The sequence below is a fragment of the Coffea eugenioides genome, chromosome 2 (genome assembly GCF_003713205.1).
Source record: "Coffea eugenioides isolate CCC68of chromosome 2, Ceug_1.0, whole genome shotgun sequence".
Lineage (NCBI taxonomy): Eukaryota > Viridiplantae > Streptophyta > Magnoliopsida > Gentianales > Rubiaceae > Coffea > Coffea eugenioides.
This window is the reverse complement of record NC_040036.1, coordinates 3,093,041-3,234,214: the sequence shown is the minus strand read 5'-3', so window position 1 is coordinate 3,234,214 and position 141,174 is coordinate 3,093,041. Positions and strand designations below refer to the sequence as shown.

At 36.7% G+C, this 141,174-nt stretch overlaps 14 protein-coding genes across 15 annotated transcripts; 6 read left to right on the top strand and 8 right to left on the bottom strand.

The window, feature by feature from the left end:
• The first annotated feature begins 8,664 nt into the window (after window positions 1-8,664).
• On the top strand, window positions 8,665-12,048 carry LOC113763089. The gene is made up of 4 exons (XM_027306792.1): window positions 8,665-9,751; window positions 9,846-10,265; window positions 10,412-10,465; window positions 10,613-12,048. Exons 1-4 carry the CDS (start codon window positions 8,665-8,667, stop codon window positions 12,046-12,048), a joined length of 2,997 nt encoding a protein of 998 aa, XP_027162593.1.
• A 7,396-nt stretch (window positions 12,049-19,444) lies between these two features.
• Window positions 19,445-20,756, top strand: LOC113762180 (carboxylesterase 1-like). The gene has a single exon (XM_027305495.1). It carries the CDS (start codon window positions 19,578-19,580, stop codon window positions 20,559-20,561), a length of 984 nt encoding a protein of 327 aa, XP_027161296.1. The 5' UTR covers window positions 19,445-19,577; the 3' UTR covers window positions 20,562-20,756.
• An 8,857-nt stretch (window positions 20,757-29,613) lies between these two features.
• On the bottom strand, window positions 29,614-31,927 carry LOC113762451 (gibberellin 20 oxidase 1-D). The gene is made up of 3 exons (XM_027305906.1): window positions 30,996-31,927; window positions 30,553-30,874; window positions 29,614-30,413 (listed from the first exon to the last, which is right to left on the bottom strand). Exons 1-3 carry the CDS (start codon window positions 31,562-31,564, stop codon window positions 30,150-30,152), a joined length of 1,155 nt encoding a protein of 384 aa, XP_027161707.1. The 5' UTR covers window positions 31,565-31,927; the 3' UTR covers window positions 29,614-30,149.
• A 17,230-nt stretch (window positions 31,928-49,157) lies between these two features.
• On the bottom strand, window positions 49,158-56,395 carry LOC113761100 (phosphoglucomutase, chloroplastic). The gene is made up of 22 exons (XM_027303938.1): window positions 56,015-56,395; window positions 55,824-55,889; window positions 55,667-55,711; window positions 55,489-55,581; window positions 55,324-55,376; window positions 54,779-54,830; window positions 54,597-54,665; window positions 54,314-54,382; window positions 53,764-53,886; window positions 53,627-53,679; window positions 52,334-52,412; window positions 52,150-52,214; window positions 51,994-52,061; window positions 51,239-51,357; window positions 51,072-51,146; window positions 50,831-50,946; window positions 50,261-50,402; window positions 50,052-50,133; window positions 49,919-49,965; window positions 49,735-49,812; window positions 49,544-49,649; window positions 49,158-49,463 (listed from the first exon to the last, which is right to left on the bottom strand). The coding sequence occupies exons 1-22, from the start codon at window positions 56,270-56,272 to the stop codon at window positions 49,396-49,398; spliced, it is 1,926 nt and encodes a 641-aa protein (XP_027159739.1). The 5' UTR covers window positions 56,273-56,395; the 3' UTR covers window positions 49,158-49,395.
• A 4,780-nt stretch (window positions 56,396-61,175) lies between these two features.
• On the top strand, window positions 61,176-65,390 carry LOC113763360 (probable fructokinase-7). The gene is made up of 7 exons (XM_027307132.1): window positions 61,176-61,503; window positions 62,408-62,625; window positions 63,285-63,497; window positions 63,587-63,784; window positions 63,901-64,041; window positions 64,370-64,486; window positions 64,842-65,390. Exons 1-7 carry the CDS (start codon window positions 61,482-61,484, stop codon window positions 64,974-64,976), a joined length of 1,044 nt encoding a protein of 347 aa, XP_027162933.1. The 5' UTR covers window positions 61,176-61,481; the 3' UTR covers window positions 64,977-65,390.
• Window positions 65,391-68,600: 3,210 nt separating this feature from the next.
• On the top strand, window positions 68,601-73,191 carry LOC113762331. The gene is made up of 7 exons (XM_027305726.1): window positions 68,601-69,145; window positions 69,294-69,325; window positions 70,637-70,734; window positions 70,835-70,917; window positions 71,712-71,789; window positions 71,864-71,962; window positions 72,646-73,191. Exons 1-7 carry the CDS (start codon window positions 69,032-69,034, stop codon window positions 72,937-72,939), a joined length of 798 nt encoding a protein of 265 aa, XP_027161527.1. The 5' UTR covers window positions 68,601-69,031; the 3' UTR covers window positions 72,940-73,191.
• A 3,871-nt stretch (window positions 73,192-77,062) lies between these two features.
• On the bottom strand, window positions 77,063-80,858 carry LOC113762940. The gene is made up of 5 exons (XM_027306589.1): window positions 80,768-80,858; window positions 80,168-80,569; window positions 79,963-80,072; window positions 78,489-79,682; window positions 77,063-78,286 (listed from the first exon to the last, which is right to left on the bottom strand). Exons 2-5 carry the CDS (start codon window positions 80,376-80,378, stop codon window positions 77,519-77,521), a joined length of 2,283 nt encoding a protein of 760 aa, XP_027162390.1. The 5' UTR covers window positions 80,379-80,569; window positions 80,768-80,858; the 3' UTR covers window positions 77,063-77,518.
• A 12,599-nt stretch (window positions 80,859-93,457) lies between these two features.
• Window positions 93,458-99,990, bottom strand: LOC113762095 (MADS-box protein AGL42-like). Of its 2 annotated transcripts, XM_027305367.1 has the most exons (9): window positions 99,488-99,990; window positions 99,160-99,242; window positions 98,786-98,971; window positions 95,558-95,639; window positions 95,003-95,064; window positions 94,812-94,911; window positions 94,568-94,609; window positions 94,427-94,468; window positions 93,458-93,855 (listed from the first exon to the last, which is right to left on the bottom strand). In XM_027305367.1, exons 3-9 carry the CDS (start codon window positions 98,965-98,967, stop codon window positions 93,715-93,717), a joined length of 651 nt encoding a protein of 216 aa, XP_027161168.1. In that variant the 5' UTR covers window positions 98,968-98,971; window positions 99,160-99,242; window positions 99,488-99,990; the 3' UTR covers window positions 93,458-93,714. The 2 variants fall into 2 exon arrangements, with proteins under 2 accessions (XP_027161168.1, XP_027161167.1); XM_027305366.1 differs by lacking the exon at window positions 99,160-99,242 and having other exon boundaries at window positions 99,488-99,988.
• Window positions 99,991-106,553: 6,563 nt separating this feature from the next.
• Window positions 106,554-109,157, top strand: LOC113762229. The gene is made up of 4 exons (XM_027305586.1): window positions 106,554-106,681; window positions 107,670-107,917; window positions 108,369-108,576; window positions 108,861-109,157. Exons 1-4 carry the CDS (start codon window positions 106,556-106,558, stop codon window positions 108,981-108,983), a joined length of 705 nt encoding a protein of 234 aa, XP_027161387.1. The 5' UTR covers window positions 106,554-106,555; the 3' UTR covers window positions 108,984-109,157.
• Window positions 109,158-110,398: 1,241 nt separating this feature from the next.
• On the bottom strand, window positions 110,399-111,765 carry LOC113762228 (peroxidase 66). Its single transcript, XM_027305585.1, has 3 exons — window positions 111,505-111,765; window positions 111,179-111,367; window positions 110,399-111,083 (listed from the first exon to the last, which is right to left on the bottom strand). The coding sequence occupies exons 1-3, from the start codon at window positions 111,706-111,708 to the stop codon at window positions 110,520-110,522; spliced, it is 957 nt and encodes a 318-aa protein (XP_027161386.1). The 5' UTR covers window positions 111,709-111,765; the 3' UTR covers window positions 110,399-110,519.
• A 1,543-nt stretch (window positions 111,766-113,308) lies between these two features.
• Window positions 113,309-116,624, bottom strand: LOC113763079 (protein HOTHEAD-like). The gene is made up of 5 exons (XM_027306779.1): window positions 116,543-116,624; window positions 115,712-116,353; window positions 114,584-114,978; window positions 113,668-114,230; window positions 113,309-113,551 (listed from the first exon to the last, which is right to left on the bottom strand). Exons 1-5 carry the CDS (start codon window positions 116,622-116,624, stop codon window positions 113,488-113,490), a joined length of 1,746 nt encoding a protein of 581 aa, XP_027162580.1. The 3' UTR covers window positions 113,309-113,487.
• Window positions 116,625-118,463: 1,839 nt separating this feature from the next.
• On the top strand, window positions 118,464-120,601 carry LOC113764133 (probable serine/threonine-protein kinase WNK11). The gene is made up of 2 exons (XM_027308197.1): window positions 118,464-118,911; window positions 119,020-120,601. The coding sequence occupies exon 2, from the start codon at window positions 119,051-119,053 to the stop codon at window positions 120,473-120,475; it is 1,425 nt and encodes a 474-aa protein (XP_027163998.1). The 5' UTR covers window positions 118,464-118,911; window positions 119,020-119,050; the 3' UTR covers window positions 120,476-120,601.
• A 2,948-nt stretch (window positions 120,602-123,549) lies between these two features.
• On the bottom strand, window positions 123,550-124,279 carry LOC113762918. The gene has a single exon (XM_027306554.1). The coding sequence runs from the start codon at window positions 124,137-124,139 to the stop codon at window positions 123,813-123,815; it is 327 nt and encodes a 108-aa protein (XP_027162355.1). The 5' UTR covers window positions 124,140-124,279; the 3' UTR covers window positions 123,550-123,812.
• A 7,632-nt stretch (window positions 124,280-131,911) lies between these two features.
• LOC113762157 (zinc finger CCCH domain-containing protein 48-like) lies at window positions 131,912-138,475 on the bottom strand. The gene is made up of 9 exons (XM_027305466.1): window positions 137,645-138,475; window positions 137,289-137,384; window positions 136,749-136,838; window positions 136,520-136,621; window positions 135,595-135,741; window positions 135,376-135,495; window positions 135,218-135,277; window positions 132,997-133,094; window positions 131,912-132,914 (listed from the first exon to the last, which is right to left on the bottom strand). Exons 1-9 carry the CDS (start codon window positions 138,122-138,124, stop codon window positions 132,773-132,775), a joined length of 1,335 nt encoding a protein of 444 aa, XP_027161267.1. The 5' UTR covers window positions 138,125-138,475; the 3' UTR covers window positions 131,912-132,772.
• Window positions 138,476-141,174: the final 2,699 nt, after the last annotated feature.

The window sequence follows — 141,174 nt, the reverse complement described above, 5'->3', positions numbered from 1 at the left end:
ATATTCTACGAATTTACTACTACTGTATATCTTCCATGGAAAATTGGGCTTGTAAATTTTTTTGCCTTTAGTGTAAAAATTCTCATAACAATTGGCGCTCAGATTTGCAACGCGGTTCGGTTCGTGCACTTTTTTAAAAATTTTATTTATATACAAAAAAAAATACTTTATAAAGTAAAGATCCCACGGCCGGCTTGATTTATCTAATCGCCTGATGTTAACATTTAAATTTTGTCTTAATACAGAAAAAAAAAAATTATCAACATGATGCTCCTTGGGACGTGGAAAACTGGTAAAAACTGAGGCAAGATTTTAGGACATCTTTTTTTTTTGGTTAGAGATTGAAAAGGATAAGCAAATGAGAGCGAAAAAAGAAAATGCGAAAGAGAACCAGTCATTATGTCCATCTTTGGTAGTACTTTTAACAGGTAATTAAGTAAAAGATATATACCAATGAATAGTTACAGAAGCAATTATTGCTTTCTGAACAATTTACAGTTTTTTCTCAATTGTTGCCGTACGCATTCCCAATTTAACAGGTTCATTGCGAACTGGGATGTCTCTGAATTACCAGTCCTTTCTGAGTGCCGTATCAATTGGGAATGTGGAGATTTTTGGACCGTTTCACAACAATCAAACAATAATACTCCTTGAATTATTATTGAATAGGAGTAACATTTTATAGACCAACGACCATAGTAGCAAGGAAACAACACTAGTGGCTTGCCCGGCCTTGTGAGATTAGACCAAAAGGACTAGTCAAAAGCTAATCGTTGAATCAAAACTCCCAGTCATTGTCTAGGGATGTGGGGAGTGCATCGTTGAATATTTACTCTGAAGCCGGCAAGGCGAGGAGAAGGATTGAATACTACGTCTAATGCTCAAGAGTCAAGACAGACTAATTTATTCAAGTTTCAACCAGTATGATAAGGGACCAAGCCTTCACCGGAGAATTCTAGTATCCGGACTAGACTGGCTGAAGCAATTTCAGCTATTTAGGAGCTTTAAAGAGAAAATTAGTCGATTAAAAACCAAAAAAAATTTCTCTTGTCCTTCATGCATCTTTTGAGATGCAAGTTCATTAATTTCTGTTTGTGTCCATTGGATTCATTATATTTAGGGGTGGCAATGGGGCGGGGGCATTTTAATTTCCCCCGGCCCCCACCCCGCCCAGCTTCCCTCGCGGGGCACCTGTGGGATTAAAAAAATTTTATTATAATTAAATTTGAGCAAATAATCAAGTACTAAAATATCAACACATCACCAAATTATTATTCATTGTAACTTCACAATTGAAACTCATAAAAATAATTAAACAAAGGTTATTTGAATACAATCTAATACGATAAAACAAATATAACTAAAATAATCAAGTTTTCACTTTTGATACAAATACAATCACTAAATTATTATTGTGTTTTTTTTTAGAAAAAAAGTGTTATTGTATTAAGTGTAGTTAGGAATTTAACATAAATGTATTAATAAATTTAATATAAATAATTAATAATTTTTATTAATAGACATATATAATTAATAGTATAATTGATAATATCATTATATATATAATTATGTATATATATATTTTTTCAAACGGATGGCAGGGCAGGGCTGGGGCGGGGGTATACTTTCTAAACCGGGGGAAAAAATTTCCCCTGGCCCAACCCCCGTCCCAATGACCTCTCACTGGGTAGGTGCCCGTCCCGTTGCCATCCCTAATTATATTCAAAGATTCTTTATTTATTTTTTTTCTATTTTGAAATTCAAAGATTCTTGGGGTCTAACATGTAGGTAGTAGTTAGTACTACTTGTTCGAGTCAATGTCCACAAGGCAGGAGGATATGACTTGGTGTGCAAGTCATCACACACGAGTACTCCTGTAATTGGAACATGGTAATGTGGACTAAAGTCGGGACTTGCCTAGGATGTGGGACTTAGGGTTCCTGTACAGCCCCTTGACTAATAACATATATATGTGCTGCAGCTGGAAGGCCATTTCCCTACGGCCCTGCTTCTGATTGATTGATCCTTTCTACTGTAACAAAAAAATACTAGTATGACGGTCTGACTGAATTCTTCTTAGACTTGGCTTGAATACAAAAGCCATATTGACGTTCAACTTCCAAGTGCTATATTGGCTTACTCAATGAATTTCCATCAAAAATAAGAAAATGACAATAAGATCCTATTTTTGTTAGTCGCTTTCTTACTATTTATTTTATCTTATAATCCAACAAATAAAAACTGTGTATGTATACAGAAAGATAATCGACAAGATGCTGTGGGATCCCGATGTTTGATGGTTTTCCACTTGACTGTATTACAGCAAGTAGTTGGATGACTACATGGATAATTGGAAAGCAGAAAACCAATTATAAGTGGTTTTTTTTAAATATATATAATTTGTTGGCAGAGTAATGTGTTTGGATTGCATTTTCCGTGATTTTTTATGGAAAAATTACAGTAGCGATTTGATATATATGAGGGAAAAATGTAATAGGAAAATGTGATCACGGAAAACGACCTAATTTTTCGACGGAAACCAGCAATCCAAACAAGGTCTAAAAGTTTGCATGCGCATTGTGTCATTCGAAATTTTTCAGGGCCATTTTTTTTTCCTCTTAGAGTCCGCATGTCACAAATTATTTCAGAATATATATATATGTATATATTCTTCTTAGAATATAGTCCGCACATGAAGAAGCACTAACAAACAATTTGATCTTCAAATAGTAATACTAATATTTTTTGTTTACTTTTTATACACATGCACTTGGTTTGCTACTAGTAGAATCTATCTCTATCAAATAATTGGTTATTTTTATCGATGCAAATCGTGAAAATAACATGTCTATGTTAACCATTCCAATCTTTAGATACAACGCAGACTCTAGAATTATAGGACAACAGAAGTTGAAGGAGCCTCCTGATCTTAAAGATCAAATCTTTGGTCATGGTTACAAAAGATATACAACTCAACCCGTTTCAAGTCTAAATTCCGTTTCATACTGAAAAAGCCAATTAAGTTTGGCATCTTATTCAAAATTATTAATTGTGTAAATGAAATCTGGGGCTTTGGCAACAACACCAACCACAACATAGGTCATAGGATTCAGGATCCGGAGGTCACAAGAGAAGTCAAACAAAACTTGACTCGATCTCCCGGTTCAGTCGTTGGATCATACTCACAGCACAGTGAAACACACGAAAAGTTGGGAAAGGATCTCTGTCAAAAAAGAAAAAGGACTCAATAAAGTTGGTGAAAGCAGTTGGCATAAGGCTAATGCAGGCAGCTGGGAAGCATGGTATCGTGTAGGCCTAGTTACAAGTAGTAGCTGTCTCAATGTATTTATCTTTCCCCGTCTGTAAACAAACACAACCCAACAAAACACAACAAAAAAGAAAGCTCGCTTGCATTATTGGGAACAGCGGACGAGATTAACCAAGAAAAGAGGACATGGTACTGGTGGAAACCAGGGACACAAACAGCGCAGCTGATCACTGCTGGGAAATGGGAAGCGTACATAAACGTTGTAAAAAGAGAAGTTGATCGCCGCCCTATGAAACGTAGGCCTCTCAAATAGATACCATAGAGCCAGCCAACCCCAACACCCGATCAGCAGACACCATTTTTACGCTTAGCCAGCCCACCCGGCCGGTTCGCTTTGTTGTGTTGTTAACGGTCTGTGATTTCGGGGGACCCATCCGTCAATCCACTGCTCCTAAATCCTTCCTCAAAGGAGGCCTGAGGAGTAAGAAGAATATACATTCTGACGGGACACTGTATGGCCTGGCGAGTTTTTTTTTTTTTTTTTAAATTTATAGTAGTATCAACTCCAAAAATATACACAATCACAAATACAATTTATAAAAATTAAAAATTTTTATCAAATACTGTCACATTTTCTTCATCCACCCACCACTACCACTTACTACCTCTTTCCTCCTCCCTCCTCCTCCACCTCCACCTCCACCTCCACATCCATCGCCATCATCACCACCGCCCCCTTCCCTCTTCCTTTACTTTCGTCTCCTTCTTGCTCCTCCCACTTTCCTTCCCCTCTTCATTTGGTTGCGGGTTGTGACTAGACAAAGTAGGATGGGAAGGAAGAGGGTTGCGGGGAGCGAGAGAAGGGAAAAAAGAAGTGGTGGTGGTGGTGATCGGTAGTGAAGGATAATGATGATGAATGATGGTGGTGGGTAGTGTTTTAGTTTTTAAAAAATACTCCAAAAAAGATTTTTAAATTCTAAAAATATCTCAAATACATCATGAAAAACACATAAAAAAAAAGTACCTAATCATTTACATTAAAAACTTTTCACATATAATATTATTATAGTAAAAATATCTCCAAAAACATCTATTTTAAGGGAAGACAGTTCAAAATATCTTTCACGTTTTATTAAATAAAATTGTTCGTTCTTTATTTTAAAATATTAATTTTATATCCCTCACAAATTCAAATTAACAAATTTAGCTTGAAAATTAACAAAAGTTTTCAATCACTTTTTAGATTGAAATCACCATATAACTCACATGCAATCATTTTTTATGTACAAGCAAAAATAAATATGGAGTGGATCAGATCTCACATTTTTTTAAAAAAAAGTATATAATTTGTGTCAGATATTACTTTTTTAAAAGCAAAAATGAATATGAATTGGGTCATTTGTTTAACTATAGGATCTAACATTTTTACTTCTTAAAAAAATGATCATGTATGAATTACGTGATGGATTCAAGATAAAATGTGGTAAAAAATTAGATTGGGATTAAATTTTAAAAAATTTTATTTGGCAAAATATGAGAGATATTTTTCTTATTTTAATGCAAAAAAAAAAAAGAAAAGTACTTGGTTTCTCTAAAATTGGTTTCTCCAATTTGTTTTACAAAAAAGAAAAAATTAAATAAAAAGAGAGGGAGCCCCCCAACTACTACAGTATCATTGCATTTTGCAGCCTCACAAAGCAACTCACGGGCTGTTGGAGAGGTAGGGTGCCTATTTGCCTATGACTATCAGATTGAAGAAGATCACCATATATAGGCAATAGGATATGCGAAAATAATTGATGCCCATCAGATGATTTGCTTTCACCTATCTACTGCTCAGAAAATTCCGACCGCAATGGTTACGGACTTATGGGTGGGTTTTTGGATTTGTTTAAATGTTTTTTTTTTATTTTTGGTAAGATTAAGTGATTCACCACTAGTTTGGAGGATTCAACGTGAAGATAAACTGATACAGGGGCTTTTTTTGGGGGGACTAATGATTGATATTGATTATTCAATTACTGTACTAGCTCTTTCTTTCACTTTTTTTCCCGCTTAATACTTTTTACTTCATCTACATCATGTTTCAGATGGGTACGGTTTGTTTGGATTGCTGTTTATTTGCCAAAATATATTTGCTTGCATCATCATTACAATTTTCAACGCACTTTTTTATCTTCCCAATTACCTTTTTATCTCACATACATCACATCACAAAAAGTGCTACAGTAAAAATATCTCTAATAATTCACAATCCAAACAAACCAATTTGCCAAAAAAATTTTTTGTTGCATATTAAATCCAACTTCGTATTATTGTTTTTTAATCTTTCAAACCAATTTTTTATGTTGCATACATTATATCATATAAGTGCTATAATATTATTCTAAATATTTTTTTAAAGAATTTTAAATCCATTAAGAAGTGTTTTCTTCTCCAAATATAGGATAGAAAGATGAATGGAACCATTCAATACTCGACTCAAGTTCAATTCGATAAGAGTTTGTTCGAATTTAGGCTGCCAACTAATCAAATCAAGGGCCTATTTAGCACATGGGTTTTTTTGTGAGTTTTTTCTACAAAATTTTTAATAACTTTAATTATAGCTACCTCAAAAAAAAATTTCAAAATTTTTAAAATACATACCTCAAATACCCAAAAATATACAAAAAAAAGGTGCCCACGGAGGTGTTGGTTGACACCAAAGATAGAGGTGGCTGGAGCAGTGGCAGTAGTTAGAAGGAAGGAAAAGAGAGAAAAGAAAAAGAAAAGGGAAAAAAATCAATTACTTCACAAAAACTCTTGACTTCATAAAAATGTTCTACAACTTCTACAGTAAATTACAGGAAAATTTTATATAAACACCTAAAACACTCACCATCCAAACTAGTCCCAAGTTTGAACAATAATTTATATTTGATAAATATTCAAGTTTGGCTTGAGCTCAGCTCGATTAGTATATATGTGAGATTTACGTGTAAAAAGTTCAAACTACTCGATTTCAACTCAAATTTGATTCGATAAAAGTTCGTTCAAACTCGACTTCAGAAGTAAATAATTTAAGTTTAAATAAAATTTTAAACTCATCAAAATAATCAAACAAATTTAAACACTAGGATATTCGGCTTGTTTAAACTCACTGACACTCCTATTGAAAAACTCCCAAAATGCAACCTAAAGCTGTTATAACTTATAACCCTTTGCGGGCCTAAAGCAGCTCCCAAAACTTGTTCAGGTCTAACCCATGTAATCTCTTAATTGAGAGATATCGAAATTGCCAGGCTCCCAAAACTGGGGGATGTTCAGGTCTAACCCATGTAATCTCTTAATTGAGAGATATCGATCTCCTTTAATTGCCATAATAAGGAGGTCTATCCCAGCTAGAATTTTACTATATCTATTTTCCATTACTGGAGCTATTTTACTTTTTCCTTTTCGGTCTTCAAATTAAGGTTATATCTAAACATGATAAAGTTTATACAGTCCAAAACAGTGTATTATCAACAAATCGCTATTCAGATGTTTCTCATATTTGTCGCAAGATTAGGGGCATGTTAAATTGAGAATGTTTCTGTAATGGTAGAAGACACATACTAGTACTCTCCTTAAAAATGAATGTCAAATTATTGTATTTTAAGACCGTGTAATGATTTGTTGGAGACTCTTTATTGATGCTAATATAAATCACCTTTCAAACGTTAAAGAGAGACTATTTTTTATATTCAGAGTTCGAATTCAGTACAAAATAATTGGGGATGAAAAGGATGTAGAGAGAGATGGGAGAGTTAAAAAAAAAAGTTAAAATAAAATAGAAAAGAAAAATGATGAGGTTTGTGTATCTTTCTTAATACTACCGTGAAGATGGTGGGATGAATTATAAGTCAAAATAGGAGGTAATTCGATCCCCCAGCCAAGTGGGAAAAAAAACCTAACTAGGAGGCCATTCAAGTTTCTGTATAATACGAACGACCATATATAGAAGGCAAACTTTTCATACGCAATGGAATAGACCCTTCTTTTATTTGAGTCATGCATGCACAATGCCACAATGGTAAAATATTCGTATATGATTTATAACTAGTTGGTACTGGCTGCGAGTCATTACTAGTAGTTGGTTGTATTACTAAAATTTGAGAAAATCGTAATTAAATCTCCCAAAGAATAATTGCTGAGTGGCTGGCCGTACGGAAGGATTTTTTTTTTGGGGGGGGGGGGGGGTAGGACTTAGGAGGAGTGACACAGGCAGGAAATTATCACTAAACAGTGGAGTTCTGCAAGATCATCCATTTACAGATAGTGGCACGAAGATGAAAAGGGCATTGAGTTCCCACTCGAAAAATGAAAATGAAGAAAAGTTTGCTGGGTCGACGCCACGGAGCAGCACCCACTATCATGTCTCAAGTTTGCTGGTATAATGTACAAAATACTGCCCAGCAGTTTATAGCTAGGCTTTCTCCTTTGCGCCACCCTGAATTGCCCGCTGCCTGTCGCATGAAATGAAACTGAGAGAGAGAGAGAGAGAGAGAGAGCAGGGCCAGAGGGGATAGTCACGCAGCAGCTGCAAAAGGAGGAGCCAGCAGCAGGGGCTAGCAGCTATACATTCGAAGCGTCCACATCCGTCTTCTGCCACTAAAGTAGCAAACAATCACACCACACACTCTCACAAGAGATGTCCTTATAGTTAATTAACCTGCGAGAAGTCGGAGGCTGTTGTTGTCTGCCTCCAGTTTTATTAACACAAAACATTGCACTAATTGAACATTTATATACACGTCTCCTCAAAGACTTGAAAAAGACTTGGGTAATTTTTGGAGCCAGCGAAGCCGCGTTTCTCAGTAGTTCTTGACTACAATCATTACGTTACTCTCTAATCATGCTCCCGCCGTACTCCCTCTCTTTCTGTCTCTGTCTCTCTCCGTCTTTCTCTAAATACAAGCCCCGTTTAATCACAGCAGCACAAAAAATAGAGTGTTAAGCTGGTCCTCAACTGAGACGTCCTAATCACAGCAGGTTCCACAATCTCGACTTTTTTTCCCCCTTCTGCGGGGTTTTGTGCGTTTATCTTGGCGTTTTCGCTTTCCTCGGGTTTAAAGCTTAATAAAAATTACAAACAAACATCTCTACCCTCCTTCCATTCAACATTTTTTTTTCTTCCCGTCCTAATCTTTCCTTTCCCTTTAGGGCACCCTAAGTTCATAAAGTCCAACAACTAGGCATGACCCCCCCCTCTCCGCCCCTCCACAGCTCAACTAAAACTGCTGATTTAAATACATACATGTGATATTTGGGATTACAAGTTTGAAGCGAACGAAGTTAGTTGAGCAGTAATTGTGCTTGTTCCTCGTCTTGTTTGAGAGATTTTTTTCCTTTTCTTGCTGTGTTTGGGCCCATCCAAGATGAGTGACAGCAAAGGAGATTCCAAGCAGCATTTATCAACTCCTGCTGAGGACCCCGATCAAGAACCAACCGAAAATATCTCCCAACAACAACAACATCAGCAGCAGCAACAGCATGGGATTGGTCTAACTGGTGCTCCGTTCGTTTCTGCTCCTTCATACATCCCCAGCGTGGCAACGGCAGGATCTTTTGAACAGCAGCAGCAACAACAGTTACACTTTGAAGCTGTGAATCCAAAGAGACCTAGATATACAGCTGGTCAATGGAAGCTCTCACCTTCTGCATCCTCTCAACAACCACCGCAAAAAAGGCAAACACAAACAAATATATTAGTCGCCACCGATTCAAGCCCTTCTCCAACACCTACGCAAGTTGCAACCAACCCGCAAACTGTGGCCGTGGCTGCTTCCTCTTCCGACACTGCATCTTCACCTTCTCATTCTCCGAGGCCATCCCACTCTACTGCTTCAGGCCACGAAGCTGCCAACCCAGAGGGATCCCTATTCCAGCACCAACAATTTAGAAAAGGCAAATATGTCAGCCCTGTTTGGAAACCAAATGAGATGCTGTGGTTGGCTAGGGCTTGGAGGGTTCAGTACCAAGGCGGAGGCGGCTCAGAACTTGGGGAGGGCGGAGCAGCTGCTGACGTCGCAGCCACTGCACCGGCGAGGGGGAAAACAAGAGCAGATAAGGATAGGGAAGTTGCTGAATTCTTGAATAGACACGGCGTAAGTAGGGATGCCAAGACTGCTGGGACTAAGTGGGACAATATGTTGGGAGAATTCAGAAAGGTTTACGAGTGGGAGAGAGGTGGTGAAAGGGACCAGGTTGGGAAGAGTTATTTTAGGCTATCGCCGTATGAGAGGAAGCTTCACAGGTTGCCTGCTTCATTCGATGAGGAGGTTTTTGAAGAGCTCTCTCAATTCATGAGCTCAAGAATGAGAACTCACAGTAGAGGAGTCTCCCCAGGTATCGTCTCTGGCGGCATTGGGGGTGACGACGGCCGGTCAGTCCTCGCAACCACAACAAAGTCATCATTGGCACCGCCTCCTCCGTACCGCGAAGAAGATCTTTCACTCCCTGCAGGTACATCCATTTTACCAAATATTCAGATTACGACTAAGATTTTGATAACATCAACATTTTTTGGTAATTGCTTCCATAAAAACACTTTTTACAGCAAGGTCGAAGCAGTTGGTTGCGACTAGTAGTGGAGCTGAAGCTTTCCCACTTGGAGGGAGAGGAGGAACAACATTAGGGTTTGAGACTTCTTTAGATGTGCTTGGTGGTGGTCCATCTACTTCTACTTATTCAAAGGAATTTCGCCGAATAGGTAAGATAAGAATGATATGGGAAGAATCCGTGAGCTTGTGGGCTGAAGAAGGTGAACACCACAGGGGAAGAGTGAAAATCCAAGGATCAAGCTTTTTAAATGCTGACGAAATTGCTTTCTTGGATGATTCGATGGTTGCTTGCACGATGGAAGCCTTTGAAGATGGACCTCTAAAAGGCTTTTCCGTTGATAGATTCCTCCCTGGACAACACGTCAAAGTCTTTGGCAGAAGAAAATCTTTCTTTGTTCCCGTTCCTATTCCTTCAGGTATGGAGTATATTGAGTACTACAGGAACTACCAATTTTTATACTGCTCGAAATTCCTGCTATGCTTCTTCAAAAGAACGTGGTATAATTTGCGTAACCTTAGGACCAGTTTAAAACACTATCCTCTCTGCACTGATATCTGCCAGGTCCCAGTGAAAGAGTTCCTGTTCACTCTGCTGAACCCTCCAACATTAGTAGACGTAAGTCGCTCCTACACATTTTCATCTTCTTATAGCTGATGATGCTTGCAAATTGCAAAGTAGTTTACGAGTTACAGGTATTAGAGGATCGGATGAGTACCGAGATATGGTGGGCATGCTTTGAGAACTAATTGTCTTGTGATGCAGCTATCCCTGCATGGGAATTTCAAGACCCTAGTGATTATTACCTGGGATGCTTGCGGGTTCCACCTCCAACCCTACCTAGCTTGTTTGAGCTCTCCTGGCACCTACAAGAGCCGCCGCCTGAAGAATTTCGCTTCCCGCTCCGGAAAGATGTGTACAAGGACCTCCCTCAAGGGAAAGATCTCTTCTTTTCTATCTCTAGTGAACTTTTGGATTGCAGAGCCATTGCTTACGACATCTTGAGCCCAATTATGAGACAAAACCCTAGTCTAAGTGGTGCATCCGCCTCCGCTAGAGATTCTTTTATTGGCCTTTGGGATGATTGTGTCAACAGGATCGTGTCCAAATTCTGTGCGGTTGAAATGGTGTTTGTCCGAAAATCCAGCTCGCCTCTGGCGGAAACGATGCAGGATGAGTGGCCTAATATGACAGCATTCGTAAGGAACTTCTGCTTGTGGAGGGGGGAGGAGACGGATCAATTGAGGGAAGGGCAAATAGACCCTTCTTCCTCAATAGTGGAGAAGTTGCTCTGGACTTACGCTGACCTTCCGTACGTATTGGGCTACTATGCGGTGGGCTACATTGTCACATTCTGCGCAATGAGCCGATCCCAAGACCGGATTGTCCGGACGGATCTTTACACAGTCGATCTCTCAACCCCGATGGAGAGACTAAAAGCCCTAGTTCCCTGTTGGAGGATTGCTGGGTTGTTGCCTTTGTTAGCTGATCGATGCTCCCAAAGTAGCATGAGCATAAATGGTGGCGACGTCTCTTACAGGCTACTTCCGTACAGTGACTTCGAGAGAATTGATTTGGGCAGCGGTAGTATCTTGGAAATGACGCCTAACTCAGTGACTAGGTTGTTTTCAAGCAAACGAAGGTGGGCTGCAGTCAAAGAGATCTACGATTTCCTGGACCATCGGATCCCGCACGTCGAATTCATCATACGATCGTCCGAGAAAGATTTAGGAATTGTGTTCAAGCCTAGAGGATGCAAGTTGAAGCCAACCAGTTGTGATCAGTTAATAGAGGCTCTCAAGCAGGTAACAAAAGCGCTAGTTGCCCTTCACGACCTCTCCTTCATGCATAGAGATCTGGGTTGGGAGAAAGTGATGAAAAGAAGCGATAGGGAAAACGAATGGTTCATAACCGGGTTTGATGAGGCGGTGAGTGCACCCCAGATATACCCGCACGGAGGAGCGGCGAGTGGGAGGCACGCGCCGGAGATGGGTAGGGGTTTGCACGGGGTGAAGGTGGATGTGTGGGGGGTGGGTCAGCTGGTTAAGACTTGCGGATTGGTGGCTGTCCCTAAATTGCTGCGGGAGTTGCAGAACAGGTGTCTGGACCACAACCCGGAGCAGCGACCGACGGCGGCGGACTGCTATCACCACCTGCTGCAGTTGCAGTCTTCGATGTCAGCGGCCGCCGGAGGTTATTGAATGCGATTGATTGAATCATGCAGTCATTTCGCCTCTCACTCCCTTTTGGGTGGGGGTTTGGAGTAAAAGCAGCCTCTCTTTCTCAATCATCTGCAACTTCAACCTTGGAATTATTACTTACAGCTTGGGTACTTAGGAGGCAGTCATCCTGGTAATAGTAAGTAGTACTGGGGAACCTAAAAGCTGTTTGCCGGAGGGTGCAGTTTCAACAAGAAAGTAGTACTAGTATTAACTAGTATTAACTGAACATCTATCAAGGGTACAGCTAACTAGGGAAGCAGCCTAGGGTTAAGCAAGCAAGCCCATTGGACGGTTGCTGGCGAGTAACAAAATGACTGGTGCAATTTGATTCCCTAGCTTTTGAAGGTAATCGCCTAATCGGAGGGATAAAGGAAAGAAATCTTGATCTCATTTGTTGCTTGAATATGTTCTAAGGCAATGATTTTGCACTGCATGATGATTCCATATGGAAGGGGAGCATTTTGCTTTATTTGTTCTTTGCCTGTCTGTGTAGGAAGGAGGTTTTTGGTTCCCTCAATTTTCGTTATCTTATGAGAGCGCATTCCTTCTCTTCTTTGCAGAAAATGAAAAGCAAATTTTGGCACTGGTATGTAGCATCGAAACCTCTTTGCCTAGCAGTTAGGTTTAACTTGCTAGTATATATTGAGTCCTATATCAGTAAAATCTTGAAGCATTGTCGAGGCAAATAAAAATGGGATAGGGGCGATCACACGAATCTATAGCTAATTCAAATTCCACCTTTAATTTAACATTTCAAAATTTATACTTTTGTTTTTCTTAATTTACCTTGTAACAAATTGGTTAGCACTATCAGGGGGTTAATATCTTAGCTTATTCATCAACAGGTTATCTAGCCTAACCACATTTTTTGATGGAATCATTTTTCCCAAAGGGAAAAAATATTCAATCTCTTTTTCTCTCCAACCAAATTGATTTCTCTCTATTCTTTTCTGTCCTTAATTATACAGTAATCCTCTATAAATTAATATTTTTGGGGACATGCAAATTTTATTAATTTAAAGAGATTAATTAATTGATAAATTAATAATTTATTAATTATTGAGAGTGTACTTAAAATTCTATTTAAGGAATATAAACTAATTCATATGTAGTTGATTTGTAAGTATAATTTAATTCTATTAATATCTTCATTCAATTACGTAGTAATTGATATCATTTTTTTTGTTATCAAGATGTTAGGAATACTAAACGATAAATATAAAAAAGATAGATGTCCACGGTGCATGTGGGATGTTTTCGATTATACTCACTCACATAATGTTTATGCATTTGTGATCAGTCATGGCTAATTTTGAATGAGATTCAGTTAGATTTAAGTTTTAAGAAAAAACAAACAATAATAAACTCATATTTTAGAAAAATATAATATGTAATTTTAGTGAATTATTAATTTATTATATAGTGGAACCGAAAGACTATATAAAGCTCTCAAAAAATTATTATCTTATTATTAATTTAGCTTGTTAGTACAAGTCCGGACTGTGATTTAATAGAGATTATTTATTTATCGAGCATTATTTTTATGGAGGTTTTATTTGAGTTTTGTTTGTTTTTCTTATATTTTAGAAACTTAACGCAATTTTAGTGCTTTTTGGAAATTTTTAAACCGTAGGTAGATGAAGATGAAAATGACGAGAAATGAATAAAGAAAATAAACATAAAGTGAGGTTGTGTTTGGATTGCATTTTTCGTCATTTTTCATGGGAAAATTACTGCAGCGATTTGATATATGTGAGGGAAAAAGGTGATAGGGAAATGTGATTACGGAAAACGACAATATTTTTCGACGGAAACAAGTAATCCATGCATGGCCTGAGTTTTTTTTTTTTAAAAAAAAAAGAGTTTCCACGTGAAAATCTTTCGTCATGCCAGAAGAATTTTATTGTGGCATAAACTTTAGACCATCAATTACCGCCAAATACTTGTAGTCCTGACATACTTGTAAGCCAATTAATCTGCGGTTAAAATATTTTTGTTACCACCTCGGACTTCTATTATTCGTAAACATACTTGATGATCCATCATGTTAAGAGTCATCAGATTTCTGTCTAGGGGAATGAGAAAAATTGTTCCCTCTTAGTAAAACAGATGTGCCGTGTGCCAGAATGTTTCCTTCGTCGGATTACTGTCTAACAATAGGCCGACATTCTCTAATCCTAGACATGGCGAGTTTGTACCCCAAACCCCGAAGCTTATACTTATAGGGTACAAATATCGTATTTATACTACTGTCTTTTTACTTGTTGTATTTACACTTGTATCAGATTAAATTTAGGGATAATTACACAAACTTCCTCTGTGGTTTGCACTAATAGCACTTAGCGCCCCAATGATTTTGGAAATCTCTCTTATCTCCCTTTTCAATGGCATGTGGTGTAACTTTGTCAACCCCTTTTGGTTGAATTAGCATTATAAAATGCATATTGGAGGAGGGATAATATTTATATGATTATTAGAGAAGAAAAGAAAATCAAAACAAAACCAAAAAGCAAAGGACAAAATAACGGGGAGTGTAAGTGTAATGAAGAAAAAGGAGGTAGCGGTTGAGTTTTACGACGGTACAAGCTTGCTTGCAACGACTACTTCTCAATTTCTAAAGATTATAAAAGCTACAAATTTCAGCAGCAAAGGGGGCAACTTAAGATGCATTTTGCCCCCCAAAAAAAATTAAGAGGCATTTTAGAAAAGATATTGTAACAAAATATGGCAAGTTCTAATATTGGAGGGTACTCTTATGATTCACAAACATCATCATTTACTATAAGGAATCGATATTGTGGTTGCAATAGGAAGACAACAATTAGGATTTTGGAGAGTGAAAGGAATCTGAATAAGCTCCATTTCACCCTGCTCAGAATGCAATTTTTTCCGGTGGTACGATGGCAATGAAGGTGATAAGGTTTGTAGCATCAGAAGCTGTGTATTATATCCCAACTATTTGAGCCTTATTGATCATCTGTCATTTAGATCAGTAGGCAATATAAGCTGGGGGTGCTATGTAATCTGCATGAAGTAGAGTATGAAGACTTTTGCTGAATGTAATTCATCTCCATATATTCAATACCGGTGCGAACTAAAAGCGGATGCGGATGCTATACTTACATGAAAACCTGGAGAGAACCTTATGATATCGAGACCTTAATTGTTTCTTTTTGTTTTTTTGCTTGCGTCCCAGTAAATTTGATAAGAAGCAACATGCATGTAATTAAAAGGAGAACAACTTCCGTCCAACTGCTGTACCAGATAATGTAGCCAAAAAGGAAACTTCTTGATTTTGTATGACAAATAAGCAACTGAAAATTCAGTCAAGTTAAATCTGCTAACTCTAATAATAATAAAGCTAGATCAAACTTGTTGAATCTGGTATCAAACGTCATTGATATAAACTGAACTTGAAATTATGTGAATAGGTATCAGAAGTACCATGCCAGCAGCAAAAGCTGATCTATTATCAAGAGTGAGATACTTAGAAAATGATTGGAAGGCAAGGCTCCTTCTCAAACTTTTTCTTTTGCATCACTATATCATGTTTCTTTTTATATGTATAGTTAACTGCAAAAACTAAAGGCTTGCTTCCTAATGTGTACGAACATTTGCCTTCCATTTGCAGAATCAGAAGACAAGGTTTACAGCTTTGGAATGTAAACCAAGAAAACTTTGGCTCAGCTCCATTCGAGAATACAAGCAACTAAATAAAATGTTCCTAAAAAAGAAATTACCGCGTAGCATTTGCGGAATGAAGTCAGATGGCAGTTGGTATCTGAAAACTAGGTGTAAGCCATTGCCTCAGATGTGTGCATGAAGTCACCCAGAATGTTACTGCAACTTCTTGTCAAGAACTACTCACAACAATGCCAATTCTAGGTTCACAAGATAACACAATAGACAATACAAATGACGCCAAGAGAAATGGCAGTTTTGTTAGTATTTGGTATCCTGATTTTTTTTTTTTTTTTTTTTTTGCAACTTTAGCAAAAGAATTAGTTACTTTCAGCAGGTAGTCTTGTCAATTCACCACTTCTAATGGGGACTTCTCGTCTTATCAAACTGACAAGAGTAAGAAGAGAGATTTCCAAAACCACAGGGGTGCTAAGTGCTATTATGGGACATCACATGGGAGGTTTGGGAAATTATTCCATAAATTTATTCTGCAAACGAGTCTGTAAACGCATGCACAGATACAACTTATAAAAAAAAAAAAAAGAATCTTCGTATATGCGTAAGACTAACAACATAGAAAGCATATGTAGCAAGTAGGACAGTAAAAGAATCAAATTAAAAATGGATATAAAATTTCCAGTTTGGTACTCAAACTAAAATTTGAATAGGCTTGAGTTGGATAAAAGTTTAAACTCTGAACTCAAGTTTCATAATAGGCTTGAGCTCAAATTTTCAGATGAATTTCTCTTTTTGTGTTTTAATCATTGATGTTATTGTGTGTTTTGTTGAATCATAATTACTGCTTGAACTTTGAGCTGAAATCAAGCTACGTGAAATTATGATTTCAATCAATTAGCCGTTTTCTCGACTTATAACCGCACAGGTGCTTTAATAACATATAGATAGCTATGAGTAATAGTTAATTGCTGACATCGACATCTATACTGCCAAGTGTTCAAAGGGTGTGCAATACTTATTATCTTGCGTATTGCTCTTTTGCCTGTCAATAAAAGTTGGAGCTCACACCAAAAGAGAAAAAAAAAATATGATCATTAACATTCTTGAACTCAATGTAGTTTACTACTAATCACAAAATTTTTTTTTTATAAAAAAAACTACTAATCAAAATTTACTACTAATTTTTTTGATTAGTTTACTACTAATCAAAATTAGTGAACAAAATTTGCCTTTGCTAACAATTTTGCCTTACCTCTCCAACCCAATCATAGACAATCTTAAATCTTATCAAGTACTTCGTCCCCAAGTTCTTGAAACGATGCAAAAGAATCCACACGGAGACGGTGGCATAATAACAAAGCTAAATGGTATCTCTACATATATATATATATATATATATATATATATATAATACTAAATTCAAAATTTAAATTTAAATTTTTGAAAACAAATCGACTAACATCACTATCAATTTACGATGAGTTGGAATCTCAAAATTCACAAACATTTCGGAACGGAGGGAGTAGCTAATATCTTCACTGTTTTAGGCCTTTTTTTTTATTTTTTTAAAGAAAACTCAATGCTAAACACATCAAATGCATCTGGGGTAATTACAGTAAACACTAGTTACTAGTTTCCATGTGTTTGAAGTTTAGGCAATAAGATACAATTTAAGTAGATATTAAACTATGCTAAGCTGTATTTTGAATGGAGTCGCATGTAAAGGTAACAATTTCCTTTTCCTGTAGTTTCACTCTCAGGCTGCGGGAAATTTCTTGGAATAATAGGGTAAAAAAATTCTTCCCTCAAATGAGGGATTTCTGTACCCTCTTCTCAATCGTGTGCGCAACCAAGCAGAATTATTCTTTTTTTTTTTTTTTTTTTTGCAATTCAATGCCCCACGCGAGGACTGAAATGGCAATTTAAAAAAAATCTGTCTGTTGATGAGCGGCAATAGAAAAAAGGATAACGACATATAATATTGACTATTATGACGTTTAACACCAACATTAAATTTGCAGGATATTTGCTCATTTTACTCAAAATAGTAACATATTAGGATTTCAGCATCAACAAAGATTGATACGTTCCATGAATTTGATGCCAGTAATCTATATATATATATAAGAAAATAGTCATTTTAATTAGAGTTAATCTTATCTTAATGATATCTAAAATAACTAATCTTATGTTAATGATATATGTTTTCTATCAAATTATTACATACAACTATAGTAAACTTTTGCAAATCACAATTATTAAAATCTCATATATTTTATAAATTACTTCATTTTACCACTATATCGTTGATTGATATTCAAATTGTTTATCATCTCTTCCTTTAACTTTGAATTAACTTAGTGAAAAAAAAGAATTAACTGTTATACCGACAGATTTACCAACATTGTTGATTTATTGATGAAAAAAAAAGGATTGCTGGATCTTTTCTACTTAATTAAATATAAATATATACTTCTAGGTTTGTGGTTGGTCATTGTAAAAATTTAAATTATCTAAAAGAATATTTGTAAAAAAGAATATCTATCGAGTTTTCGATATGAAATACATTATTTGATGTATACTATCATATTATAATGAAAGTATGTAAACAAATTTTTAAAAATTAGTAAATAATTGAGCATTTAGAGTGCATTAATTTTTTTAAAGTTAATATGAATGAACATGTAGGATTGTTGTTAATTTTTGTATTTAAATTATTTTTATTTGTATAAATTCACAATAAATAAAAAAAGACAGTGCTAAGGCACGGGTAAAATTCTAGTAGACTTAGACGTTTTCTTTCTTTGATCTATTTCCTTCCAAATTTTTGATTCAGTACCAATCATTAATGAATCAGAATACAATTTTCAACTGATTATTTTATTTTTTCAATCACCTTCTTATCTCACATACAAAAAGTGTTATAATAATTATTCCAAATAATATCTTAAATAATCTCATATTCAAACACTCTCCTATTAATAAAAAAGATTCTAGAATCACAAACTAATTGCTTGAGTAAACCAATGGCTCTTTGAACCGTTGGCTACCATAAAAAACTTAAAGTATTGGTAGGATGGGAGGTCAATGGTTCAAACATTGCGTTCCATCAATGTGTCACTATATATGGTTTCTTTTAAATCCATTCGAGTGCGTAGTACACCCGTCTGGCCCGATAGTGATTCAGTTCCGTTAAATTCTTTAGGTCCCATTGGTTCTCCCCCAGAGTAGGCTAAAATAAAAATAAGAGTAGGGTAAACTAACTATTACGGTCTAATAAAAATTTTTTTTTGCTGCTTGACTAATAACACAAGAATCACAAAGACCAAATGGCTCAGCCGCCATCGGATGGCTGCTGACTGATAACCACATATTTCCCATCCCCACGATCGTGACAATCGGCGACTACTTTGTTCAAAGTCCTATATATATATATATTTTTTTTTTTTTTTTGTCAAAGTCCTTTTGGAAGCTGTGATATGTTGAATTTTGCACGGAACTTGTTTGGTTCTTTACTATAATTGCAGGTATTAAAAGTGGAAATTATGTATCATCCAAATTCAGTAATATTTGAAATAAAAATAAGACTTAAACTCCGTGGGATTCTGTCGTTATTTAAACTAAAGTTGATATCCATGTCAATCGAACAGCCCAAAAAAAAAAGAAAGAAAAACTAGATTTAAATATTCTTTTTACTCAGGTGATAGTGCGTAAAAAAGCTCAGTCAAAACTTTCAAATGTGTTTCTATAATTAGATTCGGATATGCCTCCTTATCTATTATTTAGTCACATTCCAACCCAGACAGATAACCAAAAGCAGTAGCTTGTTTGCATACACTCGAGGAAGCAGAGAAGCAAAAGAGAGGAGAATGGGGAAAGACAAGATTCCACGCCCGGTGTTTAACAATCCCTTCCTCAACATCATCGTTAACCCTGATGATGGCACTGTCAAACGTGACCCTGAAATCCGTAACCCCTCAAATTCTGATCCCAACGGCACTTCCGCCGTTATCAGCAAGGACGTTACCCTCCACCCTCACAACAAGACGTGGATGCGCCTCTATCTTCCTCGCCAGGCCAAAGCCGCTGCTTCCCCTGCAAACCGTAGGAAGCTGCCCCTCGTAGTTTACTATCACGGCGGCGGCTTCGTCTTTTGTAACGCGGATACCAATCTTTACGACGTGTTCTGCCAGGGACTGGTGGAAAACGTCGGAGTCATGGTTATCTCGCTGGACTACCGCCTGGCCCCCGAACACCGCCTTCCTGCGGCTTACCAAGACGCCATGGACGGCTTGCACTGGATCAAATCCGCCCGAGATGAGTGGGTTAGGGATTATGCTGATCTCGACAACTGTTACCTGGCCGGGACCAGTGCCGGCGGAAACTTGGCTTACAACGCCGGCTTGCTTGCAGTCTCTGCGGCGAAGGACCTGGAGCCGTTGAAAATCAAAGGGATGATACTGCATCATCCATATTTCAGTGGGACCAAGAGAACCGGGTCGGAGCAGAGGCTGGCCCGCGACTCGCTCTTGCCCCTCTACGCCATTGATCAGATGTTTGATTTGAGTTTGCCTGAAGGGGCTGATCATGATCACGAGTACTGTAACCCGTTGATCAATGGAGGGTCAAAGCTCGTTGACCTCATGAAGTCATCGGGTTGGCGGGTCTTGGTCACGGGTTGCTTCGATGACCCGTTGGTCGACGCGGGTATGGAGTTTGCTAAGATGCTGGACGCCAAGGGGGTACGGACCGTGACGTTCTTGAGCGATGGGTATCATGCAATGGAGGTTTTTGATCCATCTACGTCTGGCCCATTTTATGCAGCTGCCAAGGATTTCCTGTCCACAAACTAACTACTTGTTGGGAATTTTTTTTTTCCCTTTTTTTGGGCTTTAAATGGAAAAAAACAAGACAAGTAGGTTGGGAAAAATTCGTGCTTGTTTTAAGTTGGTGTACATCCATTACTGATGCTTTTTACTTGTGTGTGGATTTCCTTGTGTATTTTAATTCTGAATTTCGACTTTTAAGTTCCCAATTTTCATCTATTAGATCTCTGTTTATCTCTAACATAGTTCTATATATAATTGGTACTGGATTCAACCCGAAATTATTCTCTTGAAACTTTACCTGAATTATTTCAAAAAAAAAGATAAAAAGAAACTTGACCTGAATTTAATCCTAGAATACAGTTTAGTTCCGACAAAGCCTGATAAACCAAACGCATTGATAATATTTGGATCCGGGAAAGAAGAAGACCGAAAAATTGAAACTCGAGAGAATTATCGTTCAAGTGTCTTAATTTGAAAAAGAAGTATTTTATTTTCAATCACAATTAGGCATGTATAATCTTTAGCTAGTCGTACTTCCACAGAATTTGAAGGATAAAGGCCCACATATATATATATGAATTAATATTTCATACATTGACAGTGTATACACTTTTATCATTGGATATATAATATATAACTTGAATTTAAATTTGAAATTCAAATATTATATATATGGCATATATCCAACTGTGATAGTATGTGTATTGTTAGTGTATAAAAGATTTATTATATATATACACTGACAGTGTATACATTAGCGGGTCTAGATGCATGCCACATATACAAATTTTGATCTTTAAACTCAAATTCAGATGATATGGCATTTATCCAACCCCATCAATATATATACTGACAGTGTAGGAAAAATTAATCCATATATATGTGTGTGTTTGTGTTATTTGCACTCCCATTTTTATTAATCATACTCTCATTATTATTTTGATAATATATTTTTTATTTATTAGATTATATGATAAAATAGATGGTGGAGTGCACGCATTCATGCATACATAGCTACATACAATCCATCAATCTCTAAAAAGAGAATATACAAGATGGATACGGTTTGGGACAGACGATATTATAGCCCAATAGCATAATCAGAAGGATCCGCTTCATTGTGTGAGGAATTATGAGCAGGAAGGAAATCAGTTTCAGTATTGGGCCAAAAATCAGTCCGGTGTGCATGCACGGACACAGTTTCAGTATTGGGCCAAAAATCACTCCGGTGTAGTATGTAACGCCTTCACGTTTCACACTATTGTTGAATTTATTTAAACAAAAAAAAAGAGAAATGGGAGTATAAAATATTCTTAAAACTCATTGTTTTTTTAAATAAGTAAACTCATTACCATATGTTGGAGAGTGTTTTTTTTTTTCAGACTCCTTTCGGTTCCTTTTCTTTTTTTCCCTGCCCGGAAAGGGATTGGACTATTGGAGTTGGAAATGGGGATGATGGTTTTTGATACATTATTGAACCTCGTCATATAGAGGAATAGAGAATTTCAGTCACTTTTTGGGACCAATTCTTGAATTTTAATTGCTGAAAAGTAAGGATTAGACGTCTTATTATTATTGGAACGGAGGAAGTATCGCCAGAGGCAAAGCGGAGGAAATGATATGGAGAGACCCATTTGGAGGCTTCGGGCCATTGGGCTAGAGCAAGCCTGAGATCCACTCGATCCAAAGCACACATGGCCGAAAGCATGTCAGCGTGTCCAAATATTGCTAAATCAATTACAGTAACTTTGCCCCACAGACATTAATCAATATAGTTAATAGGAATTCCCGACTTTTTAATCAGGAATTCGTGATTTACTCAACCTAAATGCCAAAGTAAAAAAAGATTTGTAAGTGGCAGGCAGAAGTAGGCTGACTCAAAAGACAATTGATGTCTAGACTCAAGAATTATTTTTGTATTTTTTTTTTGTTGCTGTTTATAGCTGATAGGGAGGAACAGCTCAAGAGAGTATATCAAAGAGCCTAATATATAAGTCAGGAACCCAACTCTGATCCAAAAATTTAAACTATTAGGTTTTGGACCCTTATTTACATATTAACCGTTCTTTCTCTATCTTTCGGACCAATATGGGACATAATCTGCTCATGAGTAATTCAGTCTCGCAACCTGAAACTCTGATACCAATTTGATAGGGAGAAACATCTCGAGAGAGAGCCCAATATGTAAGTTAGGAACCCAATTATGACCCAAAAGTTTAAGCTATTAGGTCTTGTGCCCTTATTTACATATTAACCGTTATTTCTCTATTTTTCGGACCAATGTGGAACATAATACGTTATTCATGAACCTAACAATAGCTCATTCCCTTCTTGTTTCCTTTGGGAAGAAAAAGAAAAAGAAAAAGAAAAAAGAAAAGTAGAAAATACAGGAAAGTAGTAACACGCTTATTTACACTAATTATTGGGAATAGCCTTTGTATCATTCTCTGAATTCGTACTTCCAACTATTTTTTTTTTCGTCTCACACAGATCACAATACAAAAGGCGGCAGTAAAATTTTTCTAAATAACTTCAACCCAGACGCACAAATTTTTATAGCTCTAATTATTTCTCTACTAAATTCCAAGTCACAATGGGCTCAAAAGTTTTAGTGTAAAAAATGTACCACTACATGTATGGATAATTACGATCAGGAGGTGGATCCAACTGATCAGACTGCTTAATAGGTGAATGATTACAGAGAGAAAAGAATTGTTGGTACCGAGGACCGGTGCCAACATATACGTATGGCAGTATAATAACCAAAACTAATTTCAGAGTAGCTGTGCCAAAATTAAAGAAATGGCAATACAGCTAAGGAAATCTACTGTTCTTTGTCCGTAATCAGGAATTTCCATGCACGAACATGTAGAGTTGGACTTGAGTCATTATCACAACTCAGTAGTGTTGGGCAAAGAAAGTTACAAATATTAGCGATCCAAATATCCTATCATAAACTAGGAAAAGATCCCCAACTGATGAAGACTAAAATAATACACCATTTTTTGCATTATGTGGCAATCCCTTGAGCCCAGCTGCCATGTTCAGAATCTTCATGGAAGATCTCATTGGCAATGGGGGGCCGTTGCCGTTTTTAGAACCGGATAAGAAAGATGACGGTGAGTTAGTGTTAAGTAAGAATCTTGTCCTATGCACAATGGTATATCTTCGTATCAATTCCATTCTTCAATAAAGATAAATTTGGTGGTAACAAAAGACAAAAGAGTAGAGAAAATAGGATCATTAGGGCGTGATTAATGAAATGCTGTACCATCCATCCTGGCACAAAAAAATTATGGAGTAGAATCTTTGGGTAAATAATTTTTTAAAAGGGAGGTTTGATGAGAGACGAGGTATCCCAACTCGATGTGATCATGATTCTTGTCTTAACACGGTCTAATACTTCTAAACTGCCAACTTGAATTACGTACGACCGACCTAATCTAGCAAGTAGTGATAGTATTAAGTTAATGTCGATTATGAAATCCTAGTTGTATTTACAGCCATCATTAGAGTTCTTTAAGTGTTTTTATACCGTTCGGACTTCTACAGATACGGCACGAGTCGATACCCCTTTTTTCCTCTCCTCTCTCCCCCCCAAAAAAAAGAAGACGCCAGGTACATATTACTATCATTCAAGAGAACGGACAAATACAAAAAAAAAAAATAAATCAAACCAAAAGAATTAAATAAGACGCAGCCCCCCTAGGCTTCTGGTTGACAGAGCTATCAGGGAATAAAACCTTGAGGCATTATGTGGACTGTGTATTTTATCTGTGCCTGATTTTTAAGCATTTTATCTCCACAGATTATGTTATGAAAAAGCGTTACGTGAGTGTTTGGATAGCACAATTATTTCAAATAATATTTTACTTGCATCATAAACACATTTTCTAATCCATTTTTTTATATTCTCAATTATCTTTTTATCTCACATACATCACATCACAAAAAGTGCTACAGTAATTATTTTAAATAATACTTTATCCAAACGTTGAAAATGTAAGGTTCTGTTGTTTTTACGTGTTATAGGCTTATAGCTATCAATTTTTTTGCGGTAATATTTAAAGGAGACGAAAATAACGGGCACAATTATCGAAAAAATAATTTAAAAAAAAAAGAAGAAGAGAGAGAGGTATTCGTCGTTTTTCATGCAGATAAAACAAGGTTTTGTAGTATTAAAGATACAAACGGAGCATTCCAAAGAAGGCTTAGCTCCTCAGAGCCTTCATGTGCACAGGACAACAGAGCTTCGACAAAGGCTGAAGGGCCCCCATTGGTTGCAGAAATAAAATCTGTTGTGAGCTGAGCCTAAAACAACAGAGAGAGAGCTAGCTCAGTTGTTGTTGTTGTTGTTGGCACTGCTATCTGGTATTTGCTTTTGCTGTGACCGTGACTTGAGCGCTTGCATAGGTATGTATGAATTAGGTTATCTCTTGCTTTCTTTTTCTTTTTCTTTTTCTTAATTTAAAAAAAAAAGGGTTTTCGGATAGAATATGCTCCTATACCATACTAGTAGTCCTCTAGTAGTAGCAACTAGTAAGAATTGAATTATGAAGTTGGTTGTCCAGACTCCACCAGTACTAGTACCATATGTATGTGAGGAGGAGGAGCACTGCCACCAAAACACGTAGCCTAAAATAATAAACAAATGAATCCAAAGAAGGAAGGATATTAGGAAGCGGTTAAGGCAGAATTACATAATTAATATTGTACAAAAAAACATTTAGGCAATTTGTTGTTTTTTGTAGAGAGAGGGGTTCAGAAGTACTGATCCAGCAGCTGGACTCAGAATCGGAGTAGGTTAAATTATTGATTGTACGGATCATCAAATAAATTGAAGATTGAGGGGTAAAAAATGGTTTTTTTTCATCAGGCGACAGATTTAATAATAATAATGGTGTCCCAAAAATATTTCCAAGGTCTTTTTCAACTTTTCAAAGTTAGATTGTAGAGGCACCTTTTGAAACGGGTAAGCAATTGAAACTCCTTGAAAGGGGTGTTTTGTTTTCTCCTTTTTTTAACCCTTCGCCAAAGGGGAAAAAAAATATTTTTTTTAGGGTGGGTGGTGATCGACTGGATAACCTGAATTGCTTACGGCGTCGGAAATGGCAAATGGAGACAAGGGCTACGACAAAAGATGAAAATGAATTTTTAAGGTATGACAGGTGGAAATTATGACACAATCCTAAGACATGTCGTGTAATGCTAGAGAATGCAGGTACATCGCCACACACGGCCACAGCATACAACAAATATTGCCACGTGAAGCGGGCCTGTTGGAGGGCGATGTGGGCTTTCCTTTGTCCTAACCTACGGCGGCTGCTGTTCTCTTTGTTACTTTTTTTTTTTTTTTTTTCCGCTCCCTCTCCCTTTGAAATTCTTTTAAAAAAAAAAAAATTTTGTAATGCGTGAATAAGGAACAACGAGGAGAAATATATATATACATATATATATATATAGAAACACACACAGACACACTTACTTACATATTGAGTACATAGTAGAAATGATGAAAACGACGACAATTTAATGAAGGAAACAAACATATATATATATATAGTAGTAATTCTGTTCCTGTCAATTTAGAAAGAAAGGCATTCGTCTTTCTTATTGACTTTTTTAATGTATGCTTCTAGGCCATGCAGCACTATCGTTGACAATGAGTCTACATAACTTTTCAGGTGCACAAACAAATTTACCCTTATGGTCCTGCAACCGTTTTGTTTCTTTTTTCTTTTTCCTTTTCTTTTCAATAAGATTGGAATAAATGTGACAGAATAAAATCAACGCTAGAATTTAAAGTGTCAATTATGAGAGTTGCCCTCGCCATGTGACTTATATATCAGCCGATTGATTGTATGGATTCGATCCTTACTAACTCCACACCTCTCACATGTAATTAATTAGTAATTACGCACCAGAACAATTTCCAACTTGTCATTTTGTGAAATTATATATGCTAACTACGACATAGACGTACTGCTGGCTAGTTGATAGCCTCTCCTTATTTCTCAGATAGGTATGTGAATCTGAATGAAAGACGTGGAGAGAGTCGGGTGGGTTAGATGGTAAGACTTACGACGAGAGAGGGATTGTAACTAATTAATTAAGTGAGCTTTGATTCAAATCACCTCACTTATTTAAAAAAAAAAAATTGATTAAAAAAATCCCTATAAAACATATCATTCCAAACAAAAAAAAAAAAAATCAAGATATAAAGCCCGGGTGCCACTAAAACTGCAGTTTGCTCAAACTTCAAGAAAGCTAAAAGATGCGAACTTTTTTTTGTTGGTAATTATTTTGCTAAGTTTGTCGTGTTCTTTTGCAAACCTAAGCAATTTTTTTCTGGGGAATTCTACAGGGAAACGACATTGACACATTCATCTGAAGCAAAAACAAGATACAACTTTCAATAATGTGTTCTAAATCTAACTATCAAAGCAAAGCATCATCCTTATCCAAGAATCGCGTGCTTAATTTCACATGTACGTATTATATACATGTGAAATTATGCAATGAAAAAGACCTCCAGATCTCTTACTGCCTTTATTTAGAAAAAAAATAGCCTAGGGGATGGATGATTCATATCAAGGAGAGTTTGAGTTATGCCATCTGAACATTAATTATTATGACTTGGTTGGGTAATAACAGTCGTACGTCACGAGTAACTGTTCCATATCTTCATCAACTTTCCTCTCTTGATGTGATAAAATTAGTCTAGAGAAACAACATGTGGAGCGGCAGGATAAGAGTTTAGCTTGTGGACAAATCATGGGTGGAATATTTTACTACAGAAATAAAATATATAAGGGTTTCAAACTTTGAGCTATCATTTGGTTTCTCCAGAATTTCAATGACATTTTATGTATTCTTCAAGGCCAGAGTACTACTAGTCTCTATCCCATCCTTGGATGGAGACAATAATATTTTCTTTTCCTCCAGTTTAGATGAGCATTAATATAAGCACTGTTTTATTTACGGTGCAAATATAGAAAAGTGCTACTTAATTATTACGTACTCACACCACCATTTTAATTAATTATGATAAGTGGTTAAGCGGAGGAGAAGTTGGTTTTGGCTAATAGTGTAGTGTAATTAACAGAGAAAAGAAGAAGAGAGAGTACTTACTACTTAGATTAGTTTAATATAAAATGACGGGGAAGAGTAGTGTTATGAGTACGCAAGGCCAACTGGACAAGAGCCCAGACAATGTCCTATGTGTCACTTTGGCATTCAGCATAGATAGCCATAAAGCTCCAAAACTCCAGATATGTAAAATAATGCCAGGAATAAAACCAAAACACTTGCAGAAGAATCCATTAAATTGAAAGCTCTGTCAACCCAAGTGGATTCTAGCTCCCTATGCATCTGAATCATTCATCGTCTGTCTGGGCCATGCTTTTCCTTGGATTTTATTGATTCATCTTCTTTTCTCTTAATTTTATACTTGTTTATTTCTAACTTCTTTTTTTTTTTTTTTACTTGATGGAATTGAGGCCCACGAAGTTGAGTCAAGTTTGTCGTATGATCGTTCGACGATTCAAGATATACATGACATCGTCCTCAAAGGGCTAATTTCTTTCATTAACAGTGGATTTGAGCTCATTAAAAATACTTACATTAACTCTAAGGTTAGGTCATCAACTATATTATGTATACATAGGATTAACCATACCATCAATTCAAGAGTTTTTTAGAAAGTCTATTTTATCTTTTGAAACATTAAAAGCCTATATTTGTTAGTCTTTAAAATGTCAAATGGGATTTAAAGTAATCAAACATCGAGATAATTTAAGCCACAATTCCGACAACATCCGTTTTGATTTTGGTACCATTCATTTAACTGTATTGGTTGCCGAATGGGGATTTGATACACTAGTAGTTAAGGATGAAATTTTAAAAATTAGAGGTTTTAAATTCAATTTTCTTTTTTTTCGTCCCCACTTCTTAAATCACATTCTTTCTTTTCCTGTTGAAAAAAAAAAGCTAAGTTGAAGAATTGAAAAAATGTTAGTGCCAACACAAACTTTTTCAAAATCTGAAAGATCCCAAATAACCACCTACAGAGAATTGCATGCTTGCCCGCATACCCCAAGTTGTGGAAACTCTATGGTATTATTATGGCTTTAAGAAAAGGACTTTGTATTCTAGGCATGCAATTCCAGAATCAGGACGCCGCACTTATAAAAGGAAAATATGTGGTTATACCGTTATAGTATTGCTGACGCGGCGCCGCAGTGGGAGTTTTCTCTATTTAAGAAGAAAATAAAATACGAAAACAGTTGGCGACTTTCACCACAAAAGTTCAAGAAAACTTTTTAATAGAATGACGAAATGACGAGACCATCTATCATGTTTTTCTTTTTTTATAAGCGGAAAGTTTTGAACTCCGAAACTTTTCATTTTCATTTACTTTTCATGTATCACTCAATATATTCCTCCCCTCGTTTGTCTTTTGATGTTAATTTAATGGTCAAATGTCAAGACCTAACTCAGATAATAAAAAGAATGATTAAGTGATTATATGATATTTTATTCTACTTTTAAACATTCTCCTTTTTTCTATGGTAAAATGTACAATCTACCTTAGATTCAAAAACAAAAGGATAATAATAATAAACATAGGTTCCTTCTCTTTTGTATGAACGCGAATGACCTATGGTACAATATGCTCCATGTGCCGTTTGTATGTACACCCTCAAACATTATAGTAATTTATTACTAGCAAGATGGGAATATTGTTAACAATAAAGACTTTTTCTTTTTTTTTTCAATGTGCAAGTAAAAGGTTTTGAATTCAAAATCTCTCGCTTACACTCTTTTACCGTGCCGTCAAATCATTAACACTTGTATATGCTTGCAGGGTTTGTTTTAAAGATTTATGTAGCCTTATTATTAGCTTGTGGCTGTGGGTAAAACCGTAAAAGTGGAAAGCCAGATGCAAGGAAAGGCAACGCAAGTACGATTTTCCATTTTGTTTCCTTTTTTGGTGGGGGCAACATTTGTACCCCTTTACTACTTCCGGGGGGCATCTTTTAAGTTGCGATACAAAAGACAGCGTGGGGGCATGGGATGCTGTTAATTGACAGACTCATGGAACACCATCGGTCAAAGAAAATTACAAAATTTGATGATAGAACTTTTTATTTTTCATTACTACTTCCCTTTCACTATCTCTCCTCTACTTTTCATTTAACTCTAACTTTTTGACATATACCGATCAAGAGGGGCGGAAAAAAAAAAACTGGCGTTTCCCCTAGATTTTTTCAGTTGTACACTAGCTAGTAGTGGTATGTTGTCCAAAATTTTGACATTGTAAAACAATCACCCCTGCCTGCCTTGGAAGTTCAATCCAATTCGACCATTCACCTGGCTACCAAGATCTTCTCATTTTATTTTTTTTTTGGTTCTTTTACCTCCTGATCAGTTGTTTCTCTATCCTTTCAACATCATCCTCATCCGGCCCACGTATGGGACAATGATTGAGCTCACAGGAAAAGAACTACTACGTGGGACGACGCACGTTCGCACTACAAGTCTACAACCCGTTCTCTTACAAACTGAAACTCCAAATTTTTGTTTGTTGGGTTCTTTTTTCCCCCTTTTTGTTCAGATGTTTTTCTGTTGAAGCCAATTTGAGAACATCTGCAGGGTGTGCATGTCAGCTCTGTAGTGCTTCTGCGTAAACTCGAGGAGCTTCGGCCATGTGAAGTCGGGATATATCCGAGGGTTGTTGGAATCCACCAATTCGGTTGGTGGGCTCACCACCTTATCCTCCTTTGGGCACAGAAAGAAGGCTAGTGACTTCCTAGGAGTTTTGTTGTTTACCACTGCCCGGTGTAAGCAACTTTTGTATCTTCCATTCGAGAGTGCCTGAACAAGAACAAGAAGACCCGGCCAACTAATTCAGTTAATTTCTGCGGTCGGTCACTCTTACTCGCATGTAGATACTACTATAATTCAAGAACTAGTAATATAATGTAGCAAGAATTAATATGAATTGATTAACTACCATGAAAGTGTCGCCTATGTTGACAACAAAAGCGTTCATGTCGGGACCAATGGAGCGCCATTCCCCATCTACAAATACTTGAAGCCCGCCCACAGTGTCTTGGTGGAGGATTGTTAGGGATGTCGGATCGCAGTGAGGTCCGGTTCCTAGTGTGAGCTCTGGTTTCTGGCACGGCGGGTAGTAATTCAATCTCATTATTGACTCATTTTCTTCGAAGAATTCTTTAAAACTCTCTCTGCTTACTCCCAGGCTCATCCCCAGTAGTTCCATGATCCCCAGCGAAAGGGTGCTCATCGCATTGCAATATTCTTGGTAAACCCCCCTGTATATAGATTTTTTTTTTTAAAAAAGAAAAAAGAGTTAAATTACCAAACAAATTTAAGAGTTAATGCTGCTCAGGCACTAGCAAACATATTGATCAACATTCATTTCTTGATTCATACCCAAGGTGCAAGAATTGATGGCCCAATGTCTTCTCAAAATACTCTTCAACGATGTGGGATGACTCTTTCGCCGCAGAGAATTGAAAAGACAGGGTCTCCTTCCAGGGAAGCTTGGAGGAGAAGCGGCCAGTGAAACTACTAGCATAGCCACAATGCTCGCCCACCTTCCTCTGAGCCTTTTGCTTCTCGCAAAGTGGCTGTTCAAAGAAGGAGTCCATGCATCGATGGGCATCCGATATTAGACCAGCATCCACCCCGTGATTCACTACCAGAAAGAAACCGTGCTTCCGGCAAGCTTCGCCGACGATCCTTGAGGCTTCCTTGGCAGCAGAGGGGCTTCCCGAGAGAAAGCCGCCCAAGTCAACGAGCGGGACGGCAAGTTCCCGGGAATTGGGACTTGGCTTCTCGTGGTCAGGCCATATAAATTGAGTGGGAATGCTAGTCTGGTGCTGCAGGACGGAAGCGTCGAATACCAGCGGGTTTTGCTGCTGGCCCAGGCGTTCGGGATTGGACGATGACATGATTTCGGACGCGGATGCTTTGGTTGTGATCATACAATCAATAGCCATTGCATGAGAAGTGAGGAGCCTAAACAGTCGAGTCTGGAGAGCGAGGGAGCGGGCCTTCAGGGAGGTGGTGAGAGGGAATTAAGACTAGTCAGTTACTAGACGTAGATGGGAAAAATAAACAAATAGTAGGTCAGTTATTAGTCCTCCCCCCAAAAAAAGAAAAAGAAAAAAGGAGAGAGTGAAGTTGGAGAGTTGTGATAAGGTAAAAAGCCAAGGCCGTTCTCAATGGACAAATATGTGAACAAAACTTGGAATCTTATATAGGGGTCGATCTCCCTCCCTCTCTCTCTCTCTCTCTCCGTTTGGTAATTGGTGCCTCTCTTCCAACACACAAACTGGGAGTATTTAAAACCAACGTTTGCTACAAACAGAGGACCTCATATGAAAAGTTTTATATTTTGTCAAGAGGGCTTATGAATCCATAGATTTAGACAATACTCCATCATCTATTGGCTTCAGTGGTGTTGACAGGGAAGCGTTTCCCAATGACATTTTGGCTTTTACTTTGGGTAAGGGTGACTTAGCCTACCTCCTCCCACTCTCCCACCCCAATTAAAGAAATACTCCACTTATTGTTAATAAAAGTGTAAACTATCTACATTAGATAGAGTATGTCTAGCTAACGTCTTTTCCCCTTTAGAGATCAACAGGTAACAATGGGACTCAAAAGTGTTAGCCATCTTGTAGTACTTAAAAATGTGTGACAAGTTTAAAGAACCAAGAAAACTACTTTCAGCAAGAGCGGAGACTGAGAAATATGTCCCTGATCAGATTTAAAATATGGATGCGGTAAATTTTCAAAACGAAAATATGCGAGGAAACGATCTCCTTCCGAGGATTAGTCGAATCAACTACATACCTTGCAGTGTATTCATAAAATTGACAATTTCAACAAAGTACCACATGATAATCGCATAATTGGCTGCGTATGTAAATAAAGTCATCATACCACTGGATAGTAGTAGCACGCAAGTGGTGGGGAAGAATGAATGCACAATTGTACGTACTTGGTAATACATTTGAGTATTTGGAATTTGGGAAAGAGGTGGAGTCTAATAATACGGCACCAGCGGTTGCGGTGGAGGGATCATAGACACCAAAAATACATGTAAAAACAACAGCGAGGCGGGCTCAAAATAGGATGAGACAGAAAGCGGTGTTGGGAATCAATGAAAGAGGATCTTCATGACAAAATTAAGGCGAAGGCCCCCCTGCAGGGGAAACGAAGGGGAAGGGGGGGGGGGGTCCTGCTCGACCCAGAAGGCACACACAGAGAGAGTGGCGCAGACTAGCATGTAGTGGGAATAGCTAGGCGATGAACAAAAGAGTTTGAGCTTTGGTTGTCCATATATGTGTCAGCATATTTATGTGTGTGAGGAAGGAATCCACTACCACTGCCAGAGGACCAGAGGAGTTAAAAGAGTACAAACGAAAGATGAAAAGCCAAGCAGGGCCGACTAACTTTGCGCTAGTTTTTTTTGCCCTTTCTCTGCTGCCATATCTATGTACACGAATAAGTAACAGCAATTCACATGTACAACAAACAAAGGTAGGATTGTAAACGAGTCGAATTTTGATATAAACGAATCGAATTCGATTTTGATTTGACTTGATGTGGAACTCGAATTCGATAAGTTTTTAATCTAAAACTCGAGTTCGAGTTTAAATTTCAATTTGAATTTTGTCGAACTCGAACTCAAGCCTATTGGAGCTCAAATAAAATAAAAATAATTTTTATATTTTTCAAAAGGATAAAATTGACATTTCATCCTAATTAAATAATAAAAATATAAGAGACATACAAGTGATTTTATTATTAAAATATAAAACATTAAGAATATATAAATTCGAACTAGCTCGACGACGAACTAACAAGTCGCATGTCTATGTACTCGACTCTCTCACCAACCCCGCAAGGATTTGATCCGGACACCCCTATGTCGAAAAAAAAAAAAAAAAAGACTCTCTCACCAAGTCAGCTCGATCGAGCATTCGGCCCGGTGTTCACTAAACTCAAGTCTAGGTTTGACCAAGTCCAACATGGGATTTGTTGGAAGCATGGATGTGACAACTGGTGCATGTAATTTCAAAAAATACGCTCTAATTATTTGTTCATAAACCATCCACATGTCCATATTAATTCTTAATCACACCTTGTCTTGAGATGGTGGGGTTCTAAGCTTTGAGGTTGCTCTGCTAGGTGTCAAAATTTGTTGTTAGCCTGTGCCCTGGGGGCACCTATTTATAGCAAAGCATGACGCGACCCAACTCTAACCGGAGAAATTACCAAAAAATTACACTACCTTTCTAACCACGTATATACGCTATGTTGCAACTATTTTACAGATGCCTCTTTTTTCTGCTTTCAACTTTATATTGTTGAACCTGCTAATCGCGACGAGTCTCTATACTTATTCAAACCTATACTAAACATGATTACTTGAAAAGAAATAGCCGCAGGTTTCGACATAAGATAAGAGAGCATATCCTTGTAATCACAATATATTCAAGGGATTCATGAATGTAATTTATCTAACAATTTTGCAGAATACACAATGATTTAATCAACAATATTACGTATTAAATTGTGCCTCTTGTCTATTTCTTAAAAGTCTCTGATCATTCACCAATACGTCTGTAAAAATGAAAAGTTGCTCCAAAATGACCATTCAATTCCAAATATTATAGTGTTTTCTTGAAAGCTAAGCACAAATATATATAATATATATAAATAATTTGACATTAAAATTAAAATTAAAGTTATTTGTTCTTCACCCCGACCTGCTTGCATCAGCCACCAGGGGTTTGACCTTCACGAAAAAAATTTTCCTTTTGGCCCTGTCAAGAAAAGATCCAAAACCGAGCTCGAATATAATATCGCAGTGGAGTTAGCAAATTGCGCGACTATGACTAGAACAACAAATTGTAATTAACCCCAATATACATGTATATAAGTTGCTCTAATGATGTGCAATTTGTTCGAGCAAAATCTGCTCTTGGAAAATCTAATGTATAACTACCAGGGTCGGCACATTGATCGAGAGAAGACTGTTAGAATCTTACTCACTATCAAAATTTAGAGTTTCCATGTGTCTAACAGTTACGGGTGATAAAAAAAAAAAAAAAACAGTTAGGGGTGGAAGGGTAATAAAAAAAGGGTAAAATATAGAAAAATCCCTTGAAATTAAGTGAATATACAAAAAATCTCTTATAGTTTCAAAACATACACTCCGATACCTTGTGGTTTGAACTAATTTAAAAAAAGGGCAGGAATTGGTTGAATTAACGGGTTTGAAATACACATGCTTCTTTTGAAAGTATTCGTACTAAAAACAACAAATTTTTAGTTAATATATCTATTATACCATTAGAATTATAATATAGAAAAGGTTCTTTTGGTTAAGCAAACCTACAGAAAAATCCCTTATGATTTCAAATCATATAATTCAGTGTCTCGTGGTCAGAACTAATATGAAAAACTGATAAAAATAATTTAAATTAATGAGTTTGAAGTTGCTTGACATGAAAAATAATTTTTTAAATCAAATTTCTAGCTGATATACCTATTAAACCCCTTAGAACTCATAAAATTTTTAAAAACAATTCAAACCTCCCAAATACAACTTCCCTTATTTCCATGTATAAAATAAAAAATTTTAAATAAAACTCACCTTATTTCTATACACAAAATAAATAAATAAAAAATTTTCAAATACAACTTACCTTATTCTTATGCACAAAATAAATAAATAAAAGCAACATGTAACCATATGGAGCTTTTCCGTAGGTTGGCTTAATCACAGGGAATTTTTCTACAAGTTTGCTTAATAGGATCGTTGTTGGAAAGTCTTTTATTATTTATATATATTAGGGTAATTGTGTCATTTCGTCAGCCTTCGTTAGTTTTGACGATTTCTGTTGCTGTTTCAAATTAGTTCAAACTACGAGGGGTCAAAATGTATGATTTGAAACTATAAGAGATTTTTCTATAGGTTAACTTAATCACAAAAGGGATTTTTTTAATATTTTATCCTAAAAAAAGGGTTAAACATGCATAAAATCTATCCAAGTGAGTACCTACCAAAAAATCTTTTTTAAAAAAGGGTCTATCCATGTGAGTGCAATGGGTCCTCCATCGTGATGTATGTGTTCCAACCATGGTTTGTTCTATATCCGTCACAGTATATCGGTTGGATATCGAGTTATACGCATATTGTAACCCATAAAAGTTTCTTAAAAATTTGAAAAAATTCCTAAAAATAGAAAATATCATAAAAAACTCAATCTAAAAAAAAATCTGAATTAACTCTGAATTGATTCGAATATTTTAGCCGATTCCATGCATCATAGATTTAAATCGATCAATATCGAGCGAGTCGCTATATATATAGAATTATTTAAGATTCGAAAATCAGTATTATACCGATTCCCTCCGTTCCGATTATGTTTTGGGTGAGTCGTATCGAACTCGATCAAGATGACTACTCATGTACTTCCAATCTCTCGACTCAACACCATTAGAAGATAAAACAACATGATGTTTAGTTTTGTGAATACTTTTACAAATTTTTTAGAACGAGAATTCCTCTTTTGCGTCATTTTAATTCTTTTGGCTAACGTAATATTTGGAAAACCAGCTTTAAAAAGAAAAAAATGATCATGTGCTTGAGATACATGAAGTAGTAGTTGTTAATGGTGTACTCCGAAGAACACACAGATGGGATGGTTGACGTGGTGGAAACAAACGATGAATCCACAAAGGCACATATCACGGAGTCAACCCCTACGTGAGGATGTGATATGCATAGATTAACATTTGTGTTCCCGGAATTTTCAGGAAAGTCAAACGACTCCCACTGTCTCCCAAGCCACATAATCGGATCCGGAACGTTTTCAAAATAAATAAATTGGTCCCATTTTCAGTAACGGCGAGAGCCGAAAACAGCGCCTCCAACACCAGTTATACAGGCACAAATTTTTTCTTCCCATCTATTTGAACAGCAGAAAATCTTAAAAAGTTTCATAATCTGGGTCTGAAAGTTTTCTAACTTGGACCAAGTCGGGTAGATTTTGTTTTTAAAACCAAAAACAAAATTATTTTTTTGAAAAAAAAAAAGAAAGAAAGAAAGAAAATTTTAGAGGCTAAAGCCATTTAGAAAATTGCGACCAATATATATATTATGCATATCGCTATCCTTAAAGGCAAAAGGCAGACTAGCGCCAGCAATTAGGCCAAATGAGCATCCAGATCTTTGTTACTTAAGGGTGAGAGAGATTTACAAATCTCTACAACCACGATTAGCCGGTACAGAAGAATCTATATGTATGTGTGTATATATCTACCTTGTATATAAAAAGAAAGCCAAGTTACTGTAGCTAATCATCTTTTTGACACATGTATTGTATATATTTTTGACAAGTGGACCTTTGATTATTTTACCTAAATTTTTCCTTCCCTTTTTTTATTCAACTAGTATAAATACCCGTGCTACGCACAGTAGATTATATTTTTGAAAAAAATTACAATCTATGGAGGAATTTAAAAATAGTAAAATATTATAATCACGGGCACATGAAAGTATATTTAAAAAAATGAAACTTTGTAACAATAGTTCAATATATGATAAAACATCTCCATTATTTATAAACTATCACTTTGATGAATGTTGGATCCTGAAAAAAAATAGAAGTCTATATCATAAATTGAGCGACATAAGGGTCCAATTAAATATAATTGAATATTTAATTTGATAAGTAAATGAAATACTTACAAACATTTTGCCTTTGATTTGATAATCTTCTACAAAGGTGTGAACATTCTTCACACCAATCACCTCTAAGTACGAACGCCAGTATTGGCGGTTTAATTAATTCTGTTGATTTTTGTGAAGTTTGTACTATAAATGAGAATGCACGATTTTTTCATGAATTAATGTGTTAGTCGAACAATGCACCTCTATTTTCCTAACAATTAAAAGCATACATAATTTAAAATTATATTTTGTTTTAGACAGTTTGTAAATAATATTATATAAAAATATATACATATAAATAATGTATACCTTTGTTTTTAAATTTCTAAGATAAGAAGCATTACAACGAAACATGAATCGTGCATGCTTGTCTTGAAGAGTGAGGTATAGGTTACCACTGGAATCTCTAACTTCTATGTTAACATTGTATCTGTTAAAAAGAAATTGTGATGTATCATGCAAAAAATTATATTAAAATTCAAAATATATAAAAATAATTGCCTAACAATAATGTCGACTACATCATTACAATGGATACACACCATTTTTGCAAAATGAGATTGACATGGTTGTCCACAATTTTTGCATAACTCATGGAACATATTATCTATGTTGATACTTTGAATGTAAGGAAGTATCCGAAAATATTTAACCTATAACCATCCAAAGAATGTATAAATTACAATTATTAATTCGAAACTACATGTAGATACTTGTTCATTACTTAATTAATTGAGAGGAATTGTACCGTAGGTAGAACTGCATATTCGGATATCGATATTCTCTTAGCATTTGATATCAACAATGCTTGGGACATTGTAAAATTGCATGACCGCAACCACGTCACTAATTTCTGAGCACATTTATCATTCTCAAACCTGCACATTTTTCAAATACATATTCGTAAGGGTATGAAATATTATTAATAATTTAATATTTTGGTATTTGTAAAACTTACCAACTATGTAGGTATTGAGCTAAATCCAAGTAGTAATTGACATACAATTTGCTTGCTCGAATAGTATAAAGTGATGGTCCTGCACAATGTGCATATTATTGATAAACTATAAAAATTAAATAAAATAAAGTGAAAATAAATTGAATTACCTTTATAATTTCTCACACAAATACCATAGGCTAGCAAAACATTGTTTTTTGTAACAGTTTGAGGCAAGTGTTCACTATCATCAGTTGCAAATTTATCACATAAAGTCAACCGAACTACTGTCAAACTTCATTTAGAGAATTTTGGTAAGTATAAATCAAAATTTGCAGAATATAAAATATTTTAAAGATATTGAATCTATTAACTAACCTTTTGTCAAGTAAAAGTATGTCACACTTAGTTTTATCATTGATAGATGTTTGATAGTGTTGAACCAACAGATACAACTAAACCAATTACATCGGCAAAAGATCAAAAAGTATAAGTAATACCAGTTCAAATATACAACTTAAATATAAGTATGGTTAATTAAGAATGAAATACCTATCAATTGCAAATCATTGTCCATGTGTTGTTCTGTATCTCTTAGTTTGACCAGATTAAACTTGAAACGGGGTATGGTTCCACAATCATCTAAAATATTCACTATATTTGTATCGTTTCCAAATGATAATTGGTACTGATGTGGTGCAAGCCGATATTTAAAATCTGCCAGAATTACATATATATTTTGAAACCAGTATACCTTGACTTCATGGAGATGATCTGCGAAAATGTTTATTTAGTGGGAAGGTGGGTGAGGAGTGTTAGTTGGAGTAAGGTGTGTAAGGAGTGTTAGTGGGAGTTAACTTCTTGTTTGAGGGAAACGTGGGAGTGTTAGTTGGAGTTAATTTCTTATTTGAGGGAAACGTGGGGGGTGTAACGTGCCCATGATATTTTTTACGAAATAAATTAAATGTAAAATGCTAGAAAAATAGAGTTGAGAGTGGGAAGGTTTGTGAAGGTTTGTTGCTAAAAATCCCTTCTCAAATTTATATAGATATAGATTGGGCTAAAGGATTAAAATATTTTTTCTCCTTTAGAAAATCAACTCCATCTTTTTTTCTTCTTGCAGCAACTACTGTCATCCCTCACCTTTTTATTTTTTATTTTTTAAAACTAATCTAACTAAGATTGTTGCCATGTTCTTTTTTTTTGTCAAGATGATAACTACTTAGCAAAAAGAATTCTTTATTATTTTTTATCCCATTTTACATTTTCTTTTCTTCCTTTTTTCTTCATCTCTAATCTCTCATGTTTGCTCTATTTTTTTATCATAATGTTATAGCCAACTGGCATTTGTTTGTTAAATTTATAGGATGATGTTTTATTTGGTAGTTCTTCATGGATAAAAAGTGAAATATTAAAATATGTAAAAAAAAAAATTTAGAATTCATTTTATACCAATGATCATTTTCTATGAATAATAGAACAAAAATTCATTCTTTTATTTTCTTCTCCTATGATTTGATTTCTTACTTCACATTTTGTTTCCTTTTCTTTGTTTTTTGGTTACATTTTGTAATTATCTACAATTTTGTGTATTTTTTTAGGAGAAAGATATATCATGTGATGTTTCCACCAAGATAAATCTAGCTAGGCATTATTGTACCTCCGTTTTTCTCCATTTCTTTCTTTTTGCAATTACTTTATGGCCTATTAAATTTAATTGAAGGATCCAATAAGATTTTGTATATATTTAAACTAAAGTTAATTTTTGTTTGTTTTTTAATTACTCAAGTGTTGTAGTATGAATTGGGTTGGTATACAAGGATTGCAGTCGGTGGTGGAAGTCACAATTGAGGCTTTCGGCCTAGAGTGTGACTTGACAAAAAATTGTTAGAAATTTCAATTTTGATTAGGAAGATGTTTTTGCAATAAAAAAATAGTTCAATTCTAATTTGTATATGTAGACCAGGAAACATGGCAATTCATATTTTTATCTAACCTTGCTATTTATATTCAGGAGTTGCAGAATAATGTTGTCACCTTTAGGCGGAATTTAAATAGATGAACTGGATTCATCTATCAAAAGAAAGAAAAATATGAAAGTTTATAGTAAGCTATATTGATGTTGAAGATTGTGTCATGTTTTAGTAGCTTCCTAAACTTTTTCTCATTATTAAAGTACTAAAAGTATTACGACTGCTTTTGATTTAGTTTTAACTAAAACTATACTACTATTAATACACCAATGCACTTATAGTGTATTAAGTTTCTCTCCTTTTTGGGTATCATCATAATAGTGGTTCAAAAATCTTTATTCAAATCACAATAAATAGAGAGGTTGACTTCATAGATGAAATTTCTCTTCACAACAAATTTTGAGAGAAATTTTATTTATACTCCATATTGTGTTAATTGTGTTCCTACAATAAACAAAAACTATACGATAAAAATAATAGCGAAAGTATGATTAACAAAAATAAGTGTTCAAATAATATTTGTCAAATTTAATTGCTTTGATGCTCAATTGTTCTCCTATATTTCTATTCATTCATCACGTGTCAAAATAATTTGATGCTATGCATTCGACTAAATTTCTAGGGGATCCAAACTGTGCTTTGCACAGTTCAAGTACCTCTAGTATATATATATAGACACACACATAGTAGTGTTTCTTCACCTGATGGCAGTGCCACCTGTTGACAGGACGTTACCCGTACTATTTTTTTTTTTTTGAATCAAGTACCAGTACTATTAAAGATGATTTGTATGTTAGTAGTACCAGTACTATTAGTAGTTTAGAGAAACAAAACAAAACAAAACAAAACAACCTTCTAGTTTTGCTACAACCTTACGGAGACAAATACAACATAGCTGCATTTTTCTTCTTCTTCTTTATTAATGAGGGAATTTTTACGCAAATTTCTGATTTCTTTCTTCCACGTCCTTTCTCTGCCAATACCGGTTTATACGTCTCTAACATGGAAATTAGGGAAGCAAACAAATCTAGTCAAGTCGAATTTTGATTTAATCGAGTCGAGTCTCAACTTAGTTTTTTGATACTCGAACTCAAGGTCAAACTCGACAAGTTCAAAATATAATGGTTGAGCTCGAGCTTAAAAAAATAAAAAATCTAGTCAAGTCGAACTTTGATTTAATCGAGTCGAGTCTCAACTCAGTTTTATGATACTCGAACTCAAGGTCAAACTTGACAAGTTCAAAATATAAGGGTTGAGCTCGAGTTTAAAAAAATAAAAAAATAATTATTTTATTTTTTAAAAATAAATAAAATAATAATTTTTCTTAACAAATAATAAAATATTAGAAATATATATGTAATTTTACTATTAAAATAAAAATGTATATATATATAATCGACTCGCGAGTTAACGAATTAAATATCTTTGAATTCGAGTTTGAGTTCGACTTGTTTAGCTCAAAATGGACTCGAATTCGATGCTGATCGAGTTCGAGTCGAATTCGGACTCGAACTGTTTGCGAGCCGCTTACTAGTAGTTCGATTCGTTTGTAGTTCAACTCGACCTGCTTGAGAACAGTTCGGTTCGTTTGCAGCAATTATGGAAACACATGGGATTGTGGGGTAATTCGAATCGGTAGTTAAAGAAATTCAACGAGTGAAGGCCCTTTTCTTTGTATCCTCTCTATATGTATATTTGTATATGCTTTCTCCTGGATAATAGAATAGACCAGCAACAGTAATTCATTAACCATAACTAGAAGTGCTTTGGCTTGCTGCGGACAATCATCCACTGCAAAGATAGGTTAATTTTCCCTAGCGTTTGTGCCATTAATTTTTGGTGGTTGCTCTAGAATGGAGGGAACTATAAATATATCTGGTTTCGGGAGATATGGTCGCAGAAGTTGACTTTCCTGATGTTGGTGCGTGAGTTGAAAATTTCAGACACTAGAAGTGCCATGTCAAACAAAGATGTCATTTTTCGTGGTTGGTCCTAACTAAACTTTTTAGGTTTACTTCTCTTTTGTACTAATTGATACCGTAGAATTTTTACAGTCCTGGTAGTCGATCTATACGCAGTACATGTAATCATACTCCACAGACCCTCCCCCCCTCTCCTCTCAAATAGGTACAAGAACAAAGAGGGGCAAAAAATCAATTCCATCATTCTAGATATATTAATGCGTCAACAAAATAACTTCTTAAAGTAAAACAAGCAGGACACAAAGTTTGTTTTTCCGATTGCAGCAGAATAATTGTGCAGGTTGTAAAATTATGTGTGACACCTCAGCCCAGTACCCAGTATTGCACCGCATCAAATGTCTTCAGCCAGCCTGCAGTATCCTGGACCTTCAAGACAAAAGAGAAAAGAATTATGGCACCCATGAAGCACAACTACCTCCCTCTTTGACGAAGTATATAAATTGGCAGTACAAGCGTTTATCCTGCACGGCGACGGGGGCAAAAGTAAGGGGTGAAGCTGTGCCTCTAAGATGTTGAGATTTCTAAAATCTCTATACAAAATAAAAAATTTTCTGCTATATCCTTGTAAAAATACACATTTGTTCCACCAACACTCAGACGCATATGTAAAAAAACCCCACCCCAACTTTCATTTGTTGGGTCTACCCGTGCATTGCCTGCAAGCACAAATTTTAGTGCAAATGGTGATAGGATTGATGAAACGGCTGAAGCAACTTTACCTTGAGAAACATCCCAAAAGTTAAACCAGGTGCATTATTCATGCAACTTGCTGAATAAAAATAACGCCAGATAACATGTAAGTTTAATTAGCTCTGTGGAATCATAGAATGATGCAACTAAGAAATGATGGTACTGAACAGTCCACGCACGTCAGATCAACTGTAGGAGAAACAGACGAGGATCCTTAGTCAATCAACTTCGAATCGCAAATACTGTAGTAAATTTTAAACCATCACTGGAAAATCACGTGGGCTGCAACATATTAATGGCAATAGCGCCAGTGGAAAAGTGGTAATGCTTGGGAAAATCTAGACAATGCATCTTAAAAAAGACAATAATTAGACATTAACATCCCTAACACCAAATAGTAGTACAACAGGTCTCATCGAAGTAAATGCATTATGAGAATTGGTCCCAATATATAATGTGGTCAAGACTTTTGTTACTTCCTACCTCCTGAAAAAAGGCTCCTCACTACATTCCCCTACTTTCTTTGTTGCCATGTGTACTAAAAGTAAGAGTGCCATGTTTGTTTTACACATGTCAGCAAGCGAATTGGGACTGAGTATTGGGAAAAATTTCACTTATCAGTACACCATTTCTTTCCCTTCCTCGCTTTTTCCTCCCCTCTTCCCCCCCTCTCTCTCTCTGAATAGTAGTGTTTCATGGTGACACCAGATAAACCCATATAGGAGATTTAAAAAAAAAAGTTAATAGATATGTGAAATGTGAATCAACCATTATCGAAGAAACCTGAACCTATGGAAAGACAAAATGACAACTTGTATTCATGCTCTTGACTGTTTCTTCCGTTACATATTCTACTTGTCCATTTTTATTAATAACGAGTAAGGGTGGCGTATTTACCAAAACTAGCCGGATAAACTCGTATAAGCATGCGAGTAGATGACAAACTTTAGTTGGGGAAGAGAAGAGAGAGGAAACAAGAAGGTCCATGGATGAAGGCAACTAACGTGATGGTGGAATGGTCATAATGTGATGCAGACAAAAGGTGGGACAAATGAGTTCTCTCAAGCAAGAGATCCCATGAAGCTGACAGACCCAGCAAGGTTGGATCTCCACACAAACTACAGTTTAAAACAGGATGTGTTGCGCCACTGCCACACTTAGGACAAACACAGTTTCCTCCTTTCTTTATCCACTAAAAGATTGCTTACTTTCTCGCCTGCCGACTCGATTATCCATTGGTGGGTCTCGGGAGACGTTCAGATTTTATTACAAATGGGGAGCAAAGACAATCTCTCTTGATTTTGGTCGTGGATTTTTTGGGATAAAAAGATGGCTTCGGCGAGAGTAGTTCAAAAAGTATATGTTCTCTTTGGTGTGGAAATGATAGAGATATGCATTGTGGCGCTAGGGGTCCTCCCTAGAAAGATATAAAGTGGACAATAATAGCATTCTCGTTGCTAAATTGGGCTAAACAGCGAGTGTGTTTGGATCGTCAAATTATCCCAAATAATATTTTACTTGCATCTTAAACACAGTTCTCAATTTACTTTTTTATATTTTTAATTATTTTTTATCTCACATAAATCATATCACAAAAAAAATGTGTGTGCGTGTCATTTCATTTGAGGTCGTACATCAAGGTGCTTTACAGGCATCGTTGCAAAGTGTACATAGCGTATCTAATATATTTTTTTCTGAATTTGAACATGGTATTTTAATTACCAATGAGCCGATAGGCCAGCATAATCTCCAAAGGTCTCCTTATCAAGTCTACGGATTTTTCTTTGCACCTCGCCCCAATCTATTGCCTGATTGAAAGAACACAAAAGGATCTTCTATTCGATTTCCTGTTCTACTGTTTATTATATGATCATTTATCCTTCACAAATACACTATTTTTATTCTTTTCTGTTTCCTTATAACTCTTATTAGGATAAAAAGCAAAATACAACAGATGCAAAAAAATAAAATATCAAAGAAAAATGAAATTTCTGGTGTAATTTTTGTTTTGTATCATGTTGTTTTGACCTGTTGTATCTACCACTACTGTTATCCGTTATGGTAACTTAAGGAAACAAAAAAAAAAAAAAAGAATTAAAGCAATATACTTATAAAACATAAATGATAATATAATGAAAAGTGGGACAAGTAGGGGTATAAATGAATCTAATTAAGTCGAACACCTAAGTATTCAAACATGTTTGATTATTTTAATGAATTTGAAATTTTGTTCAACTTTAATTTGTTTATTTATTAAATTGAACTTGAACGAGTTTTTTTATCGAGTTTTAAAATTATTGAACGTAAACTGTAGTTTAATCTCAACTTGATTAGTTGACAAATCAAATTCAAACCAACTCTTATCAAGTAGAACTCAATTTGAGTATCAAGTAATTTAGTTTATCTTTAAACGTTAAGAATAGGAAGTGCGGCGGAGAGCAGGAGAGTAAGATAGAAGATCTTTTGCTGTGAAAAAAACACCATTTACCCCTAGTCATTTTGAAGATGATAAAAAAATCCACCCAAATCTCTCGTCTTGGTTGTACGGCCCAGTTCTCAACCGGTCCATGTTTCTTCACATAATGCTCTCTCCGTCTTCGAATAATCTAAGGCACTGACAACTGAGTACTCGTGATAATCTTGGACGGTTCTATATGAACCAAAATTCCAGAATAGTCAGTTTGGTCTCGTTCGTTGATCGTGCACTTTGATAAAAGGTGACCATCATCAGCAGGTGTTTAAAACAAAGCTAATTTGGAAAAGGCACACTAATTAATTTTAGCATTCGACTTTGAGCTATCTGCTGTAGCGTCAAGTACAAAATGGTTTCAGAACTACATAAATTATGAAGAATAGCGCAATCTTAAAAATGAAACTAACAAGCTTTCCTGAAAGAAAGTATTCTGATACTCCGCCCCCCCAAAACAAAAAAACAACAAAAGAAAATAGTACGGTGTACTGTAGAGCTTTAGGGTCATCTCATCATATTCTCAAGTTCATCATCAAGAACAGGTAATCAAAGAACCAAAAAAAAAAAAAAATTTACATGCTTGATCCTGGAAATATTTGAAACAAGAAACAATTTGCAATACAATGCGTTTTCAAGAATAATTTTTGGACATCGGATATTTTCAGAAACCTCCCCTGAGGTTTGTAGGAATATCACTTGGTACTCTTGAACTTTGAGAAATCTCACCTACCTTCCTTATTCTCAAATTTTTGTAACATTATCAACTCTATTTCAAAAAAATATTTTTAAGAAACTCATAATTGGAGAGAGGAATTGTTTTCATGCCAAAATTGCCCCTGTATTATCCTACTATTTTTTCAAAAGTGAACATATATTACTAAAAGCTTGAAAATAAAGACAAATAGTGTGAAAGCATAGTTATAATAGAATAAATTATACCAATAGGTGTTTTTAAGGTACAAATGATTAGTATTTAAGAGTATGTTTAATATACTTTAGCCAAAAAATAAATAAATTCATTCACTGTAAAATGTTTTTGTTAATTTGAGGAGTGTTATAAATTTTAGAATTTTGAACTTTCTAATTTTTTTTATATAGACTGATGACTTGAATATCAGAAACAAAATAGTGTCTAAAATTATGTTTATAAACACATTTGAGGCATTTTCAAAAACATAAAAGTAACTTTCTTTATTACAAAGTAATTTTGGATTAATTTAGAATTTTATACGTTGTTTAGAATTTTTTTTTAATGTTCTAACATTTTTGTCCAAATTGATGCCTTGAAAACAAGAGAAAGAAAATTACTAACAATATATTTAAAAACTTATTTGAGGTATTTTTGAGATGCAAAATGTTAATTTTGCTAATTATAACAATTTTTTCTTTTACATTTCTTGTCCAGACTGTTGTCTTCAAAAATTGTAAAAGAAAACAAGAGAAAGAAATTTATTAACAATATATTTAGAAACTTATTTGAGGTATTTTTGAGATGCAAAATGTTATTTTTGCTAATTATAACAATTTTTTTCTTTTACATTTCTTGTCTAGACTGGTGACTTAAAAAATTGTATAAGATCGTTCAACATCATTAATATGTTGTAATTCTTAAGGATTTAGTTTGGTTTGTTATGAAAACTAAAGGTCCACAAGAAAATGGTAATTTTGGAATAGAAATGTGCTCTCTCTCCCAAAAAGAGTTTTTAAATGGATTGATAAAGTTACAAAAAGTTAAAAAATAAAACAAGGGAGGTAGGTGAAACTTTTTAAAATTCAAGGGTATCAAATGATATTATCACAAATCTTAAGGAAAGTTTCTAAAATTATCCCTTTCGACATTGGACTCTAGGAATCGGACCTCATTTTAAAGAATAAGGGTCTGCTTGATAACACATAAAAGTACTGAAACTAAATTTTTTCAGACATTTAGATGTTTTGAGTGTTTGATAAATAAAAATTCATCTGTTGAACTTGTTAAGCAGTGCTGAACTTGTATGTATTTTTTTCAGTACAAGAATCCTAACTGAACACTTAATTCAGATAAGAATCAATAGAATTACTTTAACTACCTTATCTTATTACATTTTCTTCATACTACTCATATAATATATTTCATCTTTTATATTAATTTGATTTAAAAATAAATATTATTGTTTTCATACCTAATAATTTTAAGCTAATTAAATCATAGATTCTATTTCTTTTTTGGATGAAAAGATATAAGGGCAAAATTATCAAATTTAACTAATTAAGCATTCAGTTATAAATGTTTATTAAACAGTATAAATAGGTTCAGCATTAAAATTCAAATATTCACATATTTCTTTTTAATACTTAAATTCAGCAAATTAATTGTTTTAGTATTCAAATTTCAAAATTCAGATTCAATTTTATCAAACGGAACCTAAGTTGAAGAAACCTCCCTTAAAAGAACAAGAACAACTTGGTGTACACGCGCACACACACGATCCCTCACAGACCCTCAGTAGTCTAAGAAACCGGGAAATTGAACTGACCCCCACTTCCCCGAGGGGTCGGTTACTCATGAAACTGTTTGGAGTGTTTGCCCTGGATATGGCGTAATTCCCATCCTAGTTGCACACTTGGTCATCCACATACGAGACCTAGCATTGGTTGATTTTATCAAGCATGTAATGATTAGTAGAAAGAGAATCAAGTGAGATTAACTGTCACCCATTGAAACCCTACCAAACTCTGAATTGGAGGACCAAAACCTAGTGTTTGGCAGTGCAATGGAAGGTCCACCGCTGACCATAATGGAGGGGGAGGAGTAATAAGACGTCAGAGCAATACATACAAATTGGTCAACTCGCACCTATTGAAGCTCAAGCTGAATCAGGCATTACCACTTGAACCAATTATTTGGACCATACAGCGAAATAAATGTTGCTCAATAGATACAAGTAGAAAGTAACGAGACAGGCGATAATGCTAAAACAAAACATACCACCGCCAATAGCCGTCTCCCAACCCCAATCTGTAAAACTTTACTGTTATAAATTGTACTGGCCACTAAAGATCAATACTGCTACCAAAAAGAGAAGCTTGCATTCTCTTTTTGCCTACTATAATACCCTTTTGGATGAAACCTGCGGGTTCAGAGATCAGACTGCAACATCTAATCTAATTTAACGGCCCAGACATCTTATTCGTCTTCTCTAAGGTCCTTATAAAACTAAACTTAAAAAGGGATTGAATAGTGCAAGCAGCGCAATCATTTCATCTTGATTCCAAGGATCAAAACCATCAGTAAACCCCTGGCATCATTTCAACATCATAGTCATCCTTAAATCATCATTCTATCGTTTCTTGAAAAGGATCAATGAAGAAGGTGGTTATCAAGTAAAAGGGGTTCAAAACCTATGAATGGCACCAATTTTGTAAAGATTATTCTTCGTAAGGTCAGGGCATGAGGTAAAAGTCACCACCGCATCAGTTAGAGAGACTACGGCAATAGCAACACCAAAGATTAGTCTGTTCTTCGATGAAAGGAGCAAAATGTCTCGACCAAGATGACCCAAAATTTTTAAGACGAAGAAGTATATCAAATCTTATCCACAAAATGAATGAACTAAATAAAATTGTGGAAAGGTATGCATTGGTGTATAATGAATCAACACAGCCAAACTATTGTGGGGCATAAATCTTTACAGCCCTAGAAATTTAGTCATGAAAATGATGATTTAAGTGTTTTTGCATCAAGTCAAATAAAGCAGCTGTTTTTAGCTAAGTCCAAACCAAATAGGAAAAAAAAAAATGAGAGGCTGTTAAGATAGAATAATAAATCAGCGCAGGAAGATTTTATTTCCATCAAAACATCTGTATCTTACCTCATATAAATTATATTCAACTATATCTTCCACGTGAAAATTAGTATCTCTAAAAAGCACGGTATGAGAAAGTACTATTTTACAACATGTATTCAGGACCAGGAGAAAGAAAGATTATTCTACCTTGATTAATATAGTACTCAACGGAATCTTATGCAAAATCATCAAAAATCTGCTATGTAATGACAGTTGGCTTCTCTCTTCCTGTGAAATCCTTCAGCTTGGATAATGACAGTGCCAGATCTGAAGCATAATCATGCCAAATATTTTCAGATTAAGGTAATTCAAAAGCCTTAAAGTTGACAAAATTATAGGAATCTTACCAATCAAAGGTTTCAGTGCAGCTTGGGCATCCAAATTGTGCTTGGAGACATCTGGCTCAAATTGTTCAATATACAACCGAACGGTTGCACCAGCAGAGCCAGTACCCTGAAAGTAAACATTAAACTAATGCCAGCCATATAAACAACACCACCATATAGCAAGATATTTTATAATTTTATAGATGTCAGACCGATAATCGGAATATGATCCTTGACCCATCAGTGAAAATAAAGCGAACGCCTTGCTTAGATGCCACACTTCCATCCACCTGAGGCAGTGGGTAACACTTTAGTCATCCACTAAAATACTATTGACTGTTGGCTTGTTACATACTATATAAAATACTATAAACAGCAAAGGTGATTGCAACTCACTGGATCAGTATAGTTGAAGTCATCAGCCAAGTGAAGGACATAATTACCTGCATTATGAAACACCTCTTTCAGCTTTTATAATGCAAGTTTGTCAAATTTATATAGTAAAAGTGCATGAACTTGGCAGGCTCACCATACTTGTCACCTGCCTTGCTCCTAGAAACTAAATCCCTAAGATGTTCTACCATTTTGTTGGCTCCTTCAGATTCACATTCCTGAATCAAAGTTGCTAAATCAATACCACACTTAATAAAGTTACAGAAGCTAGTTCAACCATTAGTAACAGGAACCCTGAGAAAGGCAAGCATGGCAGACTGAAAGATTATTTAATATGATGTTCACCTCATAGTCGTATCTTGAAAAGAAGTTCCTCCCATAAGTGGCCCAGTGTTTTTTCACAACATCAGCTACAGAAATTAACTGTTCTCCTGGCCTTCTTGTTTTGTTTAGGTAAGCAATAATGGAAAGCCAAGCTAATACAGCCCTATGGATTGCACATTGTGAAAGTCAATCCCAATAAGATCCAATAACCTTTCAACTTAAAACAAATAAACCAGAGAAAATCACAACACAGACAATTAGATTGAGAATGTCAGACCACACACTGTCAAGACTTGTAATAAGACATTAATCACACAGATGGAGGAGAAAAATGTACAGGCCAGAAAGTTATATGCAGTCCTCAAACCATCATGCAAACTAGCTGGTACAACATAAGTAATATGACAATATAGCCTCAGGTGATCATATCAAAGGCTTCGCATCAACAGCTACTCATTAGGCAGAAGTCAGAAGTTTTCAACTTTTTCATTAATAAAAACTTTCCCTTAGTCAAAAGACATTTATGTACATCTATTAGTAAATGTTTCAGTAAAATAAAAAAACCTCAAAAAATCAGAAGATAAACAATACCATATGCCATCTTTTTCACGAATGTGATCAGAACCAGTTCCAAAACTTTCTTCCCCACAAATTGACAATTTTCCAGCATCCATAAGATTTCCAAAAAATTTCCAACCAGTGGGCACCTGCAGTAACATGGTCATTGTCAAGGGCTACATTCGACAGAAACAGAGAAATCAATACACAAAGGACTCTCATAAGTAAATTAGTGACATGAGTGGATCAAAAGTTAAAGAAAAAAATCTTATACCTCGTAAAATGGAAGATTTAACTTTTGAGCAACACGGTCTAAGGCACCACTTGTCGGCATTGATCGAGCTAAACCCTATATTTATCAGAAAATTCTCCACTAATTAAATTGGAGAAATGCATTTGTCCTTGGGGAAAGATGTTGAAAAAGCTATAAAGGTTTCCTACCTTAGGACCAGACTGAAAGTATGGAATGGCCTCCTGCGCATTGGCTGCAATAATTGCTACAGAATCTGAAGGAGTAACAAAAAATTCTCCGCCAAGAATCATGTTCCTATCACCATCTCCTGAATAATACCATAAAAAAAGTCTTCAGCTACATGTCTGAACCTGTGCAGGTGGTCAAACTCTCTTTTTAACACAAAATGAAGGTCCACATAGCAGTAGTATTCTCTTAAACTTAAATAGGATATGTATATGTCTTCCCAAAAGGAGAAATCTAAATAACAAGAGGATTGAAAGTGATGGTACAAAACCCTTCCGTGAAAAACAGAGGTTAAACATGAGCAAAAAACCAAATCAATTTCCAATTTCTGAACATGTTTGTCAGTAATTCTCAACTTAAAGCACCTTATTAGCCAACGTGCAGACGTCAATGAAGACTATGAATTAGTAAAACATAAGGTGATACCAACACCTAATACTGAAATTTTTTTCTGATTCAGTAATTTCAAGCAGAAAGTTTTCTGAGACAATCTTCAAATGTAATACACGTTATTTGGTAAAGTTTCTTTTCTTCTTTTTTCCAGTTTGTCAGTGAATTTTGTGCTTGTGCATGCGTTGAAAAAAGATATGAACTCAATACACAAAGTTTCATATACTTTGGAATAGAGTAGGAAAAGAAAAAGATACAGATAACAAACAACCATAGGAACCAGAAAAGCAAGAAAAAGTTATCCACTGGCACTGTTAGTGAATCATACCATCACTTGCAGCTCCAAAATCAGGTGCATTCTCTCCATACATGATGTTAACCAAATCCTTAGCATATCTGTTCGGGGAGAGAAAAAAAAAGTCAATTCTGCTTTTAAGGAAATTAAATATATGCATCCTAGAATGAGAAAGCATCTATTTCTTACGTCAGATTTGGGTCAGGATGACCATGTCCAAAATCTTCTAGTGGCACTCCATTAGCAACAGAATTCTAGATGATACAAAATGCAGCTCAATAATTGTTCTTCATTCTTTAAAATGTGAAGCTCAAAGTATCAGCTAGCAAGTAAATTGTTAGTTTTAGGAATATAACAATTGTGGTAAACATACAAGGCCAGCTCCCAGCTTGTCCACAAATATCGGTTTTGCATATGCTCCGGTGACTGCATGCATTGCATCAAAGATAAATCTGGCATGAAAGCAGAACATAAAGCAATTCAATACAAATTCTTCTTTCCTCCATTGTAATCTTTTGTCATCCTTCATGTTTCATGTGTTCAATTATACATAATGCTCGTAACAGAAAGCAGTAACTTCAGAAAAGAGAAGCAGGTGGAGAAGAAACAAAAATAAGGGAAAATATGCCCAGACAGAAAGAGGAACTCCAAAGCAATATGTAAACATGATATGTACATAACCAGAATTTCTGTTGATGGAACCAATGACATTGAATTCGGAATTGTAACTCCAAAGTGATACGTGAGTTTCAAAGATTCATAGTCTAAGCATCTGCATATGGGATCCAGCCATGTCCGAAAGAAACTTTAATGCACAATGAATACAGTTCAGAACCTTACTTTTCACAAACTTCAACATAACATGTCAGTTTCTAAAGAAGAAGGGTGTTACTATCACATAGCACCAATAAATCAAAAAAAGACTAGCCCTAACTCACACCTTAGCAAGTCAACTAGCGACATAACACCACCAATATCAAATTCATGACGTGTCATCAGAAAAGCATTCCACTTCCCTTTCAAAGCTACTTTAGGTCCTAGATTGAGTCATGACATTTTTACCACCCTCAGTGCTACCTGTTAAAGACTCCCCTCATAAGATAACCATGCATAACTGGTTTCTTAGATAGCTATCTATCCTACATAAAACACCAATAGCAACAAAGGAAGAAAGGAATCTCAAACACATTTGACCATTGCTTAATTACTTATTCACATTGAAATTTGGCTCACTAGTCATTTCTTGTGCAAAAACTTAGATTGATTTTTCTATCTTATACACTATTAAAAGTATATATGCATTAGGCCAAGAGACTTGAATGAGCACTGAAGATTGTTACTCCAGCAAGGATTCATGAGACAAGATGTCAATTGCTATGCTATGCAAGAGACTATATTTAAGCAAGACTTAATGCACCATCACCATTAGAAGCAGGATAAAGATGATGGTGCGCATTCCACGTCACTAATGGTTAAAGGCTGCAAGGACATAACAGTTTCCAGTAATATGAACTCTTCCACTAGAAAATACATATTACAAAAATAGAAAATGACGTTAAATCTCCAGCAAATGCCATAAAAGAGGTCAGAAAACAAATAACATATGAATACATACGGTACATAATGCTTATATTGTAAATACATAGTTCGCAAAGGGATAAAGTACCTGAAATCAGGGCGTGAGAGAAGACTTCTTATAAGTGAAAAGTCAAATACATCCTGCACAAGATCCCACAGAAATGTAACATGGAAATTTACTTCAAAACATTTTGAGTTAGTAAAGATACAATTTTGGTTTCTCACCTCCATAAGCTCCAAATAGTCGGCAACTGGGTCAACCACTTCCACTGTAAAATTCCCATACTTTGTAACTCCAAGACTAGTGAGGTCAACATCAGGAATGTCAGCCACTTTTATTTCCGAAATCTGCATAACACTTGTGCAGTTTGAAATTTAGGTGCTTAACCACTTTCAGTGTCATGACAGTTTCAGAACCAAAAAAAACTGTACTGTACACTATATTTTGTCAGTTGCAAGGCACACGGAAGCTTTTCCTACGATTTTAATACTTATCCAAATAATTTAGCTGAGCAGTAATAACACAAGGCAAGTCCTTCCCAACTAGAACCATGTAGCATTCAATTTTAGTAAGTTCAGCAGATAAATCAGTTTTATTTAAAAAGCAAGAGAATTCAGCAACTAAACTAGCATGCCTGATATCTGAAGAAATCAGAAAAAGATTGCAAAGTACGGAAAAATAATACAATAAATTTTGTAGGTTAAGACTTAGGAAACATAAAGGCTGAGGACAGGTGATATCTCATATGTTAAACAGATTAAATTGCGCCCTTACAGAAAGGGTGTTCCCATAGATCTTATCAGTTATGGATTCTGGTGCTGGCTGGCCACTGCTGTAATTGAACTGCAAAAACCAAATGAAACCACATTTTACATTCCAAAAGTGAAAAGGCAAATGCACTAAGACAGGTGGATAAAATCACTGAAGAAGACTAGCTGTGGAACAGCTGTCTGTGTAAGAATACCACAAAGAGTAATCTACTGGATTTTTTATTAATATATAACAAGGAACTGGCCTTCTCAACTTTCATGTACAAAAGAGAATGAAAATGACAAACCTTGATACCCCAATCATAGTCTGGACCACCTGGATTATGGCTTGCGCTCATTATAAAACCGCCATTAGCCTGATAATGGTTTTATTGCACAGGAATAGCGGAAAGACATGATTAGGGGGATATATTATCTCCAAGTTAAAGTACACCAGAAAATCAAAGATCAAGAAAGTATTGAACATTGCCTTTCTCTTCCGTATTACAGCAGAAACAGCAGGCGTAGACAATATACCTTCCCTGCAATGAAAAGTGTGGTCATCATATTACTAATCATCATCTCTGCAAAGAAATACATTATAATATCACCAAAATGACTGGATATAGTTTTTTGGACATAATGCATACCATACAGGCTACAGCTTTCAGAGCAATCTCTCTAGATTAAGGAATGCTGTATATACGTCGTGTGGAAAAATTTTGACTCATGAATAATTAAGCAGGATGAAATATGAAAGTGTGCGCACTTTGGGTCTGCCTACTGTATTGGCTTTTGAAATTTGATGATCAATAAATAACGAGTTCTGTTAATAGGAAAACCAATACAATCCAACACTAATGCCATTATTTGCAGGAAACGAGAAAAAAGAAAAGTTTTAAAACCTATAGAACGAGTTAATCTAGAAAACTGCCACCGGAAGGAAACAACATGAATTGGAACTGAAATATAAAGAGGGAAGAATTGGAATAAGCAGCTTGATGAATTGACTGCAGCTCTTGTTAAGGCACTCACTTGCCAACCAATATTTTAGCAACACCATTCCCTGCAGCAATTTTGATAATTATCTGGAAAAAAAAAATGAAAAATGAGACCGAAATTGGTAAGCAGAAACAGAGCAACCATGATGACCCCAGTAAGGCCATCTCCCACTTAAAAATTGTAGTCCTACAATGCTACCTGAGAGGCTTCACGATTGAAATATCGACCATCACCTCCCAAAACCAAGACTCCGTCTTTATAATCCTCGGGTGGCAACGAATTAAACAATGCCTTAACATTACACACAATCCTCATTTGAATTCCAGAATGTCTACGACGGTAAATACATATCCAAAAAAAGAAAATAACAGGAAACCTGAATCCAGTTGGCAAGGTAATTATCTTGCATAAACACTTTAACCTGAGGAAATACGAAAACAAATTCAAACAGATTTTTTATATTAAAAAAAAAGGGGAAAAAGGAAAGCAATAACTTAACCAATGAAGTTGGCAGTAAAGGAGGGGGCGAATACCTTTTTGCGGAGGCCACTTGTACCAGTTTTTTGACCTTCGATCGGCTTGGTGGGTATTAATTTAATCTGTATTGGAATGTAGAAGACAATAGTGAGAGAGAGAGAGAGAGAGAGAGAATAAGAATAATGAGAATGCTGGGGGCGGAGGTGGGGGAGTAGCGAAAAAGAAAGGGAAAGGGGGACGGAATTACATTGAGGCCTTGGGATTGAGCAAGGGTGGTAGAAGAGGAGGGAGAAGAGGCCGTGACGGACAGGGGAGAATAAGAGGAGGAAGGGGGATAGTTGGGCTTGTTGAAAGAGAGATAGGGAAAGAGAGGGGGAGCAGCAGTGGAGTTGAGAAAGGACAGGGATCGCGCGGAGGAGTGAAGCAGACACTGAACCCGACAAAGGTTACTAGAATAAGCGGCGAAGGTGCAGAGTTTGGCATGTTTTGGTGCGTATAATGCCATTGCCGCCGTCTTCTTCACTCACTCCAACAACAAAGCGAAGCAGAAAGAAAGAAAGAAGAAGAAGAAGAGTGTCCTCCAGTGCTTTTGACTAGCAGTACTACTACTACTAGTAGATATACATAAATGTGATGCCACTACTACGCTTGACTAGACAGACTAGGACTAGGAGAAGAGTTTGAAGAACGACGAGGCTAGGATTGGCAGAGGAGAATATCCGAGATGCTTTTTTTTTTTTTTTATTCAAATTGAGGAGTGGCTTGAATTAAATTGGCAGCCTTGGCAGCCAAATAATAACAAAAATCCAGAAGGCTCAGAAAACAGGCGAATGGTAACTGCCACATGTCCCGACACGTCTCTTATCTCCATTTTCCACTTCTATTTTTCGTCCATGTCACGTGATTTGTCTTCTTCCTTCCCCTTTTCCCAACCGCTGATTTTTTACATTTACTGTGTGCTATTTTAATTTGCTTACTGCTCCTATTAACTACTCATTAATTAGCACAGCAATTTTAGCAATTTGCTCCTACCCCTCTCCTAAGCATTTATGTGTAGGATCCCAAGGATACAGCTAATATATATGAGCCTGTTTGGAACCTGAGTTTTTTGGAAGTTTATCTAAAACTTTACTATAGTGCACTGTAGAAGTTTTTGAAAAAATTTTGTAGAAGTTTTTGTAAGGTGAAAAATTTTGTAAAAGTTTTTGTAGGGTGAAAAACTTTTTTTTTCCTTTTCTTTTTTTTCTTTCTCTTTCTTTTTCTCTTTCCTTTTCTTTTTCTTTTTCTTTTTCTTTCTTTTCTTTTTCTTTTCTTTCCTCTCTTCTTCTTCTTCTTCCCCCCCCCCTTCCCGTTACTCCGCCACCCCCAGAAGGCAACTCACCAATGCCACTCCCCCATCCTTCTCCTCCTTTTCCCTTCTCCTCCCATGCCCCGCCACCCCCTCTGCGCCTTCGCCCTCTGCCCCGCCCCCTCTGCCCCGTTACCCCCTCCCCCACCCTGCAAAGCTCTCCTCCCTCTCCTTCTGCCCGCAACCCCCTTTCCCTATCCCTGCAAAAGCTCCCCCACCACCGCTCCCTCTCTCTTTCCCGCCACCCCTGCCGCCACCTGAGTTTTGCACATGAGTTTTGCAGCAACATAAATGATTTTTTTTTCCAATGTTCCATCTCCATCTTCTCTCCTTATCTTGCCGGCAGAATAAGCAGCAACAGCCGAGTTTTTTTTTTTTTTTTTTTTTTTTTTTTTTGCAATTTTCCTTCTCCCCAAGCTGCGGGAGGGGAAAAGGCAGAGGGAAAGAGGGGAGGGGGGAGGGAGAAAGAAAAAAAAAGAAAAAAGAGATTTTGAAAACCAACATATCGGTCAAAGGGGGAGGGGAGGGAGAGAAAAAAAAAAAAGAGGAAGGCCGGCAAAAGTTGGCCGGAATAGTTGCCGGCGCCGGAAGCGGTGGTGGAGGTGGTGGCCGGTTGGGTAGGGGAGGAAAAAGAAGAAAAGTTGAAGGGAAAGTTTTTTGTGTATTATTTTGAAGTGTGTAAGTAAAAAACTTTGATAAGTTTTTGGGATTCCTGTAGCAAAAGTTGTTAAAAAATAGTAGCTAAAAAACTTGGCCAAAAACTTCACTTCCAAACAAGCCCATAGTTCACCGGCCGTTTTTAACTTTTTGATTCTATAAAAATAAACAAGCAGTGTTTATTATATTTAAAAAAATAGTGTTTTGGTATGGGATTATTTAGAAAAATTTATTTGAAATAATATTATAACATTTTGTATAATATGTTGCATGTGAGATAATGAGTCGATTGAAAATTATTTTGTGACGTATGCAAAATAATATACTCCCAAATCATGCTATCAAAACGGACCCATGATTTGCCAACACCAGTTAATGTGCCAGCGTGAAAAAAGAATATTTATGGAAGATTCAAAAAATAGGGTTGCACGATTTTAACATGTCAATCGTTCTTTCTTTTTTTTTTTTGACAACTTCACTTGGTAGATCATTTATTTTGTGCAAATACTTTGCTCCTAAAGTAGTGGTATATAATTGCATTAATATGAAAGTAACAATATGATGGTCAGCGCCATAGCTAGGACCTATGGTTGGAGAGGCAATCATCAATGTGTAGAGAAACAAATGATGCTTCCCTCCGCATAACAAAGCAAACGAAACTTATCCCTAGATTTTTAATTTTTTCTCGCCAAGAAAGCAGACGAAACCTATCCCTATATTTTCAATTTTTTCTCACCAACAAAGCAGATGAAAGTGTAAGGCGAAAAGTGGGCCAAACAGTAAACTCCAACTGCTTCTTATATATATATATATATATATATATGTGTATAGATAATTGTGTACCCTTGTATTTAAGTTGTTGTTTTAGATTTATAATTAACATCATAGTTGTATTTAAACTAAAAAAGGTTGAATTTTTTTTAAAATTTAAAACGAATCTATGCAGCAGTTTTACATATAAGGACGGAATATTAAAATTTTGAAGAATGAGAATAAATAAAATTTTAAACTACGGGAAGGGTCTAACATAAAGAACTTTACAAAATTAAGGAGACGAAATGGACAATAATATGTAAATAAGGTGTAAAAGTGGAAACATTTATCAAACTTATTTTATAATTTCACAAAATTTGAGGGGGAGGGCAATTGCGGCACGTGACTCTAGAGTACAGTTTTTACCACAATATTACAAAAATCTAGTGGAATCAAACGGCATTAGAATCAATACTACATAAACATACTCGATGAGTTTTCAGTTACTCGACGTTGCAGGAATTACTCTATTTATTTGATGAGTCGTTGCTAATCGAGATGTAAGATTACTTTACATTATTGACTAAATAAATCCATATCAAACCAAATGAGCAAATACACAGCTAGGAGTAGAGAATATACACACTGGTACCCCATAATTTCGTCTTCAATCTAGGCTTTTTCTTAGCAAATACTAGGGGAAAAGGCCGCGCAACGCGCGGGAGTTTAGTGTCTATAATTAAAGATGGTTAATAATTATTATTTGGCATTTTCTAGTATAAGGATTGAAGTATGACAATTTTTATTATATGATATTAAATAAAAAAAAAATCATAAGTTACATATTGAGTTAAAAAATATAATATACAATAAAATATAATTATAAGATACGATCAACTACTTTGCATCTAACCTAGTATAATAAAAGACATATTTATATCTGCTCATGCACTTTAGGGATATTAAAATTTGTTATTTAGTTTAAATGTGATCTTGATATGAGGGTAATCCACCACATTATTTTGTCATATAAGTGAGATTTGAACAATTAGCATACTTGAAGAAATCATTGCTAGTGGAATTTCGGTTCTTGCAAGCCAAATTATTGAATTTATATTGATTTCAAAGATATATCATCACGAGGCCTTCAAATGAGCAAACAATTAATTATAAGTTATTGTATGATTAAGGACATATAGCAAAGCATCTTCTTCTCGATAAGGGTTACAATCACGAAATATCAGTTTTGTGTTAGTTGCAAAAACAACTAACATGCTAATTTAGAGGAATAATTACCTCAAAAAAGTACCAAAGCATCTTAATTCACTCAATTCAAGAAAAACAATTAAAAGTAATGAGGTACATACTTAAGAGTTGTAGCCAAATAGTTTTAAGTAGATAGTTAAACATATTAGCAAATCAGATGAAGTGAAAAATTGTCTACATGGAATAGTCAATAAAGTAGCAAACGATTTGAAAATTACCCTAACTAATAGTTAAAACAACAAAAGAAGTAGATGCAATCTATAAATGGAAAAATTTATGATGATAAACTTATTTTAAACCATAAATAACAATTAACAAATGTGGTCTCTTCCTTATCAAGCTTGTCTAACATGGAAAATTGAATTAAAATGCTAAAAAATTATTGCATATACAACTTGCAATATTGCAGATTTTTTACAACCAAAAAGTAGATTGGTTAAAGAAAATATACCTATTGAAAAAGGTGTTGCAAAATGAGGAAGAGAAATAGCTAATGTAGCAGCATCCGAATTCAATATGCTGCATGATTGTGGTGGAACTAAACCTATAAGTAAATGAAATGAATTTGAATAGATGGAGGTTACTATGGTAACGGCCAAGAAACCAGACTTCTCTACTAATTGACATTAATTGTGTCTTAATATCTATATATCATAACTTTGCAAATAACTGATGGGAAAGGCTTTAAGAAATTTAATGACTTAGATGTTAATACAATTAAATGATTAGAAGGGCTTTTATGTAATTTTACTAAAACACAAGCTGAATTCAGTTGTACCCAATGTTTAATCGGATATCAAACACTGTCACATATCAAACTTACCCCTAGGTTTAAATGTTTAAAAGGACATCCACGTAATTATAACAAAATTAAATTAGTTATAATGACTCATATTCAATACTCTAATTGCACTTCAAACACTCTCACATTCCCAAAAAAGCCTCACCCTGCGGTTGAAATTCAAGCCCTAAACTCATTCTTATATAGTATAAGGATACAACTCGGTAAAATATCTAAATCACACCTAAGTTATCATATAATTACAAACACATTTATTGCATGCTCTTAATTTTGATACTTTAAAAAAAAAATTAATTCCTAAACCTCATCTTAACGAGCATCTTTTGGAATTTAGTAGACTAAATAAAGGACTAAATATTACAAGTATTAGATCTCAAAATGTATGCCTGGCATTGGCGATGGGCTTAGCTACTAAATTATCACGTGAACGACCCACATATAGATTTCCTTCCATTTTTCCTGTGGTTCATGCCAAGAAAAAAAAAAAAAAGGGGTCGACAACATTTGTTTTTTTTTTTTAAAGATAAACTAAACTTTAGCTGGACACATGATGGGCTGCGAAAAAGTTTTCTTCACAGTGCAATTCGTGCGTAGAAAAACCCGCCGCCCTGCAAGTTACGAATAGTAAGTGTAGAACAAATTGGAATTCCCTTCTTGTCAACTTCCAGGAACGAAACCCTGTCGCAAGATTTCTTTCCCCGTTTTCCCATTTCCCTAATTCAATAATTTCCTTTCTTTTTTAACCGACCAAGGCGATATTATTCCCTTTCTTCATTTCTTTTTCTTCTTTCTACTCAACACTGAACGCGAAATCTTGCTGAATATTCCCAAGTTCTTTAATTTTCCATCAATACTGCCTCCAAGGTTCTCTGTTATTTCGATCAAAACATGGCTGATAAGCCCATTTCAGGTTTTTTTTCTCCCCGCTCAATTAGTATTAAATACAGATACATGCATACGTCGAATGATGAAAAGATGTAATTTTTTGAATTTATTGGAGAACCTCTGTTTTTGGTGTTCCTTCTATCCGTGTTTGTGAATTCTTGAATATGGATTACAAGTGGTGTTCATAGTTTTGCACTTACTGAATAACATTATTATTGTTAGATAAAAGGGCTGTGGGTGAAGCATAGACTATTTGGTGGATCTTTATTTCCTTGTATTTTTGGATGGCTTTTTTTACGCGTTTACTCGTGAATCTGTCATCCTTCTTTGAAATCTTCGTACTATCACATAATTCTTGATTCTAGTTCATGCTCACGTATTATTCTCACCAATGGTAAATATTCTTGTTCCGTCTACTCTTCACTGTTACTCTTGTTCTGCTCTATCCAGTAGGGGTTTAACTTTTCGAGTTTATTGTCCCATGAATTAAATAGAGCCAAGAGCTTAAGTAAAGCTTGGACCTTTACGGTTTGAGCCCCTGTCAGTTTATCAATGAGCATTGCAGATTTACAGTGATAAAAAGTTTCTTGAAAACCTCAGGGTTGGTTTAATTTGCAGAGACGGTTTGTTTTGATTCCGTAACCACAGAAAGGGAATGTTTTGCGAGAAAAAGTTTACTGTTCATGAAAGTGTGACCTGGTGTTATGATCTTGACATTGCTACTGTTAGCATAAATTCTCAATGAAAACTCTAGAGTTCTAGATTTGGTCCTTGAATGTAGCAAAGAGAGTGTCTTGATATCTTGACCTCTTCAGTATGATTACGTTCCCTGTTGATTCTGCAATCTGATATACTGGTCTATAAACTCTTAAAAAGGAAGCTGATGTTGATCAATTAAAGCACTTATGTCATTATTTGGCTGGCTGCAGATAATTTGGAAAGGCTTTCCTTGAATTCGAATGGGGATTCTGTAGTGAAGAGCCCTTTTGTTTTGTGCTTTGGGGAATTGTTGATTGACTTTGTCCCGACAATTAATGGAGTTTCATTAGCTGAAGCTCCTGCCTTCAAAAAGGCTCCAGGTGGTGCTCCTGCTAATGTTGCTGTATGTGTGGCACGACTTGGAGGATCTTCAGCTTTTATTGGAAAGGTGAAATTTTCCTGTAAATTGATTGCATTGTGCACTTCTGTTTACATGTTCTCACTGTGTTTCCTCAGTATCAGTATCTTCATGCTTTCTCTGCTGCATGATTAATCTCCCATGTCGCATGTCTGTGGGCACGGTTTTGTGGTTTTATAGAAACTTAAGGCACATGGGACTGTCCATTCTGTAAACTTTTTTGTTAGTCCATATAAGTTACTTCATAGTATGCGTTACTTAGATGTGTTTGCTTGTCTTTGGGCATCATAAGGAACTACTAGTTTATTATAAACATAAGTTGAGCTTCCTTTTCTCTTTTAAGTTGGGTAGGCACTTTATTAGGTGCTGATTTTTACAGATGTTGGCTATATGTGTACACCATATGCATTTCGAACCTAGATCTGCTATTCTAAATCGTTTTGATGTGTGCAGTTAGTTGGATGAGGCCAAGTAAATGGATTTGAGAGCTTTCATGATCCTTTTTTTTATGATATAGCGTGATGTTTTTGTTATTGTTAGTGGCATTATCTTTCTATTATTCTATGATATTTTCTTTTGAATTCTCAAAGTTATCTATTTACCAAATTGAAGCCAAATTTTTATGCATTTGGATCTTTGTTGTCTATATTCTTGTGAAGGGATGAAAATAATACTATTTGGTGTGACAGGTAGGAGAGGATGAGTTTGGACATATGTTGGCTGATGTACTGAAAGAAAACAAAGTTGATATTTCTGGTATGAGGTTTGATTCCTCAGCAAGAACTGCGTTGGCATTTGTTACACTCAGAGCTGATGGTGAGCGTGAATTTATGTTTTTCCGCAATCCGAGTGCTGATATGCTTCTTCGGGAGTCAGAACTTGATATTGACTTAATTAAAAAGGTATTACTTCTAATTTCTTGCCTAAACTACTATATGCTACTTTTGGGAAGATTCTGTTTTGATTTATGAAGTTAAACATCCAATGGCAGGCAGCCATCTTCCACTATGGTTCAATTAGTTTGATTGAAGAGCCATGCAAGTCCTCACATCTAGCTGCAATGGCCATTGCAAAAAAGTCTGGGAGCTTACTGTCTTATGACCCAAATTTGAGATTGGCTTTGTGGCCTTCAGCTAATGCTGCTTGGGAGGGTATAATGAGTATATGGGACCAAGCAGATATTATCAAGGTATAAATTTCCCAAATGGTGGAACTTTTAGATCTGTGGGTGTATATAGGAGCATTTTTTCTGCCAATTTTTTTCTATGTTTCCTAAGAGTTTACTGGCCTCTTCTAATCTGGCAGATAAGTGAGGATGAAATCACATTTCTGACTGGAGGTGATGATCCTTACAATGATGATGTGGTATTAAATAAACTTTTTCATCCAAATTTGCGACTTCTACTGGTATCTGAAGGCTCACAGGGCTGCAGATATTACACAAAGGTGAACTTCAAATCACTCCATGCATGCTACTGATCTCAAGTAAAGCATCCTGTAACCTAAGCCATTGTAAGACTTGCTAAGCCATAGCCGTGCTTGATTATAAAACAGATTACACATCAATTTTCCTATTCATATCATTTCTTATTGCCTCTGAGATAAGGAGCAACTTCCTTGTGAACAGGACATTTTGATATCTTGGACTTAGTCTGCAATGTCTTAAGTTATACGCGTGCGTGTGTTTCAAGATAGTTTCTTGGATCAACTCAAATGTTTTCATGAAGTAACTGAGCTGCTGTGATATTGACATAAAGAAAATTCATTTTTACAGCAATTTAAGGGAAGAGTTCCTGGTTTGAAAGTCAAACCTGTTGACACCACGGGTGCTGGTGACGCATTTGTTGGTGGATTATTGAGCAGATTGGCTTCTGACCTAAATCTTTATCAGGTAAGCTGACATATGTGCAGTTAGATAAACGTTCAATGCCATTTAATACCGTTTACTTCTGAGGATTATTTAGACCCAGAATGTTTAAATTTATCATGCTGTATTTCATAACTTAACTGGGACCCCTCGTTCATGTCTTAGTTCTCAAAATGCAGATATCATTGCCAGTGCCTTTTCAAAGTTTCTACTTTCTAATTGTCAAATCAAATTTAGATTCATTTACTGATGAGCGACCAACAGTCATGGAACAATCCTATGATGCTCCACAATTGCCATCTATTAAAAGAATTACTACATCAATAAGGATAGAGCAAAAAATGGTTTAGATTAAAATATTCTTGTTGAATGTGGGCAGGATGAGAATCGGTTGAGGGAGGCTCTATATTTTGCCAACGCCTGTGGTGCACTAACCGTAACAAAGAATGGAGCTATCCCTGCCCTTCCAACAATTGATGAAGTCGAACGACTTGTAAGCGAGGTCGCTGCTTGAGTAGAATGTTATACAATTAGTCACTCTTATCCTGTTTCTCCTGCGTGGTTTGACTTGTTTAATGTAACTTGGTTCCGCTGCTGCGGCAAGCATGAGTTCCTCTTGACCTGCACTTGATAAATAGCGGTCTGCGATTCAGCCGTCGTAGAAGGGTAGCTGCAGAAGTTCCACCATTTTCCCTATTTTCGTGGAGCAGGGAGGGTCTTCGGTAAATGCTGTTTCTCCATCTTCCCGAGGAAGGAGGTAAAAAATCCTCTTCTTGCCTGCTGGTAGGTAAGAGACACAAGCTGATCCCGTCCTAGGGAAATTGGAAGTTCATTCAACATGAATGGATGGTGTAATCAACTGTAACTGTGGGACGGCATATCTACCAGTTCATGCATGCACTATAGTCAATTCTGATAAATTCCAGCATTTGTATGCTTGCAAAATCTCAGAACTATGGAAGCTCTAGCACTTGAAAAAGCAATGGTGCTTTTTGAGTGTGTGTTTTGTTGGTTACCGGTTAATGCTGGTCTGTTACGTGTTAACACTAGAAAAAATGGTCATTTAACTACTTTAGTACATCAATTAGGTTGTAGCCAGTGTTCCTTTAATCACCGTATGGGCTGATGAGTAGAAAAGGTTTTACCGTTTCTTTGATCTCGTAGCCAGAGAAAAGGTTCACTCATTTGGCTTATAGACAGACATTTAGAGGGGAAGAATTGAAGTTAGTAAAGCCATTTTCTGTCACTTAAATTTGAAAACGAGTAAATGACAGGCATACATTAACAACGTTACATTACCGATCGACTAATTTGAGAATCCATTTTTAAAAAAAAATAATGCAGAATCGGTTAAAGCTCTAATATAATGCTGTATTGCCGATCGCCCCTTTTTTTTTTTTTTTTTTCCTTCTTTTTAAAAAAAAAGAAAAGAAAATGATAGCTCTTCCCACCTGGGATAATGAGAAAGAAAATTAAAAAAGAAAGAAAAAAGGGAAAAGAAATGCGGCTTTAATAAATATAAATAATACTACTGACTCCAATCCGGGAAAATAGAAAAAAAAAACAAAATGGAAATTAACAATCACTCGCGCGCACGCACGGGCACGGCCATCTTGCTTGCGTTGCCCAATCCCAACCCAACGCCGTCGGCATGTGCATTTGCAATCAAAACGTGAAATTTAAATAAAACTTTATTTATTTATTTATTAATCACACGCAGAGGCCGGCGGGCAAAGGAAGAACGCAATAGTGGGATTGCGATCGAGTATTGACCAAGAGAGAATAAGCCCTTACCAGTTACCCAGTTATGAGTTCCCGTGGGCCGGATTTACAAATCAACTTGCTTGTACTAACTTCTAGTAATAGTCAATAACCAATAATCAATCTGGGTGGTGGTGGTGGTGGTACTGGGCTTCTTGTGTGCGTCGTCAGACGATCAGCAGCAGCGGTAATTTTAGTACATAGTTTTAATACACTTACGGTAAATTTCATTTACTAAAAACAACTTTATTTTATTAGTATGCATTTCTAATTGCTTGTAACTAGGCTTATCTCATATTTAGTAACTTTTAGTGATGCTTAAATATGCTGTTAATTAGCTGATTGTTTAGAGATATTTTTTGTATATGATTGGTGCTGACAACATAAGCAGTTGTGTTACCCCTACAAATAATTATTTGTATTACTAATAGGGAATTTAAAAAGTGATATGTATTCTTTATAAACTTTGCTGCAAGAATCTGGATATATAATCATTTAACTAGTCGTTAGTATCCATCGTTGTTTCATGTATTGTTGTACATTTCATTCAATTACACTTACACCCATTGAATTTTGCTAAATCATAATAGTTTTTTGGGATAATTTCAGAAACCTCCCCTGAGGTTTCTGACAATTTCACTGACCTCCCCTGAGGTTTCCACAATTACACTGACCTCCCCTGGCAGAACTTGGGACCCAATTGCTGACATCATATAATGCAAAATTACTATTATACCCAAGACATTTTGTGTTATTATAGGACTAAAATATGATAAGGCAGATGGTGTTTTTGGATAGTATTGGATTGCATTTCTATTTATTTAATGTATGGTTATGAAATTTGTAATGATATTACTCTTGGATTGCAGTTTTGGTTTGCACCTTATTACTGTTAATGTTTTATAAATGACTGTTTTAGTTCTTGGATTACATCTTACCTCCAAAATTTGGGAATTTACCCAAATTTTCCATTTTCTAATATTCCTACAAATATGCAAAATTATGCATATCCCTCAAATCTACCCAATATTAATGTTTTGTTAAACTCTAAATAACAAAAATATGAAATATAATATTTAAATATATTTTAATACACACAAGTTGGACGGGTAACTAGTGTGTCAGAGAGTTGCCATAATCTCCTTAAACCCGCATGCGGGTTTAAAGAGTATTCGGATATTCTCATATGCACCTATGCAAATCGAACCAACCGGATATCTTATCCGTATCCCATTTTTTTAAATAAAAATCTTATAAATTTGAAAAATAAAATCAAATTTAGATGTATTAGGGTTTTAAAAATATTATATAAGTGATAAAAATTTTATAAATTGTAAAAATAAAATCAAATTTAAATAATTAAATGTTATATTTGCATAAGAAATAATACAATAATCATAATAATGATAATACAATAATATTGGTGTAATAAAACTGCCATTAATTTAAATATTTACTTATAATGCCCAAAGAGCCTAATTACCAATTTTTTCTTCTCGCGCTCAAATATAACATTAACCCGCATGCGAGCTAACCTTGAAATAGAAAAAACACAAAATCCCGCTTGCGGGTTTCAACGTTATTATGCAGGCGGGATTTTAACCTGCTTGCTTGTGAACATGTACCACATTGCTTTGAATTTTTGTGACAAGAGGAAAGCTTTGTCTGATGAATGTATTTGTGAAATGACCTGAGTGGTGGTAGATGGGTTAATTGGGTCGGTTGCGTTACCCAATTGTTTATATCCATAAGTAAAATTTTATGATTCCCATACCCATCCCCTCACTTTTTCTTATTTATTTCTGATTTTTATTAGTTTTCATTAATTCACCAATATAACTTGTACACCTACCTTAAGGGCATTTATGGGAACAAAATTTCCTCTCTTTCCTGAAAACACTTTTTTATGTTTACTTTTGTGGTCATGGGCTGATTTTGTTACAAAATCAGAAACCTCAAGGGAGGTTAGTGTAATTGTGGAAACCTCAGGGGAGGTCAGTGAAATTGTCAGAAACCTCAGGGGAGGTTTCTGAAATTATCCCTAGTTTTTTTAATATTTTGTCATTCCTCTGTTAATATAACTTGGCAAGTAGCATGAGGGGCAAATCTGGTACAAATTTCTCATGTCACTCCTTAAAAATTTTTTTTAATGGTAACTTTTCTGGCATGGACTAAATCTGCAACACAAACCTTAAGTTCAAGGGTGGTAAGTGCTATTTTCTAAACCACAAGGGAGGTGTGTGCTAATATCAGAAACCTTAGGGGACGTTTCTGCAATTATCCCAAAAAGAAAAAAAGAAAAGAAAAGAAATGCTGCTTTAATAATTAATACTACTGACTCCAATCCGGGAAAATAGAAAGAAAAACAAAATGGAAATTAACAGTCACTAGCACGGCCATCTTGCTTGCGTTGCGAAATGCCCACCCAACGCCGTCGGCATGTGCATTTGCAATCAAAACGTGAAATTTAAATAAAACTTTATTTATTTATTTATTTTTTGGGGGCAGAAGTAGAGTGCATATTAATCACACGCAGCGGCCGGCGGGCAATGGAAGAACTCAATAGTGGGATTGCGAAGAGAGAATAAGCCCTTTCCAGTTACCCAGTTATGAGTTGCCGGGGCCGGATTTACAAATCAACTTGCTTGCTTATACTTACTTCTAGTAATAGTCAATAATCAATAATCAATCTGGGTGGTGGTGGTGGTGGTGGTACTGGGCTTCTTGTGTGCGTCGTCAGACGGACGATCATCCCTCCCATCATTGTCCATTCCTTCCTAAGATCTAACCCTTCCGTCTTCGTCCGATATGGCTGCCAATGTCAACCCCAATCCCACTCCTGAGGCCAATGCCGTTGCTATCCCCGAGATCGGACCCGATGGCCTCCGTCGAGAATCTCCTGTCATTGCCTACACCGAACAGGTAACTCCTTGCTTTCTCCCCCTCTGTACTGCTTTGAAATGTCAGCGTGTTTACTTGATTTTTGTTATTATTATTAGATATATATTTTTTGGTTTTGGATTCAAATTTACAAATTGAGTCTGGTTTTTGGTTTTGGGCGTTGTTTCAGAAAATCGAGGAAGAGCAGCTTCAATTGCAAAAGTATGTTCACTTTTTTGCCCATCCCACTCCGTTCTCTACTTGCATTGCTATTAAACTCTCTCTCTCTCTTTGTTTTCATGCTTGCGTTTCTATCATTCTCTCTCTAGATTTTTTGCTATTTCAGTTTTCTTCTTCTTATGATTCCGTTTCCATACTAGAACACTTTTTGTTTCATCTGTATTTGAGCTTTGTTTTTTCCTTTCTTCAAAGTTTGTTCTTCTATCTTACTTCTTAATATGTTTTGTAGTTGCTTTAGGGTTAGTCAAACTTTTACCTGAATGAAACATTTCTCCTCCTCCATCGTGTCCTACATTTTATCTTATTTGAATCGTTCCCCTTGTTGCAGTGTCCGACCGTAATTAACCTGAGTTTGACTCAGAAAAACTGTATTTAGCAGCTTTAATTGGAAAGAAGAACGTTATAAACAATAAATAGAAAAGGAAAAATGGCCTTTCACCCAGACCCTTAGCTGATGTAGGTGATTCGTTGTTATCAATAACCTCATCATTTAAATTCTCTCCCTGCTTGCATATCTGTGGCACTATTCATAGTTGCTTTCCCTATGGGGGTGGGGTTAATCAACAAATGATTAAGAGTCTGAGAGTAATTGGATATATTAAATCGATGACCCTGATAACTAAGTCGAGCTCTTGCTTCATTTCTTGAAAGGTGTCCATCCAGATCCATAGAAGGGGTTCTCACGAGTGATTCTTCACCATACTTGTACCTATTTCTTTTTTTCCTCTCACCTATCAATTCAACTGTCATTTTAGAGAGATACGTTATGCTTCTTTCATGCCTTCTACTAATTTTTCTCTCTCATCTCTCATCCATTCTACCAACTAATCTAGTGCATCCGTCTTGTAGTGTTTAGTGAATCTATTTCCCCTTTTATAAACTCATATTTTTCTGTTTATCTTACTCCACACTGACCAAGCTAATCCCAACTTTCTGTTTCCATGGGATATCAGATTACTGCAAGCATCTCTTTCCAGTGCCCAATAAATGTCTATAAGTATTAGAGAAGCGCCTTAGGTTTGATATCTTGACAAGGGGAGATTGGTTAAGAGTGTAAAATTTTTTCTCTTTTGAATCTTTGCCTACGGTTTGAATAAGGTTAAGACATGTTTTAGTTTGGGTTCATAAGTACCATACCTCTTTCTTGCTATGCTGTGATGGATCTATAAGACATCCAAGGCTACCCGGCTGCTTTGTGCAAATAGTATCTGTTATATCTTGCATCATCTTCATAGCTGAAATTTTCATGTCAGTTATTTTTACTCCTCTGTGGTATATATATTTTTTTCTCAGGTACATTCAGGAAAACTATTCCAAGATTCGAGATGTTGAACGAGAATTGGCAAATCTTTCCATGGAGATGAAACTTACATCTGGCCCAAAAAAAGCAGGTCAAATGTGCTGTCATTGATACTTCTTATACTTCTGGAATATCTTTTGAAGCATTTAGCTGACTGGCTATGTTCTTCTCATGGATCAATACTACATCAGCTCTTGAGCACATGAGAAAGAAGATAGAAATCTCGAATGAGAAAATTCGTCTTGCTAGGCAAAAGGAGGAACTTGCAAGAAAGGTTTGTCTTTTTTTGATGAATCATTTTAAGTGGATACTAACATAGTGCGTGTTCCATCTGATATGTGATTCATTTGGCTTACATCTCTTTGCTTCAAAACATGCTCATCTTGTATTTTTGTTTTGGAAACTATATTCTGATTTTTGATATTTTTGTGCCTAATGTTCTCATGAAGTCTCTTGCAGTCAATTGAGGAACCACTTTTTCTAATATTTATTCCATTCAAATAGATCCCCTCATATAACACTGTTGTAATTTATTTACTGTCAAAAGTTAGCGATCTTCTGTCTTGAACTGGAAGATTAAGGAACAAACTGGTTAGTGACAAGAGGAAGACTTGAATTATGTAAGTTCATGCCAATAACTTGTTGGCTGTCATTTGGTTCGAGTGTCAATATCATAAGCTGCTAAACTGCTTGGCACACCTTGAGTAGGCATGAAATGTGCAGCAATTCATCCAATATGTTAAAAGGGGTTTCATAATCCAAAGCATTGTTTTTCTCATTTAGTTGCTTTGATCCGCAAAACTAATTAGCTAATTGAGACTATTCAAAAACTTGTCCTTGTCCAACTATAATCTGGATTGATCTCTTGGAGGGAATAACTCTGTTTTTCTTTTCCCCCTACCATTTGGTGGCTTTGTTTTTCAAGTGGGGGCTGAACCCTTCGCTTTTCATGTTTTCCATGAGTGAGACCTTAGAATCAAATGGATCCTAGTGCTGGATATCCTCAACCATTTCTCCTATTAGTTATAAAGCTTTCTTCTGATCATGCTATCACGTTTTGAATTTCAGGCTTGGGAAGAAGCATCAAAGGCAGTAAAAGATGAGGAAGCATTTAAGCAGAAGCTTTGCGAAGATTTGAATAACCTGGTAGATGTTATCACTTGTTGCATTGAAATTTCCTTAACATTCCCTGCCCTGTTGAATACAATTTTTCTCTGCAGGTACAAGAGAGTAGTAATGCTCAATTAGCTAGACTAGAGGAATTGAAAAGGCGGCTGGAAGCTCTGAATCCTAGCAGATCATCCGCATCTGTCCCAATTGTGAGTTCTTTTGCTTTAGTGTTGTTTCTTGGGAGGTGATTTGACTGTTCTGAAATTTCAATGCCATTCAAGCAAGTCTGTTTCTTCAAAAACTTTTTTTCATAATTTTAAATCCTTTTGGGCAAGTTTCTTGAAGGTTGAGTGGTATTAGGAGAATTCTTAGCTTTCCTATTTATTGCAGAAATCTTGAGGGAGTTCAGGGGTGAGAAATACTATCTTGGAAAGTACAATAAGATGCTGTTGCTTTCAGCTAAAAGCCAAAAACCATATTCCTTGATGCAGTGTTTGCTGAGTATACACATGTATATGCTGTGCGTGACATGTTTATGTATTCTTCTGAAGTTTGAAGTGTATTAATCTATCACAGACACGATGATATTAGGTAGCCCACATGGTGATGCAGTAATTACCCAAAGTAGCAGGGTATACTTCACACATTTGGATGAAAATATAAACAAGTTAGTGGACTTCTGTTCCTTTTATGGGTAGTAGCACTATAACTGGTTCAGGTTGGAAATTCTTGATGTTTTAGAACCTTCATCTTTTTGGGGCTACTGTAAAATTCAAGGAGCTCTTTTTAACATGAATTTGGTTGCGTTACAAGTGCAATTCATGTGGATGCATATAATTACATGTTGACATCCATGAGGCATCCTTCTTAATATGGCTAAATTCTTATTCAGGATGGTGTTCCATTGGAACATTCACCCAGCAATAGAACTGAAGATGCTGCCTTAGGTACAGCTAGTGTGCAAGTAGCTAATGGATCTTCTGGACAGATATCTAGTCAAGGTAATGCAGGACATGGTCCAATAACAAATGGAAACCAAGGGCTTCCTGCATACAATGAAGGTAGAGGGAAGAAAAAAACTGTGCTACAAGGGAGGGGAAAGGGAATTGGAGCAGTACCCAAGGGTAGAGGTTCTGCAGCACCTGGGTGGACTGGGGCGGGTTTTGATGTTGATGGTAGAAGTTGAGACCAGGATTTCATGTATCTTTTTTTAGTGATCAGTATAGAGAGACTAGCTGACTTTCAATCAGGTACGGTATTCATACAAGAATTGTTTATAGTTTTAAAGATGATGCTTTTTCTGGTACTATTTTGATATAGAAACTGTTGTCAGCGAGTTTTCCGGCTTGGCAATATCTGTGAACCAGCACATTTGTCCCTTCATGGACACCAATTATATTTATTGAATGAGATGCATATAAGGTTCAATTTTGGGTGATTCACGCGTATATCTGGTTTATAGGCAATAATTGACAGATTTCCAAATATACCACAGGTTTACTGTGAGTGATGAAGAACCTCTTGCTTTCAGTGCCAATAATAATTTGACTGTGTTTCTGGGTTCAGTTTCTTCTAAAGCATTGTACCATAATAATCGTGTTTATACTTCTTACCAGATTGTCCTAATGTTTCCAGGGCATTTTCTTAAAAATCTGCAGAACCATGTTTAATGCCACTGGTAAAAGATTAATCCTGTGCCAAGCAGATGATTACATGGAATTTACATCATATCAGTTTCACATATTTAATGACTTATTTGCTTATATGAGTCTTGTCTTTTGTTTTAGCGCATGATAGTATCGTTTCATGTGCTAACTTGATGCAATGAAATGTTTTGGCGTGATGAGCCTGACCACCCGCAGGAGGCAGAGGAAGCTAATTATATCCTCTGATCTAACCCTGCATAAACTCATTTTCTTGTAAGAGGATAAGTCGGGCCTCGGGGAGACATATACTGGAGTGCGTTATTATGTCCTGCAGTCGGTAATAATTTCAGACAGACATGGTAGTATTATATGCAGCTGCGTGATGGCAACAACGTCAAGTGGTTGAAGAACCTTAATACTGACACGTGACAGGCTGTATGACCTCAACGTTTCAAGAGACCGTTGATTACTTGGAAAAGTCTCTGTGAGGTTTCAAAATTTCGCACTGCTACGACTGGCTGCACCTAAGTTCACTTGAGTTCAGATAATTATGTGGGCACAAATGACAATTTTAGTTACCATTCACCGTCTTGTTTGCACATACGTCTGCAACTACCTGAGTGCCAGTACGGGGAAGATTTCTACACATTAACTGTGAGAAAATAGTAATCCAAACAGATTCCTATGGATCCCTTCCCCTCAAAATAAAGAATTCTTGTGCTCATAATGTCGAGCAGCAGACATGCGTATGGTAGTACTCGACTACACTAATGATAATTTCACAGGTCGCATTAGGAAATGGGCATTCTAGGACTAGCTCCATCGTGGTCAACAATTATCTGCATACAAAATCAAGGGAAATTCCATAATGTGATATACCATATCGTGGTATGGTAAATCACATTGTAAAAATAAGAGCGTCACCAACACAAAAAAAAAATAAAAATAAATAATCGTTAGATATTGCAAATATGGTACAGGACATGGACATGGTAGGTGATACCCTGAAACAATTATTAACCTTTGCAACAAAGAGAAGTACTAGTACCGGTGGGATTGGATGATGTTTTTAGCGATTCTGGACCCATCAATCGCTTACCTGAATTTAAGAGCCCTTTCTTTTCGGCGGTAATTTGGTAGCCCTTTCAAAATACAAAAGCTATAATATGATACGGAACCTAAAAAATAATCAGTTGAGGATGGAAGTAGTCGTTTACCCAAACAAAAAAACTTCAAATTTTTTAATAAGCCTAAAAGTTTTGGTAGTACTAGCGGTTTAAAGGAGAGAACACTTGGAACTAAGCTCCTGGATGCTGCAGTAGCTATTAAACTGGTCTTGTGCAAAGCCTTAGAACAACGTTGGGACAAAATCAAAATTTTGTCCCACAACAAAGCGTTACTGAGACAGCTTAAGCATCCGAGCTCACCTGACAGCTGCCTAACAACTCTGGTTGATGACATTAGTGCTTTAGAGAATATGTTTCGCATGTGCTCTTTTGAGCTGGCTAGTGAAGGAAATTTATTAAGATGTAAAAGGTTAAGTTCATATGTCTTAGGCATTTTTTTGGATGAGGAACGTCTCTTTCCTCAGTGCAATTGAGCACTAATTGTAAAGTTTCTCGAGCCTTTACTCGCACCTGTATACTCCTTTTAGTCAATGGAAAATCTTATCGTTTCGTAAAAAAAAAATAAAAAAAATAGCGGTTTAAAATTTCCATTATTGCTGAATGAAAAGGTGTAAGCGCTTTAAACTTTAAAGCGCTACTCACTTTTCTCCAGTCTGAACCGGCATCAAAGTTTTGTGGAGTGCCACTAGTCTACTGCCAAGCAAGTACCCGACATCATTCAAAGTGATGAAGCTAGTTCGACCAATCATCGAACTCTACTCCTACTCCTACTACCCGTCTCTCTCTTTCCTCAAATTATCATGAGCCAAAACAACGTGACTGATTTTTCTTCGTGTTGATATGACTGATCCACATTGATTGCTTGTGATCGACATTTGCATCTTATTCAGCAATAGCATCAGAAGGACCCATTTTGGACACACTCTATTAGTATATGACTGGTAAATTTGAAAGTAGATATCGTCTATAAGAAATTTCATCTAGCAACTAATCCAAGATAGAAAAAAAAAAAAGTTTACCCTGTATCCTATATTATTAGTTTATCAATTTAATACAAAACGAGGCATAGATATTTACCAGCTAGCGTACATTTGGGGCTTTAGTAACCAATTAATGTTTTTGAACTCCAATTGAAAAAGCTTTCGGTTCACTGTTCGATTGGTTCAGCTACGATTGAAAGGTTGAATTATTATTTTTATTTATTTTAATATTAAAAATTTTGAAGAAAACTATTATATTTGTTTTAAGAAATAAAAATTATTGAAAATCAATTGAACCTTTCAATTTTTAAAATTCAACCAATTCTTGAGCCGATTCAATTGATTTTTTGAATTAATAATCGAACTAAATCAAAAGCGTAGCTGATTCGTAGCTCGAACCTAATGACCAGATCCGATTTTCAAAGCATTGCATAACTTGTAAAAATGCGTGAGTACTACTAGCAATAGTTAGTGCCTTGGAAAAATTGCCAAGTAAGTACCTCTCACATCTTTTGCCATCTTGGCGAGCATAACACAACAAAACAAGTGGACTGCACAGTCTTCGAAGAGGACTCGTTTGAAAAACAAACGACTGATCAAAACTGGTGGTGCTGAAGAAAAGCATGAAACTTTCCTCAATTAAACCCCCGAAGCACGGTGACGCAGCAGCTGTCTCAGGTTAGCGGCGTTCAGTCTCAGGGATACATTACCATTACCACCTTGAAAGAAATACAAATACCCTACTCTTTTGTGCCGCTGCTTTGACGCGCAGCCTTCGTCACCCGACCACATTTCTCTGTTATTGGGACAAGAGACTATATGGTTCTTTCCTTCCTAATAATTAAATATTCTTTTGATCATTCCTCTCTTTTGCCACTGTAGGATGTACGTACAGCGTCGCACGGCCCATGTACACCGTACCGTGGGTATATATGTACTGCAGTGTTAGTTATGCTCTACTTATAAGAGGGAAAACTGGTGCATTCCGAAGCAAATAACGACCGGATTCGGAAGAAAGGATAAATGGGGAGACAATTAAGTGTATGGTGAGTGCATCACTTCACGGTCACATACATGATACATGATTGATTAATACAATATCGGGTAAGAAATGCGAACTGAGTTGTGGGGGGCCCTGTGTTTACAGTTTTTGGTCTGTGAATCTGTTGGTTTTGAATTAAGAATCGAGTAGTGGGGATATATTATTATTACCCAGATGATACCAGACAACCTTAAAGTTGCTATTCCACTTCGTTTTTCCTCCTCGATCCTTTACTCTGTATCAAGTTAGCAAGGGAAAAGAAGCACAAGCTACCTTAGTTTTTGTTGGTTTTCTTTTCATTAAAAACATCCGGAGGTTTAATTTCTGGTCTTTAATTCAACACTAACCGTCCCGTCTGCATTCTGCTGTATTATTTCCACCGAAATTACTGGCTTGCATCCATCCATTTGTCTCGTCTCGTTGGCACTAGTTTCCAGAACTGGGAATCAAATCATTGAGATTCCCTTTTATAACGCCCCCTGGAAAGCTTTAAAAGAGTGACGTGACACAGGTGTTCTTTTTCCAATGGTGGCGTAGAAGAAGAAGAAGAAGTACTCGTACGATGATTTATTATTCGGAGTACTTCAGAGACATCATCGTCTATCAGTAGTGATTAATAGAAAAAAATATCACTGGACTAAGTAAGGTTCTGAGCGAGCGGGAGCGGAGCTTGGGCCTACAACTACAAGCCCTTAGTTTCATTTTGAACTCATTATACAATTTACAATTACAAGTCCGTCCCCCGAATCCGAATCCGAATCCGAATCCAACAGGAGATGAGGTTATGGGAATGGGACCCCAAAATCAGCCAATAATGGCATCTGCTCACGTGAAGGGACCATGTGACCTCCGTCAGACCTTGCTCTTATTCGGTCTCTCACCCGCCACTGTTCCCTACGGACGTGCCCCTTCCCACTTCTCAGCTCTCAGCTCAGCTCAGCTCAGGTGGTCCCTCCCTCCAACCAACCGACTAGCCGTAAGCCGCCGCCGCCGCCGCCGCCTCCATTGCCGTTTCATGCACCAGCGACTCCAGGATGCCACGTTCAATCTCCGATACTATCTCCTCTCCTTCTTCTCCTTCAAATGATTCTCTTCCCAGCCGGAAATCCGCGTCCACCAGTGCATCTATGTCTTCTAGAACCTGACAGTTAGCCGAAGGAAACTTGTTGATTCTGGAGCACAACGTGTCAATCAACTCTGACCCGTACATTTGACCACGCGGCCGCAGGTGGCAGCTTGGCTTCATGCATAGATAGGGCTTGAGAATTTCTGCTAGCAGCTCGTCCACCAATTGGAAAACCAGCCTTCTGTTGGACCTCAAGGTCAAGTTGGAAGGGCTTGTGGAGGTGGAAACAGGGGCGGTTAATGTGGTGGGGTGAAAAAGTTCGATGTAGTGAAAGATGGAAGGGTCCAGAGGGCGAGACGGGGAGTACCATTTGGCCAGGGCCACTGGGGTACTTTTGTCTATACCCGTACGCTTTAGTATTCTTTGGATGTAGCACTGATATTCCGCTACGGATGCTTCTGCTTTATCACCGATACCGGGGGAGGTGGAGGTTAAGATGGTAGAACTTCCGTTGCGACGACATCTGTCATCTTGGATGTTTTCTTGAGTAATGGCGGTGAGTATGTGCGTCGCCTCTTTCTCCTGCTGCTCCTGCTTGTCGTACGACTGGCTCGAACAACTAGATAATTTTTGTTTGCGCCTTTTCCACGTTTCAGCATCAGGTGCCTGTGGCTTTTTTTTTTTTTTTTTTTTTAATTTTTAATTTTTTGGCCCCCATGACGCAAGTCGACAAACTAAAACTTAGTAAGAAGACCTCCAAAAGTTTAAACTAAAAAAAAAAAAGAAAAAGAAAATATATGTACTGAGAACTAAAGCAGAAGAAGAACGTCAAAGATGGTTTTATTGTGGCAGTAATTAATTATTTATTTTTTACCTGTTTATCACGTACTAATTTGGTTGCTGGAAAAGGGATGTCTTTCTTGACAGGTAAGAGGGTTGGGGCCGCAGTACTGCAGTTGAGAAGGTCATGGGAAAGTGGAGTCTTCTTGCATTTCTTGTCTGCGACGTTTCCTTTGTTTGCGGTCGCTGAACGAACGAATGGCTCTTCTTTTTTGTTCCTAATGCCATCGGAAACTTGCAGAGGCTTTTTCAGACGGGAGGTGTATTTCTGGCTGGCAATGGCATCCTTCTTGCATTTTTTGACTGCTGGGGAGTTTTGTTGGTGATTTGGTAAATGCTCTTGTAGACTCGGAGCAACTTGAGGAATTGGCTTGGACAACGGGGAGAGCCTTGGAGAATGTTGCGCAGACTGAGTGCTATTGACAACTGGGGGCTTGTTCTTGGGATAATAATAATAATATTCCGAGAGCCTAGGAGAGCAAGATGGTGTTGATTGCTTGACTTGGCTAGAATCATCGCCAACTAGTGCTCTTGTTAAGGCCACCTTGTTGTTATTATTAAATGGTTTGTTGGGTTTGAGGAGAACAACGTGTTCGTCATCATCCCTTGGCTGCTCCACCCTGCTCATGACTCTGTTGGTTATGTCGAGCCCTACTTTTCTGCTTACCCTGTCCTTCACTTGCTTCACAATCTGCCTGGCATAATGACCGCTCCTTCTGCAATTTTCATCTTCTCGTCTGGACTCTGATATCCTCCGGGCCAATTTCCTTGCTGTGTAAGCTGAGAATTCAAGCTCCTCGCCCATAATGTTCTCTTTGTTGCTGATTTGAAGGGATAGCCTGTGTTCCGCATCTGACCTCCTTGCTGACGATATTCTAGGTGTCTCAGGCAGAGAAAGAGTACCCGCGGTGAAGTCATTCTCCGGAAAACTTCTGCTGCTGTTGTTGGCACTGCATGAACGTCGTCTGTAGACGAGGGATTGTTCCCTTCTCTGACTTTGTGCTTGAGGATGCATGTGGGAGCTTGTTAGAGAATTTAGAGTTGAGGCAGCATTAGAAGAACTCTCAGGAAGTTGATCCAGGCCCATTAGTCTAGCAACCAGAGTTGGAGTTTTGGCCCCAGGGGAGCTGCTGCTGCAATCGGATAATAAATCATCCGTCCTTGCTTTTGAAATTGAGACTCTTGGCGATGATTTGCTTTCACAACTTGTCCTAATTTGAATGTTCACCTGGATTTCCAAAATCCCGTCATCGTAGAGATGTGCCATGCATCAAATATCCAATTATCCAACTACTACTATATCTATATATCCAATTATCCAACATAATAATTAACATTATCAACTTCTTTAGTTACACACACACCCAAAAAAATTACTAATAGTACTATAAAACATGCCGTTTTACTTCATTATCTCTCTCTCATTTTAATGCTACATATTTAAGTATTCACAACTAGCAGGATAAAATATAGTGTAACGGAAAAGCATTAATTAGTATCATGTCTACCGGGATGTTCAAATTTTCTTGTCGCTTCATGGAGGATGCCAATGAACTTGCAGCTTCCTTGTCCTTGGAAGGCTCCTCCAACTCTAAGCTGTTTCTTGGTGCTTCTAGCCCTGCAGGTTGGCGATAACAGGTTAAAACGATACGAATAATTCCTCTGAAACAAGTGCTTATGCAAACAAGGATGGAGAACCAGCAGAGGGAGGACCTCCGCAGATCGTTGGTTCGTCTTGCAAGAAAGGGGCAGGCCTGAAAGAAGCAAGCGGAAGATGATGCAAATCAAAGAGTTGAAGTACAGCACACATGCATCCCGTGGGGGCTTCTCTTTCAGCTCCGCTTCCTCCTCCTCCCGATGATTTTCCTTTTCTGGAGGATTTACTCCTGTGACCTCCACCCCAGGACAGCCATTCTTTGCCCATGACCGCAGATCTCTCTCCCCTCCCCAACTTTTCCTTTTCTTGGACTAGCTTTTTTGTACGGAGACAAAGAAGGAAGCTGGGAAAAGCTTCCGACCAAGTTCAGAAAATGAGAATGAAAACGACACAAGACACGGAATAAACTGATAGTCTTAACGACTTGACTATTCGCACTTCACGGATTGGATAAAAACCTGTACATTAGAAAAAAAAAAAAGAATGTAAATTAAATCAAATTAAATCGACTGCTGAGGAAGCCAGGAATGTGGATCCAAGATGCATATAGCTTGGCCATGCACACACAGGATGAAAACGAAGTTTGGACTATGAATAAGGATTCAACCTGTTATTACCAAAAAAAAAAACAAACAAGAAGAAGAAGAGGATTCAACCTGTTATTGCCTTATGTGGTTCTGCAAACTCTCTGGGAATGGAGTCTGACTGACCACCTGTCGATCCAACAGACTAACACTAACAGTTGTTAGTATATCATCTCACCAGTACTAACTCCCAAGCGTTACCGGGACCAAGGACCGCGGCAGGGAACCAGCTCTCTCTCTCTCTCTCTCTGAATTCTCGGGAATACAAATGCAAGGGATGACGATAGATAGATATGACCAGCCAGTCCCCTTTTTACTACTATTAGTTTTTTGCCCCTCTCTCTCTCTGAGCTCGGCGGACGATGCAGGAAAGGCTCCACTGCTCTTTCCTTTAAATACTACTGCTACTATACCTACTTGTAGCAGCAGTAGTAGCACTACTTACCATATAGTGATGGGTGGTTAGTTGGGGATCTCTGCAATATTCGGTTTTTTTTTCTCATCATGACGTCTTCATTTCATTTCTCTTCCCCATCCTCCTCCTCGTCCTTCCTCGTTTAAAACCACCATGGACCTGTGAGCGTTACAATTCAAACCAAGCCAACATGATGTCATTTTTGTAATTTTCCGATATTTAGCTAAGTGCATGAAGTCATTTTTGTACACTAATATAAAAATTTATATAGAAATTTAAAATAAATACTCGGAGTTAAGACATGTACTCTTGCAATCAGACGTGGTAGAAAAGACGTTTCATTTCTACCCGAAAATTAATAAATGCAAGAAAAGACATTTCATTAATAAAAGAATGAAATCTACTGATAGGGAAAAGCTCTTTAAAGCATAGTTATTAAACCCGGCCCGGAGGGGAACCCGGCGAAAGAGATGGGTGAACGGGTTACTGGTTCAACCAGTGGGTGAGTGGTTCAACCGGTGGGTCACGAAATATATTTAAATATTCTGTTTCATAATTTTTGATATGGTTAAAACTATAATAAATTATGTCATAGTAAATGCTCAATTAGTCTAATTTATTATAGAATCATTAATTCTTATAAGAATTAACAAAACCTAAATGCAATTAGTAATCCATCAAATTTCAAGAATAAAATTTTATCTAAATATAATTATCTAGTTTATTTATGAATTTTAAATGCAAAGAATTATTAGGAACGATATTTGCCTTTAGAATGAATTATGTGATATGTTATTTTTTAAATTCATTTCATAATTGGTGCAGCGGTTGTTGCATTTCCTTCAATACAAGAGGTCGTTGGTTTGAAACTTCATTCCAGCATCTTTCCTCCAAACATTTTTAACATGCAAACCCGGTTTCCTATAAAACCGGACGGTTCTCCGGGTTTGACCGGTTGAACCGCCGGTCCGTTGAACAATCAACGGTTTAGTTGTCAAAACGATCCAATTAGCTAACCGGCCCGGCTCAATGTCCGGTTCACCGGGTTGACCGGTCGAACCGCCGAGCCGGGCCGGGTTTAATAACTATGCTTTAAAGAGTCGGTACAAGTTTAGCAGAAATACTTGTTTGGAAAGGAATTTTTCATTAAAAAAATTCCTATGTTTTCTGTGAAAAAATTTTTCATCATTTTTTTACCTTACATATATCAAATCGCTACAGTACAATTTCTTCAAATACTTCAGAAAATTGCAATCCAAACACAAAACTCGTAAAAATATCATATCTTATTGACCATACCCCAAACACGAGATAAGTAACTTAAATCCAGAACCACGTCTTCCCTCCATTTTTTTTAATCTGGTCCTCTCTCTTTTTACCGACTTCAAACATAACTTAAAAATCACGGTTGGTAGAAAATGCATTTCATTAAAAAAAGAGTAAATCTAATAATGGAGGAAAAAAGAAAAAGGGTCTTTAACTAAATGAGGAAAAACTATAAGGCCATTATTAGGTAGTGCAATTAACAGGCATGACATGGGGAAATAAAATTTAAAGATTGACGAAATGAAGTCATGCGCATAACATATTTCTTATTCAAAAATGTCCTACAAGTAAGAGGCAATGTGCTACCCCCCTTGGAATATGGATCTCTAAATAACGGTCATTTTGTTAATTCAAAATCGGACTTCTTACCCGAGTGGATGGATTAAGAAGGGGAAAGCATACATTAGTAAGTAAGTAGTATTTAAATAAGCCTATAGACTATAGTAATAATAATAATGTTTTTCTCCGCGATAATTAGATCACGGAAAACGGGGATAATTTTTTTTTTACGGGATAAGGATAAGGATAAGGATTATGGGAGAAAACGGGGATAAGGATTATGGGAGAAATGCAACAAAGCTACTAAGTTCGAAAATTTTTAACAAAAAAAATGATATATTAGTGTCAGGCCCGATTTGTGCAACGGATCTTCTGTCTCACACCCTGTGCCACTCTCTGTCTTACCTTTTATTATATTGCTATTTCTCCTTCATAAATATTATGTTTTAATTCTTTTTCTGTCTTACTTTTTATTATATTGCTATTTCTCCTTCATAAACATTATGTTTTAATTCATTTTTGTTTCCTTAAGATCCAATAACTATTAATTGAGTAATACACAAAATTTAACAAACTCAAAAAAAATCAAAATGCATAAAAAATGAGATTTTTTATGAATTTTCTGCTGTATTTTTAAATTTTCTATTATATATTACTTTTTTGAGGTTGTTGTATTTATTTTTTACTTAATTAATAGTTATTGAATCATAAGGAAACAAAAAAGAATTAAAACATGATGTTTATGTAGGAGAAAAAGCAATATAATAAAAAGTGGCACAGAGAGTGGCACAGGCTGTGGGACAGAAGATCCGTTGCGCCCAACTTGTCTGCGTATCATGCTTGTGTACCATTAAGTAGTTTTTGAATTCGTAGCATTTATACTGCTGGTGGAAAACTTTTTTTTTTTTTTGAAGCATGCTGGTGGAAAACTTGAAAACAACTGGGCTCTGTGAAGTCTATGTTTGAGATATAAAATCAGGATGAGACCATTGAATCTAACGATTAAACAAACTTCGTACCTGTTTGAAAGCCACTCTACAAATGTTGACAAAGTTAAAACTTTATTATAGAACATATTACCATTCTTTACTTTTGTTTTTTTTTTTTTTTTTTCCAAATTCAACTCAAGTTGGTATATGGAACATAGCATACTAGCCAAAAATCATTCAACTATTTTTCAAAGCATAAGGACAATGTATTAGTATATGAACATGTTATACGCCAGAGCAGAATCCCACTTGATAGATCATTCTTTTCCATTTCAATTTTAATTCAGCTCCATAAATAGTTCCACAGGGGCTGTCGGCTCAAAACAGCTTGAATTTGGACAAGGGTGATTGTTCAGAAGCTGTCTTTCCGTCTTTTGGTGAAGCAGATGTGCATTTGAAATTTTGAATTAGTTCTTCTTCTTCTACTTCTTCTTCTTATCAGAAAATAGTAACAATTTAGTTTACTTGCATGCAATGAACTAATAATCGTGTCTTTGACCAAAATAATTGCGGATAATATAGTGGTAAACCAGAAAATAATATGATTGGAGAATGGAGAGCCCTTTGGGTCTCAAAATAGCCAACTATGGGAAATGAAACCTCACAAGTTGAGTTTTATTCAGTTCAAACCGATTGATGCAATTCTTACAAAATAAGTATCTACACTTTGATTGTAAATTTGAGTTGATCAACTCATATAAATAGATTGATGTAAAATTTATGGCCGCATTAAAACTGTGCGAATTTACACTAAATAGAGTAAAACTTGTATAAATCGATTTGAAATTGACAGAACTCAACTTGTAAGTGTGAATCGGTGAATCCCAGACTTTGGGCGCATAATTTGACTGCAGCCTTCGTATTAGACACAAAGATTTGGACACCTTTGATTATTGTTTGTGAATGCAAGTAAACATGAAAATCCCGTGGGGGATGGGGTAGGATTTGGACTTGTTCCCTCGCCTATCTCCCTTCTTGTCCTCTCTTTGATTGATGTTTCCATATTGAAGCATTCGTATTACTTGAACTTGTAACGCAGGGTAAGGCGACTCTCAACTCAAAGAACTCACGGATGTAATTGAGTCGAGTCGAGTTTAAATATCGTCATACTCGAGCTCGATTCGGTATATAGGAAAGATACTCGAACTCGAACGAGTAGCATTATTGAAGTTCGAGTTCGATGCATTATTTATAGAATTCGAGTTCGACTCGTACGGGACTCAAGTCAATGTAAGCCTTATTGAACTCGAGTCAGGGAGATTTGGGGATTTCATTTTTCTTGGCAATTTTTGGGCGAAAAGACATTATTGCCCTTAAATTTTTCATATGACTTGAAATATTTCATAAATTCAACCATTCATGTGAGTAGAAGGGTAATTTCATAATAATAATATACTAAAGAATTAAAATTAAAAACTCGATAAGGCTCGACGAGACTTCGAGTCTTGCTATTGGATATTAGAACTCGACTTGTTAGACCCATCGAACTACTCGAACTCGATTCAAACTTGATCAACTGTAGTCCGAATCGAGTTTTTAACCGACCTACTCGCGAGCAGCCTAGTATGATTGACGATTGCAGCCTAAAAGAGCTTATACCCAATTAGGTAGAATTTGGTCAGATCGGGGACCACTAAACTTTTTCAAATGTTTTTATTCTCCTCTTGACGCAACGCAATAACAGGCCTTGATTTCTGGACAGCGATAGTGACATAGGCAGATGATTTCATCTTGAATTCTTTGATCAAGATAGAATATAACCTGAGAAAGGCGGTACATCATCACACATGAGGACGCAGCGGCAGCACTTCATTACTGTTGTTGACAAAATAAGTTACCAGTATTTTGTTATTTTGGTACCGTCCATAATGAGTATAGTTGCGTTGTAGCAGCAACCCACTAAAGTTGCTTTTTTTTTTTTTTTTTGTGGGTAGGAAAGGGAGGAGGATCAAGACTGCAGTTAATTTACCACCTAAATAAAGGTACACATGATGATAGATTTTGCATCTGAGAAACGCCGGAAGGAATGAGAGAGAACCTCTCAGCTTAAAATTAACTAGTCAATATTTGATGCTTTTCTGGCTAATTTTCGGATACACTAGAGATTTATTTGGAGTGACCTCACTTCATTTCATAACTAGTGATGACCTACATCACATCCTTGTGATTTGCAAACAATTTTGATCGATTATTATTTCTTAAAAGGAGGTTTACAGAATGAATGAATAGTCCCATGTACGTACCTTAAGTTTCAACATATAAAACCAGAAACCAGAAAAGCCATGCCCGGAGACGTGCGACATGGGAGGAAAATAAAAATGTCAAATATTCCAGAGTCGTTGTGATCAATAAAGAATGCCATTTTTGATGTACTTATCACGTAAATAAACCAGCTCCGGTTAGTCTTAAGCTTCTATACCCACAGATAAATTGGTTTTGACAATCCAATGCTGCTGGGGGCGCTTTTGACGGAGATGGCGCCTCTCCTAAGACCATACTCAAAAGGTTAAATTTGCACCTTACCTCTGGCACTGTAATATAATTGGAGTAATATAATTTGGACTGATCGAGTTGATTGAATGCAAGAAGCAGATGCAGAATCGGAATGGAGTACACTTGTTTATTGGTACTTGACGCAGTTTGATTTAATGATTAAGGTTGAGATTTCAAGAATTAGAGATTCTGGATTCTAACCCACTTATTTCTTTCCCGTCTCTAAAATCCCACCCTTTTCTTGCTTGGAAAAAAAAAAAAAACAGAAGAAATAAAAGTTAATTAGGTGACCATATCCCGCTGGGCCAGAGGACGAGAGGGGACCAAACCCAGCAGGCTAGCACAAGATGCCAGCCGGAGGGAGGGAAGCGAGAGGTTTGTGCGGTAGGGATGAAGTCGGAGAAGAGAATTGAAAAATGTCGCTTCCCTACCCAGAGTCAGAGAGTACTCTCCATACGAGCTGGGCAGTAGTCATGGCCAAGAACTGGGAGCATAGACAGTCTCAGTCAGGAGGGCTATGACGATGAGGACCAACCGAACTACCAATGAACCCCACTGTACTTGTGTCTTCTGAGGGGAAGTCACGTACAAACCACCACCGTCCAAATCACACGGAGCTCTATGTCAGACAGACTTCTCCATTATGAATTTCAACAACTTACCAATGAAAGGAAACCTACCAAAAGCGGGGGACGGTAATCAATCATGGTACGAGTCAAGACGCAGAATCATCGGATGTAAGAAGATCCTTCAAATTATTTTCTTAATCACGCACTTCATTTTCCAACATCAAAGGTAAGTGCTAGGCTAGAGGTCCTACTCCTGCTTAAAGGCTAGATATTAATTTGAGCCGTGAAACCAAGAAATGTTGACCAAGGCTCGCAATCAAGAGTGAGAATCAAGTACGTAGCATATATCCTTGCTAACGAAAATATCAACGTGAAGTTCAAATCCCAAAATGAAAGTCCTATTTGGATTGTATATTAGTATTAAATCCTTCCTTGTTTGTTGGAGTATAAAGAAGAGAAAAAAAATGTTCTTCTTCTTGGATCTTTTCGTTATTGTGATATGTGATCCAAAGTTTTCCATCTTCTTCTGTAACTGTAATTAATGGGAGAATTAAGAAGTTGTGGTGTTTTTGGATTTGTTTCGCGAAACAACTGGTGCATCATCATTTTCTGAAAACCTGAATTCAGGTGAAACCTAGAAGAGAGAACTCAAATATAAAATATTTTTCAATTCCTCCCTTTCTCAACTCCTCCGACCTACTACTACTAGGGTAGAGGGGGTCACTTAAATTATTCAATTGCTTCAAATCTCAAGACGTATAATAAATCAGCTTTAGTATATGACACCTGCCATGGCCCAAGAATGCTCTACGTTAAAAAAAAAAAACTAAACTATTTAACTCTGATAAAAAAAAAATAAAAAAAAAATACTATTCATCTTTGAAGGGATCATGGGGTCCATACTTGATGGCCAGGTATTCATAAAAAGAGTCTAAATTGACAATTTCTGTTTCAAGTGGACTATTAGTAGCGGTAATTGTAGGAGAGGTAGTAATAAATTAAACTATCGGATTCTAGGGGAAGAAAAATTCCGTTCCTATATTATTTATGTGCACATGACTTTTTTTTTTTCTTGAAATAGCTAGCATTTGTTTTATTGATGGTTATAATATGCTTTGTATTTGGTATGCTATATTATATGAAATTGTAACATTTATCTCTTTATTTTTCATTCTAAGATTGCTTTAAAAAATGTTAGAAATTCAAAATGTAAGTGCTTAATAATGCATAAACACCATTAGATGCTGTTTTACAGCCTTTATTTTGTTTTATTTAACATTACGTGATTTTTGGAAGTTGTAATCAGAAATGATTATTGGGCGGGCGGACAAACGTAGCAGCCGTTGTAGGAAGCGTGAGGCTTTTTTTGATCCAACAAAGCCCATGCTCGTTTACAAAGACCAAATGGACACCTCCCCGTTGACACGGTCTGCAAGTGAAATCAACCAACTAGATTCTTACCCCAAGCAAGAAATGGCGGTGGGCTAGTTGCTTAGCATCAGCCCATTTGACAGGACTTTTTTATAATAAAAAAAATTGTTTGACAGGATTTTTTTTTTTTTTGGGGGGAAAAAATCTCCAGTTTCCAAGAAGTCATGAGTCAATGGGTGCAAATGTTAAAAAATTGTTTGCTCGGCCAATTTTACTAACTCTAAATGTTAAGCGCACTTAAGTTTATGATGCATTGTACCATGATTTCGCGCCAATAAACATGACAAATATGTATCTACTGGCCGAAATCATATCCTTTTTTTTATTATTATTATTTTGGTAAAATGTGAAATCAAATACACGTGGGATTTGAGTTGTAGTTTGTGTTTACAGCCCGGGAAATGCTTTCTGGACATAAATAAAATAAAGAAGCTCCTATTCTAGCATTTGATTACGTGAAGCAATGAATGTGATCAAGTGTCAGAGAATTATTTTAGAGTGTAGACATAATTTATGTTATATAATTAGTAAAGCAGTTTTAAGTACGAATGTAATCTCATTGTGCCCTTCGAGAAGTATAAATATTTTTTTTTTTGTGTTATGAACTTTAAAAAGTCTTATTTACTCAAAAAACAAAAAACAAAAAAACTGCTTTTATCTCATGTCTTTGCCACCAAAGTTAAGAATGTGATCTGCCAAAGACATTATATTATTATTGTTATGCATTTCAAGTTTACACTTCCAAATTGAAAATTCTCATTATTTAATACACTCATCTAAGATTTTTTAAATAAAAAGGAGGAGGCTCCTAATATCATCGAAAGAAGGGTTAAAACAAAAGTTGGGCAAAGAATAATTTGACTGCTAGCTGCTCTTCTTCGCCAATATTCTTGTACAGAGGTTGGCTAAATGCTTTAAAAAGCAAAGGTGTTAAAAGCCCCGAAATACGGGCGTAAGCCCCACAAATTTTAATTTTTTTAATATATAAAAAATAAATTATACAATAATGCTACAAAATTTCAATATTCATACATGTCTGTGTGTATACAATAAAAGGACTGTGGAATTTCTCTCTCTCTCTCTCTCTATATATATATACATATACTATCACAAAAAATTAATAAAATTAGGAAATATTATAAAATATTATTTTTATCTAACAAGTAAAATCATAACATAATACATTAGCTATCTGGGATCATGTTAGCCAAAAATAATTATATTTTGGGATGCAAGAAAAGGAAAAAAATATAGGAAACAAAAAGTTATTGATGCTTTTACTTTATTTTTTTTTTCAAACTATTTTCAAAGAGAAAATAAATGGAATCATTCTTCAAACTTATTAAACAATAATAATGATAGGAATGCAGTCAAGGAGGAATGGATGCAATTCATGAGAATCAGATATGATCATATGGATCATTAATTTTAGAAGGGATAATTTCAGAAACCTCGCTTGAGGTTTCTGACTATTTCACTAGCATTCCTTCAGATGTTGTAAATTACACCAACTTCCTTTGAGGTCAATAATCTTGTAACATTTAGACCTAATCTATAATTAAAAAAATAATATTAAGAAAGAGAAGATAATATGATTCCATCGTTGTCCATCACCTACTACATTATTTAATTAATTTAATACCAATCCACACTTTAAAGAAAAGCACTAAAATTTGCTGTTTATCATTAGGGATCAAATAACATGTAACATCAAAAAATTACTCTATTTTTCACTTAATACATGATCCAAATTACTCGTTTTAGTTACATATCCATTGTCAAGCATGATCAATAACAAATAATCAAAAAATTTGCAATCAAAATATTACAGAGAACAAACTTTAACATTATAAATATTCTTGTCAACATATTAAAAGTTAGTTGTTAAGATTTTGATGGTATTAAAATTCGCTCCTTGTAATATTTTGGTTAAAATTTTATTTGATTATTTGTTATTGATCATGTTTGATAATGGGTTTGTAACTGAAAAGAGCAATTTAGATCTTACATTAAGTAATAGAATGATATGTTATTTTTTATGTCATATGTGATTTAATCCCTATTGGTAAACAACAAATTTTAGTGTTTTCTTTAATGTTTGAATTGGTATTAGATTAATTAAACAATTTATTAGATGAGGAGTAATGGTAGAATTATATTATTTTCTCTCTTCTAATATTACTTTTTAATTGTTGGTTGGACCTAAATATTACTAGACAATAAATCTCAAGAGAGGTTAGTATAATTTTTAAAATTTGAAAAGAAACAAGTGAAATAGTCAGAAACCTCGCAATTTTAGAACATTGTAAAGCTTCCAAACCTTAAAAGTTGTTAATAGGGTATAAAGCTTCCAAACCCTGAACTTTGTTAACAAGCGTTCAAGTTTCTTTCTGTGAGGTAACACATTTAGCAACGGGAATTACTTCGTTAGGTGTTTGTAGCCCAAAAAATAATAACTGCAAAAGAAAACCGTGAACAAAAGCCACACGTACGCTGATCAGGAACTAATGCTTCAAATCCTTTGGTTTCAGAAAATTGAGTGTTCCTGTAACCGGCCAGGTGTAGTTAGAGGTGAATATCGGTTGGATAAACTATTGTACCCGTTTATTCGGCGACGTTGAGTTAAGTAAGTAGGTGTCTCGTTGCTAGCTTGTATTGTTGAGGTCAGGCTTATGTTCTCCTCAAGGACTGTTTTGAGGCAATAAAATCGATTTCTCTTTTTAAAAAAAGAAAAAAAAATAGTGTTCCTGTAACCGGACGGCTCTCCCTAAATCAATCTTCCATGATGAGCGAAAATAATTTGATGAGCGAAAATAGCAAAGAGATCGAGAAGTAGAAAGGCATAATAACAAGAAATCCATAATACTAGGCATGTTACAGAAGAACATGGCATCAGAATCTTGATAAACTGATGTAGAGCTGGCAAAAAAGCCCAAAACCCAACAACCTATCCAACCCGTCCATTAATTTTAAAGGATGGGTTGGGTCAATTGGGTTATGGGTTTTATTGGATTAGATAAGAACAATCCAACTTATTCATTGGCCAGGTTGGATTTTTTATTTGAATACCCAATATCCAACTTGTTTAAAAGTAATTCAAAATAATAAATACAAAATTTAATACACATATGCCCAACTATTTACATTTGGACTCGTGTTAATAATTCATTAATTAATTTGTATTCAAAATTCTCATATACATATTTTCAATCATTTTTTAAATTTTTATTTAAAATAAAAAAGAAATTTGAAATAAAAAATCATGCTTATTTTACTTTTATAACAGTAGTTAAACTTGCTCAACTTCTATAATAATTTATTATGCCTTTTAAGAGTATGTTGTTTTCCTCCTCTTTTTTTCTTTTTTTTTGTGGTAAAAATGTCAATAATTCATGAATTCTCCTCTCGTTTATTTCTTAAAAAGTTTGGGATTTTCCTTAATAATTTTTTGGGGACCAATACCAGTACTTTTTACAAGCATATAATATTTTGTGCTTTATATTAGAGATGTGGTAATTCTAAAAGATTAATATGACCATAGCATCAAGTATGATCCTTGATGATTCTAATTAATTAGATGATGAATTATCTACCTGTATCAAATTAAAAAAAAAAACCTTCTAATATATATTATATGTATATAGATCATGCAATTAACTTTGATCAATATAGTTGACTTGCAGATTCTATTTTGTTTTGATTAATTATGGCAACTTGGGGATGGTTAGTCCGACGATTTTATTTCGTCTGAAGCAAATACCTCCAATCTTCAACTTCATGAGAAGTTTACAATCATCAAGACAATTAATTTTTCCTCTTAATTAGCGAGTCCAAGAACCAAAATGTAGTAATGTTTCCAGTCATTTAATGGAAGAAAGCAATTTGCATATTTTCCGCAGAATGTAGTTTGATGCATGAACCTTTCACAACAGTTTGCAAAATTTCTAGAGTCACGTGAATCATAAAATTTTTGAGAATATAAGGACTAAAGTACAAACTTATTTTCTATAATTTCAAAATTATTATACAACAAATAATATGTCTCTTACTTACATTTTCAAGTATAATATAATCTAGCATTCAATAATTTATATACATAGAATATTACAATTTACAATAAAACAGATATGAATAGTAAAAATGTTAATAAGTTGTGACAAAAATAAGTTTCAATCAATTAGTAGTATTAAAAAAGTACAAAGTAAACAATTTTTTAGCTAATCTATTTAAATGTATAATTTATTATCTAAAATTCACAATACAAGCAATATAAAATATTATTCTATTTATGATGTGTTTCCAAGGAACTTAAGAAGTGAGTGTGTGTTTGTGTGTGTGAAAATACATTTATGTATGTGAAAATGTGTTTATATTTGTGAAAAAATCTTTTTTGTGTCTTAAAATGTACGTGAAAAAGTTTATGTATTAAAATATATTAATTAATTTGTTGGGTCATATTTGGGTAATGGGCTTGAGATAACCTAATATGATCCAACCCAAAATCAATTCAATCTAAAGTTGGGCGGGTTGGGTATAATTCATTTAAGTGAAAACCCAATATTAACCCGTCCAAAACCCGTCCAACCCGCTTAATTCCCAGGTATAAACCAATGGTAGAAACCGATATAGAAGAATATGGCATCAGAAATCTAGGTTTCTTTAATTAGATTCCAGAACTCTACTGGAATTGCAGCTTAACATGATTTTGGCGTCAGAATTGCATGATTCCACCGTCCAAGTTTCAAGCCAAGAATTGCTACCCAAAAGGGAAAAAAAAAAAAGAAGGGGATTTTCAATCCAAAGAATCCCGTTAGGTCCTAAATATCAGCCAAAGATATAGTATGGTATATTTGCTTTTGCGATTATTACACTCCATTGCCTCTTTTTTTCCTTCAATCGACAAGTATACAAAATCACTTGAGCCATTAACATTCATATAAAAGTCACAAACCATGGCGGAGGACAACACAAAATCTGCATCTCGCCATAGTAACTACTAAATCATTCCTCTCATCCCCCAAAAAAGAGGGGGGGGGGGGGGGATGGAGAGAATTTCCTGTAGATTAGAGACGAAAAAAGAGAATCCACTAAGAAATCAGGAAAAATGGTAATTTTTCGTGCAGTCAATGTTACTTCTGATTCCAAACAGCTTATTCTACTATAACAATTTAATGCGCACCTATTAACAAAAGCAAAAAGAAGACGACATAAAACTTAGAACAAAATTCGGTTCATATTCTAATCCCGGTTCAAGTTCAAGGCACCAGAATCATTGAGCTTTCTATCCATTTAACTTTCTACCCATTTACTTTCCACATCAAAAGCAATGGACAAATGTGATATTTACAACAAAGCACTTGCGTAATACATAATCAAGTGTCAAACTACAATTATATATGTATTATTTTGAAGCCATAAGATATTATGTTTTATTCCTGAGACAATAACTAGAATAACATAGCTACTTCTAGATCAAGGATATGATAAATATGTGCATTTAGAAGATGAGAAAAATCATCAAAAGCGTCGATACTCTAAGACTCGAGTTTCAGGAAGGCCGATAAACAACCCAGTCTCCACCTCTGAGCTTTGAGTACTTTGGCTGCAACTTCCAATTTCTTTCCGCTTTGCTGGTGCATGCCACGACTCGAGTCCACACTATTGCCCAAAAAAGGGCAAAAAAAAAAAAAAAAAAATTGCATTAGCGCCAAAAAGTAAAAGAAAAATAGAAGTCCTTATCTCTCCCGGTTTAGTTCTTGAAGGAAATACAGGATAACTACGTGAAGAGGCACACCCAAACTGGAACTCATTTAACTTGCTGGCTTGCCGCTACTACCACAGATATAGAAGAATATGGCATAATTAGTTAGAGAAAAGGTTTCCGACATCTGACAGCTTATTCTCCTCAGTATACCTGTAATTTCATCATCCTTTCTCAACTAAAGACACCAATAGAAAGAAGTGCTAGGGTTTAAGGAAAACAAGAAAGAACAGGAAAAAGAAAAGAAGAAGAACAAATAGATGGAAAATAAAGAAAAAGAAAAATGAAAAGGGTAATATACAGGCTTTAACAGAACACCCATATACTATTCATGAGCACTTCTAAATTCCCATCAAATAGTAGTAGTATAAGATTCGAGAATTAGGTGGCCGGATATTAAACATGCAATGATTGCATAATTTCTTGTAGTCCTGGTAACTGTATGAACTGCAAGCCACAAGAATTTACCTTTTGAGATAACCTTGCATTCTCTTCCAACAAAAGCATCTCCTGGGAGCAGTAGTCGGAATATTACAATGAGAAAAAAAAAAAAAAAGTGAAGCAGTTCCAATTACCAACAACGACAAAAATGCAGTTCTATCATCATACCTTTGCTCTTAGCCGCTCTATTTCTTCCTTGAATAGCTGAGTCTGCAATTAGTGAAGCAAATTTTTGTTCAAAAGTTAAGATCATCAACTCTCATCCAACGAAACTGATGAAAGAACTGAAATCTCTCTAACAACAGTTTTATCATGTCCACTTTCAAATGTTTGACAATTTTTTCGGGTCAAGTACAAAGAACCAGCACCTAGAACAGCCTATCCAATGCACTTTTTCCTAGAACAGTTTTACCTTCCTTCCCCGGACGTTCGTTAGACTTCTCTCGAGCTGGCTGTCAATCTGTTGAAGTTCCTCTAGTGAACTTGATCCCAGATCTTGCCCCAAAAGCTTCCTAGAACACCCCAAAATTCAAGAATAAAATAAAACCCAATGTACTAACAAAGATTCTACATTTGGCAGGAAAGTAGCAGTGAGTCAAGAACCGTTGAGAAGCTTCAAGGAATTCTATCGTATTTGCCATGTTTATAGCTTCCAGCTTCAGCTCCTGCGAGTGCAACCAATTACCAAAATGGAAATTAATCAAGCTACAGGATTTCATGTTTTTCTGCATATTAATCAAGTTAAATTCAAATTTATGAGTAAATTTTATATACACTATCATGGTTAGATGGTGTTTACACTATCATGAGTAAATTTTGAATTTCAAATTTAAATTTTGCACACGTGTCATCCATCTAACCGTGATAGTGTTTACACTAACAATATATATAAGATTAATCCTAAATTTTAATTCTCAATTGGTGGCTTTGGAAAAAAAAAAAAAAATTGGTGGCTTTGGAATCGTAATTTGGCTCAATAGATTATAAAATAGAAATAATTATGCAAAAGGTAAAGCCATTTGACTTGTTCTAGATATTCTTGTGGAATCAACTTACGAACTAGATATAGTCAAACATAAGCATAATTCTTTCACCGCGTATAACTATTTTCACCTTTTTATTATAATGATTTTAGCTAAACTATAGAGGATGTCTAACCTGTACATATTTCTCAATGTCTTGGTCGCTTCTTTGATCTTCCTTCACACAGCCACGATATTTATCGATTGTCTTTTGCATGCTACACGATAAAAAAAAAAAAAGTCATTCACAAATAGTCATTATGGAAAATGCAAATCATTTCAAACATATAGAACTAGAGTCTCAGGCCATCACATAGCCCACCACACACAGAAGGTGACCTAATCTCAATTTAAGATCACGCATGGTTTGCATGAAGGAGGAGGCATGCAAAGGGCTTCTTCTCGACATTTTGTAATAAGGTAAAAACGAGATTTTCCTTTTTGATTGAAAAAAACTATATCAAAAGTGTAGACCTAAAGCTGCTTTTAATAAGAATTTTAGTTTTCCTAAACCTGAAAATCAACAGGATGTTTTCAATGCTTTCAACAAAGTCTCTTTCAATTTCAAAAGACTTGCTTATATCTTTCCATATACTGTTTAGAACAAGCCCAGAATATTGAAGGGTTGCACGAACATAATCATTAAGGAATTAATGAAGTACAACAAGAAAAGATAAGATAGACACTATTAGTTCTCAAATCAAACTTTCATCTTTATTACACCCTCTTAAGAGTTGCAAAATTATCTTGGAGCATATTCTAAGGTTATCATCATGCATGACACTTCATAGTTCTATCAATTTGGTACAAGCACGGACTAGATCAATTCTGCGCATACTATGTTAAGCAACTTGGCATCGGACATACTTAACCGTACTCTATTGAAATTGATTTAAGCGCCAATAAAACTCCTCCACAACAAACAAGAAAATTTTTGATGTCTTCAGGCATCGTGATACAAATAGATCACATGGGACAGTTTCAATTTGCAATTAAAATCCCCCCATTAATAACACGTATGATTCTGCAAGTTAAGAGAACATAATGATCCTTTCGTTTTGGCTTAAAGGGAGAGACTAAATCTTACGAGAGTTTAACAACTATGCTAGTTGGGAGTAAATAATGATTCTTTGTCTTTAGTTCAAGGGGAAACTCCAAATTTTACGAGTGCTTAAGAAGGACTAGAAACTTCATAGTTATGTATTTGACTAATATTCCTACTAGTTAAGGTGAGTCTTAAAAATAATAATCCTTTCTTTTCTTTCATTTTTTAATTAATTTGTGGTAACCCCCTTTAGCTTGACTCTCCATATCAACTTCATTACGGCCTTCAACAAAATATGAATAATTGAACTTCACTCATTGCCCCTTATTAAGAAATTGTTTGGTGATACCAAAGCCATCCATAACTACGTTTGAAGAAAAAGGCAGCCCTTTGGTTATGTACCTCCTCCCACAAGCACGTCATCAAAACGGAGAAAATTCCTTATGGTTTTACATTGTAGTATGAACACTAAAGGTACTTGGTGTTTCGAAAGATAAATTTTAGTACCAAATGAAAGATAAATTAGCTACCAAGTATCCTAACGCATCAATTGAAGGGGAAGGACTATGAGTAAATTAAAGGATAGCCTAGCGTAATCTTTGGCCTAAGGTCGTGCCGCATCTCATTTCTTCTGATGTCTTAATCAAAATAGGTTATTAGGAATTGAATCCTGGTCTGTACAACAACTCAAGGCCCCTTTATGTAAACAGCACTGCATGCCTGTCAACGTACTTTAACTCGTCCTTTTACTTCCTACTTGGTGCATATCAAGCAGTTTGTTTCGTTCCAAACCACAAGATGTGCAAATATAACAAGAATTTACGCACAAATGGAAGTGAGATACGACTTAAACATGCACTACAGACAATCTGATGCAGCTTATGACCAGGAACATTCTTCAGATTGAATCAAGTGTACTGTTCGTGGAGCTGTTGACTACTTACTCTTTGACACTGTTATGCTCCACACCTCATCCTCTTCACATCCTAAAAGAACAACTATTTTTTTCTTATCCATGGATAATTGTAATTTGTAGCTGGCTAGCTTCTTGTTATATTCTGTGAGGTGCAAACTTTGACCCTAACCGTTTTTTCTTTTAACCTACTGTTATTTATTTACCTACTAGTATCATGAAAGCAAATGTCTTTATAATTTGGATGGTCTTGGTGGAAGAGATTTGTTGTGCAGAAGATAGAGCACGGCACATTGGAACAGGTGGAACTTATTACAATTACAGAAACTCCAATGAAGAATCAATGTAATCATCTACATTACTTTGTCAAGGATTGGTCACAACAGAAATCTTTCTGTTACTTCCAAAAGTCTCTTAATTCAAGCAAACATATACAGCTAAACTTCAAGCAAAAGTTTCTTAATTCAAGCAAACATATACAGCTAAACTTCAGGAAAGGTTAGAGTACGATGATTCAAGGAAGATGAGGGTCTGGAGAAAGAGACATTTTCATGCACCAGTCTGCATTAAAAGAAAATGTGGAAGGTGAACAAGGTCAACGTCAATTCATGCATCAGTTCAAATTGGCATTTATGTCGCAAAAGATAATAAGGCACAAGGAGCTTAATGACTATTGCTTCCAATGGATCTTTAGAGAAACTGGATTGTCAGCTCGATCAGGTTCAAGCTTCATTCGATAAAGATAACCAACCCCCGCCCCACCCCCTCCCTAACCCCATTAGCATAAGATTCTGAACCCACAATTGGCAGTAACATAGCATCCTTATCAATACGCACAGGATGTTGAAAAGTTTCTCAGCAAACAACTGTTTATGAAAGAAGAAATCTTCATTAATTGATTCTTCATCAACCATATCTAATCAGGACTCAGGAGAGTACAAGAAGACAAATTTTGTGCAGGAACAGATAGGATTTTTCTTCTCTTTCTTCCTCACAATAATTAGGAAGTACAAGTGAGCACGAGCATCACAAAAGATGGGGAGTCTACAGAAGATGAAGTACGTAATCTTCTTTCAAGAATTGGAGAAGTCTTGGCTATCATAAATTCATAACCAAATCTGAAGGTAAAATCATTTCACGCCAGGAGATGAGATAGAAAAGGACTTGATGCTTAATTCAAATCACTGGTGTCATCGTACTTAAAGCTTCTCAAAGCAGACAAAGCCATGCCTTGGCGCTATAAAGAATTCAAATAAGAGGCAAAAGTGTAGAAAGTGCACATTGGAATAAGCAAAATATTAGTACTACAAAAATTAATTATCTGAAAATTTGTTAGGTCGCATCAAAATGTACTGCATAAGATTAAAACACTTCTTTTTTTCAAGGATCATTACAGGAAAACTTACTTGGAGCTTGAGAACTCATAGAGCTTCCCTTTTTGTGAGAAAATTATCAAAGCAACTTCAGCATCGCACAGAACTGATAGCTCGTACGCCTTCTTCAGAAGCCCATTTCTCCTCTTTGAGAAGGTCACCTGCCTGCTCGTTGCATTCTCAATCCTTCTCATCTGAATCTTCCCTCTCACCATTTTTCTGGTCATACATAGATATAACTTCAGTTGGTAAGACATCAAACACTAGTTGGTGAGCATAAAAACCTCCTAAAGTGGATATCAAGAATAAGATTAATACAATGAAACACCAAAATACCCCAAAAGGATGTTTTTGGGGTGTTTTTTTGGGGGGTGGGGGCGGGGGAGGAAGGAGGAAAAGGTCATCACCAGGCTGCTCTTGAACTAGCTGATTCAAAAAACTTAAGCTGATGGTAAGGATTGCTCCCAGAACTATCCTGAGGTAGAGTTTTCTAGAAATTTGCATCCCAAAATTTTGACATCAACGAGAATACAATAAATTCCTAGAAATTTTGCATTAGAAAGAGCTCAAAGGCGTATACTCGTATAGGTATAATACAGCAGAATTTCTAGAAGAATGGTATAAAAATGAAAACCCTAGTCAAGACAAGTCACTGGAATCAAGGAACATCAAAAGGAAAAAGAAGGTGGGTAGTTTTCCCCAAAGAAAAAAGGAATGAAAAAAAAATTAAATCACCTGCAAGTTGTATGAGAGCCCAAATCTCCCACAAGCATAGAATTGAAGCCTAGAAAATTATGGAAAAGTAATTTTCTGGAAAGAGTTTAGAAATGAGTTGGGAGGGTCAATGCTAGTCGCTTTGCAGAATAACTAAATAATAATAAGCCAAGGACTCTAAATAGGCAAGCTGAAGAAGAAGAAGAAGAAGAAGAAGAAAAAGGACATGAAGGATCTTCTGATGGTTGATGTAGCAAGCTCTTTATTTTCAGACCACAGAAGACAATAAGGTTTAGTTGTTGATCGTATTAGTAATTTTGCTTATTCTGTTTGTCCTTCTCTTCTTTGCAAAGGCCAGGCCAGGTCCTCTCCCTTCAACCCACAAAAGAGGAAAAGCACCCAAAAAAGTGAACTAAATAAGGTAGTAAATAAGACTGGGGGAAACGCATTTTAACTTGTTTTGGTAAACTTAGGAAAGAAACGGTAAAGGAGGAGTTGGTACAGGGAAAATAGAAGGTATCCATTATAGACAGAAAGCTTTTCCAGACCCATCCGAAAAGCTCAAGAACATAAAAAGAAAGTAAGTTTAATACTAGCATTAAGTACTAACTAATTAGAGAATAGAGAGAGCGTTTGGACTGGACTTACCCAGTGGTGGGGGTGGGGATCGGGGACGACCATTTATTGATTTACGTGCTCGTAGTACCAAGTTTTGTAAAACACGTCATCATCATCGTACCGTGAAATGAAGTCTCGACGTATAATCTGCCGACAACACGTCGCTCCGCTTATTATAGTAACCTTTTCAGGACAGGCCTTGGTCCAATGGCAACACACCTCTTCACGTGGGTCCTCCTGTTTGGTGGGTCTACTGCTCACCCATTTCTTGGTAAAAGTACTTGTGCAATTTAATTAAACTCCCTCGTTTTTCCTTGCCCGATTAATTTCTTAATCAAATTCCATGGTCCCTATACCTATACTTGAGGGTTGGTTGCCCCAAGTTTAGCCATCCTTTGTGGCCTAAACCTTTAATCTCTAACCTGTTAAATCTCAACAGCTAATACTTAAGTCACATTTAATTTAGGGTTATTATCACTTTATCTTCTTAAACTATATTACTATTATCAATTTATCCCATAATATTATCTTTTAGTCACTTCACTCCATATATAACTCAACTCAATACATTAATAAATTTTTAACAAAATACCCTTTTATTTTATAATATTATCACTTTATCTCTTTAAATTATAGCGATATAATCGCTTTACTAACCCACACTGGTATGTATGTAGATGGGGATACAGTCGTACAGAAAACAAAAATATGGGGCGTAATCTTTTTAATATTCAACACACGTAGCATGTCCAAGCTTATACACTCTTCTGGAAGATGATCCAACAATCTTGTGATCATAGAAAAGCACCTCGAATAAATTGGAAATATGCTACAAAAACCTTTTTTGTAGGAGACTTGCTGTCTTGTAACAGTTAAAGTTAGGTACGCATGTTTTGCCCTTGAAAATTACAGCGGTAATTAATTAGCAGCATAAAATGTATAATACCACCTAAAAAGAAAATACTAACAAAAGAAATAACTCGAGCAGTGCAAACCGGCATGATAATATTAATTTGTAACCAAGTACTTGTACAGTTGTGCCCATGAACGGAGATTTTTTTTTTTTTTTTGTCCTTTTGTAACAAAAAGTTAAATTGGTCTTAAGTAAAGCTCTAGAACTATCAATCGTTTACATAGATCAATCAACACCACTCCTATAGTGACAGTAGAATTCGCAAATATGGCTCTCATGTTGATATTGATAGTAGAACTCGAATACACGATCTCCTGTGAAAAAACTGTCTATGCTAACTAAATGAACTAACATCCATTGGCCAATAAATGTTGATCCACGAACTAAGATATAGTTCTAGCAATAAATGCTACTTTAGATTGTAAATATTTCGAGTTTTTGTAGAAAAATTTAGGGAAAATGATCGGTTTCATCCTTCACATTTTACAAAAATATTATTTTCATCCTTCACTTTTGAAATGAAGTAATTTCGTCCTTGACATTTAAAAACTAAAATTATTACATCCCTGAACCCAAATTTCAATCTGAATCAAACCACCAATCAACCTGATTACAAATTTTGGGGGTGAAATTAGTAGATCACTTGGTTAACTTAATTTGATATTCATGTAAATTTTAATGAACCTAAAAAGAAAAAAGAAAAAATTATAATATAAAAAAGAAAGATTAATCTTTTCTACATTATTATTGTATACACTGACGGTTTTATGTACCGTCATATCATTTTAATTTAAATTTAAACACCAAATTTTATATTTATGATACACATCTAAATTCGCAAGCGGATATACTAATGATGCATGAAAAGATTTATGAAAAAAAAACTCTACTATTCCAAGACAAAGAATGGCCTTTTATGTTATAATTTTTATTTTTTTGGTTTAATAAATGTCATGTGAATACGATGAAGTTGACCGAATGATCTATCAATTCTATTTTTGAAATTTATTATTGGGTTATTGGATGGTTTGATGGTTTGATTCAGATTGAAAATTAGGTTCAGGGATGTAATAGCTTTAATTTTTAAATGTCAGGGACGAATTTGCTTCATTTTAAAAGTGAGGGACGAAAAGAATATTTTTGTGAAATGTGAGGAATGAAACAAGTCATTTTCCCAAAAATTTATTATAGCAATGTAAAATATGTGAGGTTAAAAAAAAGGTGATAGAAAATTTTTATTTTTTACAGAAACTCACCAATCCAAATTCAATAATGTTCCGAGCATTTTATCTTTTTCCTTTTGTATGACTGTTGATTCAATTGACACGAAAACGGGGTGCAATGAATGATAGCAACACCTTATCGTTTCAGTAAAAAAAAGGAAAAAAAAAAAAAAGAGAATGACAGCAACACATTGACTGATGAGCGATCGCGATTGTATTGAGCATTTTTGTTCAGTTAACGCAAAGTCCAGATGCCAGAAGACGCCTCCGCCTAGAGATAAAAAAAACCACACGAAACTATTAGAAGCCATCATGTGGTAAGATCATGATCATAGTATGAAAATTTGAACTCTGTATCCAGGTTTAAGCAATTAATTAATGATGTTATCGAGAGGTAATATTTGGATAGAGTGGTATTATTTGAAATAATTACTGTAGTACTTTTTATGATGTGATGTTTGTAAAATAAAAAAGTGGTTGAGAATATAAAAAGGTAGATTGAAAAATGTGTTTATGATGCAAGCGAAATATTATTTGAAATAATTTGCTATCCAAACACTTCCAATGTTATATCTTTGGACACAAGAATGGAATTATAGTGCATGGAGAAAAAGAGGGAAACCAATTAATTCAAACCCCTTAGTCTTGCAATTTTACAATTAGCATATGTGCCAAATCCACTTGTTTGTTAGAGGTTAATCGAATCCGAATGCGGAGTAAAAAAATATTGATAAATCAAGAACACAATCATGTAATTACATAAATTTAGGACCTATCTGATGTCTATATTTTTATAGGGTAACAATTTAAGACTTAGAAATGTAGGGTTTGTTCGAATTGTTTATTATTTGAACAATTTTATTTTATTACATCGTAAACATATTTTTCGATCATCTCTTTATCTTACATACATCACATGAAAAAGTGCTATATAGTAATATTTTTTTTTTCAAAAAATTATTGCAAATGATCTCCCATCCCAACACACGCGTTTAATCTAATTGTGTGCGTTTGGGCCGTTTGGACCGATCTTTGATGACTCTCCGAGTGTTTAATCTAATTGTGTATGTGAGTTCTTGGCTCTCGTAAGAAAAAAAAAGATCTCCCATCCCAACACACGCGTGGTATTGCAATTTAGGAACGCCGTTCAGGGTGGGGGCTGCCCATAAATTGGACTATTATTATCATATGACCAGGGCGGGACCACTTGGCGGCTGCTATGCTTCTGTGCGCTTTCAATTTTGACGAAGATAAAAAGGAAAAAGGAAGGACGATTGGGCTGGGGGGCAGGATGTCGACTTCTGCTTTCATATGACCGGCACCTTACTGGAAAATACAGCGTGCCTACTTTCCATAAACAATCAAATGTTGTATGGACTGTTTTTCCCTTCCAACAGGAACAGATACAGGGATGGAGATGGGGATTGGTCTGTTAATCGTGCAGTTTAGTTGTTTACGAGGCCCAATTACAAAGGATTCTGTTGCTGGATACCCTCCAAAGGTATTCTGGGACGCTATCTTCATCAGTCTTACTGTATATTTGTGTTTGCATGTTGAAGGTCAAAGGGGCAGATGAATAATTTAATGATTGAGAAACTGATGATTGTCATGCATACCCATGTAGTATTTGTCTGTCCTCATCCCATCTCTTTATTACCAATATATATATATATATATGTATGTATGTGTATATTATTATATAGTACTAAGTACGTATAATACATTGCATGTCCTTGCAAAAGATTGACTAAGACTCTTACAAACAAATGAAATGAAATTGTGGGATCGACCGCTTGTAACATTAAATAATAAACCTTAACTAACAGATACTATGAAACTGATGATCAAGTTCGAAAGTTTCAAATAGGACGTCAAAGCATTGCAAAACGGTGTTATGGTACGAGGACTCACTACTCTTTCCTTTTGAACTTAGATGAAAACCCAAACCCAAATTGTAGTCAACCTATTGCATTTGGAATTCATCCTCAACAACACAGCAGCAATACCATGCCCGTCTCAACAGTTTCACGCCCACTAATTACAATTACCATCATCGCTATCAGGCAACTCCAAAATTTTCATCAACTGTTCTAGGCAGACTAGTAGCGAGACCCAAGAATCTTAGGTTTAGCCTCAGTCGCAGCTACAATGCCCTTCAATTATTCGTCGAATAATTCAGGGTGCATAATCTGTTAAAAGGAACATAGGATGTGTTTGGTTCATGTTCTAGAATCAGAATCGAATTTGGAATTACAAGTCCCACTATGACTACAAGTTTTGTTCATTGAACCTTACGTATTTGATTCGGGAGTGGATCATGTTTCATTCTATTAAAGATTTAATATATTTTAAAACCCAAGTTATAAGTGATTTACTAAATTATAGGAATGGGTATCATTAACTGTGATACTCAATTCGCCCGACACTTCCTTAATCTTTTTAAAGAACGTGAAACTATTTGAAATTTGAGTTAGTAACTTGAAGAGTAAGAGTTGGTCTAAGAGTAGCATTGTAGTAAAATCGATCTTTCCTTAACTTGAACTCGAACCATGAATCTGACAGTAAGAAAGAACTCTTTCTCCTATCCTTTAAGCTAAGTTAAGCTAAACTTAGGGCCTGTTCCAAACCTCAAGTTTTTAGCAAGTTTGTATAATACTAATTTTTTAACAACTTTTGCTACAGGAACCCCCAAAAAACTTATCAAAGTTTTTAACATACATACTTCAAAATAATACACAAAAAACTTTCCCTTCAACTTTTCTTCTTTTTCCTCCGTCACCGGCCCCCCTCCACCACGTTCTGGCGCCAGTCACTATTCCGGTTGTTATTGCCGGCCTTCCTCTTTTTTTTTCTCTCCCTCTCCCTCACCCCCTCTCCTCCTCTCCCCTCCCCGTTTGACCGATCTGTTGGTGTATGTCTCTTTTTTCCCTTTTTTTTTTTGTTTTCTCCCTCCCCCCTCCCCCACCACCTTCCTCCTCCCGCTAGCTGTGATCTGGTCGCGTAGAAGATGTCCTATGGGCGGGGGCTGCCGATTGACTGGGAGTTTACTTTCTTTTGGGCATTCTTCTAAGAGAAATCGCGAGTAACTTTTATTGATAGGGTTCCCACCCAAGCATCGAACAAGGCAGCTTCAAAGGCTCTTTACGAGTCCTCTCCACCAGCCACCAGGCGCTAAGACTTCTATGGAAGGTGAGCGGCGAAGGCTAACACAAGAAAGTAGAAGTGACAGCTCACTCACCAATCCAAATCTCTTCGGGCAGTCCAATATTGTAGATCAAGAGAGAAAGCCCATCCACAGCTTATTCGGATTGGACTTGGGCCTCCTCTTTTTGCAAAAAGCTGCTCCACGGTGGCAGGGGAGGGGAGGAGAGGGGGAGAGACAAAGCTAAAAAAAAAATCCATGGCTGCAACAACTCTGGCGTCGAATGGTGAGAGGGAGGGGTGAGGAGAGGGGGAGGGAGAAGGAGGGGAAGAGGGCAGAGGTGCCGGGGGAGGAGGAAGGGAGAGATGCCAGGGAAGAGAAAAAGAGAGGCAGAAGGGGAGAGGGAGGAAGGGGCAGAGGTGCCGGGGGAGAGGGAAGGGAGAGGTGCCGAGAGAGAGAAAAATAGGGGCAGAGCGGCAACTGATGTAGCGGGAGGAAGGAAGAGAGGTGCCGGGGGAGGGGGAAGGGAGAAGAAGAAGAAAGAAAGAAAAAAGTTTTTCAACCTAAAAAAGTTTTTCAACCTAAAGATTTTTTTACAACTTCTACAGTAATCTACAGTAAAGTTTTAGACAAACACCCAAAAAACTCACCTTCCAAACGGGGCCTTAATGCCATTTGCAAAAATTATTCTCTTTTTTCCCTTTCATATGCTAAGTAAAGAGGAAAGAAAAGGAATCAAATCATGTGCTACTGCACCCCTCCAATGTAGATGGACATTTGTTTCTAGCTTTTTGCATTATCCTGTTCGGTCTAACTTTCTTTGTTTTTGCATTACATTGTTGAATTTTCCTTTTTCCTATAACTCTAGACTAGTGTAGATGATGCTTTTTCTTATATATAGTAGTACCAAGAAAAGAGGAAAAAACTCAAAAAGAGCTAGAGTGCAAAATGTTTTGGTCAGGTATTTTGTGTTCAAACGAGAACTTGGGCTTAATATCTTCCATAAGATGGTCCATTCCAAAACGTAACATGGGTTAGAAAATGGGTGAAGATAGGGTGCGGGTTTCCGATAAACTGAGAAAAGGACTTAAAAGGCAGGCATGTGTATATATCTTCATGGACTCCTCTGAGCCCAACAAGTGGAACCCGTTGAATGCTTAATAAAATCAAACAGAACCAAAAGAATGAAAGTGATGAAGAGAAAGATGGGAGAACGAAAGAAAAAGGACAGCAAGAAATCAAGAACATCCGAGTGGCCATTGATTAAACCCAAGTCTAATCTCGAAATCACTCGCCTGAAAGACAACGACCTTTTTACTGTATGCTTTCGATTTCGATAATCCCTTTTCACCTGTCATCACTCGCCTTTCTTTTCTGATTCTGTTTTTTTGGGTTTGTTTCTGTTGTGGTAAATTTATGCCAATCTGAACAAGGTTCTGCGCATAACAATTGGATTATTTTAATTGGTGTGGCTACCTGAACTTTCCCTAATCCTCTTATAAGATTACTTGGAAACCATAATTTGAATTCTGGCTAACGGATAATGGTTTCGATAGCTTCGCGTTTGGGATGGGTGCTCTTTGATGGGCTTTGATATTGTAAATCAAATTCATTACGGTTTTGGCTTCGAAATGTCCTCTTTTTTTTTTTTTTTGGTTTCTTTTACATGTTTAAGCATCTTACCAAAGTACATGCTCTCGGTTTGCAAATGGGTCCTTGTCATTCCACTAAATTGTTGAGCACTTTTTTATTGCCAATTTTACTTAATGGCTTTGAGGTCTTCTTATGTTGAGTGAGCTTTAGTAAGTAGTTTATTCTTGATATCACCTGCTGCAGCAGCTTATGATAGGGCTTCTGCTTTAACGTCTGTCATGCTTGGACTGCACTGCCGCATTTTCTAGCTTGTTAATCTCTAGCTGAATGTTGAATATAGGCTGTCTTTTTAAATGAGCTCATTTTGCCATTATTTTGGCTAGCATGGATGCGAACCCTATAATTGGTTCAAAAAATAGACTAAGACACTTGTGCATTATGCGATTTTGGCTACAAGTGACCATCTTTGCGTGTTCATCAACCGGTAGGTTGATATCTTGGCTACAAGTGGCCATCTATTTATCCTTCAGTTTATGGAGAAATTATGTCCGCCTGTTCTAATTTCCTTCTTATGATTCTTTAGTTGTTAAGTATGATAATTTGGTGCCTACCAAAAAAAAAGTATGATAATCTGGTTATGTGGATGACTAAGACAATTTTAGGTTTGGCTTCAGCTCTTACCAATTCTTTGCTTTCTTTGTTTAAGGTACTCAGGTGAATGGTTTCTTCTCTTCTGGTGAGTCAAAAGCATTTATTAAAGTTGCAGAGTCTATTGGATTTGTTCACCAAGGAAGTCTTGGTCCAACAAGAGGTGAAGCTTATCGAGACAATGATCGTATATCTGTACAAGATCCAGTTCTTGCAGATGCAATATGGAGTTCTGGACTGAACAAGTTACTTTCTGATTTGAAGATTCGTGGGAAAACTGCAATTGGTTTAAACCCAAATCTTAGATTTTACAGGTCCTAAATGTGTGTTCGTCTTTCTTGGTGCTGGACTAACCTAGAATCTTAAATTAACTAAAGTAATTCGAGGGAAGGTTACTGTGGTTGGTAATCATTGCACCTGATTACCAAGCCTCAGCAAAACCACCCACGCCCAATTAAAAAAAAAAAAAACTCAAACCAAAAAAGTCGCCTACTATTGTTCTTTGGTTATGGTGAGGGCCTATGAACTGTATATAAATGAGGTAACTTGAACTTTAGCTGCTGTGGGAGTCAGTTGGGGGTGGGATGGGTGTGGAGAGGGATGGGAGGATACCCCCAAAAAAAAAACAAAAAAAGAGCTGCTGTGGGAGTCAAGTCAAGTTTATGACCTAGAATGCAGTACTGTATTAGTTACTTTTGGCAATTCAACATGTTTCTGTGAAATAAAGTTTGGCACTTCATAGCACTATAATCTTATGTTTCTCAGGTATAAAGCTGGTCAGCGATTTGGACGACATATTGATGAAAGCATTGATCTTGGGGATGGGAAGCGCACCCACTATACCTTGCTAATTTATCTCAGTGGTGGTTCCCGATCCAAAACCAGAAATGATAACACGCAAGATTCTGCATCTGAGACTATAGTTGGAGGAGAGACTGTTTTTTATGGTCCTAGAAATGCCTTAGTGGCTGAGGTAGATGTCTTTCTGCTTCTATTATGTTATGTGCTCTTGATTCTGCCCTCTTTCCCATATCTCAACCCCCTTCATCAAATGGGACAGTTTATACAAAAAATAAGAAGTCCCAAAAGCTACTTAGGTAAAAAGAAATAGGGAAGTCAATTGAATTAGAAGACTTCAATTTACATTCAACTGCATAACAGAGCAATAAAGAGGTGTGTTGTGTAAGATTTCTTCCTTGTACATTTGGCTTGGTGGAGCTTGTCGCATCAAGTGTTCTAATATCGTGAAATCCTCAGGTACCACCAACTGAAGGAATGGCTCTCCTGCACGTTCATGGGGATAGGTGTATGCTGCATGAAGCTCGGAATGTTCATACGGGAGTCAAATATGTGTTACGATCAGATGTAGTATTTGCTTGACTATTGTTTGTCAGCATCCAGTATACTGGGAAAGGTTCTGTGGTTTGACTTTATGTGCTTATCATTATAAGCCTCTTCTCAATTATAATCAACAATGCTTTCCTTTTTTGTATCTTCAAAGATGGATATCATGTACTCTAAATCAGTTGAATGAATTGTTTATAATTGAAAACATATAGACATTAGAGTGTTATGTTAACTGAATTCTTGATAAAATACTGGTAACTTTTTTCCCCCTCTGGATTCATACGATGTTTCTACAGTGTGGGAATGCTTAGAGATTTTGGGTGCTTGAGATTCAATTGTAATTTGATCTAAAAATTCTCCTTTTAGTTTTACTTTTATGGGTAGGCGGAAGTCATTATTGAGCTTGGGAAGAAGATTGGCAACGTACATTTCATGTCTGACCTTTTTAAAACTAAGTACTTTACCCATTTCTTTGTTTTCTTAATGATCGTAAATCAGTTTTCCTATCACTTCCCGGTTGAAGCTTCAGATAAACTCTGAGAATTGTGAATTTCAGCAATTAGTGCTGCAGTATGGTATGGCAGCAGAGTAGCTTTAGATCCCAAGGCTTTATGCAGTTAATTGGTAACTGTGTAATCTTTGCGATTTGATTTGTATGGACTTGGTGAGTGAATGATAAATTTTGGTTCCTTAATTGATCATCAAAGTTCAGTTGCCACATAACATAAGGCAGACGATGCACTTCAGTCTGCATCAGCTTCCTTTCCTTTGGTCAAGGAGTAGACACAACCCGATAGAATTTGCTCAATTGCTTCTCTTATATTGCTCAGGTGAGTCAAACGAAAGAGGTCATATTTCTGCCTTAACGATCTCTTGTTTTGATCTGAATCCGTTGTCTCTGTTCTTACTTAACCAGTCATACAAAAACTTTCCGTTCAGAATCTTGACGTCTTTCAGGTACTTTGACATAGCTTGGGCACCAGTAAAATTTCGTACCTTTAGTTGACTGCTACTGTAACAAATCGTTGTTCGATATAGGATTTCTCAAAGAAAGATGTGGAGACGGCACAAACTATATTGTTTTTCTTGGGCACCAAGAAAATTTCCGTTGCTCGATATAGTTTTTTTCAAAGAAAGATGTGGAGAAGGCACAAACTATATAGATTTTGTTGGTCGTTTTTGGTATGCACCATGGTTGAATTTGTTCCTCCTTTTCATTTCTTGGTCGTTCTAAATGCTCTTGTTGAATAATTTCTCTTAATTTGTGTATCCATCTTCAATTTCTATATTATCATCGAAATATTGACTTGTATCAAAGTTGAATAAGAGTCCATTCTAACAAAAGAAACCATGAAATTGGTGCACTCAATTAACAAAAGGGAATGGTGCTGAAAACACGTACTGGAAAATGAACTGATTTCACTCCCTCGCCACCCCCCCCACCCCCCACCTCCAAAATCCAGCACGTACAGGAATTCATCGGTCGGCAGAAAACTTTTTATTGTCTCTCAAACATTGAAAGTGTCTCACGCTCGAAACAAACACGCAGACAACAAAGACACAGCAGAGTCAGTTCACAACTCTGCATTTTGTTCTCACTTCTCCATGTTCATTAACACCAACATTACCCAGTCTCACCATTGAAGATGCAAATTCCGAAAAGAACAGTGCTTGATCTCTGGCGAATGATTCAACAATCCATTTAGTCCTGTGATCACCGTACAAGGCCTGGTCTGATGCAAACACGCCTTTTCCTGCAATAACTCGCTTGTAGTATTCATTATCAAAAGTAGATGCGGTTGAGTCCAGGAACTGTCCTGCATTGCTGTCTGTATGGTGTTTTGAGCATTTCTTCTTCAGGTTTTCTGCGAAGTCTGTGTTCAAGGTAGGATCAACCTCGTGCAACGAACTAAAATTTCGAAGCCTGGCTTCAAAGGAAGAGCAATGTGAAAATCCTAGGGTGTGTCCACCGGAAAGAGCAACCAAATCTTTAACGCCTAAACCCCTCTTTGCAAAACTCTGAATAAGTTGCGTTGAATTGGAGGATGGTGCTGGCAAGTTAATTGTTTCATTAGCTATGGAGGCTCTTCCGTCTTTTCTTCCTTTGAGTACATTCCAGTGTGGACCTCCAGACTGAAAAAAAGAAAAAAAAAAAAAAGGGATAGCAATGAAGTTACTTAGAATACAATTATTGATTCATGGAAAGTGGGCCGCAAATAAGAAATTACCATTGCTACCACATCTCTTGCCGCGACAGCAATTATATCAGCACAAGAAACTGTATGCGGACAAGCAGATTCAAGTTTAGTTTTGGCATCATCAATCACATAGAATGATCGAACTGAGATGTTTGGAGGGCCGTCTTTTTCTGCTTTGTTTCCCGGAGTTGAGTCGAGCAAAATTGACGCATCACACCCCTGTCATTTTAAGACAAAAATCTTTGAGAGTTCCAAATGTATATTCTGCATGTTTTGTTTGATGTACCATGCACACATTAGCAAGTTCTTTTGTGTGTGTGTTTCGACTTTCGAAGAGATGGAGAGAGGGAGGATACCCTTATGAAACAATCATGGAAGAACATTCTGAGGATGCGAGCAGGGACTTTACGATCATATAATGAAGCATTACGAAGAGTTTGAAAGATGATACTTTCAGCCTGAGGACATGTTTTGTCATAGTAGTGGGCATCAAGAACTGCCTTTGTCAACGGAATTGCGATTAAAAGAACGACGACAATATGCTGAACCAGAGGAGCCATATATATCTATATATGTATGTGTTGATCAAGAGCCGGATTAGATATGAGATGGGAGATGATCAGTAGTCGACAATGTGAAGATGAAATGGCATAGAAGCATGCATGCAGGTATATAAACTGTTCTGATGGCGGGCCGAAAGAATCAACAGATGCTGGTAGAGTAGGGTAGGCTGGTCGCATGTTTTCCATTTGCTGCATTATGCAAATGCCTACAGAATACTTCGAAGCTACTCCAGATGTATGACAAAGTACAAACAAACAATTGCAAAAAAAAAAAAATAAGGAAGCTGCTTTAGGACAAAGCATTCACAGATAGGTACCTTAACTCTTTTGACACTAGGATTTTTCATAGGATTTTTAGCGCACACAGATTATAAAATTAAAACTTAAATAAGAATTTTTTTTTTTTTTTTGCTGGAATCAAAGATTGAAGCATAATTCGTGGTTGATATATCTTCTAGAGTTTGTTGGGGCCGGCCGGCCGTTAGATTATTTCTATCAGTTGGGCATAAATTACAACGTACACGCTAAGGTGAACAGATCGCAAGAGCTGGAGGACACATTTCTTCTGTACTTTTTCTTTCAGTACTTCATCATCGTTTCTCAATATAGTACAAAGGTCTTCATATAGGTAATTAATTAACCCCATGTACTTCAGAGGATTTTGATAGTGTGACTTCATTTGTGTCATTTTATATATGTCTAAAAAAGCTGTGGTCTTTTCAGGATAGTCTTTGGACCTGGCGACATTAATTACCATGACCTTCAAATTCTTTCAGTGAAAACTTTCAATAATCTCTAATGTATTTTTAGCCTATTTTTGTGAATGAGAATACTGGCATAGGGCAGGCCACATTTACTAATTTTAACCTCTATTTTTCACTAAACTAACCAACCTTAATGTGTGCTGCATGCGGTGTGATGAGATATACATGCACTTTTAACTACTTAGTTCTTGTGCCAAGCTTATAAATGAGTAGCCAATTCGAACATCAGAACAGGAGCCTGAAAAAAAATAAAAAAAAAGAGAGATGTATGAGGTGAGACTTGAGAAGCTGGGAAATTATTAACTCTCAAAATATAGTTTCGAATTCAACAAAGGTATGTCAGACCAAAAATCTAATATGCAAATTTACAGTTGTCTTGAAAAGTCCTTTCTAATTAGATTCCTCCTCTAGCCTTGTCCATAAATTCTTAATTTGTTGGTGGAGACTTGAGATGTAGGAAAATGCAGTTGAAAGGAGATGCCCCTCCTTTTTCTGTTGCAATTACATTACATGTCGCATTGCGCTTTAAGTTTACTAAATGTACGAAATTGTCAACTCAATATATTTTCTTGTAAGTTTGCCATGATCGTTGATAATCTTTTTATGTAATTGACAAATAGATTCTAGGCTGTCTCATTTTCAGAATAGCTCAAGCACTGATGTGGAAGTGGACCAGAAACGGACCGCCATTAAAACCAAACAGGAAAAATACTCGGTAACGAAAAAAGAAAAGCTTGATCACCAGGGCTTCCTAACTTTTCTTTCCCCCTAAATCATCATGTTATTAAATGGCGATTCTTATCCTACGTATGCAAATCCCAGACACTGTGAGATTATAAATTTGATACATATTATGCGGATGAAAAAACAGCCTGTCATCAGATTAACAGAGCAGCAGCAAATCATTAAGTTCTCAATTCCGGACATATCCCCGCCACTAACATGATCAGTTATATTATATAGGAGTATAAAAGAAAACAAAAGCAGTAAATGGATAATCCGGTCTTGTCTGTCAATCTTCTACCGCTTCATTGCATTGGGAATCTCTCTCATTCAGAATCCTTTGTCCCATGTACCTGCATCACAAGAGAGATAGATACCCGTATTCGTTAGCAGAAGATTGGCTAGGCAAATGCTGGAATGATACTAATAAGAAGAAGAAACTAAACATGCTGGGCAAATTCTGGTTTACCTGCCCAGCATCATGACAGTGGCTTGTGGATTAGTTCCAGGGGATTCAGAAAATGTGGAACCATCAATAACGCGCAAGGCGTCGACTCCAACGACGCTATAGTTCCGATCCACAACCTTACCAACTTGGCATCCGCCGTGGTAGTGCCATATGGTCATGACGGTGTCTTCACAAAAATGTTCCATTGAGAAAGCAGCCGAGACCCGCCGTGGTCTCAAGTTAACTGGGAAGGTCAGCATCCAGTTTATTAGAGTTTGCACCGGCGTCAAGGGGTATCGGAAACGCGAGAAAGACCTCGAATCGATGACCCGTCTGATCAGCTCCATGCCTTGAACACATCGTTGCAGGTCCCTCCGATCATGGAAATAGTTAAATGTCACTCTAGGATTATCATTCGGGTCCCTATTTTGGAGCTCCAGATGACCGCTAGAGTAGGGCCCCGAGATCTTTTCCAGGATGATCCCCGACGGTTGACTGGCATCCATGAAGTCATCAATATGAGCTTCGTTGGCCCTTGAACTCGAAGTGCTTTGGTTTGCCGGTACTGGCGAAGGCCAGCTAGCCTGCTTGGGGATTAAATCATCATGCCACAAAACCTTTTTCAGGAAATAAAATCATGAAAATAGTAGTGCTCTACAAAAGAATGCTACATCCGTCCTAACCTACACTTATTTTAATACATTTTATATATATACTTAATTACTGTGATTTTTTGGTAACATTTTATATATTATATTGTTGTGATTCCCTAAGTCATTATAATTCCAAATTTGAATCAATTAATTATTTTTTTCCGCCAATTAATGTCCTCCATCTTCCATCTCCCCCCCCCCCCCCCGGGGGGGACGCATATGCATACAAATATAAATATGACGATGATCAGCATTAGGTTAAAAAAAAAGAAAAAGAAAAAAACCTCATTAGATAGCTTGTGGTACTGTTGATTGAGGCCGTGCACCCAATTAAAGGCAACGGGTCCACTAGCAGATTCGACGTAGCTACCGAACTGGGTGATGCCAACAATTTGAATGAGGGAAGTCTCCACGGGCCGACGTGAAGGAACCACGATGGCGTTCATTGGGTTGTCCGCCATTCCCTGACCCACCATGGGCTGGTCCAACAACACTTTGATGCCGTGCGTCCTTAGGTGTCCAGTTGGCCCAATGCCACTCAACATCAGCAATTGTGGGCTTCCTAGTGCTCCGGCTGATAAAATGATCTCGTTCGCCCAGCCTCTGTTCAGGAACGCCAGATGCCTGTTCCCACTAGGGTCCAAGAACAAGACTCCATGGGCTCTTGGTCTTGGAAGCTCTGAGCCAAACCATGATGAGGTCACCTCAATTACAACATTACAGTGTGACCTCATTCTTGATATTCTTACATATTCTTCAAAAATCTTTTGAATTACTCCATTTTTTAAAAAATTTTGATGTGCCAGGCCGGAGGACAAATAATCAATAACTGTAGCTTTTAGAAACCTTATTCTGAACCCAGTAGCAATCGATCTCAAGAAATATATATATATATATATATATATATATAATTGAAAAAAATTACAAAATAGAATTCAAAGCAGAAGACCAACAAATTCAAGCAATCAAACTGAAAGAGTAAAAAACCGCTACATTCCGAGATTGTATACGGTCTCTAAGTCTCAACCACTTTTGGTGTCTTGCAAGCTGGCCTCATTGAAAACTAGATTGCTAAGTGCTGATCTCTCTCTTTTTCTCTTTTTTTTTTTTTTGAAGGGGGCGGGGGTGTTTTAAATTTAATCAGCTAGAACTGAATTTCACTGCATCTTTCTTTCGCATGCAGGTTATGAATTACCACGTACTATTACTGCTACTGATGATGTAAGTGGAAAATTAAGAAGAGGGCTTGCTATTAGTAATTGTTTTACCTGCCACTTTGCTAATCTGAATAATAATTCAATGATTGATTAAAGATTACTACTTACGCAGGAAAGCATATATCGAAGGTAGTATAGTAATTAATTACATGAAGATTTGAGCAGTAGTAGTGATTGATTAATTAAATAACGTACTTTCTGTCTTGAACAAGATTTGCTCCACGATTGCATGCAAATAGAGGGTGATGTTTGGTGGATGAGCATACTCGAGCAAATCTGCAGCGGTGTGTCTGTAGCCACTTCCATCAAAGATGGTGCCCCCCACCTTAGTCCCCTTCACATGATCGTACGTAAATCCGTTGTACGGGAATTGCCCGGCTTCCAGCAAACCACTCCTCACCGCCGATTGCCATGCCCCCACTTCCGGCTCGAATACCACCTTATTTTCCACCCACTCGTACGACTCGTTCACTGCCCTCTGATCCCACCCCATCCTGCTGACGTACTCGGTGCTCGCCCTCGAGTAGAACCCCGCATTCAAGGCCGTCCCGCCCCCTAACACCCTGGCTCTGTGGTTGATCACTCCGTCGGTGGAAATGAATAGCTGGGAAGGGGATGATGGGGAGGTATTCGCTAGGGTGGCACCGAACCCTTTTATGTCCATTACGTTGGGGTCGTCGTATGGCAAGCCGCCCCTTTCCAGCAAAAGCACTCGACCTCCCTGGGACAGGGTGGCTGCCAAAGCGCATCCTGAAGTTCCTCCGCCGACGATTATGTAGTCGTAGAACACTAGAGGCGGAGCCGCTGTAGCATCTTTGGCGAATGTGTGGTAGGGAGCTGCAGGTTATATGCGTTCCAAAACTTTCTATTAGTACTTAGCAAATTTACGAGAATTGATCAAACAATTAATAGCCGGACGTATATGATGTTTTTGTTAATTTGGAGTATGGGAAGAATTATCTTAAATGAATGTGAATAACGCAACACGACAACATCAGTAATCTTAGAGAGTCGGCCGGAGAGAACCTGGCTCGGAGAAGGAAGAACAAATGAGGCATAGAATTCCAACAACAGTAGCGAGAATCGAACTCCACTTTCCTGTATTCATCCTTTATGCGTCCAAACTCTGAAAGTCCCTAATGAAGAAAACAAAATTTGCAAAACTCTGACAGCTGATTCTTGTTGCACCAACACCAATAACTCAACTAATCTTCTTTTCGAAGCCTGGCAATCCTGATGAGTATCTGCATTTCTTAATTGACAGGTACAAAGATGATCACTGTGGTTTTTTTTTTTTTTTGTGGGATAATCCGAAGGGAGGGAATTTTGATAGTTGAGCAATGCAAATTTCACCCCTTGTTTTATCTAAAGATTCTATCAGCCTTCTTCTTAAAGACCTCACTGGTTATTTTCTACGAGTTTTACACTCCCACCTCTTTCTCTTTGCTTACGTGACGGCTAGTAAATGCCTGATTCTCCCACTCCAAGCACTTCTTTTATACAATATTGTGGGCGGCATACATTTAACAATTTGCCTCTTGACCTGAGCAAACAATAATGAATTTAACTTTTACTATATTTTTTTTCTTTTAGGATTATCTTAAAGATCTTCTTTCTTTCTTTTGTTTGTCCAGGCAATTTTAAAGACCTTGTTGGGATCCCATTAGCCTAATTCTACACCCACCTTCCGTAAAATTAATTGAATTACACAATCACTTTGTGCTTTAAATTGCCATGCAGATTCTTATAAAGAAAAAATTGACTCAGCTAATTAAATGCATAAATTGACTCACAACAAGTACTTGTTTTGGAGCCATGTGGACTTTGGTTTTACTTTTGTTTCTTGAGGAAACAATAATGTATATTGCAATGTTCCCGGTCTCATTTGCGTTGAGGTTTTCTTTCTTTCTTTTTTTTTTTTTTTAACAGGACTCTCTAGAAATACTCCCTTTTTTTTCATTATACAGTGCATGAAGCAGAATATGAGTATAATCAAATCAATTACCAGGTGATACATTAATCTAATGCATACATGTACTGTCATACAAGAAAGAAGAGCAAGATTTTTTTAAAAAAATAAAAATAAAAAGTGGAGGAAGCAAAAAATGGTTGTTCGTATAAAAACCATTAATTTTTTTAAAAAAAAAATTAAAAAAAATGTAGACTTGGGTCTGCCTGCAAGTTTTTGATCTGCAGTATAAAGAAAACGAATAGAATAATACTACGAAATAAGAATGAAAAGAGAGAAAAAGAAAAAGGGAAAACAAATAGAGCAGAGGAAGTAAGATGAAATGGGTGTAATTTTTTTTTTTTTTTTTTTTTTGTCAACACAGGGGTGTCCGGGTCAAGACCCGAAGGCGGCCCGACTAATCCCCTGCGCCTGGAGTACAGCGCCACCCTAACCGCACCCAGGCGTTAGGTGAGGTTCGATCCCACGACCTTGCGAGTGGTTTTCCAGCCGCAGACCGGGTGATCTAACCCCGGGGGCATGGGTGTAATTGCTCAATCTAAAAGTAGCCCATATGAGTAGAGTGGAGAAATTATATCTTGGTCCAAACCAAACTAATTATGTGGCAAGTTTAGCACTTGGTCTTTGATCAATTTAATAGCGTTAATTCGACAAATAAGTGTCTTACAATCTGATTTGGGTATCTGACGTGAAATTAATGGATTCCATAATCTTATATGAAACACTTTTATTGGTCAAAAACGAAGTACTAAACTTGCAAAATAGTTGATCTATACCACAATCAAATTTCTTATCACCGCTTCCATTCACAAGGATCGAACTCTCACTGCCTCCATAAATAAATTTCCCGTTTCTTTGTTCCACTTCTCTCCTCCAACATTCTGGACTCTAGAAAAACCAGCCCAAAAAAACAAAAGAAACAGAATTGTCGATGATCCAAACCTGACAACTGCATGCGAGTGGCCACAGACAAAAGCAGCCTAGACGATGGGCTTCGATCCAAAGTAGATGGGTCAGTAAGTTTGCGAGATTAGGAAACCTAACACGCCCAGATCACCTATCGGAATCCCACTCAGATTTCCCATCTACCTCAAAATTTTCCAAAGAAATCCGATTCAATTCAATTTCAATCCAGTCGAATCCTTTCAGGTTTCAACCGAACCAACCCTCCAAGTTTATCAGATCCATTCACCCACCCCTTTGTTTGGGAAAGTTCATCTATATTAGTACCACTAGTTGAAAATTCATCAATAGATGTCGAGGGAAGCGATCACCAGAGCAAAAACAGGAGCAGCAGCCATGGAGGATTCTTTCTTCTGCGATTTCCGATTCCATTCCAAGATTGACGCTTTCGATATCGCTAGCGAAGCATTTACTGAGCACTAGTCAGCCGTCAACCCCCACCAGCTCTCCTCCTTGTTATCTGGTAAGTACCACTACCCAAATCATCCAAAACCCTAGTCATCCATCATCAACCCTAATTGCAGAAGTTCTTCTCTTGTTTCTTGAACTAATATCATCTTCCTCCTCCCAGCTTTTCTTTTTTTTTTTTTTAAACCACAAGAATGAGTCCGAGTATGTCCAAATCCGAAAAACAAGAGAACAAGGGTGGTGTTTTAGAGATTTCGCCGGACGGCCGTTTTATTAAGTACGATGAAGTTCTTGGTAGAGGAGCATTCAAGACGGTATTCAAGGGTTTTGATCAAGAAAACGGGACGGAGGTAGCTTGGTACCAAATTAACCTGGAAGCCGGCAGGGCAGCAGCCTCCTTGGATGATTTGCCCAAACTTGCCAGAAGTTTGTTGTCTGAGGCTGCTTTGATGAAATCACTCAAGCATAACAACATAATCAGATGCCAACACTCGTGGGTTGACGAAGATAACACGAATGTAAACATGATTACTGAGTTGTTTAGTTCGGGAACTTTAAGGGAGTTTAGGAACAATCACAAGTCCGTCAATATCAAGGCCATCAAGAACTGGGCTAAGCAGATTTTGGAGGGGCTGAACTATTTGCATACCCGTAATCCACCCATTGCTCATAGAGATTTGAAGTGCGATAATATCTTTGTCAATGCGAATCAGGGGGAGGTCAAGATTGGTGATCTAGGATTGGCCACGGTGTTGAAGAATTCAGGTGTCGCAACAAGTGTTGTTGGGACACCTGAATTCATGGCTCCTGAAGTGTATGACGAGAAGTATAATGAACTTGTCGACATATATGCCTTTGGGATGTGCATGCTGGAGTTGATCATTTGTGATTACCCTTACAGTGAATGCACAAATGTCGCTCAGATTTACAAGAAGGTCACGAAAGGGGTGAAGCCACTTGCCTTGGGAAATGTCAAGGATCCTCAGGTTAAAGGATTTATTGAAAAGTGTTTACTTCCTGCAGCTCAGAGACCCAGTGCTGCGCAGCTCTTGAAAGATCCATTCTTATCATCACCAGAGAGCTTAAAAGGGGATAAATGCGAATCGGGGGTTCGCCCGTCCGCTGTTCTGCCTGAATCCAACAATATTCCGCAGCCTGATTCCCAAGTCTCCACGAGTAATGATGGATCTAGTTATAATAAGGCTTCGACTTCAAGTAAGGCATCTGCAGCAGGCATGATCACGTCAGGTCCTATCTCTATATTAGAATCTTTGAGGTCCACACAACAGATACAGCTACGATTGAGAGGGAAGAGAATCGATCAGAAAACAGTTTTGTTTAACTTGCGAGTTGCAGACTTGCATTGTCCTGTGGCAAACTGTTTTGAGTTTCTCTTTGATCTTAAATCTGATGATGCGCTTAAGATCGCTTCAGAGATGGTTCAAGGGAAGGACTTAACGTATGGAGATGTGCCAGTCGCAGTTGAGTTGATGGACAGCATGCTTTTGGAGCTTGAACCAACCTGGAAACCTTGCAATGCATATTACAGTGCAAATAATGTTGCATCTGACTGCAGGGAATTGGGTTCAAATTGGCAACTTGGCGCTGTGGTTCATTAGGGATTCAATCAGTTGTAAATGAGAATTCAATCAATTGTAAATGGATAGACTCTCTCCAGGACAACAGTTTTTTGGTACACCTTTGTTATTGTATATTATCAATAAAAGTGGATTCTTTTTTCGTTACGTTCTATTATATCTGAAACTTTTTTGAGCAAATGCATGCACACACTTTTCATGTGTTGCTGTTTGATTTAATTTCACGCCTGGACAGCTTCTTCCTTGATGGCATTTAAGACAGTAGAATTTTTTTTTTCCCTCTGGAATCATTCCACGAGTTCCTACAGGTTTTTAGTAGGAGTCTGTGTTTAATACATCCTGTATCTGAGAAATTCTACTCTGTTCCATGTAGTTTTCCGAGAGAAATTTTCAGTTGGTGTCCTTCTTAGTTATATATCGGGTTTACACACAGTTTTACACTGTTCAAACTGCATAATGGATGATAACCATATCAATTCTGCTTTCTGTCAGCTCCTACCAATTGTTTTTGAGTGTTAGAAAATCCACTCAATGTGGCTCATTCTATTCAGCTGGTCCAGATCATTCTACTCAGCTCCTACAGTTAATTGCCTCCAATAAAATGCTCCATCAAGAAGTAGCTCCTACAGAGGGAATGCGAAGTAGTACATGCTAATCTGCTACTCTTCCCTACTGTATAAACAACACATTCTCGGGGATTCAAATCCCTCTACCTCCTCTCAACTTCTTTAAGTTCAAGTCCCACCCCTCCTCTGCTGGAAAAAGATTTAAAAAAAAAATTAAAAACAATTAAATAACACATTGTCCTACTTCCATTAAGTGTAAGCTGATCCCCACTCATGATGGTAGGACATGCTAGCGGATGATAGTCTAGCAAAATGCACGCGACGTAGGCTAGTCGAGGTCTGCTTCCTCAGCCTCCTAGAGTGAGGGAAGAATGCCAGATCACAACAATTGGACCACCACGAATAGCTGATCAAACTTGCTTATTGGCAAAAAAGTGAGTTCTTGGTTGATTGAGGTGATATTTTGTTAAGTTGATGCTGGAATTAATTGACATTAACATTCTTAAATGTATCGATTGGATATAGAAGTTAGTTAACTGGCACTGGAAGAGGATCTAGTAGCTTCTCTTACAGAAGTCAGTTAACTGAACTGGAAGCGGTCTGTTTGCTCAAAGAGAAGGGACGAAACGAAATTTGCAATCTCAAAGGAGGTATCCCGATAAAGGGAACTAGATGCATGTGGATGCGAGTCTTTTCATGCTAATCCCACAGCTAACTAAAGCATTTGTGCCCTGTAAGGAAAATATGAAAGTCTGCAACTACTTTTGGAGATAATAATGGTGGTAAATAAGTACGGACGCACTTGCTGATTCAACATGCAATGTGCCACCAAGAACAGACGTTCAATTGCAAAGGCTCTCCTTTTCTTCCAGCCATCCGTTAGTGGGAGAGCTACATTTTTGTACTTCTGATTTTGTGCAATAAAACAGAGGAACTGCTCAAGATTGAAATGTGATACTAACCCTCTGGTAGTATGAGAAAAAAGATGGCAGTATAGTCAATCATCATTCCGCCAAGATTATTGATCTGTCGGCAGAGAGGCAAGGCAAAGAGACATTGATGATTTCTTTCGGCTATATTTTGATGATTTCTTGGCTATTTATTTATTTGATATGACATTAATTTAATACCTCTGGTTATTGTTCTAACATCATCCCGCTCGCTAGGACCTCAAATTTGAGAGTTACTAATATAATTACTCTGAAGACTTTTTCTCAATTTATTGCGTGTAGCGTGTAGATTTCAAGTGGGCACGGCACATCTAAATTCTAAAGTGGGGTTCCCAGACGGCTGTGGAACTGGATGGATAGATGGTGGGTGCACTAAATTGTATCCATGGGCGGTAAGGGAAGTGGGCAGTGGGCACAGCCGCCGCAGCCGAAGCTTCCAAGGTCACCCAACAAAGCAAAGCCAAGCCCATTTATGATTTAACACATACTTGAAGTCAGCGCTTTTGTTGGGAAACTCATCATTTCCGCTTTTCCCTTTTTTTTTTATCTTTAAATAAAAAAAGGGAAAAAAGATTGAAATACCTAATTATCAAAATTGTGGCATATGTGACACCACTTTGTGCTGTGTATAGTTAACCTCCAGGGGTACGTATGGTAGGTTTGAGGGGGAAATGGGGTTTCCCCAGTTCCATTTACTAAATGTAAATGTAAATTTTGTATCAAATTGATGCCTAGCTCATGACTATACTGAAGTTGTACCACTATACGTTAAAATTGTACTACTACTAAAATTTACGTAAGTAGATGGAGCTGGACACAGAAGTCAGAGGCCCCCGATCCGGTTTGAGGAACCTATAGCTGCTGTTTTTAATTGTTCCCATGTACAGCTTCCGCCTCAGACGTATGGACCGGAAACCGGGCGAAAGGCAACTTTTGTTTCCTACTAGTAGTTTATTGAGAGGGTGAGGCCGTGCTTTACCAAAACTACAAGAGCCAGAGCAGGGTAGGGAAACCATCACCAGCAGTAGCAGTAAATAATCACGTCTGATCAAAACCAAATCAACAAGCGGCCAAAGATTTCCTCACCAGAATTTCTGGGCAGAAACGCAAATTATATCAGTATCATTTACTGTCAGTTTTCGGAATCCGCTGGCACGTTATTCTTCCACTCACACACCCCTTTTGCCAAAAACGTTATTCCTGCCTTTTGTTGTTTGCCGGCCCGCGAGAATTATAGTGAACTCGAACGGACAAGTATGTATAGAGCTTGTGATACCTGTATCGAAAATCCTCGGTTCCTCACGTGATATCAAGGTTCTAGTCCTTCAGAAAGTAATAGGTTCCCTTGATCAAAGTACACAGAGGTCACAATTGGTTAAAAAAAATTAACCTATCGAGAGCATTTCAAAGCTGGTGAAAAGCTTCGGAAGAGAAGATATACCGATTGATTCACTCTGTAAATATACTGCTTGTATCAATTAAGTCTTTAACATATCTCGAAGACGACGGTTAAATACTACTTAAAATGGTGATGAAGGAAAAGGGGAGTAATTAGGACCAAACATTTCTGCACCAGTAAAAGCTGTATGGGAAATCATCACCTATAATTCTGTTTCTGCTGTACAGTACGTGGAGAAACGTTTCGTCTTCTCCTTTTACATACCAACTACAGGTAAAAGCATGCATGCCACCTTCTCCAAAAAGGAGCAAGAAAAAGAAAGAAGAGGTAACTGTAATTTAGGAGGACTAGTAGTAAGTAGTATATGATACTCCGAAAGGGGAAAAAAAGAAAAGAAAATTATCTGACCGACTCTGTAACCACAAACAAGCTAGGTACATCTTCTATGGCTGATTAGGCCTGGGAGTAATCTTTATAACAAGGCCAGGAAAAACATCGTCGGGATCATGGATATGTGGGTTCTGCTCCACGATGAAAGGGTCACCACACTTGTCGCTGATGGTGTGCAAGGTTTCCCCTTCTCCTACAACATATATTTCGTCACAGGCCCTGTTAAGGAGCTGCAGGTTTCCTCTGACCGGCTCGTAGGGGACAGAATCCTCCTTGACTGCGCTCACGAGTACGAGGGCCACTATCACCGCTGCACAGAACCAAGAAGCCCCATCAGCTATCATTAACGCAGAACTGGATGTCGGAGATGATGATGCCATGTATACAGTACTGATCAAGTAGTGTAATGCTACTAGGACACACTACTGCTTAAGAAGATGAGGAGGAGGTCAAGAAGACGAGGAGGATTTTGGTTCAGGCTCTAAGCAACTTCGATGAGGAATTTTGTTTTCGTTCAAGTGCGTTATTTATAGTCGTAGCTAGCTTAGCTCGGTGGGAGGGAGTTACTTGAGAGAGTACCAGTGGTGGGAAGGTGAAATGAAGAGGTATTGGACGTATTTAATGGGGAGACTAAATTAAATCAAAATAAATTCTAACTTTTGAACATTCCAGAATAACACTATTTCAAGGATGGGAAGACTTGCAAACTTATTGGGCAACCAAGGCGTCCGTCTTCTGTCGTTAGTTGTTAGCGGTTTCCTTTTCTGTTATCGTAACATTAATTGTTTTCGCTTTTTTCCGAACCCAATTTACAGAAATTTGATATGGTCTGCATTGGTGGTGGCAAGTGGCAACGCATCAACCCGGTCAACGCAAATCTCTACTACTTTATTATTAGTATTATTTTTTCCATAATTTGGTTACATAATTCTTCAGCAGGTTAGCAGTAATGGCAGGACATTAATGCTAGAAAAGCATTAATATGTTGTCAAGCTGAACATATATATATATATTCCAATTGAATAAAAGGGATAATTTCAGAAACCTCTCCTGAGGTTGGGCCTAATCTCACCTAACACCCCCATATTGATATGGTTTCAAAATTAACACTTAGCTCTCTTGTCAAATCGAGGGACAAAATATCTCCATCAACCAGAGTTTGATGACGAAATTACACAGTTTAGGTATAATAGAAATTTTTTTTCTGAAGCAACTATAAAAGATTCAATTCAACCATGCCTGATTGAATTACCTGCTCCTAATTTTTTTTATTATTGAGGATTGCACGGCACCCGGGGGGGTTAGTTTCATCATGTCATTTTCTTGTCAGTAGAAAACAACCTAGGCCTTGTGGGGCTCTGGAATTCGCTACTTTCCCCGGTTGATGCTTCCAAGTTCCATAGCAACTGCACCAGTACAGTTACGTCTACCACGGAAGCGGAGCGGAGAACAGAGCATAAATAAATTCAGATTATAAAAAAAAACCTCTGGGTATTGAATTGCATCGTGGCGAGTGGCGAGGAGGTGGGATTTGCCGATGTGGCGCCGACCTGATATTTCTTGTTGGACTACCAATTCATCCCATAACTGCGTCACCTATCAATGTGTCTCTTTCATCACCTGAGTGGACGCGTGGCCACTGGGTGACGATCTTTGGTCGTCTTTGAGTCCGATACGGTACCACAGGTAAGCTGGAAATCTAATTAACAATCACAATAATCCTAGGGACATTGACTAGGAACATGGAATCCCTGAGTCGCATATTCAACAAATTGCGCTTCATCTTTTAGATCGCCAGCACAACGATACAGTACTATATGTTTGGTTTTCTTATTGTTGGTCCTAGACCAAATTAATCATATATAAGTAAAGAGTAATTTCTCTCTTAGAATTTAACAAAGAAATTAACAAAATCTCATACCTCAATATTGCATTAATAAATGCAAATAATTTGAACCATCAAAAGTTATTTTGGCATGGGTTGATGTGCGAACTAGATCTTAAAATTATTAGATGAATAGTTTCTGATCTTCAATCCGACCACCTTGAATTGACAGCTACTAAAAAGTTCGGTAGGGCTGAGGTGCATAGAACGCTCTCTTTAAGACGATACGCGCTCCTACGATATTTTTTAAATCGATGCAGAAGGTCTAGCGCCCCGCCTCCAGGATACAACAGCCCAACTCTATAGTTGTTGCTTCCCTTTGATCTGCAAAACCAAGAGAAGCAGAAGCTTCCCAATATCTTACTTTGCCCAAAGAAAATAGAATGAGGGAGAAAGAAATGAGTGTGAGGAAAATAGTATTTAGAATGATCTTTTGTTAAGAGAAGTGTGTATATAATATAATTCTCCAAAGAACTTCACTATTTATAGGCTACAAAACCATAAGAAAAAGGGGTTGAAAATGTGTAACGGTTTTTCCATATTAAATTATAGTTAATTGGTAGAATTTGTAACCGAAAAATGAATTCACATTTGAATGGGTTATAAAGACTCAATTAATTCCTCATTTGAAACAAATAATTCATTTGTAACCCTAATTCAAATAATTGTATAATAACTCCATTCAAAATACATTGTAACTCCCACAATTATAATTCCCATAACTCCCAAATAAATTATTATAACTCCTTGTAATGATTAGGTCAAGGAAAAAAATAAGATTTTATTAAAATACACCAACACTTATCATCCAAGTCCAATTTAGCCTTTATTGGTCGTCATCTTTTTTTTTTTTAAATTAAAATTTTGAGTAAATTTACTCAAATCACCGTCATCTATTGGTGAAGACATGATTTTGGAGTTATAAACTATTTATAAAAGTCATCTATTAAACAGATGATAACCAATCTTACGTGTAGTGTATTGGCTCTGCAATAACTATATTCATACTTCAACCCAAACTCGAATTGAGAAAACGACATGCATATTACCATGCTATGGGGCCTGGCGGGCATGACACTATAAACTGCAATTTTAGTTCCAACTGACTTTCTCCTTGTTTCAAGTATGTTGCCGTCTTATTCCATTCAATATCGACTCTATCCTTAGTAGCAGCGTGGTGGTTTATTTTAGGTAATCCGGATGTGACCACAGACTCCAATATGTTACGGTCAAAATTTTTCATCAAACTTTTAGGATGTTTTTAAGAACCCAATATGGGCCATAAAACTTGCTAATGCTGCTACAGCACTTTTGCAGATATTCGTGAAATTTGGAACTTCCCCCCCATTATATATAAACAATGACTGGGCGAAATCAACTAGCAATAGGTTTTTTGCCACAATCGATGATTCTGATCAGGTCCCCATATCTGTATCGGTGGCGAATTGCTTCATTCTAATTGGTACAATGATCATTCTCCAACTCTACCATGATTTTCTCAGACTACAGGAAAATTTTTCAAAGAAAAATTGCTATTTTCTCATATTTACCATGATTTCTCAGATTAGGTGTGTTTGGATTGTAATTTTCTAAAGAAAAATTGTTACTTTATTTTTGTTTGAAATAGAGTTCCACAACCGAAAGTTGAACCTCCCACCACTCTGCCAATTTATCATATCATCATTGGTGACAGGAATTGACTCATTTTGTTTGCCTAGTTTTTGTGGATCCCAGCAAGAGTTGAATTGATCTGCTACACAATCCCTTAAACGTGTCAACCAAAAAAAAAAAAAAAAAAAAAAACCAGAGATGGAGTTCTCTTTACTTCATGTAACAAGAGGATCTAAAGCTGTGTCTATTGACCATTGTCAAGGAGACATATACAGTACCCTTACATGAGCAGAAGGTCTTCTACGGCTAAGATTGGAACTTCGTTCCCAAAAAAAAAAAAAAAATTAGTGGGAATATTTGCAAAATGCTACACAAAATAGGAAATTAAATGGGTGAAATAGTGAATGTGTTAGTTAAAGATCTGTTTTTAGTTAGTGATTTTGTTAAAGTAATTAAGCAGAATTAGGTACGTACTTAAGTGACATAGATGTATTCCTTTCTTCTTTTTCTTATGTTGGTGGAAAATTGAACTGAAGTAGCCTTGATTAAATATTTTTTTTTCGTTTTTAATTTTTGGAATTTTGGGTATCTCAAGCACATTGAAATTGTGATTGTTTGAGACTGACACGTGAGCTAATTAATATTTCGTGTCGAAGTTCATTGCCTCGATTCCGCACTTTATTTTTTTCTTTTGGAAAAAAAAAAAAAACCACATGTAGGCAATGTCCTGTATTATCGATCATAGACAAGATGGAAACATCAAGTAATCATATAATTTCAAGAAATTAATGAGACTCACAAAAGAAAAAGAAGGAAGAAGCAAAAACCTGAGCGTCTTAGGGGTATCCCTGGAATTTGGCGACTTGCATGAATCAGAGACGAGAGAATAATACGAGGGTTTTCAGTATTAACATATACTACTATTTACTATATATAAAACGCCTTGTCTCCCTTAGACCGCAGGATTGATTATATATATATCTTCGCAGATTCAAAGCTTCCAATTAAGGCAGAATGTTGAGGACAAGTCCTGGAAAAACATCGTCGGGATCGTAGATATGAGGATTTCGTTCAAGGATGAAGGCGTCGCCGCACTTGACGCTGATGGTATGAAGGGTTTCGCCTTCACCTACCACATATATTTCGTCGCAAGGCCGGTTGATCATCATTGGGCTTGCTTTTGTAGCAAGGCTCATGATCCCTGCAGACAACAAGATCACTAGCATAGCGATTGCAGAAACCCGTGAAGCCATGAACATAGATGATCTGAGTCTACTTTTGGTGTTGCATGAAGAAGAAGAAGCAGCCTTTAAGCGGCCTGCATGAAAATCACAGGATATCTGTACGAATTAATGAAGCTTAAATCCTACGAGTTTTGATGTGTCACCTCTAACCGTTTCGATCTACGATAAGTTAGACGCATTCAGGACAGCATTTGGTGTTGCACTATATATATACATATACATGTATGTATGTATCGGTAGGTTACAACCTAAACTCATCGCCTAAGTAAAAGGTAACGTATTTCGTTTTCCATGCTGGAGTAGAAACCAAATAACTGCACAAGGAAATAAGTAGCTGGTGAAATATCTACTGCTGTTTAGGGAACTACTACGTTTTTTTTTTGTTTCCGTTTCTAGTTTTTGGTTGAACAAATAGGAGCACTGCGTTAAAAGTAAATTAACTAAACGAATAGTGCTGACTAACGAATACTATATACGAAAACATACGTTCAATATATGATTGCAGGTACATTCATTGCGTACGTAGTTTGTGGTAAGTTGGGTCTAAACAGGAACTTTTCAACTAACATTAAAGGCAGGTAAGAAGATTTTCTTGGTTTCCTTTTCCTTTTGTGTTTTCTTCTGTCGAACTTGTGTCTGCGAAAGAGAAGAGGAGATGGGAACTTAATTCGAATCAAGACAGGTATCATGAAGAATAGCGTAAGAAATTACATTAAAGGAATCACCCAATTTCTTAGTTTCCTTCAAAAGAGTAGCCAGTAATTTTTCATTCTTTTTCCTTTTGAATGTTTTCTTTTTGCTCTTTATGATTCCAAATTACATAACCACTCCTACCAAACCTGAATTTTTCAAAAGCTGTATCAGACATAAAATAATGTTTTAATGCTGCTTGCTGGTACCAGAAGAAAATAATACTGGAGATAATCTTCTTGTGACGTTGCCCAGGCAACAGGCTTTATTACTTTTTTCTTTTCTTTTTATTTATTGATAAGGCCTAGGCAACAAACTGTACTGAAATTCTTTTATTTCTAATCCTAGCTAAAAATGTCCCTCCCCCTCAAATTAATAAACTCAAAAGGCGTACAAAATCAAAGTATGATGTAGAGATCACAACACAGACAGAAGACTGAATAACATAGCATATTATGCAGACTGCACGCGGCAGGATTTCTCATGAAAAAAAAGAAGAAGAAGAAGAAGATTTCATCATGGTGACAACTCTATATGTATCAACCATTAAAAAGAATGAAAATGAAGAAAAAAAAAAGGAATTATATATGTCCATGGCCAATAGAAAGAGACATTAGACCATCACAAATTAATTACAATCAATAGCTGAAGGATTCAACTCGCGACGTATCAAATAAAAAAGAAGCTCCGACCAAGTCACCGCTCACTATCACTCTAAAAATCAACGGTGGTACACCAAAGAGAGGTGACCCAACTTCTGAATTTCCAATTTGACTGAGTCGAGTCACTCGCAGAAAATTATATTAGCAGGGTCGAGCTTGGTTGCGAGATGTGTCCTCTTAGCAGTAAAAGCACTTTCAAGAATTTAATGCGTTTCAAATTCTTAGTTTCTAATGGGAGGATATGTTATATTTGAAAGAAAAAGCCAAAGAGGGCGCGAGCACATTCATTTCTAGTTTCCAAAATCTTGACGTGATCCCCAATTTTTTGATGAAAAACGTCCCTCAATCGTGGAAACCTTAGCCCAATTAATTAGTCGTCCCGCCCGTATACAAAATTATCCGGGGTTTAAACTCTGTCTTAGTCAACTATACACGCTTTTGCTACCAACACATGATACCAAGATGTGGCTGCAATTTGAGCGTAAAGGTTGGATTTGGGAGTATGACCTGGTGCAGTCCGTGGGGCGTCAAGATCCAAATTGCTTTCTTTCTTCCCCCACATTTTTTGTTATTTTTATTTGTGGGGGCAAGTTCTTCCCTCGCGTTGAGTCCATCATCAAAAGAACGGAAAATGCTATAGTTTCTTTTGGATACGATACTCACGATTCTAATCCACTTATATCATTGTCGCATTATTTAATGATTTAAACTCTTGAAATAATTTAAAAATTGATAACTCTTATTATATATATTCAATAGTGAATTTAATCTCATCTATACAGTATCTAAAAGGGACCGTAAAAGTCCTCCAAAAGAACATGTAACCATCAAATCAATTACCGACTAACCCGTAACCAACAAATCCTAAAATGCCATTTCCAATTTCCATAAAGACGGTTCTCAAAATGCCATTTCATGTTCATTTACTACTTGAATTCGTACCCAAAATGTACCCAACAAAAATCGTACCCAAGGGCTTTGGACTTTCCAATTCGCGTGCTAAAGTTCAGTTAATTAACGAAAGAAGAATCTGGGGAGTACTTTAGTCTCTGTCACGCAATTTTGTCAACCTTTTTAGGTAGGCTCATATGGTAGTATGGTACTACTGCTATACTACACTTCTTGGCATTGCATTCTTGGACAATAGCAGAAAAAGATTCTTCTCTTGCATTCCACTTTGGGAAGTGCAAACTCTATACGTATACCAATTTAAAAAAACGATTTATAAGGGGGGAAAAAAAGGAAGATACTACTAGTTTATTAACCGATATCGAGGTCCTATTAGGCCTGTCATGTAAGTGCGTCTGTATGTATACTTTTTCTCTTCTTTTTTTAGAAGTGTGGAAAGATAGTAAGTTGTTGAAGGTTTTATCAGACTAAAAAAAAAAAAAGTTATTATTTTTTTTTTTGGGAGAAACTGAAGCTCTTTTTTCTTTTGTTATGAGCGTAAAAAGGGAATTTGATATCACAGAAGAAAGTTATAATGAAACCCTCTTTTCCCGTCTGTCACAGTTGAGAGATGATAAATGGAGGGATTGGAGTGTCGGACAAAGAAGGCATGGGCAGGGTATTGGGATGAATTCTTTCATGGATTATTATTAATTGATGATGTGGACACCAAACCAAGAAGGAAATTATAAAGTTTTAGCACTTATTGACCATTTCCAACAATAATAATCGCACCCTAATTTGCAGCCAGATCTTTGCAAACCGTAGTAGTTTGATTAACATAGGGACCTTTACTGGGAAAATCTCAAAAGTTGTTTCAAGGTTTCTGACTTGACAAAAGTTTCATGTAAAAGAGAGAAATTTATATGTTCTGGGCCTTCTGGTGAAACAAATCAGCGTGTGGTGTGGGCACCTCATATCACACAACATATGTAAAAACTAATACAATTGACAACTTACAAAAACACAACAAATTTTATCATTTAAGTGAAAATTATGTTCCACAATTAATTTCATTTGCTCAAACTCAAATTACGCCTAATTACACACTGCAATTGCTTCAGGGCGGAGGGTCTATTGCCTTACGACTATTGAGAGACCTAGGAGAGCTATCACTTATAATTCATTCATGTAGTGAAACTAAACTCAATGCTTTAGAATGCTCTCCAACAGTCATTATAGAAAATTGGCTTAAAGTCTGATGATCACATGATGATTCTACCTCTTCATCTCCGTCCCAAGGCAAATTTCACAATTCCTTCGGAATCCAATGAAGAATTACGAACAAGGGAGAAGCCCCTATAGACAAGTAAAGAAAGGGCACACACAAAACTATTGCAATTGATGGTAAAAGCTAAGCTTCTACATAACCCAACATGGATATGTGAACTCAATTGTCGCTACAAATAGTACGTCAGCTTCACACTTCACACAACTCCCAACCTTTGCTGTAATCCAAAGGTAAGACCAAATAGCCTCGGGGAATTTAGGGAGGCACAGGCACCACCGAATCAGGCAATGTTGCTTATGTCACCTTCAGGTCGCAGAAGACAAGTGATGCTTGTTGAAAAGCTTTGCCAGGGAGGAGTCATAAGATTATGAGGCTGTCAAAGGGGGGAAAAGGACAAACATGCATATGACATTTGGGTGGTGGGCATAGTTTTTCCGAACCGGACTCCAAAGGAGAAACAAGAAAAAGAGAAATAGCATCTCTGATACATATTACAACTATTGAGAATAAAAAACGAGATGCCAAATGCACAAGAACGCCTTGAATTTATTGAATCCTTCTACTCAATCCCGGTAAATGGCAAGGTAGCCCCATGGCTCTAATCCAGTTAAGGCAGCTACTTCCAAAATATCAAAACTGACATTTTTTTTCCTCATCCCTTCTTTCATTCCCTTGTACATTTTAAAAACAATAAATATTGGAACCACGAAAAACAGGCTCCTCAATCAACTTTGCCCCTTTTTTATTTTGTCAAAGTTGATTCCGTTGACCATTGCCACACTTTCACTTGACCAGTCCCATCACCAGTGAAAAACAAACCAGGAGGACCAGTCTGAATGGAACGAACCTCCTGTTTTGCAAAGATCTTCCCTCTTTCGCAAAAACTAAAATATAAAAAGCCATATTGCAATGAAAAATCAGAAACCATAATTCAAAAACCAAGAAAAATGGCTGAACTGAGCTTACGATGGCAAATCATAGACGCGGATGCAGTTGTCATTGCATGAGCAGAGCAAAACTGGCTTGCCATCCAAATCATGCATCCCACAGAGGGTGAGCAAACCCTGATTACACAAAAACTAATCAAAACCAAAACTGCACAAGCTACTTTTATCTGCATAACAGCACACCAATATTACACCCCACAATACAGATGCAAGAAGACAATTTTCCATTTGTTCAAGGCCACTCACTTGAAATGAATGAAAATTGCACAAAATGCAAATCAACACAAGCCTAAATGTGGAAGATTTTACACTTATATCTCCAAGAAAATATCATCATTTTATCCCTCAAACTAGAGAGTTTGATACGCAATATCATATGTGACAGCAAGAAACTTTTCATTTCAAGATGACATTGCACTTTTACCAATAAAAAACTAGCTTTCGCTACCGTGAGGTATTAATATACGCTGAAGGAACTTCAAATGTCCTGTGTCCTCAGCTTCAGCCCCTCAACACTCACAATACTACCTTCTCATTAGATTTTTTTTTTAAAGTTTTTTTTTGGTTTTTTTTTGTGGGGGGGGGGGGGGGTGTTTGGAACTCTTACATAAGGCTGCAATTAGTTAAAACTCTCACACTTTCTTTGTCACATTGCAAAAGCATTCAAGTTCGGCCCAAACCCAACTTACCAGATAAAATGTAAAACTGGATACCAAACCCAAATACCTCATTTGAAAACCGAACATAGCAAAAATTTCATTCCAAAATTCACGATATTAGACAAAATGGCACACTATAAGTAAAATATGCTAAAAAACCAAGAGAGGTTGAATGTAGAAAAAGTGAATGAAACTCTTGGGAAAGTGTTCAAAGAAGGGCCCAATTTCACTGCCCTCAAGATATGCCAAATGTTTTTGAGACTCCAGCATCTGAGCACAATAGGGGCCAATTCATACCGAAATCCTCCTGAAGAACTAATTGGCAGTGATCAGAAACATTCAAGTTCTTCTTTTGTTGTTTGTCCTCTTTTGTTTTCATTTCCTCTTATTTCATACCAAAACATCTACCAGTAGCCATAGCATATAGGGATAACACCAACAACCTTACATTATATTAAGTCATATGAAACTTTTCTAGCATCAGTAAGTCCTACTTTTCATGTATAAGCACAAAGTAGTCCTCAGCCAAGAACGGTTTGTTTTGTTCCCATTTTAATTTTTCAAATGCCAACACTACTCATAATTTCCAAGTAGATATATTAAGACACTATGTATTATGGATGACAACTACTTTTTTTTTTTTTACTCTCTCTCTATTGGTATTACATGAGTCCTACCATATTGAGCAAAACTCTTGCTTGGAACATTTAAATTGTTGAACAAACTAGTTTTCCAGTTTAGGACAACTATTTCAAAAGTTAAAAATAATTTCTTTTTTAGAATATGAAGTAAAACGAAAATTTGAATATTTCCCAGAAATGCTTGCAGCTTGGAGGACAATATTATTTGTGAAAAGTCAAAAACTCATTGGCAATTCAAAATTTAATGGGACTTAGCTGTCTTAATTGTCCTAGAAATTCTCAAATAGGACTTCCTCGTAATTCCCAATTAAGTAGTTAATCAACATAAGAACAAATGTCTGAACAGATAAACAAGCATGCCAACAGAACCCCAAAAAAATTACACTAGCACACCTGCTTGGCTTGTTCATTCAAGTGTGTGTTGAACATTAACCTTAATTATCTGCAATTCCAATCTTTTAATGGGACTTTGAACTAGATTTTGGCTCAATCTTATTAATACTAGTGTCTAGCGAACGCATGCAGTCAAATAGAAACTGTTCGTTTAAACTGGAATATGGATGCTGACAAGTAGGGACTGCAAAAAACCTTTCCACTTGCCAACAACAAAGATTTACAAACAGTTTTGACTTATAGTTTTTTATATTTCCATACACCTTGTAAAGCTCGGATATTGCTAAATGGTTGGATCCAGCTAAAAACATGACTGTTGTCAATTAAATCACAAATGGTTAATGAATAAGTGTGCTCTTAATTGTATTCGAACCATCAAAAACACATCAATAGAGTATTTCATGCCAAACTTCCTGATTCTTCTTGACACACATATTGTACATTAGCTAAGAAAAACACCTATTAATTGAAAAGAAAAAACACACACACAGAGAGAAACAAGCAAGCACAACCCTGCATGCAAGAGGAGTGATATAATAAAGCATACATGTTCCTCATTATGTGTGTATGTCACTTCCAAGCTCCCAAGCTCTGTAGCAGCCCAGACCTACAAGTAAAGGAAATATAAAATAGATGTGAACCCAGCCAACTGATAGTGTACTTCTGTGCACAGAAGTACTAAAATTAGGGTGAAAAACTGAATACCTTTACTGTTTTGTCCAATGAACATGATAATAGAAATTGATCCCAACAAAGAACAGACATCACAACATTAGAATGGTCCGTCAATGTCTGTAGACACTGCAAAGTTTCAAGGCTCCAAACCTGAAAACAGAAGTTGAAATGGCTAAGGTCTTAAACACACCATCTGCAAGAAATCCTATGTTATGACAATAAGTCCTTATCTCACTCCAACTGACTTACACGAATAGAATGGTCCATCGAACCAGAATAAAGTTTATTGGCTCCAACAACCAGAGTGACAACAGCAAGATTGTGTCCCTTGAGTGATGCAGCTGGTTCAAAGGAGTTGGTGGCAGTATTAAACTTCCATGCCAATATTGTTCCATCCTGCAAAGGATGTAAGGGTTTTTAAGAAGGTGGTCAGCAGGTCAGGGGTAAAAGCACACATCTGATTGAAAGGAGTTACTCTGAGTTTGAGCACATACAAGATAGAGAGAAAAGTGTGGCTAGCTCGTTAACGGCCTTTGGAGGAGAGAAACAAACAATGTACAAGAAACTACTGTTTAACCAGGTCTTTACCTTTACACAAAGTGTCTTAGTTTTGAATTTTGTCAATTGCTTTTAACTCATCTCACCCTCATCTTCGATTCGAGGAAAAAAAAGATACCACCAAAGTACCTGGGCAAGAGCGATACGTACCCCTCCACCTATAGTTGCCCCCTTCTTCCCTTCCTAAATGAACTCTTAATTACAAAGTATTCCGATTCAGGTTCCACATGAAATTCTCACTCCAACCCTTCACTCCCTCAACTACTAGCAACCGAGCCATGTCCAAGGTGGAGAACATAAATCTCATTATAACTGGTCAAAGGGCTCAATTCTTTCTTTTTTGAAGTAAACTCAAATTGACCACCATTTAGTTTACATTCATAGGCCAAAAAGTATTGTATTTGCATGAAAGACTCAATGTTAACTAAACACATAACTAATTCTGATAACTAGGACCCTGTAATTTCTTAGAGAAACAATACACAAAAATTGAAATAGTATCCACTACTTAAATCACCCCCGACTCATCTGGGCAAATTGTGGAGTTCGACCTGAGAAGCCACAAAGTTAAAAAGAGATACAATTGCCCAAAAGAAAAAGGAAAAGAAAAAATTACCTGTACACCCGCAAACAGCAAATCGTTACCCACCACAAGAGCATAGACTTGCCCAACAGGTCCACTTAAACTCAAGTCAGTGGTTGTTTGTGTGTTCCATGCCTGCAATATCACCAGTTGACCTGATAAATACAAAAATTTGACTATGTGCTAATAGAAAGCTCTGGCTTGTGCACTGAACTATAGAAATGAAAAGACTGAGAAAGAAGAAGGTAACTGAACCTCTTACCCTGACGAAGTTTGTAAGACCCACAAAAACCCATGGGCCTTCACTTCTCATGCAGCCTATTTCACCACCCAAGCTAATAACCCCTGCACACTAAGGGAAACGAGGAAAAGCATATGATACATATGAGTTTTAAAAAATGCCATAGGTTGACAAAAAAAAGGGAACTTTTCTTGTTAATTGACTTTAAAATAGAGGAACATTCCAAGATCAATCTCTTATAACGACTTTTCCCAGCACATCATGGCTACTTTCTTAAGATTTTGCATTCCTGCTCTCTTATCTATACAGCTCAGAAGTATTTAAAAAGATTTAAAACCTAACAAGAATAACCTCAGCCACATCATTCGACAACACAGATGCATTTCGGGAAATTTTTTAATTTTCTTCCCCTCAAAAGCAGGATTGGAAGAAAAGGGCCCACACAAATTAACAGGGCCTTATTCAGCTTGTCATCTACCTAGTTAGATCTCTACACTGAAGGATCAGAAAGCAGACATAACCACTGAAACTGCAAGAAGAAATAAAATTAACAACAATCACCTGCCCAGATTGGCAATCCCAAACTCTAACAGTCTCATCTTTACTCCCTGTATAAAGCCTGTCAGAGCCAGATGGCAAAGCAATCCCAGTAACAACCTGTTCAAGGAGAAACCTTCAACTCGTACTGATACTCCATCAATGCAAAAAAAAAAAAAAAAAATCCATAGCCAAAACCACAATTCTTAAAAAAAAAATTACAAAAGACAGACCCGAACACTCGAAAACAAACAAATAATCCGATAATCACTAAACAAAACCAGACAAAGCTTCAACTTTATCACGTTCAAAAAACAAAATAAATAAGACTAAAACTACATTATTAAGAAGCAAGCATATAGGTTAGGATTCCCAATCACCTTTTCGTGTCCTTCGAGCTGTGTTAACAAGGAAAAGCAGTTGCCCGTAGACCAAGAATGCAAATACCTACACTTATCTCCATAGCTACAATTTCCCTGAACCCAAAAATTACAAAGTTTCTCAGTCTTCTTAATAACTCCTCCTCCCCTATTCCCGTAACCCTGCTGATGCTGCTGTTGTTGCCTCCCCCAAGAATTATTGAAGTTAGGATTCCTCCGCATCCCACCGCCAGCATAATTGTCATCAGCCGAGAACCCGTAAGGCCGTTTGGATGTGGCGGCCCCGTTGCCCATTGACGACTGCTGCGGAGGCGGTAATTCTCTGTGTAGGTATGGACATGGAAACCTACTGCACTTTCCTGCCCTCCAATGATAACAAACTTTTTGCTGTTTGTTATTGGTATCACTCCCAGAAGACGACGCCGTGGAGGCCCCCGGACCTAGCCGTTGAAAGATACGCTTACTTCCGTCGACATCCATTCTTCAATTCTAATTTACTTAGTGTAAATAACTTCAGTATGCACGAGCTGGATGGCTTATGCAGCGTGAAAGATAAATAAGGAATTGAAGGGGTGAAGACAGGGAGTGATAATGGATGTGATCATGAGAATGAAAAAAGTGGGGGAGAGAGGGGACTGGGGAAAACGACGTGAGATGAGATTGAAATTCAGGGTGTGCAAAAGGAGGTTTCAAAATTTTGGTTAGGGTTTTGAGTTGTGGGGAAGGGAATGAATTGGGAACCCTAATTTGCAATTTTTGGGTTTTAACTTTTGCAGCGAAGTGCGAGGGGGACAAGTGGAGGAGGAGGATGAAGGAGGACTGAAAGAGAGAAGAAGGATCTAAAACTAAGTAAAGAAATATAAGTCTTAACCTTTTTTTTTTAATATTTCCACAAGGAAAATACAGTTTCTTTTTCCCCTAAAATGAAAAAGGTAAATATGACCTTAAATTGACGAGAATACAAGAGCACTAGAGCAGGACTAGGAGTCGTACGTGATAGGAATGCAAATTTTGTAATTTGGCATATTTTACTTAACTCTTTTTTTTTTTTTTTTTTTTGTCGACACAGGGGTGTCCGGGTCAATCCTTACGGGGCTCGACTAATCCCCTGCGGCCCAGGCCCGACGCCCCAACCCGGCCCGAATACGTTAAGTGCGCGGAGGAATCCAGCGTAGCGGAGACTCGAACTTGTGACCTCAAGGGTCACTGGTGAGAGGCGCTGCCGCTGGATCATTCACGCGGGGACGTATTTTACTTAACTCGGTATGATACTTCTTAACTGAAAAAGGAATAAAAGCGTAAGCGTAAGATTTACGATTAAGTTGACCAGTATTTTACGCGTCTGCATTCTCAATTTAAGTGTATTATGATACTACTGAATTAGCCCTTCCCTCCTTTTTTTTTGGCTTCTCATTCCTCCATCTCCTCCTCCCTTCCTCTCCTTCTTCCTCTTTTTCCCCTCCTAACATAGAAATGCAAACAAGTCGAGTCGAATCGAGTTTCGACCTAATTGAATTGAGTCTCATTATAATTTTACGAAACTCGAACTCGAACTCGAGCTCGACAAGTTCAAAATGTCAAGTTCGAATTTAAAAAAATATAAAAAATAATAATTTTATTTATAAAATAAATAAAATAATTTTTTAAAATAAATAATAAAATATTAAAAATATATATGTAATTTTAATATTAAAATAAAAAATAAAAGATTTATACAAATATAATTGAATTCGAACCAACTCGCGAGCTAACAAACTTAATATTTTTTAATTCGAATTCGATTTGATCAACTCAACCTCGATTCGAGTTCGATGTTGACCAAACTCGAACTCGAACCACTCATAAACGATTTGATTCATTTGCAATCCTATCCCCACCTACCTCTCTCCTCCTCCCTCCTCCTCAGGTGTGACCAAAGGGGAGGAGGGAGGAGAGGAGGGTTGCGAGCAAAGGAAGGAAATAGAGAGGTGAGAGGAAGGGGAAAAAGGAGTGAGGGGATGAAGAGGAAAATGTGAGGAGGGAGAGGACGGTGGAGGAAAGGACGGGCTATGGTGGGTGGTAAAAGTTTTTAAAATTTTAAAAGTATTTTAATAAAATTTTAAATTCTCAAAACACTCCAAAATATATCTTGGAAAATATTTAATTCAAACGAATGATTATTTTCACTGCTATAGCAAAATTTTTAAAAAACACTTAATACATTCGGAGCCAAATTGCCCTGATAGTTCGCCAGGAATTCACAGCAAATCGAAGGCTTTCTTTGTCCCTGGGAGCGTAAGAAGGTAAAAAATGCACAATGAATCGCGAAAGAACTGTTGACCATGTTCCAGGCTATGAGGGAACTCACATCTTGCTCCCTCTGATGTCTTCGAAATTTGCTCTGAAAACTAGGAGATGTTTTTCTTAGATCCAAAAATATGATAAGAGAACCCATTTTATCTGTTTCTTTACGTTTATAGACGACTCCCACTTATCACAACTGACCGCTAACACAAGATCAAGAAAACAAATTGAGTAGCACATACACTTCGATTATGCCCGTGCTGATTCTGGTCATTCCAGAGCAAAAGGATAAAGAGGATAATTCAATTTCTGCTATCAGAAGACTTCAGAATCAAAAAACCAGATCCATAGTCAAGATCAAAAGCTCGACCATTCTTTTTCTTTCCCTTTTTCCCTGCAAAAGAAAAACTGGACCCCGTCGGCCTTGCAGTATCAGACTCAGCTATCTAATACTAGTCGATTGCAATAAAACACAGATAATGTGGGAGTTAGGGAAACCACAGATCAAAAGTATACTGTCCAAACTAGTAATCTCGGATAGGCCACTGAATTCTCAATTTCTTATCTGAGATTCAGAAAACCACTTCCCCAGTTCTTGAGGTGGAAGTAAATCAACTACTTTGTCAGATAATTTTGGTGTCATCAAAGTACTGTAACCAACAATGGCAAACAGTTGGTTTACACATTCACTAAGCACTTGACTGAATGAAGCCTTACAATTGATGTCATTCCGTGTAGGAATGCTTTCATTCCAACCAAGTTGCAGATTGAAATTACCCAACTAATGGCTCTGCAGATAAAAACCATTCTAATCATTTTTTGGTTCAATTACACACCACTTGTCAATATCAGTAAGCAAGACGTCCCAATTGTCACTGGCAGCAATGAGAGCTGACAGAAAAGTTTACACTAAATATCCAATGCTGCATAAAAAATTTGTTTAATCCCAGATAATAGTTTACTCCTAGCATTTCAGAGCAGAGAAAACATTAGAAGCAGAATCTCGACAACATGCGAGACCATTTCCTTGCTACAACCATATATCTAGTTTGAAGGCCAAACATGACCTAAAGACCAACTTTTCTGACATCACAGATCAACCAAACTGCAGAGCATTTCGTATATTAATTCATGATGTTCCACTACAGGGACCCGTCATAGCTATCTTAGGGACTTGAATCAGAGTGCGGAAGGAATGGGATGAGCAGTGCAGTAGGTAATAACTGCAGTTAAGGAGATTGTAGGAG

What these genes read in the sequence shown, in the direction of transcription:
- LOC113762331 (XM_027305726.1), top strand. Translation starts at nt 69,032, where the DNA reads ATGGCTGCCAATGTCAACCCCAATCCCACTCCTGAGGCCAATGCCGTT. An exon ending in ATCTGGCCCAAAAAAAGCAG is followed by an intron (nt 70,735 to 70,834) that starts GTCAAATGTGCT and finishes ATACTACATCAG; the next exon opens with CTCTTGAGCACATGAGAAAG. An exon ending in CATCCGCATCTGTCCCAATT is followed by an intron (nt 71,963 to 72,645) that starts GTGAGTTCTTTT and finishes ATTCTTATTCAG; the next exon opens with GATGGTGTTCCATTGGAACA.
- LOC113762918 (XM_027306554.1), bottom strand. Translation starts at nt 124,139, where the DNA reads ATGGCATCATCATCTCCGACATCCAGTTCTGCGTTAATGATAGCTGAT.
- LOC113763079 (XM_027306779.1), bottom strand. Translation starts at nt 116,624, where the DNA reads ATGAATACAGGAAAGTGGAGTTCGATTCTCGCTACTGTTGTTGGAATT. An exon ending in TTCTTCCTTCTCCGAGCCAG is followed by an intron (nt 116,354 to 116,542) that starts GTTCTCTCCGGC and finishes TATAACCTGCAG; the next exon opens with CTCCCTACCACACATTCGCC. An exon ending in AATCTTGTTCAAGACAGAAA is followed by an intron (nt 114,979 to 115,711) that starts GTACGTTATTTA and finishes GGTTTGGCTCAG; the next exon opens with AGCTTCCAAGACCAAGAGCC.
- LOC113763089 (XM_027306792.1), top strand. Translation starts at nt 8,665, where the DNA reads ATGAGTGACAGCAAAGGAGATTCCAAGCAGCATTTATCAACTCCTGCT. An exon ending in TCCCGTTCCTATTCCTTCAG is followed by an intron (nt 10,266 to 10,411) that starts GTATGGAGTATA and finishes GATATCTGCCAG; the next exon opens with GTCCCAGTGAAAGAGTTCCT. An exon ending in ACCCTCCAACATTAGTAGAC is followed by an intron (nt 10,466 to 10,612) that starts GTAAGTCGCTCC and finishes CTTGTGATGCAG; the next exon opens with CTATCCCTGCATGGGAATTT.
- LOC113762451 (XM_027305906.1), bottom strand. Translation starts at nt 31,564, where the DNA reads ATGGCTATTGATTGTATGATCACAACCAAAGCATCCGCGTCCGAAATC. An exon ending in CATCAATTCTTGCACCTTGG is followed by an intron (nt 30,875 to 30,995) that starts GTATGAATCAAG and finishes ATCTATATACAG; the next exon opens with GGGGGTTTACCAAGAATATT. An exon ending in ACATAGGCGACACTTTCATG is followed by an intron (nt 30,414 to 30,552) that starts GTAGTTAATCAA and finishes GTTCTTGTTCAG; the next exon opens with GCACTCTCGAATGGAAGATA.
- LOC113762157 (XM_027305466.1), bottom strand. Translation starts at nt 138,124, where the DNA reads ATGGATGTCGACGGAAGTAAGCGTATCTTTCAACGGCTAGGTCCGGGG. An exon ending in CATTGGACAAAACAGTAAAG is followed by an intron (nt 135,278 to 135,375) that starts GTATTCAGTTTT and finishes CTTTACTTGTAG; the next exon opens with GTCTGGGCTGCTACAGAGCT. An exon ending in ACACACATAATGAGGAACAT is followed by an intron (nt 133,095 to 135,217) that starts GTATGCTTTATT and finishes TTGTGTAATCAG; the next exon opens with GGTTTGCTCACCCTCTGTGG.
- LOC113762229 (XM_027305586.1), top strand. Translation starts at nt 106,556, where the DNA reads ATGAAGAGAAAGATGGGAGAACGAAAGAAAAAGGACAGCAAGAAATCA. An exon ending in AAGACAACGACCTTTTTACT is followed by an intron (nt 106,682 to 107,669) that starts GTATGCTTTCGA and finishes TAAGGTACTCAG; the next exon opens with GTGAATGGTTTCTTCTCTTC. An exon ending in CCAAATCTTAGATTTTACAG is followed by an intron (nt 107,918 to 108,368) that starts GTCCTAAATGTG and finishes TATGTTTCTCAG; the next exon opens with GTATAAAGCTGGTCAGCGAT.
- LOC113762228 (XM_027305585.1), bottom strand. Translation starts at nt 111,708, where the DNA reads ATGGCTCCTCTGGTTCAGCATATTGTCGTCGTTCTTTTAATCGCAATT. An exon ending in TCCATGATTGTTTCATAAGG is followed by an intron (nt 111,368 to 111,504) that starts GTATCCTCCCTC and finishes TTAAAATGACAG; the next exon opens with GGGTGTGATGCGTCAATTTT. An exon ending in CAAGAGATGTGGTAGCAATG is followed by an intron (nt 111,084 to 111,178) that starts GTAATTTCTTAT and finishes TCTTTTTTTCAG; the next exon opens with TCTGGAGGTCCACACTGGAA.
- LOC113763360 (XM_027307132.1), top strand. Translation starts at nt 61,482, where the DNA reads ATGGCTGATAAGCCCATTTCAG. An exon ending in ATATTGACTTAATTAAAAAG is followed by an intron (nt 63,498 to 63,586) that starts GTATTACTTCTA and finishes ATCCAATGGCAG; the next exon opens with GCAGCCATCTTCCACTATGG. An exon ending in CTGACCTAAATCTTTATCAG is followed by an intron (nt 64,487 to 64,841) that starts GTAAGCTGACAT and finishes GAATGTGGGCAG; the next exon opens with GATGAGAATCGGTTGAGGGA.
- LOC113762180 (XM_027305495.1), top strand. Translation starts at nt 19,578, where the DNA reads ATGGGGAAAGACAAGATTCCACGCCCGGTGTTTAACAATCCCTTCCTC.
- LOC113762095 (XM_027305366.1), bottom strand. Translation starts at nt 99,525, where the DNA reads ATGCTTGTGGGAGATTTGGGCTCTCATACAACTTGCAG. An exon ending in TATGAGTTCTCAAGCTCCAA is followed by an intron (nt 95,640 to 98,785) that starts GTAAGTTTTCCT and finishes TTTATCGTGTAG; the next exon opens with CATGCAAAAGACAATCGATA. An exon ending in CGAACGTCCGGGGAAGGAAG is followed by an intron (nt 94,610 to 94,811) that starts GTAAAACTGTTC and finishes CACTAATTGCAG; the next exon opens with ACTCAGCTATTCAAGGAAGA.
- LOC113764133 (XM_027308197.1), top strand. Translation starts at nt 119,051, where the DNA reads ATGAGTCCGAGTATGTCCAAATCCGAAAAACAAGAGAACAAGGGTGGT.
- LOC113762940 (XM_027306589.1), bottom strand. Translation starts at nt 80,378, where the DNA reads ATGGGCAAAGAATGGCTGTCCTGGGGTGGAGGTCACAGGAGTAAATCC. An exon ending in AAGAAAATTTGAACATCCCG is followed by an intron (nt 79,683 to 79,962) that starts GTAGACATGATA and finishes TTGGAAATCCAG; the next exon opens with GTGAACATTCAAATTAGGAC. An exon ending in AATTAGTACGTGATAAACAG is followed by an intron (nt 78,287 to 78,488) that starts GTAAAAAATAAA and finishes AAAAAAAAAAAG; the next exon opens with CCACAGGCACCTGATGCTGA.
- LOC113761100 (XM_027303938.1), bottom strand. Translation starts at nt 56,272, where the DNA reads ATGGCATTATACGCACCAAAACATGCCAAACTCTGCACCTTCGCCGCT. An exon ending in CTGTAATACGGAAGAGAAAG is followed by an intron (nt 54,666 to 54,778) that starts GCAATGTTCAAT and finishes AACCATTATCAG; the next exon opens with GCTAATGGCGGTTTTATAAT. An exon ending in TAAATCTTCCATTTTACGAG is followed by an intron (nt 50,947 to 51,071) that starts GTATAAGATTTT and finishes ATGTTACTGCAG; the next exon opens with GTGCCCACTGGTTGGAAATT.